The 121,896-nt window shown below is 38.4% G+C and overlaps 12 protein-coding genes and 3 pseudogenes across 20 annotated transcripts; 9 read left to right on the top strand and 6 right to left on the bottom strand.

Annotated features, from left to right (window-relative positions):
- Positions 1-2,417: 2,417 nt before the first annotated feature.
- LOC125204516 (Plant regulator RWP-RK family protein) lies at positions 2,418-6,380 on the top strand. The gene is made up of 5 exons (XM_048103199.2): positions 2,418-3,571; positions 3,932-3,976; positions 4,063-4,776; positions 4,904-5,027; positions 5,200-6,380. The coding sequence occupies exons 1-5, from the start codon at positions 2,672-2,674 to the stop codon at positions 6,075-6,077; spliced, it is 2,661 nt and encodes an 886-aa protein (XP_047959156.2). The 5' UTR covers positions 2,418-2,671; the 3' UTR covers positions 6,078-6,380.
- Positions 6,381-8,616: 2,236 nt separating this feature from the next.
- On the top strand, positions 8,617-14,249 carry LOC125200574 (pentatricopeptide repeat-containing protein At2g17210). The gene is given in 5 exon segments (XM_089065423.1): positions 8,617-8,929; positions 9,250-11,482; positions 11,484-11,758; positions 11,842-12,012; positions 12,985-14,249. Coding segments are annotated over 2 exon segments (2,232 nt in total). The 5' UTR covers positions 8,617-8,929; positions 9,250-9,331; the 3' UTR covers positions 11,565-11,758; positions 11,842-12,012; positions 12,985-14,249.
- LOC125200577 (calmodulin-like protein 3) lies at positions 12,705-14,179 on the bottom strand. The gene has a single exon (XM_048098231.2). The coding sequence runs from the start codon at positions 13,808-13,810 to the stop codon at positions 13,148-13,150; it is 663 nt and encodes a 220-aa protein (XP_047954188.2). The 5' UTR covers positions 13,811-14,179; the 3' UTR covers positions 12,705-13,147.
- Positions 14,250-15,617: 1,368 nt separating the features above from the next.
- On the top strand, positions 15,618-19,298 carry LOC125200576 (glycosyltransferase family protein). Its single transcript, XM_048098230.2, has 12 exons — positions 15,618-15,877; positions 16,070-16,146; positions 16,504-16,579; positions 16,882-16,954; positions 17,032-17,083; positions 17,438-17,499; positions 17,584-17,647; positions 18,102-18,156; positions 18,261-18,347; positions 18,427-18,520; positions 18,881-18,974; positions 19,059-19,298. The coding sequence occupies exons 1-11, from the start codon at positions 15,795-15,797 to the stop codon at positions 18,971-18,973; spliced, it is 816 nt and encodes a 271-aa protein (XP_047954187.2). The 5' UTR covers positions 15,618-15,794; the 3' UTR covers position 18,974; positions 19,059-19,298.
- Positions 19,299-19,924: 626 nt separating this feature from the next.
- LOC125210341 (large ribosomal subunit protein eL33y-like) lies at positions 19,925-21,715 on the bottom strand. The gene is made up of 5 exons (XM_048109903.2): positions 21,582-21,715; positions 21,446-21,481; positions 21,140-21,368; positions 21,011-21,053; positions 19,925-20,196 (listed from the first exon to the last, which is right to left on the bottom strand). The coding sequence occupies exons 1-4, from the start codon at positions 21,611-21,613 to the stop codon at positions 21,012-21,014; spliced, it is 339 nt and encodes a 112-aa protein (XP_047965860.2). The 5' UTR covers positions 21,614-21,715; the 3' UTR covers positions 19,925-20,196; position 21,011.
- A 1,066-nt stretch (positions 21,716-22,781) lies between these two features.
- Positions 22,782-26,124, top strand: LOC125201783 (3'-5'-exoribonuclease family protein). Its single transcript, XM_089064074.1, has 9 exons — positions 22,782-22,903; positions 23,224-23,400; positions 23,468-23,517; positions 23,594-23,663; positions 23,752-23,857; positions 24,764-24,830; positions 24,929-25,004; positions 25,090-25,388; positions 25,760-26,124. The coding sequence occupies exons 2-9, from the start codon at positions 23,241-23,243 to the stop codon at positions 25,841-25,843; spliced, it is 912 nt and encodes a 303-aa protein (XP_088920200.1). The 5' UTR covers positions 22,782-22,903; positions 23,224-23,240; the 3' UTR covers positions 25,844-26,124.
- Positions 26,125-27,418: 1,294 nt separating this feature from the next.
- On the top strand, positions 27,419-32,933 carry LOC125204321 (2-isopropylmalate synthase A-like). The gene is made up of 12 exons (XM_089065904.1): positions 27,419-28,077; positions 28,887-29,100; positions 29,175-29,255; positions 29,627-29,719; positions 29,827-29,913; positions 30,341-30,441; positions 31,129-31,162; positions 31,258-31,332; positions 31,432-31,515; positions 31,618-31,752; positions 32,330-32,475; positions 32,588-32,933. Exons 1-12 carry the CDS (start codon positions 27,452-27,454, stop codon positions 32,721-32,723), a joined length of 1,812 nt encoding a protein of 603 aa, XP_088922030.1. The 5' UTR covers positions 27,419-27,451; the 3' UTR covers positions 32,724-32,933.
- A 1,025-nt stretch (positions 32,934-33,958) lies between these two features.
- Positions 33,959-36,790, bottom strand: LOC148931260 (chitinase-like protein 1). Of its 4 annotated transcripts, none has more exons than XM_089065905.1 (4): positions 36,635-36,790; positions 36,088-36,463; positions 34,902-35,061; positions 33,959-34,603 (listed from the first exon to the last, which is right to left on the bottom strand). In XM_089065905.1, exons 2-4 carry the CDS (start codon positions 36,458-36,460, stop codon positions 34,192-34,194), a joined length of 945 nt encoding a protein of 314 aa, XP_088922031.1. In that variant the 5' UTR covers positions 36,461-36,463; positions 36,635-36,790; the 3' UTR covers positions 33,959-34,191. The 4 variants fall into 4 exon arrangements, with proteins under 4 accessions (XP_088922031.1, XP_088922033.1, XP_088922032.1 ...); XM_089065907.1 differs by having other exon boundaries at positions 36,088-36,466; positions 36,635-36,784; XM_089065906.1 differs by having other exon boundaries at positions 36,625-36,765.
- Positions 36,791-37,816: 1,026 nt separating this feature from the next.
- On the bottom strand, positions 37,817-38,462 carry LOC148931259 (uncharacterized; annotated as a pseudogene).
- Positions 38,463-40,057: 1,595 nt separating this feature from the next.
- Positions 40,058-46,277, top strand: LOC125200937 (CMP-sialic acid transporter 4-like). 5 transcript variants are annotated; one of them, XM_089065950.1, is made up of 16 exons: positions 40,058-40,354; positions 40,539-40,742; positions 40,923-41,039; positions 41,706-41,762; positions 41,954-42,031; positions 43,090-43,134; positions 43,499-43,558; positions 43,749-43,871; positions 44,033-44,110; positions 44,584-44,653; positions 44,828-44,935; positions 45,069-45,202; positions 45,280-45,359; positions 45,470-45,518; positions 45,604-45,669; positions 45,817-46,277. In XM_089065950.1, the coding sequence occupies exons 2-15, from the start codon at positions 40,575-40,577 to the stop codon at positions 45,652-45,654; spliced, it is 1,218 nt and encodes a 405-aa protein (XP_088922076.1). In that variant the 5' UTR covers positions 40,058-40,354; positions 40,539-40,574; the 3' UTR covers positions 45,655-45,669; positions 45,817-46,277. The 5 variants fall into 5 exon arrangements, 4 of the variants coding, with proteins under 4 accessions (XP_088922076.1, XP_088922075.1, XP_047954748.2 ...); XM_089065949.1 differs by having other exon boundaries at positions 40,058-40,403; XM_048098782.2 differs by having other exon boundaries at positions 40,059-40,276.
- A 2,096-nt stretch (positions 46,278-48,373) lies between these two features.
- On the top strand, positions 48,374-49,117 carry LOC125216654 (major allergen Pru ar 1 pseudogene; annotated as a pseudogene).
- A 591-nt stretch (positions 49,118-49,708) lies between these two features.
- LOC125204377 (uncharacterized) lies at positions 49,709-52,457 on the bottom strand. Its single transcript, XM_089063870.1, has one exon. It carries the CDS (start codon positions 52,431-52,433, stop codon positions 50,400-50,402), a length of 2,034 nt encoding a protein of 677 aa, XP_088919996.1. The 5' UTR covers positions 52,434-52,457; the 3' UTR covers positions 49,709-50,399.
- Positions 52,458-54,361: 1,904 nt separating this feature from the next.
- On the top strand, positions 54,362-55,806 carry LOC125215970 (RNA-binding (RRM/RBD/RNP motifs) family protein). The gene is made up of 4 exons (XM_048117560.2): positions 54,362-54,747; positions 54,903-55,004; positions 55,084-55,356; positions 55,444-55,806. The coding sequence occupies exons 1-4, from the start codon at positions 54,406-54,408 to the stop codon at positions 55,495-55,497; spliced, it is 771 nt and encodes a 256-aa protein (XP_047973517.2). The 5' UTR covers positions 54,362-54,405; the 3' UTR covers positions 55,498-55,806.
- A 476-nt stretch (positions 55,807-56,282) lies between these two features.
- Positions 56,283-58,859, bottom strand: LOC125209823 (uncharacterized; annotated as a pseudogene). The gene is made up of 6 exons (XR_016135720.1): positions 58,416-58,859; positions 57,798-57,970; positions 57,592-57,673; positions 57,283-57,525; positions 56,767-56,939; positions 56,283-56,547 (listed from the first exon to the last, which is right to left on the bottom strand). The product of XR_016135720.1 is annotated as an uncharacterized LOC125209823 (transcript).
- Positions 58,860-60,282: 1,423 nt separating this feature from the next.
- On the top strand, positions 60,283-62,064 carry LOC125204456 (uncharacterized). The gene has a single exon (XM_048103122.2). It carries the CDS (start codon positions 60,389-60,391, stop codon positions 61,739-61,741), a length of 1,353 nt encoding a protein of 450 aa, XP_047959079.2. The 5' UTR covers positions 60,283-60,388; the 3' UTR covers positions 61,742-62,064.
- The last annotated feature ends 59,832 nt before the right edge of the window (positions 62,065-121,896 follow it).

Here is a 121,896-nt window from a genome sequence, read left to right as displayed (position 1 = left end):
CATTAATCCTTCTCTGCATTGAATACAAATTTGTTGGTCAACATATTTGGCGTCATGAACCAGATTATGAGACAAAGTTTAGCCTATTTAAAATATCATCGATTGTTATAAAATGAAATTTCCTATTTAAGATTTTTGAAAATTAAGACTACAAAATGGACTTTACTCGAAAATCAGACTCTAAACTATAATAACCCTAAATATAATTTTTTTTTAAATTGACAGAAGCAATATCTACACTGCATTTTATCAGTATATATTGATTAATGCATTACTAATTTTGAATTCAGAAGTGAATATAGTACTATATATAAAATATTTGGGATTATGATATATAGGCAGAAGATTCCAAAGTCATTTGATTGTATATTTATTAGATTGATGGGAAGTTTTGTATTTCACGTGAAAGTTGTTATGGCTATTAAAACAGTGGCACTCCCTCTATGTGGCGAGTTCTTGAACATGCAAGCGTTATGCATAAATAACTATTTTAAGGTCGAGGTTTGGTGTTTTGAAGATTTTCGTTTGATTGCAATGATCATCTTTTTGCATTTCCAATATGATATATTTGTTCCTTTCCTAATATTAGAAAATCTACCATGCATGGTCTCTCCGGTGTATTTCTATAAAGATATTTTTAAACATCCTAAATTCTATATTCTCACATTGTGAACCTTCACTAGGTGCTCATAGCTTAGTAATACAGACCATTTTGATACCGATAAACACTCACGAGACGAATCTATTACAATTTGGATGGTTTTACATTATTGTAACGGTTTTAAAACGTTTGTTTAATTTACAAAACAATAGGATGGAGGAATCTATTACAAACTTTTGGTTTTCAATTTGATCTTACTAATTACTAATATTTTTAGATTTATTCATGGAATTTTAGGACGAAGAAAGTAGTACAGTTTATCTTTCGTCAACTTTTTTGTGTTGTGTGTTTTGACACCGATAAACAGACACGAGACGAATCGATTACAATTTGGATGATTTTACATTATTATAACGGTTTAAAAAATTTGTTTAATTTACAAAACAATAGGATGGAGGAATCTATTACAAACTTTTGGTTTTCAATTTGATCTTATTAATTACTCTATATTTTTAGATTTATTCATGGAATTTTAGGACGGGAAAGTAGCACAGTTTATCTTTCGTCAACTTTTTTGCGCTATGTTTTTTTCTTTTGTGCTACAATTAATCAGTTTAAATATGTACTACCAAGTAATACAAATTTTGTACTTCAAATTTAAACTAGCTAGGCTTGATATGGTGCAACAAATTTTTTAATTATAATAGTTGATACAATGTGAGTAGAGAAATTATCTTAATTTAGAAGATAACGATTGTAATGAGTAATAATGTAAAATATACGATGACTCATGTTATACTAATAATAAATAAATAAAAATAGTAAAGATAATATATTTTGAGATATTATAAATGAAACGAAAAAATAAAAATAATTGAGTTTCATGGTTTGTGACTAGTCAAACGGTGGTACAAAAATTGTATATATATGTATCACTGGATTCAATGAGTTTCCATTCAAAGAAGCTTTCTTTCACAAGGGAGCAACATTTGTTCTTCAAGCTCACTTACACTTACAAAAATTATACACAAAAAGCCAATGCCAGTAGCGGTTGTCTTCGTTGGTTCCTCGTCGCCCTCCGCCACCAAGCTTCACCACGGCTAGTGTCTCTGTCCCTCTCATATTTGTTTCGTTGTTTTATGTATTATGTTGATGATCTGTCAAAGCTACTGTGAGACTGAGTGTGTGGAGATATTCACAATTACATGCTTGAATTCTGTATGTTGCTTAATACTATTGTATGTTTGAATTGATTTGATGGATCAGTTATTAAATGATGAATACTAGCATAAGTTAATTTGATCGATTAAGTGGTGAAGGAGTAAAAACTGATCTTATTTCCATTCATTTTGTGTTGTGCTGCTTTTAAACTGAAGATTTGGCTGTTTGTTGAAACCAGACACCTTTTTTGAAATACTACACATCTTCCTTTTTATATGGAAAATTGTTTTATCTATTTGTAGATACTAGTAATCTGATATACTCATATTATTTTGTGCTCTTAATGTGATCAAATGGCGGACTTGATCCATTATGCGGTGATGCATATTTTTTTATATTGGGGTAAATTTAATATCTTAAACTTATCAAGTTTGCAAGTTTTACTAGAGATAAATTACACAAGTCAATATGTTGTGTTTCATCCTACTTCTAGCAAATGACATTTCTATATTTGGCATAATGAGGTCTGTATTTCCTTTTTATATGGAAAATTGTTTTATCTATTTATAAATACTAGTAATCTGATATACTCCTATTATTTTGTTTTGAAAATTCACCTCTCTACATTTTTTTTATTATTGAAATATTCAACTTTTTGGTTATCAGATCTTTCAACTTCTAAGTTCAGTCCTGAAGCTGCCAATTAGACTTGTTCAAGAGCACGAGTTGTGGTTTTAATAGTTTGGAAAGAGTTTGTGGTTTGGGATTGGGAGATATGGTCTCAATTTCAAGAGGATCTACACCAACAATGGGATTTTGGAAACTAGGTTTCATTTTGAATGTCTCGAAAATACTCTAACATTTGCTTTTTTCCGGATACTAATTACTCGATTGGTGGTTTTAAGTTAAATGGAGGTAATTCCACGGGGCTGGATGGAAGATATGGACTTGGCACAGATGGAGGTTTTTGTGCAGGCCATGAATTTGGATAATTCATCTAATAACATTGCTGAATTGATGAATTTTGCTGCACAATCTCGATGGTGTGACAACTCTGGTAATTTAGTTGACCAGATTTATCCTCATTCCGTCTTGTCCCCAACTATGTCACCTTTTAATGGGTTGAACTTCAGTCCACATGATCCAGGAAATCCCCAAGCGAATGGGGATATCATGGGAAGTTTATCCTATTGTAGAGATCCACTAGGCTTTCCTCCAGGTGAAAACCAATTGCCTCTTCCTACAGATTCTACTGATCACAATGTTAGTTTGATCAGAACTCGGTGCCATCAATATATAATGGGTGACCTGGGGAATACCTCCATCCCAAGGTCTCCAATGCTACTACCACTGGCCGAGAGAATGCTCAAAGCAATGTACCTACTCAAGGAGTCGTCTACAGATGGGACTCTAGCCCAAATTTGGGTCCCAGTTAAGAGTGGGAACAAGCACATCTTAAGCACGCGTGAACAACCTTATTTGTCAGACCACCAACTTTCTGGATACCGTGAAGTGTCTGAGTTATTCACCTTTTCAGCAGAGCCAAAATTAGGTTCTTTTCTGGGGCTTCCCGGTCGTGTTTTTACGTCAAGGACTCCAGAGTGGACTTCAAATGTGATGTACTACAATAAGACCGAGTACATGAGGATGAAACATGCAGCTGATCATGAGATTCGAGGGTCTATTGCCTTACCTATTTTTGAGGATGATTCACTTGGAAGGCCATGCTGTGCTGTGTTAGAGTTGGTTACCAAGAAAGAAAAGTATAGTTTTGATTTGGAAATGAAAACTATTTGCCAAGCATTAGAGGTCAGTTTCTCTCGCTCTCCATATATGATAATATTCACTATATGATAACATATCATAGGATAAAGTTTTAGTGGATTGATGTGTAATATTATGATTTATTATGAAAACATAACTACACAAGTATGATTCTTGGTCCTTATTTAGTTATATGATTTTTTTTCTTTTTATTATAAGAAGTTGTACAATATTTGTTATATATGTTGGGGCCTTAAAATTCCTTTGGTTATAACAAAAGATGCAAGTGATAATCTAGTCAAACTTCTTTTATAATTCCCCTTTATTGATTCTACATAATTTGAGGTATATGTGGATCTAATAAATTGTGATTACATGTTAATGCTTGCGTCCAACATTTTACAGGCTGTGGATCTAAGGACCAAGGTGCCTCCTAAGATTTGTCCTCAGGTTTGCCTCCAATCTTTGTTTTGGTTATTTATACATTCTTTTAGAAGCATGGTGGATTAAGTTACGTAACAAAATGTTTATTCCAGGCTCTCACCAGGGACCAAAGGGCCATTTCAGCTGAGATAAAAGATGTTTTACGTGTTATTTGTCAAACGCATCAGCTTCCTCTTGCACTAACATGGATCCCATGTAGTTACATAGAAGGGACTAATGATGAAACTATGAGGATGTCTTCTAGGAGATATAGTGCAGGTCTTAATGAGAAATATGTTCTCTGCGTTGAGGATAATGCTTGTTACGTAAATGACAAAGATATGGAAAGTTTTGTACATGCATGTGCAGAACATTATCTTGAGGAAGGACAAGGTATTGTTGGAAAATCACTTCAATCAAATCAGCCCTTCTTTTATCCAGATGTGAAGGAATACCATGTTAACGATTATCCACTTGTTCACCATGCTCGTAAATTTGGCCTAAATGCTGCCATAGCCATCAGAATAAGATCTATGTATGGTAACAACGACTATATACTTGAGATCTTTCTTCCCATCAATATGAAAACAAGTGTAGAGCATCAACTCTTGCTTAGCAACATCTCGATTACCATGCAGCAGATCAACAAGAGTTTGAGGATTGTATCGAACACTGAATTGCTCAAGACAAAGGATTCTAAAATTGGAATATTGGATAATATGGTGGAAACTTTTAAACGACCACCTATCGACGGAGAGTCTACTTGTGTTGGTGGTCTAATGGGAAATGCACATGAACCGACAAAAGCTTATTATCCTTGTGAGAAGGTATGTTTGTATTTGATCTACTTTCCTTTGCTTAAAAACATGTTGTGATTGTTTTAGCTAGGATGATGGCACATTTTAAAATTTCTAAGTTAAAAAGGTTTTATGACATATGATTCAATTGATGTAGCCAACTGCTCGACTGAAGAAACAAATGGAGAAGAAGAAAAGCATGGCTGAGAAACATATCAGTTTAAGTGTTCTTCAAAAATACTTCTCGGCGAGCCTTAAAGATGCTGCAAAATGTTTAGGTGGTAAGTCGTCATGTTTAGCTATAAACATCGAAAGTAGGATCCAATTCACAAAGAGCAATAAGCACACACATGAACACCCAACAAAGATGTAATTTACTTTATGTATGTGTGGGACTTATTACAACGTATGCATGATCATAAGGTTGAGACTATATCATTCTTGTTTCTACAGTTTGCCCCACTACTCTCAAAAGGATATGCAGGCAATACGGCATCCAAAGGTGGCCATGTCGTAAGATAAAAAAGGTGAGTCGATCTTTGAGAAAAATACAGAGTGTGCTCGGCTCTGTTGAGGGTGTGGAAGGAGGACTTAAATTTGATGCAACCACTGGAGGCCTTGTGGTAACTGACTCCATCCTTCAAGAGGCAAAACAAGTCATACTTCAAACAAAAAATCCTCAAATTGGAAACTCAGGTTTGGTAATCCAGAATATGTTACCCTCTTGTTTGGATATAGATACTACTACCATGGAAATGGAAGGTGAGACCGACAATCGTTATAGAAGCTACGATTCTAGATTAGCTGCCAAGCTATCGAAGGAAGAAGATCTCAAGTCACTTTTCACCTTTAAAAGCTCTAGCCCTATAGCATTTGCTGTTGACAGGGATGACAAATTCGAATATAACAAGCCTACTTCCTCTAGTATGGCAGACTCAACCAGTGGATCAGGATCCGCTTCAATTGTAAAAGGCAGTTCGTCAAACTCCAGAATAAGACAAATCTCAACTACTGATACATGCATTGGTGATAGTTGGTCGAAAGTTACCATAAAAGCTACTTATAAAGATGATACCACTCGATTCAAATTTGAGGTTTCTTCTGGATGCTTCCATCTCTACGAGGAAGTAGCATCGAGGTTCAATCTACAGACGTGGCAATTCCAGCTCAAGTATGTTGACGATGAAGATGAATTGGTGATGCTAGTGGGTGATTCTGATTTGCTCGAGTGCCTCGAAATATTCAATTTAATGGGCAAACAGAGCGTGAAGATCATGGTTCGCGACATTCCTGGCATCTCGGGGAGCTCGAGTGGTAGTACATCTTGCTAGAATCTATGAGAGGTTCACTGATTGGAATGTTGTGCGATCGTTAATTCGACTCTCTAAAACCTGAGAGAATATAGAAACTGGTGAACTTGGATTTGGTTGGATGGCTTTCTTTTGTTGTTATGTAAGGTTGGATGGTTATAGCTAATGGAATAAGATAGCACTCGGTTTAGTGTCTAGCTTTGCTTAAGTTTGTTGAGTTGTTGAAGTTTTAATAGTTATCATAATAAAGTATTAGAATGTGACGAGTTCTTTGTTTTTCTGTTACTCTGAGGAAGTTAAATAAAGTTTTAGTTATGAAGTATAGTTTGGTAGGTTTATAAAATTATCATAAATTAAATTATCATCCATATAAAATTATCTTAATTAATGTGATTAATAGTTTATTCTACACGTTTGGTAGATTATAGGAAATATTCATTTTATTTTTACGTTGTTTGATAGAGTTTCCCAAATAATAGATTAAAATAGGAATTCCAATATTATCCTTTTTAATTAACTTTCATAATAATTAGGATTCCTTTTAAAATTAGAGAAAAATTTGTATTCTAACCTCCATCTCCATTACTCCATTCTCTCAACTCTCAAGTCTCCATTACTCGTTCTATCATTCCATTTCTCAAGTGTTTAAGTCATTTTAATCTCACTCTCTCCACGTTCAGTTCATGAAGCAGGCCTCCATATCCAAACTTTCTATAAATAGGACTCCTCTCATTTGCCTATTTACAGTCCACAATCATGAGCAATCGACCGCGACTCCAACGACAAGCAATTGAGCACAAAACCTAATTCATACAATAGGATTGCGCCAAGGTCCTGTGTGATTTTTTACGGAATTGATCAAGGAACATGATTTAGGAAAATTTCACCAAAATTACCCGCGTAGGATGACGGAATTGAGAATTGCGATTGTTTTTGTTGCGAATTCATATAGTACAATTTTTTTTTTGCTAATCTGCACATTCTTCGTCGTGGAGTTGTGATCAGTTTTTTGTGAATGATGGAACTGATGTAGAGAAATAAAAACAAAAGATATTTGTGTAAAAAATATGTTAATATAAGGGTATTTGTGCAAAAATATCTTTTTGTTAGGTTTCAAAATTGGTGGAGGAAAATAATCAGACCATGGAGACCAGATAATTTATCCATAATATGAGAGTTTATTATATCGGGCCCGCACTTAATTATAGGCTTTAGAAATAAATAATCTATGCTACCAAATGAGCAATAATGTAGGTTAAATAATTTAAGAGTGAACTACAAAAATGGTCCCTGGACTATGGGTTTATCTCGCCCATAGTCCCTGGACTTTAAAAATATCGCCAGTAGTCCCTGGACTAAGGGTTTATCTCGAAATTGGTCCTTTAGGCTTTTTTTTGGTACGAAAATACCCTTTGATATTATTTTGGGGGGTTTGGGCAATTTAGTCTTTTTACACTTTTAACATTTTAAATCTGATATTATTTTAGTTATGTACTAACTTTGATATTATTTCAAAATTATCATTCTTCTTCCATTTTGTTATCCTTCATTGAATTTGTTTTTTGTTATTTCAATATTAGATTTAATTTTACAAAATTTTAACTTTTAATTTTTAAATATCAATAAATTTTTTTAATTATAAAAATTATTAAATAGCAAAAATTAATAGTTATAATCAATATTTGATAGTGTATAGTACTATGTAATCAATAAGGTATGACAACACCTTAGTTTTAATCAATATTTAATACATAAATAGATTATATAACACAATTTATTCTGAAATAAATATGCATCTAATGTAAAAGTAATATAATTTTCGTTTATTAATTTAAAAACAATCAAAATTTACTAGAAAATTTCAACAAAAATACTCCTATATAAAATTTTAAGTAGGATCAAATTTTTAGTCAACTTCATAATATTTAATCACAAGCAATTGTAACAACCGAACGAAGACTAAATAGAATAACTCTTATTTTTCCATCATGATTAATATATTATTTTTCTGTACCTCTTCAATTCAATTGAATATTTAAATAACAAAAATTAATAGTTTTAATCAATATTTATAGTGTCCATGAATTAATAGTTTTCATTAAAAAAATTTATTGATATTTAAAAATCTAAATATTAAATTTAATTTTATAAAATTAAGTCTAATATTGAAATAAAAAAAAAAACAAATTCAGTGAAGGATAACAAAATGGAAGAAGAATGATAATTTTGAAATAATATCAAAGTTAGTACATAACTAAAATAATATCAGATTTAAAATGTTAAAAGTGTAAAAAGACCAAATTGCCCAAACCCTCCAAAATAATATCAAAGGGTATTTTCGTACCAAAAAAATCCAAAAGGACCAATTTCGAGATAAACCCTTAGTCCAGGGACTACTGGCGATATTTTTAAAGTCCAGGGACTATGGGCGAGATAAACCCATAGTCCAGGGACCATTTTTGTAGTTCACTCATAATTTAATCTACTGTTAGTAGAGACGACATTCATTAGCTATATTTTTCTTACATATTTTTTTCATTTTATTTAAAGAAGCTTAATAATAGTTGTCTCTATACCTAGAAATGGAATGAATACTGAAATAAAGATTTCATTTTTATGTAGTTTTATTTTATAATTGAATGTGATATACCAATGGATTTTTCCTCTCGACCTTTAATTCTCATTTTTATTAGAAATTTAATACTCGTAATTAATTCTAACTAGCAGTGAACACTTGAACTTTTCTCGAGTCAAATTGATTACGGCGGCCGGAGATCCACCGACGACATATCGACGGCGGTTATAGTTGCTGTTGCTAAAGGTGTATACTCGAGATTGCTCAACGGCGCTGAAAATGAAACGCTTCTAAAACAGTTGAGGCACGTTTGATGTAATTTAATTTGTGTTTCCATTTTCCAATATCTTATTGCTCTAATTTCTGCTCGCTAGAATCTGTTAATTGACATAGTTATTAATTATTATAGCTCATAAACAATTGTTCTGTGCAAAGTAGCCTATAATCAATTGTTCTGCTACTTTGCACAGAATGTGTTTGTATAATGCCAGAACCAGCAATTTTTGCCTGTTAAGGAAGAAACATATTTTATTGTGGATTTTTGCAAGTTTGATTGTATTATGCAAGTGAAATTCTCATGAAAGCTAATATATTTAATCATCTGCAAAATTGATGCAGCTGCAGAAATAAGTTTTTTATTTGCATCGGGAAAGATTCTGTATATGTCTAGCTCCCCCATGCTTCTAAATTCCCTTTAAGGATGAGATTTCCTACCGTTTCATCGATGACGAATCTCCAAAATATTTGTCACAAAATCAAAGATATGTCATCAGTTTGCAGATGGAAGGAAGTGCTTTCTCATTACAAAGAGATAAGGAAGGGTGAATTTCAATTGATAGATCACACAATCTACTCTCATGTGCTCAAGGCTTGTTTAGCTGGCTCGTCTAGACTTGGAGAGTCCGTTCACGCCACATTGAGTAAGCAGGGATTTGACTCATTCAGTTCAGTGGTAAATTCAGTGATGGACTTTTATGGAAAATCTGGTGAATTGAGCTCTGCATATCGTGTTTTTAGTTCCATGAAGAAAAGAGATTCTGTGTCATGGAACATAATTCTCCATGGGCATCTGGATCAAGGTTTTATTGAAGAAGGAGTTGATTTGTTTATTCAAGCTAGAGTATTTGGATTCGAACCCAATATCTCTACCTTGGTGCTCGTAGTTCAGGCATATCAAACCCTGCAAGCTTTTGATGATGGACAGAAATTTCATGGGTACTTGATTCGGAGTGGGTTGTGGAGCCTATCTTCAGTTCAAAACTCTCTTTTGGGTATGTATGCATCAATTAGGATGGACTATGCAGAAACCCTTTTTGATGAAATGCATGAAAAAGATGTGATATCATGGAGTGTGATGATCACAGGATATATGCATGTGGATGATAATATATTTGCTTTGTTGTCATTTAAGAAGATGGTTTCAGAGTTTGGGATTGAACCGGATGGACAAACCATGGTAAGCGTGCTTAAAGGCTGCACTCAGTTAGGAGAGTTAAAAACCGGAAAAACAATTCATGGCTTTGTGGTCTCAAGGGGTTTGAATTGTGATTTATTTGTAGGAAACACTATTATTGATTTGTATTGCAAGTGCGGAGATGTAGACTCTGCGATAGCAGCATTTTGGGAGATACCTTATAGGAATATTGTGTCATGGAATTCTCTTCTTTCCGGGCTTGTTCGCAATGAGAAGCATGCTGAATCATTGAAATTATTTGCTTCGATGGAAAAATCAGGACTTGAGGCTGATGAGGTGACTCTAGTGAACCTACTTCTAGTATGTAAAGTTTTTGGGGATTTGCATCAGTGCAAGTTGATCCATTCTAGAATAATTCGGAGAGGTTTCTATTCAAATGATATGGCTCTGAATTCTTTGATTGATACATATGCAAAATGTAATCAGATTGATCTTTCATGGAGACTATTCTGCCAAATCAAAAGACCGGATATTGTGACCTGGAGTACAATGATCTCAGCTTTCACTCGCTGTGGCTTGCCTGATGAGGCAATTTCTCTATACCGACAAATGAGGCTTTCACAAGAAAGGCCGAACCCTGTTACCCTACTAAACCTTCTTGAGGCGTGTGCACTTTCAGCTGAAATTGGAAGATCAAAATGTGCTCATGGCATTGCTATTCGAATGGGCTTGGCATCACATGTAGCAGTTGGGACATCAGTTCTTGATATGTACTCAAAATGTGGGGCAATAGAAGCATCGAGGAGGGCTTTTGACCAAATCTCCCTGAAAAATGTAGTTTCCTGGAGTGCAATTATTGCGGCATATGGCTTAAATGGACTCCCACATGATGCTGTGGCTTTGCTTTCTGAAATGGAAGTCCACGGTGTAAAGCCTAATTCAGTAACAATCCTTGCGGTGTTATCTGCTTGTTGCCATGGGGGATTGGTCGCTGAGGGACTAACTCTCTTCAAGGATATAATGAACAAGCATGGAGCTGAACTAAAGTTGGAGCATTATTCATGCCTTGTGGACTTGCTTGCCAGAGCTGGAAAACTTGAGGATGCATTTCAACTGATTAAATCCATTCCTGCTGCCATGAAGCCTGGCGCCAGTGCTTGGGGTGCACTTTTGAGTGCCTGTAGGACCTATGAGAATAGAAAACTCACGGAAGGTGCACTCCCTCAGATCTTTGAATTGGAGCCATCAAGTTCGGCTGGTTATTTACTTGCATCTAACACGTTTGCTGCTGGAGGTTCATGGACAGATGCGTCTAGGATCAGATGTTTGATGAAGGAGAGAGGTGTGAAAGTTGTGGCTGGTTACAGTATGGTTCATGTGGGTAGAAACGTACATACATTCAACACCGGTAATAAATGTCATTTGTTGTCTCATGACTCATATGTTCGGTCTAGTTGTTGAGCAATTGCATTCACGTATGACAATTGATCCAATAGCAAGAATACGGGTTCCAGAGTAAGAAAGATTTACAGTCTTGGAAAGCCGGCGTCTTTATCTTTCTTTGTAGGGATGCTTTCTTTGTCGGAATTATTAATCGATTTGGTCAATGATCATCGCTTTTCTAAAATGACTGAGACACAAAAAGATTCTTCTTTAGGTACACAGATACTGAAAAACATCACACTTTTGGGCAGGGGTCACTGGTGACGACAGGTGATGATTGTTAATGTTTTCTTCTCATGCTCATTGTGTATGATACATATTAGTCAATTATAAAGGAACTTCTATAATGCCAGGCTGTCAGCTGATGCCTCCACAAATAAATGAAGTTGCATTCTCGTTCAAGAAGATGCCTCCATGACTTAAGGAGCGTGCAATGGGTTGACCACTGATTTCTAGCTGTTGCAGGCAGGCAGCAGGCTGAGCTGTCATCTCAAGTGTTATGATTCTATTGATAAGGCATTAAGGTAAAGAACTGAGGCTACTCACCATTTTTGTTTGAACCATATGCTGTTTTGACATTTTTGTGTGTTAAGAAGGTCTCAAACAACTGAGAATTAATCCGTAGCACCCTTAGCAACTTTGACACATCTTAATTGGAAAAAAGAAATTGCAAACCCTTCCTCTAACCATTAGCTTTGTCTTCAACACCCCCCCCCCCCCTCCCAAGTCCCAAATACTTGCTGAACATACACACTTCTTGCTTATCAACACTGGAAATTTTGATCACCTGGTGACAATCGAAAACCATGGACGAGTTCTGAAGAATTTCACGAATAAAACTATAGAAGTATAGTTGATGAATTATCTGAATTTGTTGGAGCCCTTGGATTTTTAACTCTATATAAGTACTCAAAGGGTTTATATTTTTCCACTGTACTACTCTGCTTTTTTTTGCATTCAGCATATAAATGAACCAACTCTAGGGAGCTTCATTTTGCTAGAATCCTCTTGAAATTTTGTGCACACATTTTCTTTAATAGTTGTCTGTTGCTTTTGTGTAAAAAATGATATAGTTCGTCCCTACTACTCTCACCAGTTATATGTTCATAATCAAAAGCATACATTCACAATCTGAATTGAGGAAATTTTGAGTGCTAGCTACTATAGTCTATAGCAGTTTGACATTTGATTTCATCACCGGCTGAAAAGACTCATATAACATGAAAAAAATATAGTAGTAACAAAAACTAGGTGACAAAAATCAAATCAAAAAACAAAACATAGGCCAGAAAGCCACGAATTACAAGAATGAATAAGAATGTTCCTTTTTTTTGTTTTCCTAAACTTAAGCATCCCCACTTTGAGCCATTCATAAAGAGTATCTTGCTATATGCTTCACACCCTTCTCATCTTTTTGTCTGAAAGTCTGCAAAATTTTGCACATACAATATACAGCTTTCTGTACTAACACTTTGTTATCAATGGATCCTTCGCAGATGGCTATGTGAAGCAACATATATCCATTTTTGGGTTCATGTGATCGAAATATATATATTCTTGTGGCAGATTAATGGAGAGATAAGAAAAAACCAAGATCTATGTACACTGCAGTCTACGAAAATTACCCAGCTGAAAACGACGAGATCGGAGATGGCTGCATCAGTTGCCTAATGCAACGAAGCTGCCTTCTCTCATCATCTGCTTGAACTCATTGAAGTCGACTCTTCCATCGCCATCTGCATCAACCTTGGTGATCATTTTTTTGCAGTCCTCAGCGCCCCTCCCTTGCTTGAGGCCTAGCGACGCCAGCACGGAGTTCAGCTCATCAACGGTAATGAATCCATCGCCGTTCTGATCAAACACGTTGAATGCCTCTTTCATGTCCTCCTCCTCGTTGCGCTCATCCATGATGGTCCGGTACAAGGTACCAAACTCGTCAATGTCGACGCAGCCATCTCCGTTGACATCCACCCGGTCGATCATCTGGGACAGCTCGTCGCCCGGGATGAAGATTCCCATGTTCTCCAAGGATCCGTTGAGCTCACTCTTGGTGATCCGGCCGTCCCCGTTCCTGTCGAACATCTGGAAAACCCGTCTCAGCTCCGCAGCATCCATTCTTTGAGCAGGGCGGAAAGACGGGGAGGAGGGGATGGTTGAAGAGGAGATGGACGAAACAGGCTCGTTCTTGATATGTTGTGGTTGTTCCGCATACGAGTACCAAGAAGCTGGGAGATAGGTTCTGAGCTTCTTGGGTACCAAGTACTGGAAAACTGTGTAGAAGAGCTTGTAGATGAGGAAAATTCTCAACAAGATGGTTGGCATTGTGGTTGGAGGAGTTGGTTTTAAGGAGTAGTATATAGATAAAGAGAGGAAAGTTGAAATGGAGTAGGAAGTGGTGGTGCTAAATAAGTAGGCGGCCGAATTTAGAGGAAATTATTTTATGTGGGAGTTGAAAAAGAGCTGTCTTGATGCAATTGGATCTGTCAAAATAGCGCGTTGTGGATTCTTGAATCGTGCAATAAATTAGTGGCTATTTTAAGTCGAAAAGCGCGTTGTTATAATGAAGGTTTTGCAATAAACTAATAGTGGTGGGGCCGATTTGGAATTATAAAACGGTCTGGGTGAAAAAGAGAGGGGAGAAGAGACCGTTGATAACGGATCTAAACAAACGTTAGCTTGAAAAGGCCGGCTGTGCAAAACGCGTGCTAATTATTTATGTTGCTTTTGGCCTAGAATGAATACTACTACTACTGTTACTATTTGCTACTCCTATTTCGTTTTCGTTTTAAATACTGTGTCGATTTTCAAATTTTTACATTTAAACGAAAATGTTTCCCACCAGAGTTTGCTTCAATTGCAGCTGTGAGGTGGCTATATATCGGGGAAGAAGACATTTGAAGCTTGTTTGAATACTAAACTAATCATTGATGGACCAAAAAACAATACTCGTGGGGTCGACATCAGGCATCGATCCCAACTGATTGACATCTTAGTATATTCCTTAGATCAAAAGTTAGATAAGTTGTATGTTGATCATTCATATTCGTATGCATCATTTTAATGCCTACACTTCTTGATTGACGTCAAATCGAGTCCAACTTCGGGGCATAAAAGCTTACAAATTAAAATTCATTGATCATATTTGGAATTAACATGCATGTCCTAGTTAAATTTGCTGTGTGGGAGTTATCAAGGTGAAATGCACATATATATCTTCTAAGCAACTTACTCATTAATAAAGTTATCAAGGTGAAATGCACATATCTTCTAGTTAATTTTATAGAGAAAATTTATTTAACTGTCTTGTGGTTATTGGTCTTATATGAGCTCATGAAATTAGTCTCATTTTCCATGTAATGATAAGATTTTAATTTTCAAGAGAAAATTTAGATAAACTATGTACAGTAACTGTCTTGTTGTTATTGTTCTAACTTCTAACATAAGCTCATTAACAAAATTAGTCTTATTTTCCACGTAATGATAAGATTTTAATTTCCTACAGAAAATTTAGATAAATTTATGTAATTTTCTCATGGTTATTGCTCTCATATGGGCTCATTAATAAAATTAGTGTTAATTAGTTGGGTCAGATAGATCATGGGCCATAAATATTGTTTTTATTCAGTTAACTTTTCAAGGCCCAAATATCTTACACTCTGCCTCTAATAAATTCGAAACGGAGTACTATTGTTTTTCTGGCAAATTGGATAAATTTGTACGTATATTAAAAAAAATTGGATAAATTAGGATAGTGATAAAATTAAAAATTTGATATTATTATTTTTCACTTGAATTTAAAATGATAGTAATTGATGACTAATGATAGAATTAAAATACTCACACTGTCCCGAATAAGAGTTACACTTTTCCATTTCGATCCGTCTCCAATTAAGAGTCAAACTTCATTTTTACCATAAATAGTAGTAAGTCTCACATTTCACTAACTCACTTCATTCACATTTTATTATAAAACTAATATAAAAAAGTGGGTCCCATATTCCACTAACTTTTTCATCCAACTTTTCTTTACATTTCTTAAAACCCTTCGGTCAAAGTGTTACTCCTAATGGAGGACGGAGGGAGTATAAAACAATAAGTTTGGTCTATGAAATTGAGAAATTATAGTATTCCGCATTTCCTTGATTCAAATTTGTCAACAGAAAAGGAAAAGAGAAAAAAATAAATTTCAACAAAGAAAGTCGAGCTCATCACCTGCAACTCAGCGTCAACAACAATGAAAACTTTCCCATTTTAGCTCTCTTAATTCTACAGCATCGATCCTTCCGCCCCACGCCTTATTATTCCCATGGTTGCTCTTCATCGGAGCTTTACTATCATTTTACTATCTCTATTTATTCTTCAATTTTCTCCACCAGCTAAGGCCATCAGGTATTACGCTTTCGATCGATTTCAGGGGTCTTGGTAACTGTAGAGTGAAATATTTTTTTAGCTGGATGAATTGTTTTAAATTTCGATTAATTTATTATCTTGCTACGGATTTGGATCTTTACTAAGCCAATTAGGTTTACAATTCTGTTAATTTTGGTTAAATGAGGCTGATTTGTAGTTACACGGTTGCAGGAAGGATGTGAGCTTTCAGCTGAAACGGCATTGTAAAACCACGGTGCAAGGAAGATTCTACCTCGCTGATGATAATGGTAAATTGATTTCTTGAGTTAAAAAAATGGATGTGGATATGTTTGTATGTATGTAGCCTGTGAGATATTTGTAATTCCTGATTATGATGATTGTAAATACTCCTACTAGAATAAGTATCAGCTAAATTCTCATGTATAGAACAAGTGAACATTTTTGCCTTGAGTCTGTTTTATGGAGAATATGAAGTTTCTTAAAAGATCTCTAGTTTCACATATAACTTTTTAAATTGAACAAATACGGACAAAGAAATTAGGTAATTTGAGGCTTTCCGGAGTCTGCTTGGTCAAAGGGACCATAACTTGTGAGAAGCCTTATGATCACCAAATATAGTCTTCACGGTTTCTCATTTTCTGCAGGTTATGTATGTGATGCATTCTCAGTTGACCCACGGTCTCGTTGTTGTCCAGGAAGAGGAGATCAGTTCTCTTGTCAGTGAGTTATCTCTTTAAGTCATTTTTTTCTTTTTTCCTTTTCTTACTCTTCAAATTCAATTGTATATGTTATTGACTTTTACGGTGACATAAAAATTAATACTACAAATTTAATCACAAGTCTGAAAATATTAAGTTGAAAGTATTTGCCCTCTGCTTTAAAAATAGAGTACAAGTTGAAGCAAACATTTGGAATGGTGGAGTGGGAGTGCCAATTTGCAATTTCTATTCCTCAAGTCATTTTATACCTTCTATTTATTTTAGCGTTAATCCTTTGTTTATTTTCATTGCGATTACTTGCAGGGGATGCAATGTTGTTTCTCAATGTTGCAACTCATATGAATTCTGTGTTTCCTGCTGCTTGCATCCGCAGATGGTAATTTCATCCTGAGTTTTTGCATACCTTAATAACTATTCTTTCTCAGTCTGCTACACTGTTTGCTTGTTCTCTAGATTAATAAGGAACTGGCTTCAAACGTCCAAATAGCAAAGCCTGTGACTGCTGGTAAACTCTACTTCTATGACATACCGATTTAAGTGCAAAAATTTTTGTCCATCTTTGCTGTAGGGTTCATCTTAAGTTGGTAATGATCTTAAGCTAGGCCTGTTCATATGGTTCTAAATGGCTATCTTTTAAGTTATGGTATATATTTTATGTTTGATCTGAAAGCGTTTGAGATCAGCTGATCGGCGCAATGGTTCCTTTCCCAGTGGCAAACTATGAGATAAATTTCTCAATGTTTTGGATGCATTTTATGATGAGTTCTGTAGCTTTCTCATGCAAGCATAATTATTTGACCTCATGATCTATTCACTGCCTTGATGATGTTATATTTTGATTTTTGTCTTTGTTTGACAGGAATCTATGGAAGTATTTTTGATTATTGTGCTGGGAGGTGTCGCCATAATTCTGAGAGCGTGGTATGCACTCTTTACATGAAACTATTTCTTCACTTATATTACGGCATTTTGACTGGGATTCGATGTGGTTTTCTGACATTTCAGGTTCATGAAAATGCATATATGAGTGAATTTCATCATTGTTTTTCCATACCAACTAATTCATCAGGTTAGTGCATCATGTCCATGCCTAGTGTATACGTCAGAGCATTAATATTGTGTTATGACTTCAATGGAAGAGTTGATTTACTTGTTCTTATAGGTTATGTTATAGAAACTGTTATATACCTAATTATTCAAAAAATCTTTTCCCATTTGGGCATATAGAGAAACAGATTTAGAAAAAAGACATGCATTTGATTTCCTTCACTCTCTTATACTACTTCTGCGTATAAAAATTGCCTCATGAGCAGGGATTTCCGACTTCTAGCTTGAAATTTTCTTTCAGTTTAAGACAATACCCACACTTGTAGACTTGTAGCACAACCCTCCTTCTTTTCGGGCCAAACTATTGCTGCAGTTATCACTGATACAATTTATGCTTCTTTTATACTATATGATTGTTAAATGTGAAAGTTCTCAGAAACTAAATTGACCTATGCTTAATAGTATTTCAACGACAGAATCATCAAGCACACAGCTGGAAAGACTAGCCGGCATCAATGTCATTGTTGGAAGGTAAAAATATCCTGATGTTGGTTGATTTATGTTTTCAAATCATAGAATAACCTAAAAGATAGCATATGCTAATGGATTTCTGTTATTTCCATACACATAATTAGACAAGGAGAATCTTGTGACCCCGTCTGCAAGTCTAATGGAAAATCTTGTGTGCCCAACAAGCTCTCTCTACTTAATAACTGTCAAGTGTAAGCGTTCTTACGTTCAATGCAAGCTTTTCTTGATCGCATTGCTCGTCTCTGAATTGTTTTTTTGTATAACAATTAGAATAAAAAAATACATGAGCTGCAAAGGTGCCTGTTTGTCAAGCGTCGGAGCTGACCAACCAGCTGAAGTAGTTGATGATGCTCCGACATATCTGGTACGCTTGCAATTTCAAATTTACTGAACCAACTCTGCATATATGTACAAAAAAATCTGCGAACCTACAACTCAAATTTCTACATTGATTGTGATGATCTCACATATTGGATCCCAGTTATTCTTTCTTAGTAACAATAAATGCATACATATATGTAGTGTTTGGTTTAAGTAAAAACTTCTTATTGTGAGATCTGAGAAGTAGCAAAACTCTTGCAATAAATCTACAAGTAAATAACAGTATTCGCTGAGTATAATTGCTCCGAACCTATAAAGTAGCTGCACTGAATCTGTATATTAATAATTAACATATGGTTGCATTGTGTATTAACTTCTCTTTCTTCACATTTTACGTATTTAGAAACCCGGAGCATGCTTGTACACGGAAAGACAATCTACACTTTCTTGCGACGGCTCTCACAGTCACACAAGGAGGCTTTGCCCCTGTGCATAAGGTTGGTTTGCGACGCCCCTCTCCGTGTCTGTGTCTGTGTCTCTCTCTCTTAAGAACGTGATGACAATTCTATTTACTTCTGCAGCTAACATATAGTATCCAATTACACAATCATGATACAAGAGGAAGAACAGGAGGCTATAAATGGTTGTAGATAGTTGTTCTTCTCCTATTTTTAACAGGAATATGTGGCTTATCATTAGGTTCTTTCATTACCCTATCTCTTGAAAGAGTTTATGTATAATGTAGTCCAAAATTTTGAATAGTATACTGTAATCATCTCTAGTTTTCGATTTGTATTTTTATTGTTATAATCTTTGCACGATATCCGACCATGAATACTAATTAATCGTTCAACAGAGGACATTGATTTTAAAATTCTAATTTTTGGTTAATAATTCAATTCATTATCAAGCTTTTATGAGACACAACTGTCTTTTCTTCGACTTTCATAAATTTCTATTACCTCAGTGGTGCAAAGTTGGTTAGAATTTGGAAGTAACAAAACGTTACTAATATAGCAATTATTGTGCAAATAAATGATAAATTTATATTAGATGAATTAATAGGGGATGTTTGTATAGAATTAATACTAGTATATTATAGTTTAATTTACGATAATAGAATTAATAATGGTAGTATATAATTAAATAGATTTAATTTGTTACTATGATGATATTTAAATCACAATTTTTCATGAATCAAAATAAAAAATTGATATGAAAACCAAAACTTTTCGTGAATCAAAATAATACATAATATGAATGACTGCGTTTTGAACGTTGATTAAAACAACCTACTATGTTTATAAAAAACGATGTCTTGTGCCACATCAATTTGATTTTGACCACAATGCGACAACTACAAAATAAATTAGAATAATTAAAAACTTTTGATTTACAAATACAAACTATCCCAATTTTATTTCTAATATAGTTTGATAAAGATAAATATAAGAAATTACTTCAGATTATAAATATCAGAGCTTCCCTAACATGACCACAAAAGTCCGAAAGCATCAAAAGCAGGTTCACTGAATGTTGCATTTGCGAATGGTAAAAAGTAGGGAACACTGAAAAATCTCTATTTAATAGTAGAAGTAAAACAGAACAAGGTGAAACTCTAATGACAACTTGATTAGTAATGGTACAAAACTTTTACTACTCGCAAAAATGCCACCTGGGTATCAATTTGACTTCTCCAAAGAGCGAAAAAAGATACCTCTGCAAAACAAGCACAAAGAATTAGGTACAAAGAAATGAATACTCCACATAATACAAGAACGGCTCTCATGCAGCTCATTGGTCTGACTCTTTTTCTATGTGTATGTGTGTGAGAGGATTGTTCTGAATCTTTTTCTAAGGTGTCTGTGTTTAAGAGGATTGAATCTTGCTCCATATAAAGGAGAATCAGTCTGTGCATACAACCTAGGTTGAACCATCTACTAAATAAGCACATAACAAATTATATACAAATAAATGAAAGTAATACGTACAAGAATAGCTAGCTCTCTCGCAATTCAATATTCTGAATCCTTTCTAATGTGTTTCTGTGTGAGAAGTGAGGATTATTCTGAACCTTTTTCTAATGTGTGTCTGTGTATGGAGGAGAATCTTGCTCCATACAAAGGAAAAGTTGGGTTGAATCATGTACTACAACTTAACTGATACTTGGATTTATGAGTATCTACTCACTTATTTATATCTTAAACTACAGTTTTATTTTGTAAATTACTAATATGCAACCAAATTCTACTTTACCATTTTAGATGGAGGAACAAATATGCTCAAATTGATACAAACAGTTGCTCAGAACTTAATATCAAAGTGCAATAAAAGCTTAAGCTTGAGCTCATAACCCAAAACCAAAAATATGCTCAAAACTGCCATGATGATTCTCAATAACTTACATGCTAGTTCAGTGGAACTCTACTATTCAAATCATGGCTATAATGCACATCATTTTAATCATCAATAAACACAATCTTCCAGATATAAGTAAAACAACAAAAAGAGCTAAAAAAACAAGTTTTAGTACCTTAAATGTTGCTAGGATACATCATCACCCTCACTCTAGCACCCTGTTTAACAAACAAACAAAGTTATCAGTCATCCATCAATATGAACAGCGAAAACAATTGATTGATCGATTGAAAGATAAACGCACCATAGATTTTGGGGGAAGATTGGACTTGAACTTGGCGCGGACAACACCGCTGTTACCATGCGGCCGCGTGACCTTTCCCCAAATGCAACGGTAGTGCGAACCGTTCTTCTTCACCTTCGCCTTGTAAATGCACGCCATGCGCTTCCCGCGGTACCACGCCACTTCCTCTTGCGTGTTGACGCCCTCGATCTGAATCAATGACGTGTTTGGGTACTGATTCGACTTCGACCTGCATAATTCACACTGAATCAACTATTTTTCTCCATCAACGAATCAAGAGAAGACGAAATTGCAGCTAGGTTTTACCTCTTGTACCCCAATATAGTCCCACGGACGTATAGCCTGCATCATAAACGATCCAAAAAAGTATACAGCATAAATCAAAATTGAGCTGGTAATCGGTGATGGAATTAGGCACAATTGAATCGTAATGAGAGATAACCTGACACGCTCCCCCTGGCGGCCTTTCACCATTGTCGCTGACTGAAAGCTGCGAGTGTGTGATAGAGAGTCCAAAATGCTGAGAGAGAGAGCCCTAGATTAAGGGTTTATAAATGCTTTGCGGGCCGAATATTGGGTTGTTGGAGTGTGGGCTCAATATTATTTTCGAATAATAATGTTATAGGCCCACTAATGTATGACATACTACCAACTATTTGGAAATAAGAGTATGAGTATTGGCTAATTATTATTTAATTAATTTAATGCTCCATTTTTATTTTATTCATAATTATGAAAAATAGAAATATATACAATATTTTTGAGACAAATTAAAAAAAAAAGTGTCACATTTAATTTGGGAAAGAAGAATACTATTTTATATGATAAATAGATAATAAATAGTTTTTTACTATTGTATTCATAATGTAAATTTATCTATTTTAATATTTGTTGGTGGATTGATTGTTGTGATATTATTGGTCCCTAAAATTATGAACTTTGGTTAAAATTTGGTATTTCTCATGAACTTTAAAAATGATCTAAAACATCACAAACTTTATGTTTTGTTTGTTATTCCCCAGCCCAGCTCAAATGAAATATTTTCCACAAAAATCTTATTATACATGGGCAACCATGAAAATGTTTATAATATTTTAGAGTACTTTTAAGTTCGTGACGAGTTGGATAAAATATTATGTAGAAAACCACGTTGATTTAGCAATGCTATGTAGGATAAAAAAATGCACTGAAGTTAATTGGATACGGTGATTAACCTGCCATGAGAAATAACAAACAAATGTAAAATTTGTGATATTTTATACCAATTTTAAATCCAAACTATTTACACCAAACCCATTTTCATTATATATCACATCAAAATGTTATTTTACACCAACCATTTATATCAATCCCAAACTCAAAAAAATAGTCTATATTCACCTACTTTATACTTTTTCAATTTTATGTACGTATTTACATAACACTTATATATACTATTAGATTAATTATATATAATCACATATTATTATAAAAGAATTAATACTAACGATTTATCTAATGTTTATTGTAAGACGAATTTCAAAAATTCGAAATATGTGCATGTTAAAAAAATATATGCGCCCAAATGCAAGAATTAATCTCCAAAATAAATATGCTCCCATCTCCAATCAAATTAATTCATTAGGCTTTACCTTTACTTACTAAAATCATCAGCCCAAAGCCCATTTGACATCTACAAATAAAAACCTAAAAAAACGTTTTCTACTTCGCGAAATTTTTCTGGTTCAGTTCTTCATCAAAAGTTCTTCCTTCTCCATAAATCAGGTACATCTCCTTCCTTTATTCGAAAATACACAACAAGAGGGCTTTATTTGCAATTTTCAGAAATAATTTCCGTTTGCTACAGTGCTTCTACTCCATCTTTGTGGTAGCACTGTTCAAAAACGCAAAAATAAGACATTTTGGGATGGGTTTTGGTGTATGGTTGGGGGTGTTTTCAACTGAAAATTAGGTTTTGAGTTTTTTGAGTTTTGAACAATGTGGTAGAGCAATTGTTTGTGATGTTATGCACGTCGATTACTGATTCTATAATGTTTTTGTTCTCTTTCAAATCATATAGTAATGCTTACAATTTTGTTTGACAGAATAAACAACTAAGAACATGGCTGCTGCGAGTGGAACCAATGATTTATCTTCAGAGATGGAGCTGGATGCTTTTCGACGTCTTTTTCCTCTACGTTTTCACGAACGACATCTCCTTGAATCCATAAGGCCCGATGGGCGTCCCCTTGGAAGAGCTAGAGACACTTCGCTTAGTCTTGGTTTGTCACTCTGTTTTGTTACCTCTTATTTGTTACATTGCTGATAAGTCAACATTTGAAAGTATAGGAGCTGTTGCATCTGCTAATGGATCAGCTCTAGCAAAGATAGGATGCACTGTAAGTGTGTGTTTCTTAGGGATGAGACTGTTTGAGTTCTTTGTAACCGCTGACTGAGAGTTCACATTATCCTCAGACTATGTTGGCTGCCATTAAATTGGAAGTCATGACTCCAACTGTAGAGGCACCTGATGAAGGATGCATAGGTAAAATATTTCTGTACTAGATTATTGCATTTGGAATGTTCTTATTGTCTAGTAATGTCAGTATGTTAGTAATACTTATTCTTTGCAGCCATTGACTTTCACATGCCTCCGATTTGTTCTCCACTAATTCGCCCTGGCAGGCCTGCAGAGGTGGCTCCGGTGATATCGAAGCAATTATCGGACACCATCTTGAGGCAAGAGATCATATGACACTATTTCGGCATCTTTAATTCAAGCATGATTTGCTTTTAAGCATTTAAATATTCATTTTGTGCTCACTGTACAAATACACTGATTGCACACAAAATTGAGTATATACTGTAGTTGTTATGATGATATATGTATTTATATTATCATAAAAACTACAAGATGTGAACTTAAATTGTATTCGATTCTGTCTCGACTCTTGATAAAAAAAAAAGGAGCATTTAGAATGTTATCTTTATCAGCAACCTTTGCACATGCTTTTCGATTGATACCTAAAGATCTATGGGTTTCTAAAATATGTATGGTTATTTGTTTGGTTCATATTTTGATAGGTCATAATCTATATGATCATGTGTTGTTATGTCATCAGCCATGCCTCATGTGCTTAGTATTTTTTAGTGCCTCCTTTGTTTTAACTTAATGTGGAGTTTCCTTTTGATTTACCCATAAAAATGGAATTAATATTAGTATTCAAAAATTAGCTTTCTGAAAATCATATTTTTCCTTAAAGATGCGGCAGCAGCCAATGTTTTGTTTAAAATTAATTGCATCTCTGGGTTAAAAGGAAGAAATTAAAGAAAGTAGGTAAGTATCTCTAGCATGGCCATCATTTTTATTCACTCTTGGAAATAGCCCAAAGTGGCCTCAACCGAAGCTCCATGTGTTATAGGATACTTAGTTACTCCACCTAGCAAACACAATTTTAAAATCCTATTTTGATAATTTCTCTTGCTGTGCATTCTTCTACTGTTTCAATTCCTCTCAGATGCAGATTTATTCTATCTGCATTATATTGGAGGACACTATTATCTTTTAACTGAAAAGTTAACATATGCATCATATCATCAAAATTTCTTGTTTTGTTGAGTTACTCACTGTCTATTATTGTATAGTTCTGGCATGATTGATCTGAAAGAGTTATGCTTGGTCAGCGGCAAGGCTGCTTGGATGGCCTATCTGGTAAAGTATATTCAATTGTTCATTTCTCCTTACCTGCTGAATTTTTGGTTTCATGCCTTGACTATCACCACCAACACCGTAAAAAATTACACTTGCAGGACATATACTGTTTGGATGCTGATGGCGCCCTTTTTGATGCAGCATTGCTTTCAGCGGTGGCTGCCTTCTCACATTGTAAGTTATGCCTGGAGACTACACTCATTAAAGTATACCTTCTTCTCTTTTATTTTCAACATTCTAAAGTAACTCCACTTTGCAGTACAAATTCCTGTAGTCTCTCTCAATGATGACGGGAGAATAGTTCTTGTGTCTGAGGAGAACGGTGGATCAATGAAGGAAAAGGAACCTGTCAATAAGGAAAAGATAAAGCTTAAGATGAACAGTCAGCCTTTCTCCTTAACATGCATTCTTCACAAGAACTACATTCTAGCAGATCCAACCTCTGAGGAAGAGTCCATCATGGAAACTTACCTGACAGTTGTGCTGGATACGGATTATCAGCTTGTTTCTCTCAATAAACCAGGTGGACCAGGTTTAGCAAGCACATCATCGATCCAGGTGAATTTTGCCTTGTTTTTATCCTCCTGTGATTTCATCACTTTTGTATCAGAATATTATCATTTGAATGAAGATGCATACTGATGGTGCTATTGGTGGTGTGTAAATTAAGATCATTTCTTTCGGACAGCAGTTTCCTGTTTGCAATGACAAACACACATTTATATATAGAACTATTCGACTTGTCATTGTCTGGACCAATCTCAAGCATGTTAAGCTTGAGTATTTATTTAATTTATGAAGCATGTTTAAGCTTTGTGGAGTAGTATTTAATCTATCAAGCATGTTTAAGCTTAATATTTATTCATGTAGCAATGCTTATTGAAGTAGTTGGACTTACATTTCTTAATAAGAAATATTGTTGCCTGCAGGATTGCATAGTATTAGCACGGAAACGAGTGAAAGAACTTCAGCAGATCTTGAGTGAAGCAATTTCTGATATGGAAGTTGACTAAGTTTTTGCTGAACTGTAGTTTGTAGTTTTCTACTTTATTTTTTTAAAAAATTTGAGTTTTGACATATTTTGCTTTTCCTGTTGTAGCTGTAGAAGAGGAATTCGTAACTTGAGATTAGAAATGAGTTCATACGATACAATGAAGTGATTTTGCTGTGAAGTTCTATGAACTTCTTTATACTGTCTGTGATGAATCATGAATCTGATGATGGAAATGTGTTATATCATATACATGTATCAGACAAATTGCACTTTTAAGCTTAGTTTTAATGTTTTGTTTTACTTTGATGTAAATGTTTTTTACAGACTAAAAGCACAGGGGAAACGAACGGACTGAGGCTCGATAAATGATGCCTTCTTGTCGCATATAATTTACTTGTCGTTCGATCTCATTCTTATTATAATATGAATAGCAATAAGTCGAACATCAATTGATTTAGTGGATGGTGCATGTGGATCTGATGATCCAAATGCCCCAATGATGGGAGGCCGAACACCAAAGTGTGGTGTGCGAGCACCACCAGGATGATCTGTAGCAAATCCGTCAAAAAGGAGACCTCGTCGGTGGTGATCGAGGAGGAAGGTGGGGCCGGTGTCACCTCAATGAACTCAAGATCATGTACGTTGGTCACCAATGCAAATAAATCATTGTGCGAGACGCGATGGTTGTGGTGCGTTGTGTAAGATAATGGGTCGATCCTGCACATTAATTCTATTGTTAATACTGCATAATCATGGGAAACCTCACCCAAGGTTTATAACCACTTATAGTGTCCACAGTAGGAGGACAAGCCGCCTCCCACTGCTGCCCCCCTTCGCACACAGCTGCGTCCCCGCCGAGTACTCGGCGTCCTCCACCCACCGATGTGTCCGCCCGCGTGCTCCACTATAGGGAGGCGCGACCAAGCCACCTCCCTTTCCACAGCCGTGTCCACCCACTGTGGACACTCTTAATGGCCAGGGCTGCCTCGGGGTCCTAAATGCGAGCACATAGAGGTTTACCGTGAATGCAAAGGGAATTCTCATTATCCACGTAGATTAGATAAGAAGGAATATCCTTAAGCAATGAGTGTTAAAACGTTTAATACACTTGTGCCTAGAGGTGCCCACGGTTCAGGAACCGGCGGTTACGGTTTTAGAAATTTATTAACCGGAACTGAACCGAATCGAACCTGTGATTTTTTTACGATTTTTCACGGTTCCGAACCACCGGTTTTTTGCGGTTCTGGCTTGGTTTCACGGTTTTCAACGGTTTTTCACGGTTACGATTCGGAACCGTGGTTCCGGCACGGTTTCGGTTCGAAATTTTTTGAACCTTAACTGAACCACGGTTCAAAAATCGACGATTTTGATTTGAATAAATTCTCATGATTTCGATTCGAAACCGTAACCGGCATTTACGATTTTGGTTTTAAACCGGTTCGATAAACCTTGGGCAGGTCTACTTGTGCCCACTTCTTAAACAAAAAGAAGACACGGCAAAAAAAATGAAAAGAATTGATAGGACTGTGCGGACCCCACACACAGGGACCACAACTTCTTAAACCCTGTTAGGTTTGTTTCAACTGGTAATCTATCGATTCTTATCCTTCAGCTCCCACATTCAACAATGGCGTCTTCGATTTGCAAGCACGCAGCCATCGCGCCATCTCCTACCACCTTCCGCTCCAATAGAATCCCCATCAGCCCTGTCTACCTCATCCGAAATGGCCGTCCATCCGCCTCCGCCGCTGTCCGTTGCTCCTTCCTCCGCCCTGACTACATCCCCAACCACATACCGGACCCCAAGTACGTCCGCATCTTCGACACCACCCTCCGCGACGGCGAGCAGTCCCCCGGCGCCACCATGACCACCAAGGAGAAGCTCGACATCGCGCGCCAGCTCGCGCGCCTCGGCGTCGACATCATTGAGGCCGGATTCCCGGCCTCGTCCGACGCTGACTTCGAAGCCGTCGAATTGATCGCCCGCGAGTTCGCCGACGTCGATTCCGACCATGTTCCGGTGATTTGTGGTCTGGCGAGGTGTAATAAGAGGGATATTGAGCGGTCGTGGGCGGCGGTGAAGCATGCCAGGAAGCCGCGGATTCACACCTTTATCGCCACAAGTGAGATTCATATGCAATTCAAGCTGAAGATGACGCCGGAGCAAGTCGTTGAAAAGGCCAGGACTATGGTGGCTTATGCTCGGAGTTTGGGATGTGAAGATGTTGAGTTTAGCCCCGAAGATGCCGGAAGGTGATTTTCCTGGATGAATTGCTTCTAAAATTAGTTACACTAATGAATTCTTTGATAATGATTAATGAAATTGGAAAAATAAGGGAGAAGCTTTGTTTGCATACTGCAGTTTTAAGCTCAAATAAAACTTTTCTCAAGTTTTTGGAATAACTAAAACAGCAACAACAATCAAAGTATGAACTCGTTCTGTTATTTAGTATCTGGATGGGGTCGAGCATTTCCTATATAGTCTTTCATGATTTTGCTTCTCCCAGATGGAACTATGTTTTGAATAAGAGAAAACATATTATCTGATTTGTTTTATATCTGCGGTGGAGATGCTTCTTTTTTTGTTTTTATTTTCATTCTGTTGTTTCTTGGCTATTGAATGATTGGATTCTTATTCAGTAAACTCGCATTTCTATTGTTTCCGACATCTAGTAAAACATGCAGTGTGTTGCTATGCACCTGCAACCGGGAACCAGATCACCATCTAAATATGCTTCCCCCCCTCTGGTTGTTTCTTCATTTTATGAATTGGCTTAACTCATTTCCAATCTCAAAAGAAAGTTGTATCTGTGGTGTTTTTATAGTTTTAACTTGAATTGGATTTTGGTGGCTGGCTGGGGTGGGTTGGGTGTTGATCACCTTGACGTTCATTACGTGGCAATTGTTGCACTGTATGAATTCTGAAAAGTTTCTGATTGGAACAGATTTTTCAAGGCTTTGAATTGCTATCGACTTGGGGAAAGGAGTATCTGTAGATTTTGCGGCCAAATGCAATCTTGTTAATTTGTTGACTTATCTTTCTTTTCTTCGAATTCTTACAGATCTGACCGAGAATTCCTTTATCTAATTCTGGGAGAGGTTATTAAGGCTGGGGCAACAACCCTTAACATCCCTGATACAGTAGGCTACACTTTGCCCTCTGAATTTGGACAGCTAATTGCAGACATAAAAGCAAACACCCCTGGGATTGAGAATGTCATTATCTCAACACACTGCCAGAATGACCTTGGTCTTTCTACTGCTAATACTTTAGCGGTATGTGTATACGCTTGGAGTGCTGAACAACTAAACTCAGGTTGGATTGACACTGGTGCTTTTCTCAACTTCAGGGGGCATATGCTGGTGCGAGGCAAGTAGAGGTTACCATTAACGGGATTGGTGAAAGAGCTGGTAATGCGTCACTGGAGGAGGTGTGTTCTCCCACTCTTTAATTTTGTTGGGGGTGGAGGGGAGGGAACCTTATATATCTATCTGCAGTGAGAATTCTCTTAGCTTGGAATGAAAGGCGGAAAGTAATGTGGATCATCATATAGACATTTGAAAGCTAGTTTCTTGTATCTCAAGTGGTTAGTTTTTAGTCTTAATCATTAAAACTTAAGGAAACATAGTAGATCATATGGGGTTCTTAGTGGTTTCTTCTTGGTTTGGTACATCATAATTTAAATTCTCTTTGCATCAAATCACAGTTATCTTCATGTCCGAGCACCCAGTTGGCTGAAGGACTATTTAAGTCCCTATTATCATCTAAATGGAGTATGTCTCTCTTTCTGATCTGCTGCAGGTTGTAATGGCCATAAAATGCCGCGGAGAGCAAGCTCTAGATGGTCTTTACACAGGGATCAATACTCAACATATTGTCATGGCCAGCAAGATGGTACACTATTCTCTGCATCATTTATGATTTTTGAAAATTTCTTATAATACATAGTCACATTCTTATACGCACGCATAGTCTCACATTGTTGAACACCGTGTTTCCAGGTAGAAGAATATAGTGGGCTGCGTATCCAGCCACACAAAGCAATTGTTGGAGCTAATGCTTTTGCTCATGAAAGTGGAATTCATCAGGTTGGTCTTTGATGGTTCTCTTTTACGCATGTGTCTTCTGCATTTACGTCGAACGTAGCTTTGATTGATTGTTTTTATCTACCTTTTTCCTTTAATTGCAAATATTGAATTTGTAAATCTACGTCTTATGATGATAAAAAAAAGAGACTGTCTTACCTCTTGTTTTGCAAGTGGTGACTGAGAGCACAGTGAAAAGATAATATAATGAAATTTGGAAATTTTTAAGATTTCCTATCTTGAAAAGCTATGCACTAGTTTATGGATCTTCGCCTTATAATTAGTGAACTTGCCCGCTGAAGTTTTTAAAGAACATGTGACCCATTGAATTTTAAATGTGTAAAAACAAACAAATCATTATAATATTATTAAATAATGAGAAATAATGAAAAAATCATGTTTATACATTTTATCCGATCTCTATTTGCAGGATGGAATGCTGAAACATAAAAACACCTATGAGATTATATCTCCCGAAGATATTGGACTTCTTCGTTCTAATGAATCTGGTATCGTGCTTGGAAAACTCAGGTGCATGCTTTACTACTCTCTTGCACCCATTTCTGCATCTTCATTACTGTCCTATGGTCGCGACTATCAAGTCTTTTGTGACACTTATTCTCTCTTACAACTGGTAATAAGATACATTAACTAAATTGCTATTATTCTGTGGCCTATTCCAATTTATACTAGTGCTGTAAACTTACGGTAGATTGTCACCTAGGCTAAGATTCATGCACAAACATGGGTACGGCAACACTGAATATTTGGCATCTGTTTAACTTATTCTAGGGGAAGTCGAAATGAACAAAATACATTTTCCACTGTGTAGTTTGCAGTTTCCCATTACTAAATAATCACAATAAACAAACATAAGTAAATATTATGTATGACAAATTAAGAAGTGTGTGGAATAGATCTAATGGGGGCTTGGTCGCAAGACATCAGGAAGAGGCACAATAATTATACCATATAAGTCATTGTCATCTATTCGACCTGAATCCACCAAGCCAAGTGGTCACAATTCCTATAGGATAGTAGGCATGTCTCAATAGCTCTAGAAACGTGAGGATCTCTCAATCCTTGTTGTTAAGTCTATCTTAGTTAGTTACTTTCTAGATCATTGTTTTCATGATGATCATCACATATCCTAGGTCATGATATACCCGAGTATTTATTGTAATGTCTATTCTTTTTTTTTTCTGAATTATTTATCAGTGGACGCCATGCTTTGAAAGCCAAAATGTTAGAGGTAAGTTGCAATCTTTGAGCTTATTCTTAATTGTTAAAGTAGCTTCAGCAAATGTTCCACCAATACATCAATGTTTACTCTTAATGAATCTGCAGCTTGGGTATGATATTGATGGAAAGGAACTTGATGATCTATTTTCACGCTTCAAAGCTGTAGCTGGAAATAAAAAGGTACTGTCTTATCTGCTAAGACAGATGTAGAAGACTAGAATAATGTGTTTCATATTACAAAACTATTTCCCACGTGTTTATATTCTGTTGATGTTCCAGAATATCAGTGATGATGACCTAGTAGCCCTAGTCTCAGATGAAGTTTTCCAGCCACAAACTGTTTGGAAACTTGAAGATGTACAGGCATGTCTATACCCAACATTCTACATAGTTGTTTATCACTATATATAAATGTGGTACATTAAGATAGTTCATTCTATTACCATACTCGTCCCTTGCCCGCAGGTCACATGTGGATCTCTTGGCCTTTCAACCGCAACAGTCAAACTCATTCATGCAAATGGCGATGAACATATTTCTTGTTCGGTTGGGACTGGGCCAGTTGATGCAGCATATAAAGCAGTTGACCTTGTTGTTAAGGTTAGAAACTTCAAAACATTTAAGCTGTTGTACACTGTATTGCCCTTTTAAGTTGATTCAGGGACATATTTGAAATTGGTGTGTTCTGCTGCTATTAGTGAATATAATTGTAGACACATGTATAATTCATTAAATTAGTTGCTTTGAGTTTCTGTTTCTAACTTCTTTCTGCAACCAAATTGGTTCATAGTTTGTTATCTTGTGAATATCACTTCTTTAGGCTGTGAATTTAGGGATCCCAAACATGTACTCCCTCCGTCCCACTGTAGTTGGATCATATTCCTTTTTTGGTTTTTTTTGGTTGTCCCGCTATAGTTGAGTTATATCATTTTTTTTTGGCAAAAGCCAACACATTTAATCTCTTACTTTATTCTCTCTTCACTTATCTGAGTACTATATTATCCTTTCTACTTTATATGTCATCATTGACTATTGGGTTTAGGGGTCTAATGGCTCTAATCTCATTAGACAACACCCGAGCCTTGATGTTTGTACCTCAAGATTCTCATACTAGTTCTCTTTTCTTGTAAATTTAATTGTATGAAACAAGCTTGTTTACAGTTTTGCATGCTCACAGGTTCCTGTAACACTTCTTGAGTATTCCTTGAATGGTGTCACTGAAGGCATTGATGCTATAGCCACTACACGGGTTCTAATTCGTGGCGAAGATAGTGTAATAGCTACCCATGCTTATACAGGAGAATCTGTCAACCGCGCATTCAGGTACTGAGTACTTTGCATCTTTCAGAAATTTGTCTAAATGATGTTAGAACAGACAAATTTTGTTTATTGAATTTTCGTTTTTCTGTAACACTATCATCTTCTATATAACCAGTGGGACTGGTGCATCCATGGACATCGTCATCTCAAGTGTTCGAGCTTATGTTAATGCACTCAACAAGCTCCTGGGCTTCAAGAACCGTCAAAAAACTGAAGATCCCAACGAAAGCAAGGTAATGCATACATTGTAAGTGAAGAAATAGCACTTGATGTAGCTTAAGGATGAGGAGCATTATCTTCTTCTCAAGTTACCGGTCGATATTCAGTTTGATCTTGTTTGGTTTATCTATTTTGGTAGTGGAACGGTGATGGGTGAAAACGCCTTTGCTATGCCTTGTATGTATTTCAACTTCGAAACTTAGTTGAAGTTGCTGATCAATGGATGCGTGTGATTTGTGTAACATTTTTGCAGTAACTTGTAGTAGGTATTGATTTGTGCTTAGCAAATAGTAATGAGATTGTGCTGCAACATGTATTCCTCAACTGGTACGTTCCACTAGATTGCAAGGTCATATTTAATTTGACTGGACTATAAAACGTGGTAACAGCTATGACAAATAAGTTTGTTGGTGTAGCTCCTATAGTCTATATGAACCTAGTTCCTTTCAATCTTGATTTGTGCTAAAACAATGTTTTTATGCTCAATAAAAGGAATGCTCTAATTCTCTCAAAAAGAGTGAGGCTCTAATTATGATGCCAGTTAAATGCTCGAGTGCATCCATGGAATTATGGAGATAATTAAATCTTAAGCAAGAAAGCTGTTATAGTAATGAAAAGAAGCAGGTGGTGTATTCGAGAGAGGAGTTGGAGGCTCTGAGATTTGATAATCTTGAACAACAAAAGAAGCAGATGTATTGCGGTCTTGGTGTGGATGAGTGTAAATAGAGATAGAGATAGAGCGAGCATCCCGGCCTTCGACTTTGGCCCTCGCCCTCGCCCTCGGTTTCACAAATCTGCTACTACTATGGTATTGGGTATGCTCTTCTACATGAATGCATACTATACAGGATAGTTTATGGTTGTTTGCTCTTTGTGCATCACTAGATTTCCCCCTACATGTCGACACAAGTGCAGCCCTTCCCTCCTTACTGCAAAAGCCAAAACTGAGGTAGACGATCGAGTTATTGTTCTCAACATCCTTGTGACGGTAGCAGGCATGTATTTCGGACAGCTTAATGAATGAGTTGCTGACTTACACAATTCTTTGCTTGTTAGATGTCAATTGAAAATCGGCAAAGCTCACTAGCATTCTGTATTATAGAGCTTTAGAATTGGTGATGGTGGAACTGTTTCTTTTATCAATCAGATCCAAGATTACGAGTTGAACTTCAGAGTGACTTTGATGCACTTTTCTTGTCTTGTTTACTTTTCTTTTCTATCAAACAAGATGAGAATACCAATAATCAAACACCCCCACAACGAAAAATTTAATCAAACATAAAGAGTCCTCGAGTAGGAACTAAAATTTTAGATTCAAGTATAATATTACAACTTAACAATACACTAGCAACGCAATAAATTTGAATTAACAAAACCTGTGTATGAAGCAATAACAGTAGACATATTACAAATTCAATAATCACACAAATACATGAGAGGTGCCTGCCCCCAACACAAATCTTATTATAAGAGGGATTTAGATAGAAATTGAAGGCCTTTTCAAGTCGATGATTTGGTAGTAGAGGGATTGAATGGAAGCTGTTCAGCGCAGGAGAGTACTTCATTGGGTCCTGCTTCCTCTCGACCGACACCCAACAAGTCAAGATAATAGAGGTAGTGAGAGATGATGTTGTTCATGGGATCAATGTCACCCTGCCCACAAGTGAGCTCACCATATAAAAGATTCATGGTGCTTCCGAATCCAACAACTCGTTTTGCTAATGTATCATTCTTGGTGGGTTTCCAGTTCCCAACAAAGACGTCGTGACAAGATGGCTGATTCTTTTTCACGGGAGTCATCCACCTATAGATTGCAGCCTGGAAGGCAATAGTGGCATTTTGTTCAACGTATTCGGGATGGTTCAACAAATCCTGATTGATGCCTTTACCAATTGCTCCGTAGTTGTAGTTCCTGGAGCAATTTCAGAACAAAACATGATTACTTATTTTTACACGATGTTAGCAGATTCACGGCATACAAGATTAAAAAAAAAAACTAAATGACATCGAATAAAGACTACACATAGCCATGGTAAGTAGGCATTAACAAGGTACACATATAAAACATTGTTGCCTATAAAACACTATGCATGATTCCTACCACCAAAATAAGTCTAGAAGTTGATACATAGCCGAGCAAGGTTAACCAATATTCGAGGAGATTTATTCTTGAGAAGCAGGAAAATAGCTCACAAGAAAGATAAAAGTACCAGTAGATTGGAATAGCTCCACGGCCATAGTATTCAGCTCCAGGAGCACATGGATACTCGTATTTGTAGAAGTCATCACAATATTTTTGGCTGGGACTCATTTCCTTGTTGAAGCATAGACCCCATGCTAGAGGTCCACCTGTAGCCACTCCATAACCACCTGCATCATTTCCACACTGATAACTCTGCTAGAACGAAGGAAGACAAACAATTCACCTGATAGATGTTTATTTCAAAGTGGCAGAGGATATATATTTTTGCAAGTAAAAAGACAAGAATCTATATCATGTCTACCACATTGTTTTTCCATACTCCATAGGCAGTTCAGTAACCGGATTCACCAGCTCAGCCACAATCCTACTTCTGTACGTGTCTCAAATTTTCCAGAAGTTTACAATATCAAAGACTGTGGTAGTAACTAGTAATTGCACCATAAATCTACATTTTTCCAAAGCAAGGCTGCCAGGATTCTACACAGTTCTAACATCAAGACTCTTGCCGAGACTAAAGGCAAGAGCCAATAGTGAGAAATTGCCAAGACGCTGAAATACTTAGCAGTCATACAAGCTTTTCCTTTGATTGTAATGAAGTTAATATGTCAACATGCATATGGGAGTAGCTTCTACAAATAGACTAACTCCTGACAGCTTATGGATATTATTTGACAGTAAACAACCAAATTCATACCACTTACATACATAAAACAGCATTATAATCACCAAAACATACAGAAACGAACTAAAATACGCAGCAAGAGCATTTACAAACTACTAACCAACAAAGTAACAAGGTATAAACAAAGGTCACGCTTTGGACTGCTTTGAACATTGATTATTACACCAACACACTCATATCAATCCCCAAAAGAAATCAGTCAATTCTACTACATGTAACAAGTAAAAATGACTGAAGAACCACTCTAACTTAGGGAAAATCACCAAGTCAACATCATTTGAGAACGGAAATGTTTTCCATCAAAAGAATCGAACAACTTTACCAAAAAATTCAAAAAAAGAGAGGGAAACCATCAGCTACAAGCTCAAATGGACACCGACAATCTAGATCCACAGCACACAACAATCACACTACAAATTTATCACTTTGATGAGTCAATACTTACAAATTTCTACTCAGATTAAAAACTTCCAAATTTATACAAAGAAAGTAAAAAGTAGAAAAAACTCACATGAAGTTTTGCAGCCGACGTGGCCTAGGAATGCGGCGATCTCCTTCATCTGCATGAGCTTGCCGCCAGTGGTCCCGAATCCGAGGTGCTCAAACGTGGAGGCGGCGAGGATGAAGGAGCGGTAATCCCAGAAGCCAACGGCGTTCGCCACGGGTGAATTCCTCTTGGAGAAGAGATTCTCGAACTGGTAGGTCTGGAAGACATCGGAGATAGTGAGATTGCAGCAGTATTTGGACCAACCCTTGCACTCCCATCCTTGGTCGCACACCTTCTCCCCCTTCACAGTCTTCACTTTGATTTCTTTGTCGGCCGCGCCCGCCAAGCAAGCTACCATTGCCATCACGCAGATCGCCAAACCGATCTTCGCCCCCATTTTCTGCTAAATCACCCAAAAAATTATCAGAAATAAGAGGTGTTTTGGTGAAATTGAAGAAGGAATCGATGAATTTTAAAAGAAATTGGGGGAGGTTTTTATGAGTAATTGACTAATCAAATGCATTGAAGATTAATGGAAGGGAGAGAAAGGGAAGGGCTAACCACTACTTACACACAGTCAGTGTAAATTCAGAGAACGGAGGAAAGAATCAAACAATGGTGGAAAATCAAGATTTATTTTGGTTGGATGAAATGCGAAGAGAATCAGAGAAGAAGAGACGCCCACCGACGACAGACTGTGTTAGCTCAGCTGTCGCTTTCACGCTCTTCCTTTTTCCTATTTTTCCATACTAATTCTAATTATAATGAAAAGTAACCAAATATGGTCTCATTTTATCAATTTGGTCTTTAACATTATTGTTTTGATTATTTGGTCCCTCACAAATAAACTCGGACCTAAATCATTTCTCACTTAATAAAATCGGTAAAAAATAGACGGTGATTGCAATTTGACTATATTAAATTACTAATGGTAATTAATTATACCTAATTATAATTCTTAATTCCTATTAAATTACAAATTATTCATTTCATTTTGCAACTGATACTATCTTTTTTCCAATTTTGCTAATAGGAAAAGAATTATAATTAAGTAAAATTAATTACCATTAGTAATTTAATATAGTCAAATTGCGGTCATCGTCTATTTTTTGACGGTTCTGTTAAGTGATGACCGATTCGGGTCCGAGTTTATTTGTGAGAGACCAAATAATCAAAAAAATAATGTTAAGAACCAAATTGATAAAACGGCCATATATTAGAAACCACATTTGACCTTTACTCTATAATTAATTATGATATCATCCTATAAATTTGCGTTCTAATTAAAATATAAAATACTCCTCAAATACCATCAAAATATAGAACTAGGATGATTGATGAGACGGGACCAACGACTTAAATCAACGGCTGTGGTGAGTTTGGCATTTGGTAAGTGTGGGCTGGACTGAGAATAATTGATTGCTAAGGAGGTCTTGGCCCACCCAGCTTGTGTTTTTCCTCACCGACACTCTCATTTACATTTATACCAACCTCTATTTAGTCATCCTAACTACACCTTCTTCCATTCAAGTCTCATTTCTTAGATGCACGAGTGCTAAAAAAAGTTAGAAGAAAGAGTCAGTAGAATGTTGAACCAAATATATTCATACACGATAACATATACAATCAGTGACGGATCCAGAGATTTAAAACGGAGGGGCCGAAGCGAAATAAAAAATAAATTAATAAAATATTAAATATCATTAACTTCAATATTTTTTTTATAATAATTAAAATTACTACATGTTGCGATTCAAGTAGCATTTACATCCGCTAATCGCGACAACTGATTTCTACGGGTATCCATATCTTGAAAACGTGTCAAGATTCTTTCATTAGAAACAATGGCGAAGATGGACCTTTCATTGACCAGGCTATCATTCAACCATTCATCTCTCATCCTATTCCGTCTATCAGTTTTGAACTTTTTAAGTGTTTTTTTCCAATTAGGAAACCCACCAGCAGTAAATGCTTCATCCCCCGGTGCCACAGAATCACGCTTGAAAAGAAAACAATAAAAACAATATGCGGCATCATTCGAGACACTATATTTAAACCAATCACGATCCTTGTACCAAACATCTCTAAAACATCTATTATCTTTTCCTTGACGTGTTTTTCGAAAATTGAATCATTTTGGTTGACAAGGACCTTTAGCTACATACTATCTACGAATTCGATCACGAATATTCACATCATAACTTGCAATTGAACTTCGTTTACCAAGATCAGCTTCAATTTCATCTTTATCAATTATTTGGTTTGAATCTTGTGACTCTTATTTATAATTGTGATTGGTTGGGTTAATTATTCTATAATTTTGGGCTTGAAATTCATATTATTTGGGCTTCAACAACTTGACCCAAAAGGTGTCAGCGGATCTCACTCTTCTTTCTCATCTTTCTCATGCCTCAGCTCAGGTGACGGAAACTTATCAGAATTCGGAGGGGAAGGGGGCGACGTCGGAAGCTTTCGGAGGGGGCGATGTTGAAAAATTTATGTCCCGGTCCATGTCGGCGGGTCACCGGGGAGGAGGCCCCCTCCCCCCCCCCCCCCCCCGATCCGCCACTGTGTACAATGATGAGTTCTTGGTCAGTTATGCATTGATTCATTTTTGTATTCAAGATGGATCTCATTCCAATAAGCTACATCTTTGTCTTTTTCCTTTGCTATGCTTTGACAGATGCTTTTTCCATTTTTCGTCTGTAAATTAGTGATTGTTTCAAGTTTCAACTTTGATACGGCGGATGTTTATCAAGTCACCGCGGCGGGGTAAATGTAAGCACTATCAGTTAAAGTCGTTGGGCTTGGGTCGTTTGGTGATCCTATTACTGGCCTCAAAAAGGAAAATGGGTTGGGTCGTATTTTTAGAAACACTTGTTACCAGTAATAAAACTGTAAATTGTTCCAGTTAAAAAAAAAAAAAACCCGTGGATACAAAAGTTTATCTATGCACTCTGATTTGTGGAAATCAATAAAATCTAAATATCTAAAGAAGATTACAAACAAATTAAGAAATTCATTTTATGTATTAGATCTCTTATTGTTGACCTTGTAGTAATCTTCTATTCTTACGTAAATATCAACTCACCAGCACAATATCTTGTCATATAATTAGTTACGTAGACTAACGACAAAGCGGTTATAACTATCTTTTAAAAAATAACTATATTAATTTAAATTATTTTTTCACAAAACATACATCAAATTAAAAATAATTGTATAAGTATTCCAGTGAAATCTCACTGCATACGTTTCGATGTCAACAAATTTAAAAAAAGTACATGAATTTTCATATTTTCGACAATCAGTTAATATCAACATAACTATCATAATATGTTAATATAATATATATACAATACGAATATTAAATTGTTTTGATATATTTAAGGCATTGTGATAAAAAAAAACCCTAAATTTTAGTAGTTATTCTTATCTTCTTAATATTAAAAAAATAAATAAATTATATGATAATAAATTATAGACCATTAGATCTCTAAATTTTTATAGCAATTGGTCGCACCTCAACTGACAACTGAATTAATGCTTAATTTAACTCGACTTAATCACACGTCTATGTACCAACAATGCTTAATTTAACTCGACTTAATCACGTCTATTTTCCAACATCACGACAATATTCTTCAGCCATTCTTTAATAGTGCAACTATCCTATAATGAAAAGTATAGTACTCCTTCCGTTCCATTCTAGGAGTCCCATTTGAGTTCGACACGGATTTTATGAAATGTAAAAAAAAGTTGATGAAAAATTATAATTGAATGTGAGTCTACTTTCATATATTAGCTTTATAATAGAATATGAGTGTAAAAAATTAATAGGATATGAGGCCTATTTATGGAATATTCAAATCGAAACTCCAAACATTAAAAAATATAAATCGGAACTCCTAAAGTAGGATGCATGGAGAGCAACTAATTTTTATCTATTTTCTACCGAATGTTAGTTAGCGGTCTGCTGCATCTTAGATCCAAAGCAAAATCGCCCAAAGTTACAAAATCCTGAAATCAAAAACCTTTTTTCACATATCCTTCTCTTCAACTTTCTCTCACTTCTCCTTCCCTCTTCACATATAAGGAGGGAAAATTAATTGAACATAACTGAATTCAGTCTCCCTCGCTCGGAGCAGCTTTATTCAGATCGCGGCGGCGCAGCCTCTCTCAGATCTAAGCCGCCAAGCCAAATCGGAAACCGGTATTGAATTTTTTGACAGCGGGCACTTCTATTGGTTCATGATATGAGCTGGATCAGTTGCGTTGTAGCTGTGCCAATGTAGTTGGACTTCCAACCCGAAAAATGGATTTTCAGTTCGAATGTTTGAGTATTGCGTTGTTATTTTAATGCTACTAATATTTTAGCTTGACTGCGGGCTTTGGGATTAAAGTGATAGCTATGCAGTGGCTGATTATGGTTTGATCGAAATGATTGTTGATTGGCGTTTGCATTTGTTTTGCAGGTTGATATCTCGTAGCCTGTCCAGGGTGGTTTGCCGATGAATAACGGGATGATAGAATGCAGTGTCTGTCATTCCAAATTGGTTAATCCATCCACTAAGGTTGTGTCACGAGCTTATGATCGACATAGGAGCAAGGTTTCGTCAAAACAGCGGGTGCTTAATTTCTTGTTAGTTGGCGGTGATTGTGTCCTAGTTGGTTTACAGGTATCCTTTTACATGGTTTTATCACAGTGAAGATGTTAGCAATATGAATATGATGCTTTAGTTGATTTGTTTAGGAGATGGAATAGTCGTTATAGTACCATAGGTTCTCATTGTACCAGTGTGATTTCTTATTAATCTCTCTGTTCTGCGCCTTGTATGATGTCTGCTTTGTCTTTCCAGCCTGTTCTGGTTTATATGTCAAAGGTTGATGGCCGCTTCGCGTTTAGCCCCATCAGTGTCAACTTTTTGACTGAGGTTATGAAAGTATTTTTTGCGATTGCAATGCTTATATTCCAGGTATGTCTACCCATTTGATTATTAGAATGAACAGAACTATGTTTATTACATATGTAGTTTTTTCCTTCTTCTTGTATTGGAAAGTAGTAGTATGGTTTTGTATAGATGGTTAAAAAACTTACAGAAAATAGAAATAGGTAGTTATGGTGCTTGCACTTTATCAGTAAGGTTATGAGATATGAAGGTATTTGATGATGTTTTAACATAATTGTTCATTTGATACTGGTGAGAGTCACAAGAATCACCTGAAGCTGTTAGATACTTAAAACTGTATGCGTGATACTTAAAACTCTGGTTAGATACTCACATAATCTTATTTTGAGTACAATGAGGAGGAATATGTTCCTATATTAGTCTATCAGGGGGGTTATTGATAAATTCACCCAAAAACTATTATAAAATTATACTAGTATGCACTAATATATACCTTACGTACTCCAATATTTCTATCTGTGGTCACATGTGGGTCTTTGTATGCATCTCATAAATATATATATACTCCGTATATGACAATGGGGAATATTAGCATAGCCTAATTTTTTTTTAAACGGAGTAGCACACAGCTGTCTACTTGGTTAATTATATTATATACTCCAAAGTTATATCCGTGCAAATCGTACTCCATCCCCTCCTTGTTGTAGTTATGCTGTTGTGTCTGTCCTGCAGGCTAGGAGACAGAAGTCTGGTGAGAAGCCGCTTCTCTCAATGTCTACGTTCATTCAGGTGCTTTTAAAATATGGATCTAAGTTCATAGAACTTCAGCTTCAAGGAGACTTGAATCCAAATTGCTTGCATTTGACCAATAAAATTTGTATATTATGTTTATGTCTTTCCCCAACGTGTACTGTGGTTTTCCCCTCAACCTCATTTTAATAATTTCCCGACTGACATACCTTGTTTATGTGTCTTTGCAGGCTGCTCGTAGCAATACGCTACTTGCCGTTCCGGCCCTTCTTTATGCTATAAATAATTACCTGAAGTTCATTATGCAGGTACATGTATTCATATCATTCTAGTACATTTGCTTTTCTTTTAGTACTTTCTAATTGATGTGTTGCTACAAAATGTTTAAAGGTATTGTGAAGCATATGTATCTGTTTCGGTTGGTTTTGTTTCTCATATTGTTGGTCATTCTCGAGAGCGATCACTTGTACATATATATATAAGGCTGTACACATATATATAAGGCTGCTTGCTTCATCTTTTAAAATGCCGTTCAACACCTACCAACTGATGTCACACTCAAAGAAGTGATCATAAAGCAACATATACGAACCAACATATTGACATATAAAAATATATTTCATCCATTGGAAGTGCCTATGTATATATAGGTAGGGCATTTGTAGGTCATTGCTAGTTTATTTTTAGGTCATTTTAATAAAGGATGACCTAACATGATCTAAAAATGACATCAAACCCAAATTTTATAAAATGACCAAAAACTGATTAATAATGACCTTCCGTGTTTTTGGTTAATTATTGACCATTAGATCACCTAATCCTAGGGCCAAGATTTGGGCTATATTTATGGATTTAGATGCATTCTTGTTTGGATCATCTCCTTACATCCCTATATATGCATGGTTGTACTTGTAACAATTTGATGCCTTTTCAACATTAGGATTTGGCATTTATCAAGGCCACTCTACTCCCTTCTGGTTAAATTTCAAATTCATTGATAGGGATCTCATAGTTCATGCCTTTCCCTGAACTATGTAATGCCTTGGATGATAACAATAGTGTTTAGTTTCTTCTACTTTAAATGCTTTTCTGGTTACCATAAAATATGTAATCCTGAATATTGCTTATGTGGGATCCCGTTATTCCTTTATCCAAATAGAGAGAAAATTTTGATTTGTATACTTTGGCAAGTAATTAAACTTAAAACAGTGCTACTGTATCCAATTGTATGTGAACTATGATTAGGATTTTTTGGATAATTTGTACGTGCTTTAACTGTCTCTGTAATGAACTTTTCTTACTTGTTCTATATGCAACAGTTCTTTGGATAACTACTAACTCAATATCCACAAACCTTTTTGTCCAGCTATATTTCAACCCTGCAACAGTAAAAATGTTGAGCAATCTCAAGGTATATTGCTAGTGAAGCTCCCCTTACTTGACGTGCTAGATTTTTGATAATTTTTTTTATGTCTAACAATGTAGAATGACAAGGTCTCCAAAAAATTATCCGTGCCTTATTTAAGAGCATTCTTCCCCTTTTGTGCTAAGTAAAACAAACATATCAGTATCTCTTTAAAGGATGCAAGTACCTATAAAGCTTATTAATATAGTAATAACTATTATTATTACTATTATCAGGATTTAGTCATCATCATCATCAAGTCATCTGTACTTCTGTTTATTTAATTTTATCTTGCATTTCTGATTGTTTTTTGAAGAGCTACAATTTCTGATCTATTATCACTATTTTCATGTGTACTGTTGTTTTACAGGTTTTAGTCATTGCTGTACTTCTGAAGGTCGTTATGAAACGCCGCTTTTCAATAATTCAGGTCAGTTGCCTTGATTAAGAAGCTAAGGCTGTAAAGTGTTTTATTTTATTTTATTTATTTGTTCATAAAAGATGAAAGTTTCCGATTCACCAGACCATTGGGATGTAAATGAACTAAGAGTTTGATGATGAGTCATGAGCCATAAAGGCAACGTGTATAATAATGTCTATACATTGCTGTGAAATTGCAGTGGGAGGCTCTTGCATTGTTGCTGATCGGTATCAGCATAAATCAACTTAAATCCTTACCCGAAAATACAGCTGATTTGGCTCTCCCAGTCACAACTACTGCATATGTGTATACTTTGATATTTGTAAGTGATTAAAGTCATTAGCTGGTGATTGCATTCATCATGTGCGGATATGCATGCCTATAAATCATCTACTCTCTCCAATTTCCTTTTAGGATTTCTCATATATATATATATATATATATTCTCTGCACTCAAAATTCACTTTTAAACATGTAATACAGGTTACTGTTCCTTCTATGGCTTCAGTCTTCAATGAATATGCCCTGAAAAGCCAATATGACACAAGCATTTATCTTCAGGTGATAGCATTACAAGTTTCTTTAGTGTGATATTTTGAGTCTCTGATTTGATTCTTTCTGGCTTAGTTTTGATCCCTTTTGTCATGTATGTGGACTCTCTTTAAGAACTCCCTTCTATGCGAGTGCAAAAGTGGCAAATGAATTTTTATTGAGTGTAAAGACAACATTGTCGTATTGCGTTGTGCCTAAATTGTCTCCTTTATAAGCGAGCCCTTTTTAGACTCGGATACTTGGAATAAGAATGTGGTGATGCTATGTTGACTATATATTTGTGACACAGTGACAGTATACTTGGAACCATATATATGGGGATGCAATGTTGACTCGTTTTTTGACTGATATAATGGAGAGTTTGAATTTAAACATTTGCAGAACATGTATACTGCCCTGTAAGATATTGGCATGTTGCATCTCTCTCACAAATAGATTCTCATTTTTTTTTACACATGATACGCCACTTTAATAACCTGCAGAACTTATTTCTGTACGGATATGGAGCTATATTCAACTTTCTCGGAATTCTTGGATCTGTCGTAATAAAAGGTATTGGTGCAAAGTGATACTTTAGATCAGTTCTACCTTTTGCAAGCTTTGACATCCAAGTATCGTTGGAAGTGTAGAACAAGGTCTCTAGGTTTCGCTTCTGTTTTAGTGTCATTACATTGTAGTAGGATGACTGTTCTTTGCTTAATTAACAACATAGCATAACTGCTTCAGGTCCAAGCAGCTTTGATATATTAGAAGGACATTCAAAAGCAACCATGCTTTTGATATGTAACAATGCAGCGCAGGGAATTCTATCCTCCTTTTTCTTCAAATATGCTGGTAAGAGGATATTGTAGGTGTTTTTGTTTTTGGAGTAAAAATAACGTGCTTTACTTAATTCCTCATCACCACTTATAGCTTATAATTAATGTTTCATAATGAATGCTCACCAAGGCTTTTCCAATGTCACCAGATACAATTTTGAAGAAGTATTCGTCCACTGTAGCCACAATATTTACAGGCATAGCATCTGCTGTCATGTTTGGCCATAGATTGACCATGAACTTTATGTTAGGGATATCAATTGTTTTCATTTCAATGCACCAGGTATCATAGGTAACGGAGATCTCTCCTCTTTCTTGTATACATATTGGGACTTACCTCTTGCCTTGTTATTTGTCTAGTTCTTTTCGCCTCTTGCAAAAGTTAAGGATGATCAACAAAGTGATATGCTTGAGAAAGCTAATGTGCTGGATGATCATAGGTAGTATTTATTTTCTTTCTTGTTAATTTTAACTTATTTTATGGAATCTTGTAACCAATCTGAGAAAGATCTTCTCTTACACTGCATATTCTCAATGTTTGTTATATTAGGTCGAGGGATTCATCCTTCATAGAAATAGCTGCTGGAGCTAATGAGGAGGTATAATCTGTTATTTATTTTGAAGATGATAACCTCTTGTTCCTGAAATTACATGGCCATCCTCATTACTGTTTTCTGGGTTCAGGCTAGCCATCGTGTGGGACTTGATGAAAGACAACCTCTTCTTCCAACCTAAAGTTGTTTTGCTTCAGTAAGTGTTCATTTGAAGTGTATTATCTCTGCCATACCATTTTGTTTATATGATTATATCAATACATTGTTGCTACCGCACAAGCAAAACATGCATACCATTCTGCTATTTCAACATAGTGTTTTTGAACATTAAATTTTGTTTCAGGTCTCGATACTATCCGTGCAAGATATAAAATAGAAGACAACGAAATGTTTATTAGGATAAAACAGAGAATATAAAATGCGATTGGATGTCACACTAAGAAGCATGGTTAATGTCATTTTCGCTCTGGCACATCGATTCTTCCCCGGAAGAGTTTGACAATACGCTGATGGAGAATTTAACCTTGGAAGATATATGAGAAGTGCTGCATGTTTTATCTGCCGTCTTACCCTTATACCTACAGTGTTTTCATTATGTATATTGATGAATTATAGGTCAGTTATAAGTTGATTAATTCTTTACTAACGATATCTTCCTATGTATTTTAAACCCAAGAGTAGCTATGTAGATAAATTCAAATTAAGCTTTGAACTGCATCTTCTAAAGGTTAAACACAACCGGAGATCTTGTACTAATACATTTTCATTTCATTAGGTCATTTTATAAATTTTTGGTTGTATTAATGGATTTTGTTTTGTTAAGTCCTTTAATAATTTTTTTTAGTTTGTTCTTATACTAATTAAGTTTATTTTTATTTTTATTTGAGAAGTTTTTATACTTTTATTTTTACTTTGGTTGGAATTTTTTAACGGACATTAGCATTTACTAATAAACTTTAATAATGTTAGTTAAATTTATAGCAATATGTCCTTTTTCAAAATATACGCAATCTGCATGTGTATTCTCTTATAAATTATTCTTCACATGGGATTTCCTCTCATTTTACTCGGACAGCGATGTAATTATTGGACAAAGAACACCAACACGAACACATTCTCTCAGCCATAAAAACCACAATGCAAGTCAGAACAGACACGCTCTATGTAAGATTTTTCCGAAATCCACTACTGCTAAGGGTCTTACACCTAAAAAACACTTGCCAATGGTTCATCTGAGCTGAAAAACGATGTTCGAGCATTTTTTATCCTCCGCCCTATACTCCGCCACGTCAGCATTTTGTCCTCCGCCCCATCCTGTAGTGGGGCGTCCTATAGCCCGCCCTATCTTTTTTAACTACGTGTACTATTAATATTTATTTTTTTATGTTTGCAAATATGTAAATTAGTAAAATAAATATGAAAACACCACAATTAAAGGCAAACCTTACATTTTGTTTTATGTTGTAGCGTTCAACAATGCGCTACCAGTACGTGACTTGCCTTTGGTTGTTGGAGAACACCGGGTTCTCCGAAATATCAACCCAACTCTTCGTTAGAAGAATGGTCTCCTCGATGCTGTAGTTCGTCCTCCCTGGGGAATATTCTTGGTTGACCTAAGCAGGCGATAATTTCCTAGCTCTCATCCTGGATTTTTTCTTTCTTTCTTGACTGGTCGGCAGGGCTCAGCTCCATGTCGTCGAGCCTGTATGAATCCGTGGTGAAATCAGGATCGTACTGGTTGGTAGGATCCCAATTGGACTCCACGGAACCCGACGTATCGAATGGCCGGTAACCGTATTGTTCTGTACCCGACCACCGGGCACCACTACCGCCGAACATGGACAATCCGTCAGGGCTATTTGGATTTGGGAAACCACCGGGATTCAAACTTGAATATGAGAGAAATTGATGGGGGACGAGAGTGAAGTGAAATGTGTGAAATGAGAAGTAAGAGTTAGACAAAAAAAAAAAAAAAACAAATCCGCATCGCATCGTCCGGACCTATCGCCCGCTCGGACGATAGGCCGGATGATGCGTCGTCCGCGCCCGGTGCATTTTGCATCGTCCGCCCACACCTACAGTGGCAAATGATAGGGTGGAGGATGCATCGAGTGGGCTATCCTCCGCCCCATTATAAATGCTCTTAATCTTGGTGGATTTTGTTAGTGGACATGTATTAATAGACAATAGCCTTGTTAGTGGACATGTATTTAATATACAAAACTGAAACCTACTTATTCATATGAAAATTGTAAATTGAGATACAAGCAAGAGAAAGTGTAGTCATGATTACGATATTTTAATATTCGTATATATGAAATTGTAAATTGAAATAAAAGTTATTACTATTATTCAATACAAGCTTGATCAGATTTATATTTATGTTCACATTTTAGTGCCAAATACAAGCAAGAGACAATGTAGACTAGTCTACCGTGGTGTGCTAGCTAGCTAAAACCAAGTCTATTATTTAGATCTCCAAATAAATTCATATAATTGAAACAGCTCTTAATTGGCCCTACCAAAATGATTCAACTTGCTATGTTAAATCAGTTATAGGTAGTAAACTAAACACCATGAAGTAAAGTCAAATAATATATGTTATGCATTTTCTAGACCAAAAGAATAAGAATTAATTCATCTTAACTGAATACTTAAATCAACACAAGTATTTGGCATTAACGAACTCAAAATCTAAAGAATAATGATTGTATAAAACCATCGCACTCTGAAATGGTAAAAGAAAAAGTCCATGATGAGGTGCTAACACATCCAATTATTAAATTATTTTAATAAATAATGCACCATGATTAATTGACTCCAATTTCAACAAAGTGGTGCTAAAGCCACGGAAAGAACCTTCCATCTAACACTATAAAAAAGCATCTTCCACTCCTAAATTTTCTCATCAAGCAAACTCATATAAGAGAATTCATTCAAATAAAATTCATAGAGCAATGGGTGTGATCACTTACGATGTAGAGACCCCTTCCTCCATCTCGGCCGAAAAGCTGTACAAGGCGGTGGTGCTGGACGCAGACAACCTCATCCCGAAGATCATGCCACAGGCCATCCAGAAGGTGGAGATCAAGGAAGGCGATGGGGGCGTTGGCACCGTCAAGGTGATCCACTTTGGCGAAGGGAGCGAGTACAAGAGCGTGACGCACCGTGTGGATGCCATCGACAAGGACAACTTGACCTACAGCTACAGCATCATCGAAGGTGATGCTCTTGCTGGCCAACTGGAATCCATTACTTATCACATCAAGGTTGTCCCAACTGAAGATGGAGGAAGCATTTGCAAGAACAGAAGCATTTACAACACTAAGGAGGGTGCTGAGATTAGTGAGGAGAAGATCAAGGAGGGGAAAGACAAGGCCCTTCATATGTTCAAGGCTATTGAGGCTTACCTAGTAGCCAACCCAGACTACTAGAAATATTGTGTGTGCGATGAGAGATGTGATTTGTAATTCCAAATAATTGTGAAAATATAGGCTTAATTGCCTAGCTACTTGTGTGTTTTTTGTTTTGTTTTGTTTTGTTTTTTTTTTAATTTGTGTTTGAGTGAATTTATTGTACTACTGTTGAATTTCTCTTGTACTAATAAATTATAAATAAGCATAATACTGCACCTTTGAATTTTTTGTCGGTTGTTGTCTACTTTTTTTTGTTTATATTCTTTTCGTGTTGAGGGCAAAATAATACTCCTAAGACTTAATTTAAAGGTTCATGGTTATTTGACATTTGAATGGATAATACTAAAAAATACGTCAGGAAAAGACAACGATCAAATGTCTAGTTATCAGTTATATTAGATTTACAGGGATTATCCTTAGTACTATTACTATTTTGAGCGTTTGAATAGACGACCATAATTACAAAAATAGCAATTTATTACGTAGCTATTGGGCTAGATTGTATGTGTGCCTGAAAGTAAATCTAGTTTACTTTAAATAGTTAAATAAATTGATAAAATTAGAATTTATTTTTTAAAAGATAAAATGGTTAAACAAGTTTAAAATTAATCCTTTTATAAATATTAATTTGATTAGCACGTTTTGTTCTATACTTCAATTATGAAGGACTATAATTAAATAAATTTCTGCATGAATTGAGTTGAGTAGCTGGACGCCTGGACCATTATGAAACTCTAAAGCATCTTGCACAATAACCTCCACGATTGTCTTCATTTACACCAACTAATTATACTAAGAAATTATAGAAACTGAAAGGGATCAAACTCAGAAATGTTGACCTTCTCTTTTCAACTAACTTGGGCTATACAAAATTACAAACACACATTCAGGAAATAGAGTTTCTATGCTATATATCTTCTCTCATTTCTCCATGGCACTGACTGAGCCAAATTTACAACCATTACACAAACCATCCTTCTCACTCCTATTTTCTAATTTTACTTCAACTAACTAATCATGGGTGCCATCACTTAACGATATTGAGATCCCTTCCTCCATCTCGGCCACAAAGATCTTTAAGACCGCAGTGCTCGACGCAGACAATCCATCAAAAAATTCGAGATCATGGAAGGAGGCGGTGGCATTGGCACCGTCAAGGTTATCCATTTTGCAAAGGGAGTCGGTATAAGAGCGTCAAGCACCATGTGAATGTCATCGACAGGAGAACTTGACCCACACCTACAACATCATTGAAGGTGATGCTCTCTCAGATATTATAGAGTCCATCACTTATCATATCAAGCTTGTCTTAACTGAAGATGGGGGAAGCATTTGTAAGAACAGAAGTGTTTACAACACGTAGGGCGACGCTGAGATAGGCGAGGGGAAGAAAAAAGGAAGGGAAAGACAAGGCAATGGCTATGTTTATTCTGACGCTTAAAAGCTCCATACATAAAGCTTTATATATGTGCTGTTGTATTTTGATTTCTCCATCATCTCTTGTCGAATTTCAACATTGAAAATATGCACCTCTAGTATCTTCCGAAGCAACAATGAGACAGACATTTCTGAAGCCCATCTCCTGGTAAATCAAGTTCAACGCACACGAGATTCTCTCAAACTCAGGATGTGCTCTATCTTCAGCTAAAAATACATTTCCACCAATGCTCAACTCAATCCAACTACAGCCAGGTTGCTTCTTCACACCACTGTCTTTCATACGAACCCGCATGTTATAAGCTTTTTCTCTCATCCCCTTTGCTAGATACATCTCAGCAAGAATCAAATACACGCCCGAGTTAGAAGGCTCTATATCCAAAATCCTCTCCCCAGCAATCTCAGCCAATGACATGTTCTTGTGCAATCTGCATGCTCCAAGCAATGCCCCCCAAACACCTGCTCCAACCTCCAGCCCATCTATAGTCATCTCATTCAACACATCCATCGCTTCATCAATAAGTCCGAATCTCCCTAAAAGATCAACCATACAAGTATAATGCTCATTTGTCGGTTGAAAAGAGTATTTATTTTTCATAACATTAAAGTAATGTTTCCCAAGTTTCACAAGCCCTGCGTGGCTGCAAGCAGAGAGTATACCGACAAAAGTGATTTGGTTGGGCTCCGCTCTTGATGATCTCATCTTCTCAAACATCTCAGTTGCTTTTTCAGCAAGCCCATGTTGAGCTAATCCACATATTACAGAGTTCCAAGAAATGGTATCGTGGTAGGTCATGGAATTGAACACAAGTAATGCAGAGTCCATATTACCACATCTAAAATACATGGTTATAAATGCATTAGCAGCAGCAGTAAAGCAATCAATTCCAAGCTTAATAGATTCTGCATGGATTTGTTGCCCAAGATTTATTGATGGCATGTTTGAACAGATAATGAGAAAACTCGTAAATGTGGCTTCATCCATGGAAACACCATCTTCCTTCATTCTGATAAACAATCTTATACCATTCTCAAATTGATCATTTTCCCCAAATCCAAATATGGCTGCATTCCACACGGCTGTATCAAGACAAGGCATCAGTTGAAAAACTTTGTTGGCGTTTTCAACCTCTCCCATATTGAAGTACCCAATCATGATATTCGTCCACGACACAATGCCACCGAATGGAACTTTCTCTAAGATTGCATGAGCTTCTCTCACCAAACTCTTCTTGACAAAACTCAGCATGATTGAATTCCATGATTTCTCGTGTTTCTGAGGTGTCTCATGGAAAAGCCTCAAGGCATCTCTGGTCCTCCCGATACTCAAGAAACCTTCTATCATTATACTCCATGAGTTTCTGTCCTTCCCAGGCATTTTATGAAACAATCCTTCTGCAATTTCAACAAAGTTTTGCTGCACATAGCCACCAATCATCGTATTCCATGCTCCAATATCCTTCATTGGCATATCATCAAATGTTTTCCTAGCTTCGACAATCTTACCAGTGGCTACGAACGCCTTCACCATAATAGTCCACGATGCAACATCCCGCACGACCATCCCCCTGAACAGTTCCTCTGCCTCGTCAAACTCCCGAACCTTCACCAATCCTCCCAAAACCAAATTCCAAGAAACAACATCTTTCAAAGGCATTGCATTAAACACAGTCATCGCCTCACTCATCAAATCATTATCAACATAACCTAAAATCATCGAATTCCAAGTAACAATGTCTGTATTCTTCATGCTCTCAAATACACCTTCAGCCTCTTTAACATGCCCGCATTTCATCAATCCAAATATCATCGTATTATACGAGAATAAATCACGGACCACCATCTGGTTGTACAAAGTCGCTGCCTTTTCGGGGAAACCATTTTGAAAGTAGCCTCTGATCATAGCATTATAAGTGACGGTATTTCTGTGAGGCAATTGGTCGAACAGCTGCTGGGCATCTTCTACATGACCATTTCTCATAAAATTTGAGATCTTTGAATTGACGGGTTTCAAATCGAGCTGCGCGGTGACATTCCGATGATTCAAATAGGGTTTCCGACTGAGAGAATATGTAAGCGCGACTGCTTGTCTGAGTTGAGACGACATACTCCATCACTAGTACACAGCTGATTAGAGCACTCCCAATGGAGTTCCCTTATTTCTCCCTTATTTCTCCCTAACTCCTGCCACATCAGCGCCACATCAGCATCACATTTTATCCCCAGTTTTTAGCCAACCCCTACAATGGTTTCTCCCTTATTTCTCCCTTATTTCTCCCTAACTCAACATTTCATTTTTACATCATCACTAATTTAATTGTTTTATTTTTATATATAATAAAGCTAGCTTATTTAATTTATAAAGATAAATCAAATAAATAGCTTAATTTAACAACGCATTAACAATGCGCAGGAAGAGGGAGCGGCGCATTCTGAACCGGCGACGAAATACATCTGCCGGATAACGTGGTTCCTCCGCGAAATAATCGGCGAACAGCCGATCGTGCGCACCAGTGTGGTTGCGAGGGATGTATCGGCGCCGCCGGCGGATTGGCCGTTGGGGGGGTGGCTGCTGCATTCGAGCGATCTCGCTTTGTATGCAGCGGGAGATATAGTTGTTGATTGGGTTGTTGGCGAAACCCGCTACATCCCATCCGGTGGGAGCGGGAGGTACCTCTTCTTCGGAAGAAGAATGTGATATTTCCTCGTCGGACTGAGCACGAGACGATGAATCAGAACTCATTTAATAAAGATGGAGAGAAAAAAGATTGAAAATTTGTGTGAATGAAGTTTGTGGGTGATGAATGGAGGAAGAGGATGAAATATTTATAGGGGTGGGATAAAATAGCCGTTCGGCCAAAAAAAAAAAAAAAAATTTTAAAAATCGCCGATTATCGCCGAGCGTCGCCCACAGTGGCCGGCGATCGCTCGGCGATAATCCGGCGATAAATCGCCACTCGGCGAAGCAACGGTAACATTATCGCCGAATTATCGCCGACTTCGCCACAATGGCCGGCGATAATTCGGCGATAATCGGCGATTTATCGCCGAGAATTCGCCACCTCCATTGGGAGTGCTCTTAGAGTTGTGTAGAAATAAAGATAAAACAAAGAAAAATCTGTATCAAAGAAGTTGGGATACAATTGGGCCTATCCTCCGAACTTTGCATCAATTTTAAACTATAATTAGCATTATAAAACTTTGGGCTTTGCAGTAGGCCTTTGGACACATTGGTCTAAAAATAAGAGTGAATTATATTTCAATATTTTTTCTCCGTCCCAGTTTAAGAGTAAGATTTAGTTATGTCACCTCTTTTAAGAAATTGTAGGAGTGTGTAATATTGAAGTGAGATAGTATTTGTTGGAATGTGTAATGATTGAAGTGAGGTAGTGAAAAGTGAGACCCTTTCGACTTTTTGTATGTTTAGGATTTTATTTTGTTTCATTTTTATGAAAGTAATGATATTTGAGTGTAAATTTTATGAACAATGAATTTAAATTTTATGTCCAAATATGATAATTCCAAATGAGATTCTTAAACTAGGATAGACTAATATGACAAAACTGGACTATTAAACGGGACGGAGGGAGTAAAGAGTACGTTTATATTTCAACAAAATATCATTGAATATTTTCATATTCAATTAATATGTACGGATAAATTAAAAATAGTATATTTACTCCATGGATATTGATAAAATGCAAACTAATATATTGTACAAACTCTAAACTTTTTAACACAATATCAACGCAATGTCAACAGTTTATAATTTCAAGATTTTGATGTCAACACAGTAGCAATACAATGTCAACACAATTTCAACATAGCATCAACAGTTGACACTATATTGACATTTTCTAATGGTCTAAATCATAATTTGAAATTTGTACAATATTTAGAGTTTGCATTTCATCATATTCCTTTACTCCATAATACTAGTAAAGATTCAGAGAGAGGCTGTGAAACCTTATCTTACATATATGACTCTCCATTCTGATTGGACTACATCTCTCCACGTCAGAGCTATCAACTGAAGATATAGAGAGGGGACAGAGAGATTCCCGTGATAGCAGCCAAGGATGGCAACCACCGCAGCGGCTGCAGTAGCATCATCTTTCTCGACATTCAAATGCATAAGCTCCAAGACTTGGCCAACCGATCATCTCTTAATAAAGATTTCATGTCCAAAAATCTCGGTTTCTCACTCTCTTGGGATTGAATCCATTGGTGTGTGCAGCAAGTGGAGGGCCCCGCGTATAACCGCCGCGGTGGCACAGGAGGAAGCTGCTGAGGTGGCTGCTGCTGAGGTAGAGGGTTCGGGACCAAATACTAAGCTTTATTTTGGGAATTTGCCGTATCTTTGTGATAGTGCTCAGCTTGCTGGAATTATTCAAGCATATGCAAGTCCGGAGCTGGTTGAGGTATTGAAATTTTATTTTATTTTCATTTTTGTTTGTTGTGGGGGCTGGATTTCCTAATTTTATTAAGTCAATGTTTATGATGTTCCACAAAATGTAGAGAAATTTAAAACTACGCCTTTACTTTGATATTTACCCATTTCATTTTCCTTGTATAGGTTCTGTACGACAGGAACACCGGAAGAAGCAGAGGATTTGCATTTGTGACCATGAGCAGCGTGGAAGAATGCAACTTAGTCATTGAAAATCTTGATGGAAGTGTAAGAATCTATCTGCACAATCAAAAAAAGCAAAGTTTTTGTGAGCCTGAAAGCATTTCCTGTGTGTTTGTTGTTGCAGGAATATGGCGGCAGAACGTTGAGAGTTAATTTCTCGGACAAGCCTAAACCAAAAGAGCCTCTTTATCCAGAAACAGAACACAAACTTTTCGTGGGAAACCTGGCATGGACCGTTACATCGGAGAGCCTAACGCAGGCGTTTCAAGCATACGGAGATCTGGTGGGAGCAAGAGTCCTGTATGATGGGGAGACGGGGAAGTCCCGTGGCTATGGATTCGTGTGCTACGCAACGAGAGCTGAACTCGAAGCTGCAATTGAAGCCATGAATGGAGTGGTACTTGATTACCTCTTCTTCATAAACTATACTAGTGTTAACCCTTATGCAATCTTAGTGATGGGTGTTGTGTTGTTGGTTGTTCAGGAACTAGAAGGCCGAGCAATGCGTGTTAGCCTAGCGCAGGGCAAGACTCAATAGGGAAGATATGCCTACACAAAGATGCATTGGATTTGCTTTAATTGCTTAACACCAAATCACAAAATCAGAGGTTGGCATTTATGTTATGGTGGTGATTTATAGCCATTTTTCATGGCCATCTCTAAATAATGGTAACCCACGATTGTTATTTGAGGTGTGCTTTGGGTAAATTCCTTCATGTACAATCCTTTAGTGTTGAATGAGATATGACAAGTTCAAATACAAAAGAGTGAGTGACTCTTGGGAGAGATATTATGAGTCGAAGCTGCTGAATCAAGGAATTTGAAAATGGAAGCATTATTTTTGTTACTACTACTCTTTATTTATTGGAGCAACATGCAAGATTTCTTTGGATTGATTGTTGATAGTAGATTACGACGAATGAGTATGTACATCCTTAGCGCTCCCTCCGTCCTTCATTATGTATCTCAATTTGATTCGACATAAATTTTAAGAAATATAGAAAAAAGTAGTACTACTTTTAAATCATACTAATATATCACTTATTTTTAGTTCAAAAAACTGTAAAGATTAAGTAGAGGATTGAAGGGAGATTAAAGTAAATGATTATATAAGATTCAGGACTTTATATTGGTATTAACATTATCAGAACTCTTGGATAGTGCTCGCAGTTTGATGTGTACCTCAGAGTTGAATCAATTTGGACACAATTGATTTCTTGCCACATATTAGGTGGCTGCTTGATCAAAAAACATATCTCTTCATTAATATGAAAATTTATTTGAATATTAAAAACCATACTACTATCTCTTATAGTGGTATCATTTGATCACAAACTATCCAAGTCATTAACGTCGTGTGGTGCAGGAATCAATTCATATAAATGTTACTAATACATTTCCTTGTATTTTCATCAAATTACAACTGGAGAGCTAGCATGCCTACTAAATGCATTCTTGAATTGTTAAAGCATCTAGCTCAGTTCTATGTATACCACCAGTCAGTTGCTGCTCATCTGTGCTTCGTCAATGACAGCTTCTTCACCCCTCTGTTTCCCATAGAAATTTAGCATATGCAGCCAGCACTTCGCTGAAATTAAACCAAAAACAACATTACATTCTTAACATGAAAACTTTGTGCTTATTTATGAGGTTCTTGTCTGTTCTCGCCTCACTTTCAAAGTTGAGGCAAATCCATGATCAACTAGGTTATAGGTACAAGGTGTTAACCAGCAAGTGATCTGTGTTCATGTGAATTTACAGTTGAAGATAAAGTTGCAATAAAGTGTAATCATGTATCCATTGTTACCTATCCATTGGAGATGCTTCAACTGCCCGTTCAAAAAAAGGAGCAGCTCTGTCTTTGTCGTGATGAAGCTGCCACACCATACTGGCATACAGAGAAAGCAGCTGTCCATCACGGGGTTCTTCTTGTATTCCTCGTAAATAATATTCTTCGGCTCCCTCAAGATCTCCATTTTTCTGTCATAGAGCAATGAATCAAATCACATATGCAGAACAAATGTATTAAGGGGTTGTTCGGTTTGCAAGATTATATCTCGGGATTAAATATGTATTGTGTTTGGTTCATGAGATTGAATCTCACAACACAATCCTAGATGGATAATCTATAACAAACCGAACAGCCACTAAGAATACAGGAGTTATTTGCATATATTATTGTCTCAATGAATTTGAGGCTTGTGATAATGCAATGAAATATGAAAAGAGTATTGTTTCACAACATAAGATCCAATGCCAGAAATAATACGTACAAAGAAGCTCGATCAAGTATAAGACTCACTTAACGGGAGATCCAATTTACCTGATGCAAGAAAAGAGCATAATCTTTCAGAAAACTAACGTTGTGAGGACTTTCCTCGACCATCCTCCTGTAGTATTCTTCAGCATTAGCAGTTTCACCTAAGTTTGAGTGTGTAGTGCCAAATGCACCGTCGAGCCCAAGCCCCATGGCAAGATGCAAAGTAGGGCTAGATGGCCTCATTTCTTCAATAAAATCTCCTCCAAATGAATCCACCATAACAAGATTCTCATTGACCTGCCATTTCTGATCAAACAGCATGAGTTTAAACTCTCAAAACTCAAATCAAATACAAATACAAACAACAACAACCTGGGTGTCATCATCCAAATGCTCTTCCCCCTCACTTTCTCCTACATTCCACAAGAAACTTGCATATGCAGCAAGGACATCACTGTCAAGATGAAACCAAGCCTTCAACTGTTAGATCAGTAGCCATTTTGTATTCATGTTTGAATACATTCACCAATGCTAGTTTGTCAGAACAATATGAGACAGCAACAAAATTGAAAACTCGCCTATTCGCGGGAGCAGCCTCAACTGCTTTTTCAAAATAACGTAAGGCTTTAGCTTGGTCACCACAGAGCTGCCATACCAACTTGGCGTATTGAGACAGCAGTTCACCATCTTCAGGATCCGCCTCTGTAGCTCGGAAATAGTATTCCTCAGCACCACATAGATCTCCAGTGGACTATCACGAAGTTAAATTCAACAGTTTTATAGCAATGATCAGACCTTGGATGGCTGTTTCAACATTTCAGCACAATCTATGGGAAAAAGAGATCGTGCCAGAGCTCTGCAACACAAAATTCAGCAAGATATTTGTTCCTAGATCTCTTCCTCTCCATGATCCTTAGATTTTCTTGAAAATTGTGTCCAAACATTACATGATGCACCAACCAAGATACTATTTTTTATTACACCAAAAGCCCAAATGGCCTATATACCTCTAACACAATCACTGCACTGCCTAAATATGTTATTGAATAACTGTACCACTGTAGAAATACAGCAACAAATAAAAAGTCCTAAATTACAGTGTCTTTTTTAATGAAAGGATTTTCAGCAGAAACTGAAAAATTGCGATAGGGCTACTCAATAAATACAGTTTAAAAACAAAGTTATAGAAATCTCACCTCCAAATATTCAGCATGATTTCTCCAGTTTGGGAGAGCGGCCCCTTCCACCAGAAAAATAGGAGGGCTAGTTTGGTCTCCTCTGGTTTCAATCTTGAGATTTTTTAATCCACTCGGTGCCTTTCCCTCCTCTTCTTCGTCTTCATACTCAACTTCTTGAATCACTCTCATCCCATTTTCCCCAAAACTGAACTCAGCATCCACGTTTTCCCCAATCGTAGCAGTACTCTCAATCTTCTCTCTCACCGCCTCCACATTTCCGACATGTTGGCCGAACTCGTCGTCAGTGTATATGCAGAAGGAGGGCTCCGTGCGCAGCAGCATCGATTCTTCATGCGCGAATTCACTCATACTTGTCTAGAATTGAAATTGATGGAGCAATGTGAGAGAGGAGTTTGAGGCGGTGGGATTGATGAATTACTCTTTTATAAGCAAGGTGTGATAAGATAAGATCTAATTACAGGCGGTCAATGCAATTGCAACTTTCTTTTCCGATTTTTTGGTGGCATTTCTAAGTTCTATCTGCCACTGATATTTGTAACTTTTATAGGGTTGACTTCTTCTACTCACACGTGAAAATACTTAATTAGCGCACTTATTATAATTATGCGTTTTTAGAGCATATTGCGATGTCCATTGGACTTCCCAAAAACACCTTCTGTCACATCATAAGCACTTTCACCCACGTTATAAAGACTTCTCACTGCACAATGACGGATATTTCCAATCCCGCGTGACGGACCGTACAGGTTCGGTCTTTGCCGAAATGACAGAGAAGACAGAATGATGGAGAAAAATAAGTACTCCCTTCGTCCCTCTGTAGTAGAGACATTTCTTTTCGGCACATAATTTAAGAAAATTTGTTTTAAATGAGTTAAGTTAAAGGAGAATAAAGAAGAAAGGAAAAAGGTAGAGAGATGAATAGATACTCCCTCCGTCCGTCAATAGGAGTCTCGGTCACTTTTGCGCACTTATTTTATAAAGTATAATACTCTTCTCAACATTATTCTCTCTCTTACACAATTATTTCTCTACTTTAACTATTTGTTATCATTTTTATAATACGAGTGCGTAAAAGTGATCGAGACTTCTGATGGCGGACGAAGGGAGTAGTAAAGTATTTTTTTTTGAAGAGAGAGTAAAGTACTTTTTGCCAAAAAAGAAAATGACTCAACTATAGTGGGACAACCAAAAAAGGAATACGAATCAACTATAGAGGGACAAAAGGAGTATTATATAGTACTAATTAACTATACTTTCATTCTATTTTTATTTCATTTATTGACTTTTAAAATTAGTTATGAAAGGTTGAATCATCAAGTGATTATTATTTTTATGAATATTTACTTGTAAATATAACGGAACTTATAACATCGACTAAAATGTATTTTTTGAAAATTTTCATATAAGCTCCAATTTTTTACAAATTTTGATACATATCGAGAGGGAAATGTTCGATGATAAATGAACGGAATTTTTGAGTAGATTTTTTTAGATGATATTTAGGATACATACCATCCACAATATTGAAGATGGGACTACATAAATTGGTTGCAAAGAAAAGAAGAGATCGAACATAACGTAAAATTGGCATTATTACTAATTAATTACCTAATTTAGGCGTGTTGTTGCACTTGAGTGAAGCTAATTACTTGGTGTTCACTAATAAAGATCGAAGAGTTAACGCCAAAACAAAGAGGAAAAACAGGGTTGGAAATATATACTAATACCACAAAATATAAAGTAGAGAAACGTATGCTTCTGAGTGAAGAACATTCCACATCCACTCGTTCCTAAATTAGTAAAAATGCAAGAAACCCAATCCCGATTTCATTATTTATCTAACCTCCCTGTTCCATTGCATTGGTGTTGTAGTTATCAATCTCCTCCAGCGCCTCTCAGTCCTACCTGCAACCACCGGCGACGGTGGGATCTTCCGCCCACCCACCGTTGCATGTGAAGAAGAATAAAAAATGGCGCCAATGTCGAAAACGCACCAGCTGCTGGAGATCAACATCATCTCCGCCCAGGATCTGGAGCTGGTGTCGAAATCGATGAAGACATACGCGATGGCGTGGATGAACCCTAAGCGGAAGCTGACGTCACGCGTGGAGGAGGAAGGGAGGAACAATCCTACGTGGAACGAGAAGTTTGTGTTCAGGGTGGAGGAGGAGTTCCTGAAGCAGGACACTTCGGCCGTGATGATCGAGATCTACTCCAACAATTGGTTCCGCGACACGCTGGTGGGCACCGTGCGCTGCCTCGTCGGAAATCTGATTCCTCAGACCGGGCGATCTCACAAGGGCCAGCCTTATATCGGCATGCGCTTTGTTGCTCTTCAGATACGCCGGCCGTCGGGGAGGCCGCAAGGTATCTTGAACATCGGCGTGGCCTTACTGGATAGCTCGATGAGAAGCATGCCGTTATACACCCAACCTGCCATGTCCGCCGTCGGGTACCACGATCTAATGGAGGACCCGGAGGCGATTCCCGGTGAATCCATGCTGCGGAGAATGAGAAGCGAACGTAGCGAGATGACAGGGTTCGGCAATTTCTCCCCGAGTAGCTCCATCATCGTAGTCAAGCCCAAGATCGAAGCTAAAGAGAACTCCATTTTGAGCATCACCGAATGCATGGTTCCCGTGGAGACTATAAAGAGGGTGGGCAAGGCCAGTTCTGTGATCAATGGCGCAGAGCTCAGAGATGACAGGCCTAGACCACTACCTAGAAAAGGTAAGGCAAGTTCATTAGTGAGCTATTCGGTGAAGAGCACCAAGAAACCGGAATCTCTCAAGGCAATTAATGTTGACGTTAAGCAACTAGCAAAAATGTACGACGAGGCTGTTGATCAAAGCAACAACACCGGCGAAGCCATTAAGGACTCTGAGCCACAGCAGGAGTACGTCAGTATCGGCGGGAAGAAGGGAAATACGGCATGGTCGGACTCGGAGGTGGGGCCGTCTCCGTCAGAGGTGGCTGCGGTGATGGCGGAGAGGCGCTATCCGCTGCAGGACGATGACAAGGAGAGCTCGGTGCTGGACGGCTGGAGCATGGACGAGAGCGTGGAAGGGCTCAGATCAAAGCTAGAGAGGTGGCGGATGGAGCTGCCGCCGTTGTACGACAACGCCGCCGCCGGCGACTTCTCGCCCAGTAGTTATATGTCGTCGACGAGGACTAAGGCTGATAAAGGTAAGGATGGCAAGTTTTCGTGCTTTGGGAATATATTTGGAATTGAATGCCAATGCGTCTGCGGCAAGCCTCCCGGCGACAAGAAGCGTCAGCTAACGTCTCCCGAATCTTCGCCGGATAAATCATCCATCTTTTGAAGGAACACGCATTTGACAAGTTTATGTGTTTTAGAGTGGAGTTGATACTAATCTTGCATGCATATAATGGTGGTCTTTTTCATTTCAAATCTATGTTGTTTTTGTATGTTTTTTTGGCGTTCATGATTTCAAGTTTTGATTTTTCAATCTTGATCAAAGATTGAAGTGCAGAAAATGGTGGATGATTCGATTGGGAGGTTTTTGGAGTGAGATTGATTTCATGGGCTTGTAATTGTTCGTCTAATTAGTTATTTTACATGATTTGTAAATCAATAATATTGTTGCTCCTTTTTGAGCGTATAGATATATTTATTTAATGCGTATTTTTACTTCGCACGGTTAACTTAATTACTTCCCTCGTCTTCGAAAATTTGTGACATATTTCAATTTCTGTCCGTTTCACAAAATTTCACATTTCATTTTTTTAGCAATTTTAGTAGTGGACCTCACATTCTACTAACTCATTCTCATTCATATTTTATCATGAATCTAATATTTAAAAGTATGATCCATATTCTATAAACTTTTTCGACCCACTTTTCATTAAATTTCTTAAAACATGTACACAGTCAAAATGTGATAAAACTAATAGTGCATAACTAAACTCCTATTCTTTATATAATTTAGGATGTGACTTGTAATGCAAATAATAATTATTTTCATTATAATTAATACATATATGGACTCAAAATAACGAAATCAGCACTGATTTCTAGAGCATATTTGGCCCTTCATCAGTGCCATCGTTACTCGTGATAATTGACCACTACAGGAGGCTTAGGAAACCTTATTTCATGGGTAACAGTTGGCTTCACGAAATTAGATTATCTTTTCATCGTTTTTCTGAGAAAAGGCCAAAGGCTGCTGCATTTGGATATATTTAGAATAGTAAAAAGGCCATAACTAACTCATTCCCACTCATATTTTATCATGGAAATTTGGAAACCTTATTCCATGGGTAATAGTTAGGCATTCTCGAAATTGGATTATCTCTCCGTCGTTTTTCTGAGAAACGGCCAAAGGCAGTAGCTGCTTTTGGATTTATTTAGAATATTAAAAATGCCATAACTTTCTCATTACTCGTGATAATTGACCACTACAGGAGGCTTTGGAAACCTTATACCATGGGTAACAGTTGGGCGTTCTCGAAATTGGATTATCTCTCCGTCGTTTTTCTAAAAAACGACCAAAGGCAGCTTCCTATTGATTTATTTAGAATATTAAAAAGGCCATAACTTTCTCGTTACTCGTGATAATACTACATGAGTATTTGGAAACCTTATTCCATGGGTAACAGTTGGGCATTCTCGAACATGGATTATCTCTCTAGGACTTCATGAGAGAACCACACGTACGATAGGAGTAAACACCCAAACTTTGCGGAAAAGAACGAAGTGGGTAGAAGTATTTTAAAAGACATTTGAATGAATTCTAGACATCTGATGGAGTCCTAGAAGTTAGGGGAAAAGCTAAAAGTAAGTAAAAATTACTTAGAAGGCAGGTAAAACATCATGAGAGAACCACACGTACGATAGGAGTAAACACCCAAACTTTGCGGAAATGAACGAAGTGGGTATAAGTATTTTAAAAGACATTTGAATGAATCCTAGACATCTAATGGAGTCCTAGAAGTTAGGGGAAAAGCTAAAAGTCAGTAAAAATACTTAGAAGGCAGGTAAAACTTCTTGAGAGAACCACACGTACGATAGGAGTAAACACCCAAACTTTACGGAAATGAACGAAGTGGGTAGAAGTATTTTAAAAGACACTTGAATGAATCCTAGACATCTAATGGAGTCCTAGAAGTTTGGGGAAAAGCTAAAAGTCAGTAAAAATACTAAGAAGGCAGGTAAAACTTCATGAGAGAACCACACGTACGATAGGAGTAAACACCCAGACTTTGCGGAAATGAACGAAGTGGGTAAAAGTATTTTAAAAGACATTTGAATGAATCCTAGACATCGTCTTAGAAGTTAGGGGAAAAGCTAAGAGTCCGTAAAAATACTTAGAAGGCAGGTAAAACTTCATGAGAGAACCACACGTACGATAGGAATAAACACCTAAACTTTGCGGAAATTAACGAAGTGGGTAGAAGTATTTTAAAAGACATTTGAATGAATCCTAGACATCTGATGTAGTCCTAGAAGTTAGGAGAAAAGCTAAGAGTCAGTAAAAATACTTAGAAGGCAGGTAAAACTTCATGAGAGAACCACACGTACCATAGGAGTAAACACCTAAACTTTGCGGAAATGAACGAAGTGGGTAGAAGTATTTTAAAAGACATTTGAAAGAATTCTAGTCATCTGAAGGAGTCCTAGACATCTGATGGAGTCTTTGGAAACCTTTTTCCATGGGTAACAGTTGGGCATTCTCGAAATTGGATTATCTCTCCGTGGTATTTCTGAAAAACAGCCAAAGGCACCTGCCTTTGGATTTATTTAGAATATTAAAAAGGCCATAACTTTCTCGTTACTTGTGATAATTGACCACTACATGAGTATTTGGAAACCTTATTCCATGGGTAACAGTTGGGCATTCTCGAAATTGGATTATCTCTCTAGGACTTCATGAGAGAACCACACGTACGATAGGAATAAACACCTAAACTTTGCGGAAATGAACGAAGTGGGTAGAAGTATTTTAAAAGACATTTGAATGAATCCTAGACATCTGATGGAGTCCTAGAAGTTAGGGGAAAAGCTAAGAGTCAGTAAAAATACTTGGAAGGCAGGTAAAACTTCATGAGAGAAGCACACGTACGATAAGAGTAAACACCCAAACTTTGCGGAAAAGAACGAAGTGGGTAGAAGTATTTTAAAAGACATTTGAATGAATCCTAGACATCTGATGGAGTCCTAGAAGTTATGGGAAAAGCTAAAAGTCAGTAAAAATACTTAGAAGGCAGGTAAAACTTCATGAGAGAACCACACGTACAATAGGAGTAAACACCCAAACTTTGCGGAAATGAACGAAGTGGGTAGAAGTATTTTAAAAGACATTTGAATGAATCCTAGACATCTGATGGAGTCCTAGAAGTTAGGGGAACAACTAAAAGTCAGTAAAAATACTGAGAAGGCAGGTAAAATTTCATGAGAGAACCACACGTACGATAGGAGTAAACACCCAAACTTTGTGGAAATGAACGAAGTGGGTAAAAGTAATTTAAAAAACATGTGGATGAATCCTAGACATCTAATGGAGTCCTAGAAGTTAGGGGAAAAGCTAAGAGTCCGTAAAAATACTTAGAAGGCAGGTAAAACTTCATGAGAGAACCACACGTACGATAGGAGTAAACACCCAAACTTTGCGAAAATGAACGAAGTGGGTAGAAGTATTTTTAAAGACATTTGAATGAATCCTAGACATCTAATGGAGTCCTAGAAGTTAGGGGAAAAGCTAAGAGTCAGTAAAAATACTTAGAAGACAGGTAAAACTTCATGAGAGAACCACACGTACGATAGGAGTTCATACCCAAACTTTGCGGAAAAGAACGAAGTGGGTAGAAGTATTTTAAAAGACATTTGAATGAATCCTAGACATCTGATGGAGTCCTAGAAGTTAGGGGAAATGCTAAAAGTCAGTAAAAACACTTAGAAGGCAGGCAAAACTTCATGAGAGAACCACACGTACGATAGGAGTAAACACCCAAACTTTGCGGAAATGAACGAAGTGGGTAGAAGTATTTTAAAAGACATTTGAAATAATCTTTGACATCGGCTTTGGAATGAACGAAGTGGGTAGGAGTAAACACTACAGGAGGCTTTGGAAACCTTATTCCATGGGTAACAGTTGGGCATTCTCGAAATTGTATTATCTCTTTGTCGTTTTTCTGAAAAACGGCCAAAGGCAACTGCCTTTGGATTTATTTAGAATATTAAAAAGGCCATAACTTTCTCGTTACTCGTGATAATTGACCACTACAGGAGTCTTTGGAAACCTTATTCCATGGGTAACAGTTGGACATTCTCGAAATTGGATTATCTTTCTGTCATTATTCTGAGAAACGGCCAAAGGCTACTGCCTTTAGATTTATTTAGAATATTAAAAATGTCATAACTTTCTCGTTACTCGTGATAATTGACCACTACAGGAGTCTTTGGAAACCTTAATCCATGGGTAACAGTTGGACATTCTCGAAATTGAATTATCTCTCTGTCGTTTTTCTGAGAAACGGCCAAAGGCTATTGCCTTTGGATTTATTTAGAATATTAAAAAGACCATAACTTTCTCGTTACTCGTGATAATTGACCACTACAGGAGTCTTTGGAAACCTTATTCCATGGGTAATAGTTGGGCATTCTCGAAATTGGATTATCTATCCGTCGTTTTTCTGAGAAACGGCCAAAGGCTACTACCTTTGGATTTATTTAGAATATTAAAAAGACCATAACTTTCTCGTTACTCGTGATAATGGACCACTACAGGAGTCTTTGGAAACCATAATCCATGGGTAACAGTTGGGCATTCTTGAAATTGGATTATCTCTCCGTCGTTTTTCTGAGGAACGGCCAAAGGTTACTACCTTTGGATTTATTTAGAATATTAAAAAGGCCATAACTTTCTCGTTACTCGTGATAATTGACCAATACAGGAGTCTTTGGAAACCTTAATCCATGGGTAACAGTTGGGCATTCTCGAAATTGGATTATCTATCGGTCGTTTTTCTGAGAAACGACCAAAGGCTACTACCTTTGGATTTATTTAGAATATTAAAAAGGCCATAACTTTCTCGTTACTCGTGATAATTGACCACTACAGGAGTCTTTGGAAACCTTATTCCGTTGGTAACAGTTGGGCATTCTCGAAATTGGATTATATCTCTGCTGTTTTTCTGAAAAAGGGCCAAAGGTAGCTGCCTTTGGATTTATTTAGAATATTAAAAAAGCCATTGATACGCCCGGATTTTGTACTGTTTTAAGGCCATTATTTGGTCCGTTTTTGTTATCAAAATCACTCTACATGTCCATTATTTGCATATTCTATACATTTTGGTATTTTGACGTGTTTTGTGAGAAATGTGCATATTTGAGCCGAAAAGGGGAGTAAAAACGCATAGTCTGGAAATCTGGAGTCAGACGGCGACCAGCGACCGCCGCGAAGTTGTACGGCGACCGCCGGCGCCCGGCGGTCAGAGCTATGTGGCGGTCCGCCTCGGAAATTTACGCTAGGAGAAGAGTCTCGCCCGGCGACCGCCGGAGGACATGTGGCGGTCCGCCACCGAAGGGTCAGAGTCTCTGGACTCCAACGCGGCGACCGCCGGCCAAGGTGCGGCGGCCCGCCGGAGAAAGGCGGCGAATCCGACCAGCCCTAAATTTGCTCCAAGATTTACCAAATTTTGAAGATCTTTTCCTTCTATGATGAGGAATAATCTTCCCCTATAAATAGGACCTCAAGCTTCATCAAAAAAGGAGTTTTACACAACAAGAACACATTCATAGAGATCAAAAGCTAGAGTACTTCAATTGTGCAAGGAGTTGGAGAAGGATTTCAAGAACATCAAGAACGACAAGGATTCAACCTACGGATTTTATTTGCTTTAGTTTTATGTTCAAATTGCTTTCCCTTCAATCTATGTTTTTAGTTTATTCAGTCATGTGTAACTAAACTCATAGGATTCTAGGGATGTGTTAGTAGCAACTTTGGTTATACAATTCCGTTTTCTATTTAATATCCGTTTTGTTTTTACTTTGTTTCTTCCCTAAGTTAATCATGATGCTTCATAATTGAGTGACACAATTATGTATGATTCAATACAACTTGCTTCATAACTGTGACAGAGTTCTAGCGAGTTAGATCCACTTAGTAGACACTACAGTTAGCTTCCTTTAAAACGGCATTGTTAATTGAGACTGAGGACTTTTCAAGGGTCTTAGGAGCTTTTTGGAGTTACGTGTTAGGATTGACAACCCTAATGTTAGTAATCAACGTTTGTATCGCATGAGCATAAGCTAGGTGACTCGTCCTTTCAAAGTATTAGCTGTGCTAGGGTATTGTAGTTTGGAATTTGTATAACCATAAAAGTGAAAGCACATCCCTGGAATTCCCCTTATCTCTATACTTTTCTCTCCGTGATTTGCTTGCATTTAGTTGTTTACTGTTTTTAATATTTACTGTTTTCAAAAGTTTCCAAAAATTCTTGTTTCTCCAGATAGTAATTGAGTTCTAGTAGAAGATAGACACTTTGTGTACATCTTCCCCGTGTTCGATACCCGGTACTAACCTTTTGCTATACTATACCTACTCTGTATACTTGCAGGTATTTATAGTGCAAATAAAAAGTGCATCAGCCATAACTTTCTCGTAACTCGTGATAATTGGCCACTACAGGAGTCTTTGGAAACCTTATTCCATGGGTAACAGTTGGACATTCTCGAAATTGGATTCTCTCTCTGTCATTTTTCTGAGGATCGGCCAAAGGCTACTGCCTTTGGATTTATTTAGAATATTAAAAAGACCATAACTTTCTCGTTACTCGTGATAATTGACCACTACAGGAGTCTTTGGAAACCTTATTCCATGGGTAACAGTTGGGTATTCTCGAAATTGGATTATCTATCTGTCGTTTTTCTGAGAAACGGCCAAAGGCTACTACCTTTCGATTTATTTAGAATATTAAAAAGACCATAACTTTCTCGTTACTCGTGATAATGGACCACTACAGGAGTCTTTGGAAACCTTATTCCATGGGTAACAGTTGGGCATTCTCGAAATTGGATTATCTCTACGTGGTTTTTCTGAAAAACGGCCAAAGGCACCTGCCTTTGGATTTATTTAGAATATTAAAAAGGCCATAACTTTCTCGTTACTCGTGATAATTGAACACTACATGAGTATTTGGAAACCTTATTCCATGGGTAACAGCTGAGCATTCTTGAAATTGGATTATCTCTCTGCTGTTTTTTCGAAAAACGGCCAAAGGTAGCTGCCTTTGGATTTATTTAGAATATTAAAAAAGCCATAAATTTCTCGGTACTCGTGATAATAGACCACTACATGAGTCTTTGGAAACCTTATTCAATGGGTAACAGTTATTCTCAAAATTGGATTATCTCTCTGTCGTTTTTTTGAGAAACGGCCAAAGGCTACTACCTTTAGATTTATTTAGAATATTAAAAAGGCCATAACTTTCTCGTTACTCGTGATAATTGACCACTACAGGAGTCTTTGGAAACCTTAATCCATGGGTAACAGTTGGGCATTCTCGAAATTGGATTATCTCTCCGTCGTTTTTCTGAGAAACGGCCAAAGGCTACTACCTTGGATTTATTTAGAATATTAAAAAGGCCATAACTTTCTCGTTACTCGTGATAATTGACCAATACAGGAGTCTTTGGAAACCTTAATCCATGGGTAAGAGTTGGGCATTCTCGAAATTGGATTATCTATCCGTCGTTTTTCTGAGAAACGACCAAAGGCTACTACCTTTGGATTTATTTAGAATATTAAAAAGACCATAACTTTCTCGTTACTCGTGATAATGGACCACTACAGGAGTATTTGAAAACCTTATTCCATGGGTAACAGTTGGGCATTCTCGAAATTGGATTATCTCTCTGCTATTTTTCTGAAAAACGGCCAAAGGTAGCTGCCTTTGGATTTATTTAGAATATTAAAAAGGCCATAACTTTCTCGTTACTCGTGATAATTGACCACTACAGGAGTCTTTGGAAACCTTAATCCATGGGTAAAAGTTGGGCATTCTCGAAATTGGATTATCTCTCCGTCGTTTTTCTAAGAAACGGCCAAAGGTAGCTGCCTTTAGATTTATTTAGAATATTAAAAAGGCCATAACTTTCTCGATACTTGTGATAATTGACCAATACAGGAGTCTATGGAAACCTTAATCCATGGGTAACAGTTGGGCATTCTCGAAATTGGATTATATATCCGTCGTTTTTCTGAGAAACGGCCCAAGGCTACTGCCTTTGGATTTATTTAGAATATAAAAAAGGCCATAACTTTCTCGTTACTCGTGATAATTGACCACTACAGGAGTCTTTGGAAACCTTAATCCATTGGTAACAGTTGGGCATTCTCGAAATTGGATTATCTCTCCGTTGTTTTTCTGAAAAACGGCCAAAGGCAGCTGCCCTTTGGATTTATTTAGAATATTAAAAAGGCCATAACTTTCTCGTTACTCGTGATAATTGACCACTACATGAGTATTTGGAAACCTTATTCCATGGGTAACAGCTGGGCATTCTTGAAATTGGATTACCTCCCTGTCGTTTTTCTGAAAAACGGCCAAAGGCTACTGCCTTTATATTTATTTTGAATATTAAAAAGGCCATAACTTTCTCGTTACTCGTGATAATTGACCACTACAGGAGTCTATGGAAACCTTAATCCATGGGTAACAGTTGGACATTCTCGAAATTGGATTATCTCTCTTTCGTTTTTCTGAGAAACGGCCAAAGACTACTACCTTTGGATTTATTTAGAATATTAAAAAGACCATAACTTTCACGTTACTCGTGATAATTGACCACTACAGGAGTCTTTGGAAACCTTAATCCATGGGTAACAGTTGGACAGTCTCGAAATTGGATTATCTCTCCGTCGTTTTTCTGAGAAATAGCCAAAGGCTATTACCTTTGGATTTATTTAGAATATTAATAAGGCCATAACTTTCTCGTTACTCGTGATAATTGACCACTACATGAGTCTTTGGAAACCTTATTCCATGGATAACAGTTGGGCATTCTCGAAATTGGATTATCTCTCCGTCGTTTTTCTAAGAAACGACCAAAGGCAGCTTCCTATGGATTTATTTAGAATATTAAAAAGGCCATAACTTTCTCGTTACTCGTGATAATACTACATGAGTATTTGGAAACCTTATTCCATGGGTAACAGTTGGGCATTCTCGAACATGGATTATCTCTCTAGGACTTCATGAGAGAACCACACGTACGATAGGAGTAAACACCCAAACTTTGCGGAAAAGAACGAAGTGGGTAGAAGTATTTTAAAAGACATTTGAATGAATTCTAGACATCTGATGGAGTCCTAGAAGTTAGGGGAAAAGCTAAAATTAAGTAAAATTACTTAGAAGGCAGGTAAAACATCATGAGAGAACCACACGTACGATAGGAGTAAACACCCAAACTTTGCGGAAATGAACGAAGTGGGTATAAGTATTTTAAAAGACATTTGAATGAATCCTAGACATCTAATGGAGTCCTAGAAGTTAGGGGAAAAGCTAAAAGTCAGTAAAAATACTTAGAAGGCAGGTAAAACTTCTTGAGAGAACCACACGTACGATAGGAGTAAACACCCAAACTTTACGGAAATGAACGAAGTGGGTAGAAGTATTTTAAAAGACACTTGAATGAATCCTAGACATCTAATGGAGTCCTAGAAGTTTGGGGAAAAGCTAAAAGTCAGTAAAAATACTAAGAAGGCAGGTAAAACTTCATGAGAGAACCACACGTACGATAGGAGTAAACACCCAGACTTTGCGGAAATGAACGAAGTGGGTAAAAGTATTTTAAAAGACATTTGAATGAATCCTAGACATCGTCTTAGAAGTTAGGGGAAAAGCTAAGAGTCCGTAAAAATACTTAGAAGGCAGGTAAAACTTCATGAGAGAAGCACACGTACGATAAGAGTAAACACCCAAACTTTGCGGAAATGAACGAAGTGGGTAGAAGTATTTTAAAAGACATTTGAATGAATCATAGACATCTAATGGAGTCCTAGAAGTTAGGGGAAACGCTAAAAGTCAGTAAAAATACTTAGAAGGCAGGTAAAACTTCATGAGAGAACCACACGTACGATAGGAGTAAACACCCAAACTTTGCGGAAATGAACGAAGTGGGTAGAAGTATTTTAAAAGACACTTGAATGAATCCTAGACATCTGATGGAGTCCTGCCCCTTGGCCTAGCGGTAAAGTGGTGAATGATACGCTCGGATTTTGCACTATTTTAAGACCATTATTTGGTTCGTTTTTAATGTCAAAGTCACTTAACATGTCCATTATTTGCATATTTTATCTATTTTGGTATTCTCGAAATTGGATTATCTCTCCGTCGTTTTTCCGAGAAACTGCCAAAGGCAGCTGCCTTTGGAATTATTTAGAATATTAAAAAGGCCATAACTTTCTCGTTACTCGTGATAATATACCTCTACAGGAGGCTTCGGAAACCTTATTCCATGGGTAACAGTAGGACATTCTCGAAATTGGATTATCTTTCCGTCGTTTTTTCGAGAAACTGCCAAAGGCAGCTGCCTTTGGAATTATTTAGAATATTAAAAAGGCCATAACATTCTCGTTACTCGTGATAATTGACCTCTAAAGGAGGGTTCGGAAACCTTATTCCATGGGTAAAAGTAGGGCATTCTCGAAATTGGATTGTCTCTCCGTCGTTTTTCCGAGAAAAACTGCCAAAGGCAGCTGCCTTTGGATTTATTTAGAATATTAAAAAGGCCATAACTTCCTCGTTACTCGTGATAATTCACCTCTGCAGGAGGCTTCGGAAACCTTATTCCATGGGTAACAGGTGGGCATTCTCGAAATTGGATTATATCTCCGTCGTTTATCCGAGAAACTGCCAAAGGCAGCTGCCTTCGGATTTATTTAGAATATTAAAAAGGCCATAACTTCCTCGTTACTCGTGCTAATTGACCTCTACAGGAGGCTTTGAAAACCTTATTCCATGGGTAACAGTAGTGCATTCTCGAAATTGGATTATCTCTCCTTCGTTTTTCCGAGAAACTGCCAAAGGCAGCTGCCTTTGGAATTATTTAGAATATTAAAAAGGCCATAACTTTCTCATTACTCGTGATAATTAACCTCTACAGGAGGCTTCGGAAACCTTAGTCCATGGGTAACAGTAGGGCATTCTCGAAATTGGATTATCTCTCCGTCGTTTTTCCGAGAAACTGCCAAAGGCAGCTACCTTTGGATTTATTTAGAATATTAAAGAGGCTTCGGAAACCTTATTCCATGGGTAACAGGTGGGCATTCTCGAAATTGGATTATCTCTCCTTCGTTTTTCGGAGAAACTGCCAAAGGCAGCTGCCTTTGGAATTATTTAGAATATTAAAAAGGCTATAACTTCCTCGTTACTCGTGCTAATTGACCTCTACAGGAGGGTTCGGAAACCTTATTCCATGGGTAACAGTAGGGCATTCTCGAAATTGGATTATCTCTCCGTCGTTTTTCCGAGAAACTGCCAAAGGCAGCTGCCTTTGGATTTATTTAAAATATTAAAAAGGCCATAACTTTCTCATTACTCGTGCTAATTGACCTCTACAGGAGGCTGCGGAAACCTTATTCCATGGGTAACAGGTGGGCATTCTCGAAATTGGATTATCTCTTCTTCGTTTTTCGGAGAAACTGCCAAAGGCAGCTGCCTTTGGAATTATTTAGAATATTAAAAAGGCCATAACTTCCTCGTTACTCGTGCTAATGGACCTCTACATGAGGGTTCGGAAACCTTATTCCATGGGTAACAGTAGGGCATTCTCGAAATTGGATTATCTCTCCGTCGTTTTTCCGAGAAACTGCCAAAGGCAGCTGCCTTTGGATTTATTTAGAATATTAAAAAGGCCATAACTTTCTCGTTACTCGTGATAATTGACCTCTACAGGAGGCTTCGGAAACCTTATTCCATGGGTAATAGGTGGGCATTCTCGAAATTGGAATATCTCTCCGTCGTTTTTCCGAGAAACTGCCAAAGGCAGCTGCCTTTGGATTTAATTAGAATATTGAAAAGGCCATAACTTTGTCGTTACTCGTGATAATTGACCTCTACAGGAGGCTTCGGAAACCTTATTACATAGGTAACAGTAGGGCATTCTCTAAATTGGATTATCTCTCCTTCGTTTTTACGAGAAACTGCCAAAGGCAGCTGCCTTTGGATTTATTTAGTATATTAAAAAGGCCATAACTTTCTCGTTACTCGTGATAATTGACCTCTACAGGAGGGTTCGGAAACCTTATTCCATGGGTAACAGTAGGGCATTCTCGAAATGGGATTATCTCTCCGTCGTTTTTCCGTGAAACTGCCAAAGGCAACTGCCTTTGGATTTATTTAGAATATTAAAAAGGCCATAACTTCCTCGTTACTCGTGCTAATGGACCTCTACATGAGGGTTCGGAAACCTTATTCCATGGGTAACAGGTGGGCATTCTCGAAATTGGATTATCTCTCCTTCGTTTTTCGGAGAAACTGCCAAAGGCAGCTGCCTTTGGATTTATTTAGAATATTAAAAAGGCCATAACTTTCTCGTTACTCGTGATAATTGACCTCTACAGGAGGCTTTGGAAACCTTATTCCATGGGTAACAGTAGGGCATTCTCGAAATGGGATTATCTCTCCGTCGTTTTTCCGTGAAACTGCCAAAGGCAGCTGCCTTTGGATTTATTTAGAATATTAAAAAGGCCATAACTTCCTCGTTACTCGTGCTAATTGACCTCTACAGGAGGGTTCGGAAACCTTATTCCATGGGTAACAGTAGGGCATTCTCGAAATTGGATTATCTCTCCGTCGTTTTTCCGAGAAACTGCCAAAGGCAGCTGCCTTTGGATTTATTTAGAATATTAAAGAGGCTTCGGAAACCTTATTCCATGGGTAACAGGTGGGCATTCTCGAAATTGGATTATCTCTCCTTCGTTTTTCGGAGAAACTGCCAAAGGCAGCTGCCTTTGGAATTATTTAGAATATTAAAAAGGCTATAACTTCCTCGTTACTCGTGCTAATTGACCTCTACAGGAGGGTTCGGAAACCTTATTCCATGGGTTACAGTAGGGCATTCTCGAAATTGGATTATTTCTCCGTCGTTTTTCCGAGAAACTGCCAAAGGCAGCTGCCTTTGGATTTATTTAAAATATTAAAAAGGCCATAACTTTCTCATTACTCGTGCTAATTGACCTCTACAGGAGGCTGCGGAAACCTTATTCCATGGGTAACAGGTGGGCATTCTCGAAATTGGATTATCTCTCCTTCGTTTTTCGGAGAAACTGCCAAAGGCAGCAGCCTTTGGATTTAATTAGAATATTAAAAAGGCCATAACTTTCTCGTTACTCGTGATAATTGACCTCTACAGGAGGCTTTGGAAACCTTATTCCATGGGTAACAGTAGGGCATTCTCGAAATTGGATTATCTCTCCTTCGTTTTTTCGAGAAACTGCCAAAGGCAGCTGCCTTTGGATTTATTTAGTATATTAAAAATGCCATAACTTTCTCGTTACTCGTGATAATTGACCTCTACAGGAGGGTTCGGAAACCTTATTCCATGGGTAACAGTAGGGCATTCTCGAAATGGGATTATCTCTCCGTCGTTTTTCCGTGAAACTGCCAAAGGCAGCTGCCTTTGGATTTATTTAGAATATTAAAAAGGCCATAACTTCCTCGTTCCTCGTGCTAATTGACCTCTACAGGAGGGTTCGGAAACCTTATTCCATGGGTAACAGTAGGGCATTCTCGAAATTGGATTATCTCTCCGTCGTTTTTCCGAGAAACTGCCAAAGGCAGCTGCCTTTGGAATTATTTAGAATATTAAAAAGGCCATAACTTTCTCGTTACTCGTGATAATTGACCTCTACAGGAGGCTTCGTAAACCTTATTCCATGGGTAACAGTAGGGCATTCTCGAAATTGGATTATCTCTCCGTCGTTTTTCCGAGAAACTGCCAAAGGCAGCTGCCTTTGGATTTATTTAGAATATTAAAGAGGCTTCGGAAACCTTATTCCATGGGTAACAGGTGGGCATTCTCGAAATTGGATTATCTCTCCTTCGTTTTTCGGAGAAACTGCCAAAGGCAGCTGCCTTTGGAATTATTTAGAATATTAAAAAGGCTATAACTTCCTCGTTACTCGTGCTAATTGACCTCTACAGGAGGGTTCGGAAACCTTATTCCATGGGTAACAGTAGGGCATTCTCGAAATTGGATTATCTCTCCGTCGTTTTTCCGAGAAACTGCCAAAGGCAGCTGCCTTTGGATTTATTTAAAATATTAAAAAGGCCATAACTTTCTCATTACTCGTGCTAATTGACCTCTACAGGAGGCTGCGGAAACCTTATTCCATGGGTAACAGGTGGGCATTCTCGAAATTGGATTATCTCTCCTTCGTTTTTCCGAGAAACAGCCAAAGGCAGCTGCCTTTGGATTTGTTTAGAATATTAAAAAGGCCATAACTTTCTCGTTACTCGTGATAATTGACCTCTACAGGAGGGTTCGGAAACCTTATTCCATGGGTAACAGTAGGGCATTCTCGAAATTGGATTATCTCTCCTTCGTTTTTCCGAGAAACTGCCAAAGGCAGCTGCCTTTGGATTTATTTAGAATATTTAAAAGGCCATAACTTTCTCGTTACTCGTGATAATTGACCTCTACAGGAGGCTTCGGAAACCTTATTCCATGGGTAACAGGTGGGCATTCTCGAAATTGGAATATCTCTCCGTCGTTTTTCCGAGAAACTGCCAAAGGCAGCTGCCTTTGGATTTATTTAGAATATTAAAAAGGCCATAACTTTCTCGTTACTCGTGATAATTGACCTCTACAGGAGGCTTCGGAAACCTTATTCCATGGGTAACAGTAGGGCATTCTCGAAATTGGATTATCTCTCCTTCGTTTTTCCGAGAAACTGCCTAAGGCAGCTGCCTTTGGATTTATTTAGTATATTAAAACGGCCATAACTTTCTCGTTACTCGTGATAATTGACCTCTACAGGAGGGTTCGGAAACCTTATTCCATGGGTAACAGTAGAGCATTCTCGAAATTGGATTATCTCTCCTTCGTATTTCCGAAAAACTGCCAAAGGCAGCGGCCTTTGGATTTATTTAGAATATTAAAAAGGCCATAACTTTCTCGTTACTCGTGATAATTGACCTCTACAGGAGGCTTCGGAAACCTTATTCCATGGGTAACAGTAGGGCATTCTCGAAATTGGATTATCTCTCCTTCGTTTTTTCGAGAAACTGCCAAAGGCAGCTGCCTTTGGATTTATTTAGTATATTAAAAAGGCCATAACTTTCTCGTTACTCGTGATAATTGACCTCTACAGGAGGCTTCGGAAACCTTATTCCATGGGTAACAGGTGGGCATTCTCGAAATTGGATTATCTCTCCTTCGTTTTTCCGAGAAACTGCCAAAGGCAGCTGCCTTTGGATTTATTGAGAATATTCAAAAGGCCATAACTTTCTCGTTACTCGTGATAATTAACCTCTACAGGAGGCTTTGGAAACTTTATTCCATGGGTAACAGGTGGGCATTCTTGATATTGGATTATCTCTCCGTCGTTTTTCCGAGAAACTGCCAAAGGCAGCTGCCTTTGGATTTATTTAGAATATTAAAAAGGCCATAACTTTCTCGTTACTCGTGATAATTGACCTCTACAGGCGGTTTCGGAAACCTTATTCCATGGGTGACAGGTGGACATTCTCGAAATTGGATTATCTCTCCGTCGTTTTTCCGAGAAACTGCCAAAGGCATCTGCCTTTGGATTTATTTAGAATATTAAAAAGGCCATAACTTTCTCGTTACTCGTGCTAATTGACCTCTACAGGAGGCTTTGGAAACCTTATTCCATGGGTAACAGGTGGGCATTCTCGAAATTGGATTATCTCTCCGTCGTTTTTCCGAGAAACTGCGAAAGGCAGATGCCTTTGGATTTATTTAGAATATTAAAAAGGCCATAACTTTCTTGTTACTCGTGATAATTGACCTCTACAGGAGGCTTCGGAAACCTTATTCCATGGGTAACAGGTGGGCATTCTCGAAATTGGATTATCTCTCCTTCGTTTTTCCAAAAAAACTGCCAAAGGCAGCTGCCTTAGGAATTATTTAGGATATTAAAAAGGCCATAACTTTCTCGTTACTCGTGATAATTGACCTCTACAGGAGGCTTCGGAAACCTTATTCCATGGGTAACAGGTGGACATTCTGGAAATTGGATTATCTCTCCGTCGTTTTTCCGAGAAACTGCCAAAGGCAGATGCCTTTGGATTTATTTAGAATATTATAAAGGCCATAACATTCTCGTTACTCGTGATAATTGACCTCTACAGGAGGCTTCGGAAACCTTATTCCATGGGTAACAGGTGGACATTCTCGAAATTGGATTATCTCTCCGTCGTTTTTCCGAGAAACTGCCAAAGGCAGCTGCCTTTGGATTTACTTAGAATATTAAAAAGGCCATAACTTTCTCGTTACTCGTGATAATTGACCTCTACAGGAGGCTTTGGAAACCTTATTCCATGGGTAACAGGTGGGCATTCTCGAAATTGGATTATCTCTCCGTCGTTTTTCCGAGAAACTGCCAAAGGCAGCTGCCTTTGGATTTATTTAGAATATTAAAAAGGCCATAACTTTCTCGTTACTCGTGAAATTGACCTCTACAAGATGCTTCGGAAACCTTATTCCATGGGTAACAGTAGCGCTTCTCGAAATTTGATTATCTCTCCGTCGTTTTTCCGAGAAACTGCCAAAGGCAGCTGCCTTTGGATTTATTTAGAATATTAAAAAGGCCATAACTTTCTCGTTACTCGTGATAATTGACCTCTACAGGAGGCTTCGGAAACCTTATTCCATGGGTAACAGGTGGACATTCTCGAAATTGGATTATCTCTCCGTCGTTTTTCCGAGAAACTGCCAAAGGCAAGCCTTTGGATATATTTAGAATATTAAAAAGGCCATAACTTTCTCGTTACTCGTGATAATTGACCTCTACAGGAGGCTTCGGAAACCTTATTCCATGGGTAACAGGTGGGCATTCTCGAAATTGGATTATCTCTCCTTCGTTTTTCCAAAAAAACTGCCAAAGGCAGCTGCCTTTGGAATTATTTAGAATATTAAAAAGGCCATAACTTTCTCGTTACTCGTGATAATTGACCTCTACAGGAGGCTTCGGAAACCTTATTCCGTGGGTAACAAGTGGGCATTCTCGAAATTGGATTATCTCTCATTCGTTTTTCCGAGAAACAGCCAAAGGCAGCTGCCTTTGGATTTATTTAGAATATTAAAACGGCCATAACTTTCTCGTTACTCGTGCTAATTGACCTCTACAGGAGGCTTCGGAAACCTTATTCCATGGGTAACAGTAGCGCATTCTCGAAATTGGATTATCTCTCCGTCGTTTTTCCGAGAAACTGCCAAAGGCAGCTGCCTTTGGATATATTTAGAATATTAAAAAGGCCATAACTTTCTCGTTACTCGTGATAATTGACCTCTACAGGAGGCTTCGGAAACCTTATTCCATGGGTAACAGGTGGACATTCTCGAAATTGGATTATCTCTCCGTCGTTTTTCCGAGAAACTGCCAAAGGCAGCTGCCTTTGGATATATTTAGAATATTAAAAAGGCCATAACTTTCTCGTTACTCGTGATAATTGACCTTTACAGGAGGCTTCGGAAACCTTATTCCATGGGTAACAGGTGGGCATTCTCGAAATTGGATTATCTCTCCTTCGTTTTACCAAAAAAACTGCCAAAGGCAGCTGCCTTTGGAATTATTTAGAATATTAAAAAGGCCATAACTTTCTCGTTACTCGTGATAATTGACCTCTACAGGAGGCTTCGGAAACCTTATTCCGTGGGTAACAAGTGGGCATTCTCGAAATTGGATTATCTCTCATTCGTTTTTCCGAGAAACAGCTAAAGGCAGCTGCCTTTGGATTTATTTAGAATATTAAAACGGCCATAACTTTCTCGTTACTCGTGCTAATTGACCTCTACAGGAGGTTTCGGAAACCTTATTCCATGGGTAACAGTAGCGCATTCTCGAAATTGGATTATCTCTCCGTCGTTTTTCCGAGAAACTGCCAAAGGCAGCTGCCTTTGGATATATTTAGAATATTAAAAAGGCCATAACTTTCTCGTTACTCGTGATAATTGACCTCTACAGGAGGCTTCGGAAACCTTATTCCATAGATAACAGTAGCGCATTCTCGAAATTGGATTATCTCTCCGTCGTTTTTTCCGATTTACTGCCAAAGGCAGCTGCCTTTGGATATATTTAGAATATTAAAAAGGTCATAACTTCCTCGTTACTCATGATAATTGACCTCTACAGGAGGCTTCGGAAACCTTATTCCATGGGTAACAGGTGGGCATTCTCGAAATTGGATTATCTCTCCTTCGTTTTTCCGAGAAACTGCCAAAGGCAGTTGCCTTTGGATTTATTGAGAATATTCAAAAGGCCATAACTTTCTCGTTACTCGTGATAATTAACCTCTACAGGAGGCTTTGGAAACTTTATTCCATGGGTAACAGGTGGGCATTCTTGAAATTGGATTATCTCTCCGTCGTTTTTCCGAGAAACTGCCAAAGGCAGCTACCTTTGGATTTATTTAGAATATTAAAAAGGCCATAACTTTCTCGTTACTCGTGATAATTGACCTCTACAGGCGGTTTCGGAAACCTTATTCCATGGGTAACAGGTGGACATTCTCAAAATTGGATTATCTCTCCGTCGTTTTTCCGAGAAACTGCCAAAGGCAGCTGCCTTTGGATTTATTTAGAATATTAAAAAGGCCATAACTTTCTCGTTACTCGTGATAATTGATCTCTACAGGAGGCTTTGGAAACCTTATTCCATGGGTAACTGGTGGGCATTCTCGAAATTGGATTATCTCTCCGTCGTTTTTCCGAAAAACTGTCAAAGGCATGCCTTTGGATTTATTTAGAATATTAAAAAGGCCATAACTTTCTCGTTACTCGTGCTAATTGACCTCTACGGAAGGCTTTGGAAACCTTATTCCATGGGTAACAGGTGGGCATTCTCGAAATTGGATTATCTCTCCGTCGTTTTTCCGAGAAACTGCCAAAGGCAGCTGCCTTTGGATTTACTTAGAATATTAAAAAGGCCATAACTTTCTCGTTACTCGTGATAATTGACCTCTACAGGAGGCTTTGGAAACCTTATTCCATGGGTAACAGGTGGGCATTCTCGAAATTGGATTATCTCTCCGTCGTTTTTCCGAGAAACTGCCAAAGGCAGCTGCCTTTGGATTTATTTAGAATATTAAAAAGGCCATAACTTTCTCGTTACTCGTGAAATTGACCTCTACAAGATGCTTCGGAAACCTTATTCCATGGGTAACAGTAGCGCTTCTCGAAATTTGATTATCTCTCCGTCGTTTTTCCGAGAAACTGCCAAAGGCAGCTGCCTTTGGATTTATTTAGAATATTAAAAAGGCCATAACTTTCTCGTTACTCGTGATAATTGACCTCTACAGGAGGCTTCGGAAACCTTATTCCATGGGTAACAGGTGGACATTCTCGAAATTGGATTATCTCTCCGTCGTTTTTCCGAGAAACTGCCAAAGGCAAGCCTTTGGATATATTTAGAATATTAAAAAGGCCATAACTTTCTCGTTACTCGTGATAATTGACCTCTACAGGAGGCTTCGGAAACCTTATTCCATGGGTAACAGGTGGGCATTCTCGAAATTGGATTATCTCTCCTTCGTTTTTCCAAAAAAACTGCCAAAGGCAGCTGCCTTTGGAATTATTTAGAATATTAAAAAGGCCATAACTTTCTCGTTACTCGTGATAATTGACCTCTACAGGAGGCTTCGGAAACCTTATTCCGTGGGTAACAAGTGGGCATTCTCGAAATTGGATTATCTCTCATTCGTTTTTCCGAGAAACAGCCAAAGGCAGCTGCCTTTGGATTTATTTAGAATATTAAAACGGCCATAACTTTCTCGTTACTCGTGCTAATTGACCTCTACAGGAGGCTTCGGAAACCTTATTCCATGGGTAACAGTAGCGCATTCTCGAAATTGGATTATCTCTCCGTCGTTTTTCCGAGAAACTGCCAAAGGCAGCTGCCTTTGGATATATTTAGAATATTAAAAAGGCCATAACTTTCTCGTTACTCGTGATAATTGACCTCTACAGGAGGCTTCGGAAACCTTATTCCATGGGTAACAGGTGGACATTCTCGAAATTGGATTATCTCTCCGTCGTTTTTCCGAGAAACTGCCAAAGGCAGCTGCCTTTGGATATATTTAGAATATTAAAAAGGCCATAACTTTCTCGTTACTCGTGATAATTGACCTTTACAGGAGGCTTCGGAAACCTTATTCCATGGGTAACAGGTGGGCATTCTCGAAATTGGATTATCTCTCCTTCGTTTTTCCAAAAAAACTGCCAAAGGCAGCTGCCTTTGGAATTATTTAGAATATTAAAAAGGCCATAACTTTCTCGTTACTCGTGATAATTGACCTCTACAGGAGGCTTCGGAAACCTTATTCCGTGGGTAACAAGTGGGCATTCTCGAAATTGGATTATCTCTCATTCGTTTTTCCGAGAAACAGCTAAAGGCAGCTGCCTTTGGATTTATTTAGAATATTAAAACGGCCATAACTTTCTCGTTACTCGTGCTAATTGACCTCTACAGGATGTTTCGGAAACCTTATTCCATGGGTAACAGTAGCGCATTCTCGAAATTGGATTATCTCTCCGTCGTTTTTCCGAGAAACTGCCAAAGGCAGCTGCCTTTGGATATATTTAGAATATTAAAAAGGCCATAACTTTCTCGTTACTCGTGATAATTGACCTCTACAGGAGGCTTCGGAAACCTTATTCCATAGATAACAGTAGCGCATTCTCGAAATTGGATTATCTCTCCGTCGTTTTTTCCGATTTACTGCCAAAGGCAGCTGCCTTTGGATATATTTAGAATATTAAAAAGGTCATAACTTCCTCGTTACTCATGATAATTGACCTCTACAGGAGGCTTCGGAAACCTTATTCCATGGGTAACAGGTGGGCATTCTCGAAATTGGATTATCTCTCCTTCGTTTTTCCGAGAAACTGCCAAAGGCAGTTGCCTTTGGATTTATTGAGAATATTCAAAAGGCCATAACTTTCTCGTTACTCGTGATAATTAACCTCTACAGGAGGCTTTGGAAACTTTATTCCATGGGTAACAGGTGGGCATTCTTGAAATTGGATTATCTCTCCGTCGTTTTTCCGAGAAACTGCCAAAGGCAGCTACCTTTGGATTTATTTAGAATATTAAAAAGGCCATAACTTTCTCGTTACTCGTGATAATTGACCTCTACAGGCGGTTTCGGAAACCTTATTCCATGGGTAACAGGTGGACATTCTCGAAATTGGATTATCTCTCCGTCGTTTTTCCGAGAAACTGCCAAAGGCAGCTGCCTTTGGATTTATTTAGAATATTAAAAAGGCCATAACTTTCTCGTTACTCGTGATAATTGATCTCTACAGGAGGCTTTGGAAACCTTATTCCATGGGTAACTGGTGGGCATTCTCGAAATTGGATTATCTCGCCGTCGTTTTTCCGAAAAACTGTCAAAGGCATGCCTTTGGATTTATTTAGAATATTAAAAAGGCCATAACTTTCTCGTTACTCGTGCTAATTGACCTCTACAGAAGGCTTTGGAAACCTTATTCCATGGGTAACAGGTGGGCATTCTCGAAATTGGATTATCTCTCCGTCGTTTTTCCGAGAAACTGCCAAAGGCAGCTGCCTTTGGATTTACTTAGAATATTAAAAAGGCCATAACTTTCTCGTTACTCGTGATAATTGACCTCTACAGGAGGCTTTGGAAACCTTATTCCATGGGTAACAGGTGGGCATTCTCGAAATTGGATTATCTCTCCGTCGTTTTTCCGAGAAACTGCCAAAGGCAGCTGCCTTTGGAATTATTTAGAATATTAAAAAGGCTATAACTTCCTCGTTACTCGTGCTAATTGACCTCTACAGGAGGGTTCGGAAACCTTATTCCATGGGTAACAGTAGGGCATTCTCGAAATTGGATTATCTCTCCGTCGTTTTTCCGAGAAACTGCCAAAGGCAGCTGCCTTTGGATTTATTTAAAATATTAAAAAGGCCATAACTTTCTCATTACTCGTGCTAATTGACCTCTACAGGAGGCTGCGGAAACCTTATTCCATGGGTAACAGGTGGGCATTCTCGAAATTGGATTATCTCTCCTTCGTTTTTCCGAGAAACAGCCAAAGGCAGCTGCCTTTGGATTTGTTTAGAATATTAAAAAGGCCATAACTTTCTCGTTACTCGTGATAATTGACCTCTACAGGAGGGTTCGGAAACCTTATTCCATGGGTAACAGTAGGGCATTCTCGAAATTGGATTATCTCTCCTTCGTTTTTCCGAGAAACTGCCAAAGGCAGCTGCCTTTGGATTTATTTAGAATATTTAAAAGGCCATAACTTTCTCATTACTCGTGATAATTGACCTCTACAGGAGGCTTCGGAAACCTTATTCCATGGGTAACAGGTGGGCATTCTCGAAATTGGAATATCTCTCCGTCGTTTTTCCGAGAAACTGCCAAAGGCAGCTGCCTTTGGATTTATTTAGAATATTAAAAAGGCCATAACTTTCTCGTTACTCGTGATAATTGACCTCTACAGGAGGCTTCGGAAACCTTATTCCATGGGTAACAGTAGGGCATTCTCGAAATTGGATTATCTCTCCTTCGTTTTTCCGAGAAACTGCCTAAGGCAGCTGCCTTTGGATTTATTTAGTATATTAAAACGGCCATAACTTTCTCGTTACTCGTGATAATTGACCTCTACAGGAGGGTTCGGAAACCTTATTCCATGGGTAACAGTAGGGCATTCTCGAAATTGGATTATCTCTCCTTCGTATTTCCGAAAAACTGCCAAAGGCAGCGGCCTTTGGATTTATTTAGAATATTAAAAAGGCCATAACTTTCTCGTTACTCGTGATAATTGACCTCTACAGGAGGCTTCGGAAACCTTATTCCATGGGTAACAGTAGGGCATTCTCGAAATTGGATTATCTCTCCTTCGTTTTTTCGAGAAACTGCCAAAGGCAGCTGCCTTTGGATTTATTTAGTATATTAAAAAGGCCATAACTTTCTCGTTACTCGTGATAATTGACCTCTACAGGAGGCTTCGGAAACCTTATTCCATGGGTAACAGGTGGGCATTCTCGAAATTGGATTATCTCTCCTTCGTTTTTCCGAGAAACTGCCAAAGGCAGCTGCCTTTGGATTTATTGAGAATATTCAAAAGGCCATAACTTTCTCGTTACTCGTGATAATTAACCTCTACAGGAGGCTTTGGAAACTTTATTCCATGGGTAACAGGTGGGCATTCTTGATATTGGATTATCTCTCCGTCGTTTTTCCGAGAAACTGCCAAAGGCAGCTGCCTTTGGATTTATTTAGAATATTAAAAAGGCCATAACTTTCTCGTTACTCGTGATAATTGACCTCTACAGGCGGTTTCGGAAACCTTATTCCATGGGTGACAGGTGGACATTCTCGAAATTGGATTATCTCTCCGTCGTTTTTCCGAGAAACTGCCAAAGGCATCTGCCTTTGGATTTATTTAGAATATTAAAAAGGCCATAACTTTCTCGTTACTCGTGCTAATTGACCTCTACAGGAGGCTTTGGAAACCTTATTCCATGGGTAACAGGTGGGCATTCTCGAAATTGGATTATCTCTCCGTCGTTTTTCCGAGAAACTGCGAAAGGCAGATGCCTTTGGATTTATTTAGAATATTAAAAAGGCCATAACTTTCTTGTTACTCGTGATAATTGACCTCTACAGGAAGCTTCGGAAACCTTATTCCATGGGTAACAGGTGGGCATTCTCGAAATTGGATTATCTCTCCTTCGTTTTTCCAACAAAACTGCCAAAGGCAGCTGCCTTAGGAATTATTTAGGATATTAAAAAGGCCATAACTTTCTCGTTACTCGTGATAATTGACCTCTACAGGAGGCTTCGGAAACCTTATTCCATGGGTAACAGGTGGACATTCTGGAAATTGGATTATCTCTCCGTCGTTTTTCCGAGAAACTGCCAAAGGCAGATGCCTTTGGATTTATTTAGAATATTATAAAGGCCATAACATTCTCGTTACTCGTGATAATTGACCTCTACAGGAGGCTTCGGAAACCTTATTCCATGGGTAACAGGTGGACATTCTCGAAATTGGATTATCTCTCCGTCGTTTTTCCGAGAAACTGCCAAAGGCAGCTGCCTTTGGATTTACTTAGAATATTAAAAAGGCCATAACTTTCTCGTTACTCGTGATAATTGACCTCTACAGGAGGCTTTGGAAACCTTATTCCATGGGTAACAGGTGGGCATTCTCGAAATTGGATTATCTCTCCGTCGTTTTTCCGAGAAACTGCCAAAGGCAGCTGCCTTTGGATTTATTTAGAATATTAAAAAGGCCATAACTTTCTCGTTACTCGTGAAATTGACCTCTACAAGATGCTTCGGAAACCTTATTCCATGGGTAACAGTAGCGCTTCTCGAAATTTGATTATCTCTCCGTCGTTTTTCCGAGAAACTGCCAAAGGCAGCTGCCTTTGGATTTATTTAGAATATTAAAAAGGCCATAACTTTCTCGTTACTCGTGATAATTGACCTCTACAGGAGGCTTCGGAAACCTTATTCCATGGGTAACAGGTGGACATTCTCGAAATTGGATTATCTCTCCGTCGTTTTTCCGAGAAACTGCCAAAGGCAAGCCTTTGGATATATTTAGAATATTAAAAAGGCCATAACTTTCTCGTTACTCGTGATAATTGACCTCTACAGGAGGCTTCGGAAACCTTATTCCATGGGTAACAGGTGGGCATTCTCGAAATTGGATTATCTCTCCTACGTTTTTCCAAAAAAACTGCCAAAGGCAGCTGCCTTTGGAATTATTTAGAATATTAAAAAGGCCATAACTTTCTCGTTACTCGTGATAATTGACCTCTACAGGAGGCTTCGGAAACCTTATTCCGTGGGTAACAAGTGGGCATTCTCGAAATTGGATTATCTCTCATTCGTTTTTCCGAGAAACAGCCAAAGGCAGCTGCCTTTGGATTTATTTAGAATATTAAAACGGCCATAACTTTCTCGTTACTCGTGCTAATTGACCTCTACAGGAGGCTTCGGAAACCTTATTCCATGGGTAACAGTAGCGCATTCTCGAAATTGGATTATCTCTCCGTCGTTTTTCCGAGAAACTGCCAAAGGCAGCTGCCTTTGGATATATTTAGAATATTAAAAAGGCCATAACTTTCTCGTTACTCGTGATAATTGACCTCTACAGGAGGCTTCGGAAACCTTATTCCATGGGTAACAGGTGGACATTCTCGAAATTGGATTATCTCTCCGTCGTTTTTCCGAGAAACTGCCAAAGGCAGCTGCCTTTGGATATATTTAGAATATTAAAAAGGCCATAACTTTCTCGTTACTCGTGATAATTGACCTTTACAGGAGGCTTCGGAAACCTTATTCCATGGGTAACAGGTGGGCATTCTCGAAATTGGATTATCTCTCCTTCGTTTTTCCAAAAAAACTGCCAAAGGCAGCTGCCTTTGGAATTATTTAGAATATTAAAAAGGCCATAACTTTCTCGTTACTCGTGATAATTGACCTCTACAGGAGGCTTCGGAAACCTTATTCCGTGGGTAACAAGTGGGCATTCTCGAAATTGGATTATCTCTCATTCGTTTTTCCGAGAAACAGCTAAAGGCAGCTGCCTTTGGATTTATTTAGAATATTAAAACGGCCATAACTTTCTCGTTACTCGTGCTAATTGACCTCTACAGGAGGTTTCGGAAACCTTATTCCATGGGTAACAGTAGCGCATTCTCGAAATTGGATTATCTCTCCGTCGTTTTTCCGAGAAACTGCCAAAGGCAGCTGCCTTTGGATATATTTAGAATATTAAAAAGGCCATAACTTTCTCGTTACTCGTGATAATTGACCTCTACAGGAGGCTTCGGAAACCTTATTCCATAGATAACAGTAGCGCATTCTCGAAATTGGATTATCTCTCCGTCGTTTTTTCCGATTTACTGCCAAAGGCAGCTGCCTTTGGATATATTTAGAATATTAAAAAGGTCATAACTTCCTCGTTACTCATGATAATTGACCTCTACAGGAGGCTTCGGAAACCTTATTCCATGGGTAACAGGTGGGCATTCTCGAAATTGGATTATCTCTCCTTCGTTTTTCCGAGAAACTGCCAAAGGCAGTTGCCTTTGGATTTATTGAGAATATTCAAAAGGCCATAACTTTCTCGTTACTCGTGATAATTAACCTCTACAGGAGGCTTTGGAAACTTTATTCCATGGGTAACAGGTGGGCATTCTTGAAATTGGATTATCTCTCCGTCGTTTTTCCGAGAAACTGCCAAAGGCAGCTACCTTTGGATTTATTTAGAATATTAAAAAGGCCATAACTTTCTCGTTACTCGTGATAATTGACCTCTACAGGCGGTTTCGGAAACCTTATTCCATGGGTAACAGGTGGACATTCTCGAAATTGGATTATCTCTCCGTCGTTTTTCCGAGAAACTGCCAAAGGCAGCTGCCTTTGGATTTATTTAGAATATTAAAAAGGCCATAACTTTCTCGTTACTCGTGATAATTGATCTCTACAGGAGGCTTTGGAAACCTTATTCCATGGGTAACTGGTGGGCATTCTCGAAATTGGATTATCTCTCCGTCGTTTTTCCGAAAAACTGTCAAAGGCATGCCTTTGGATTTATTTAGAATATTAAAAAGGCCATAACTTTCTCGTTACTCGTGCTAATTGACCTCTACAGAAGGCTTTGGAAACCTTATTCCATGGGTAACAGGTGGGCATTCTCGAAATTGGATTATCTCTCCGTCGTTTTTCCGAGAAACTGCCAAAGGCAGCTGCCTTTGGATTTACTTAGAATATTAAAAAGGCCATAACTTTCTCGTTACTCGTGATAATTGACCTCTACAGGAGGCTTTGGAAACCTTATTCCATGGGTAACAGGTGGGCATTCTCGAAATTGGATTATCTCTCCGTCGTTTTTCCGAGAAACTGCCAAAGGCAGCTGCCTTTGGATTTATTTAGAATATTAAAAAGGCCATAACTTTCTCGTTACTCGTGAAATTGACCTCTACAAGATGCTTCGGAAACCTTATTCCATGGGTAACAGTAGCGCTTCTCGAAATTTGATTATCTCTCCGTCGTTTTTCCGAGAAACTGCCAAAGGCAGCTGCCTTTGGATTTATTTAGAATATTAAAAAGGCCATAACTTTCTCGTTACTCGTGATAATTGACCTCTACAGGAGGCTTCGGAAACCTTATTCCATGGGTAACAGGTGGACATTCTCGAAATTGGATTATCTCTCCGTCGTTTTTCCGAGAAACTGCCAAAGGCAAGCCTTTGGATATATTTAGAATATTAAAAAGGCCATAACTTTCTCGTTACTCGTGATAATTGACCTCTACAGGAGGCTTCGGAAACCTTATTCCATGGGTAACAGGTGGGCATTCTCGAAATTGGATTATCTCTCCTTCGTTTTTCCAAAAAAACTGCCAAAGGCAGCTGCCTTTGGAATTATTTAGAATATTAAAAAGGCCATAACTTTCTCGTTACTCGTGATAATTGACCTCTACAGGAGGCTTCGGAAACCTTATTCCGTGGGTAACAAGTGGGCATTCTCGAAATTGGATTATCTCTCATTCGTTTTTCCGAGAAACAGCCAAAGGCAGCTGCCTTTGGATTTATTTAGAATATTAAAACGGCCATAACTTTCTCGTTACTCGTGCTAATTGACCTCTACAGGAGGCTTCGGAAACCTTATTCCATGGGTAACAGTAGCGCATTCTCGAAATTGGATTATCTCTCCGTCGTTTTTCCGAGAAACTGCCAAAGGCAGCTGCCTTTGGATATATTTAGAATATTAAAAAGGCCATAACTTTCTCGTTACTCGTGATAATTGACCTCTACAGGAGGCTTCGGAAACCTTATTCCATGGGTAACAGGTGGACATTCTCGAAATTGGATTATCTCTCCGTCGTTTTTCCGAGAAACTGCCAAAGGCAGCTGCCTTTGGATATATTTAGAATATTAAAAAGGCCATAACTTTCTCGTTACTCGTGATAATTGACCTTTACAGGAGGCTTCGGAAACCTTATTCCATGGGTAACAGGTGGGCATTCTCGAAATTGGATTATCTCTCCTTCGTTTTTCCAAAAAAACTGCCAAAGGCAGCTGCCTTTGGAATTATTTAGAATATTAAAAAGGCCATAACTTTCTCGTTACTCGTGATAATTGACCTCTACAGGAGGCTTCGGAAACCTTATTCCGTGGGTAACAAGTGTGCATTCTCGAAATTGGATTATCTCTCATTCGTTTTTCCGAGAAACAGCTAAAGGCAGCTGCCTTTGGATTTATTTAGAATATTAAAACGGCCATAACTTTCTCGTTACTCGTGCTAATTGACCTCTACAGGAGGTTTCGGAAACCTTATTCCATGGGTAACAGTAGCGCATTCTCGAAATTGGATTATCTCTCCGTCGTTTTTCCGAGAAACTGCCAAAGGCAGCTGCCTTTGGATATATTTAGAATATTAAAAAGGCCATAACTTTCTCGTTACTCGTGATAATTGACCTCTACAGGAGGCTTCGGAAACCTTATTCCATAGATAACAGTAGCGCATTCTCGAAATTGGATTATCTCTCCGTCGTTTTTTCCGATTTACTGCCAAAGGCAGCTGCCTTTGGATATATTTAGAATATTAAAAAGGTCATAACTTCCTCGTTACTCATGATAATTGACCTCTACAGGAGGCTTCGGAAACCTTATTCCATGGGTAACAGGTGGGCATTCTCGAAATTGGATTATCTCTCCTTCGTTTTTTCGAGAAACTGCCAAAGGCAGTTGCCTTTGGATTTATTGAGAATATTCAAAAGGCCATAACTTTCTCGTTACTCGTGATAATTAACCTCTACAGGAGGCTTTGGAAACTTTATTCCATGGGTAACAGGTGGGCATTCTTGAAATTGGATTATCTCTCCGTCGTTTTTCCGAGAAACTGCCAAAGGCAGCTACCTTTGGATTTATTTAGAATATTAAAAAGGCCATAACTTTCTCGTTACTCGTGATAATTGACCTCTACAGGCGGTTTCGGAAACCTTATTCCATGGGTAACAGGTGGACATTCTCGAAATTGGATTATCTCTCCGTCGTTTTTCCGAGAAACTGCCAAAGGCAGCTGCCTTTGGATTTATTTAGAATATTAAAAAGGCCATAACTTTCTCGTTACTCGTGATAATTGATCTCTACAGGAGGCTTTGGAAACCTTATTCCATGGGTAACTGGTGGGCATTCTCGAAATTGGATTATCTCTCCGTCGTTTTTCCGAAAAACTGTCAAAGGCATGCCTTTGGATTTATTTAGAATATTAAAAAGGCCATAACTTTCTCGTTACTCGTGCTAATTGACCTCTACAGAAGGCTTTGGAAACCTTATTCCATGGGTAACAGGTGGGCATTCTCGAAATTGGATTATCTCTCCGTCGTTTTTCCGAGAAACTGCCAAAGGCAGCTGCCTTTGGATTTACTTAGAATATTAAAAAGGCCATAACTTTCTCGTTACTCGTGATAATTGACCTCTACAGGAGGCTTTGGAAACCTTATTCCATGGGTAACAGGTGGGCATTCTCGAAATTGGATTATCTCTCCGTCGTTTTTCCGAGAAACTGCCAAAGGCAGCTGCCTTTGGAATTATTTAGAATATTAAAAAGGCTATAACTTCCTCGTTACTCGTGCTAATTGACCTCTACAGGAGGCTTCGGAAACCTTATTCCATGGGTAACAGTAGCGCATTCTCGAAATTGGATTATCTCTCCGTCGTTTTTCCGAGAAACTGCCAAAGGCAGCTGCCTTTGGATATATTTAGAATATTAAAAAGGCCATAACTTTCTCGTTACTCGTGATAATTGACCTCTACAGGAGGCTTCGGAAACCTTATTCCATGGGTAACAGGTGGACATTCTCGAAATTGGATTATCTCTCCGTCGTTTTTCCGAGAAACTGCCAAAGGCAGCTGCCTTTGGATATATTTAGAATATTAAAAAGGCCATAACTTTCTCGTTACTCGTGATAATTGACCTTTACAGGAGGCTTCGGAAACCTTATTCCATGGGTAACAGGTGGGCATTCTCGAAATTGGATTATCTCTCCTTCGTTTTTCCAAAAAAACTGCCAAAGGCAGCTGCCTTTGGAATTATTTAGAATATTAAAAAGGCCATAACTTTCTCGTTACTCGTGATAATTGACCTCTACAGGAGGCTTCGGAAACCTTATTCCGTGGGTAACAAGTGGGCATTCTCGAAATTGGATTATCTCTCATTCGTTTTTCCGAGAAACAGCTAAAGGCAGCTGCCTTTGGATTTATTTAGAATATTAAAACGGCCATAACTTTCTCGTTACTCGTGCTAATTGACCTCTACAGGAGGTTTCGGAAACCTTATTCCATGGGTAACAGTAGCGCATTCTCGAAATTGGATTATCTCTCCGTCGTTTTTCCGAGAAACTGCCAAAGGCAGCTGCCTTTGGATATATTTAGAATATTAAAAAGGCCATAACTTTCTCGTTACTCGTGATAATTGACCTCTACAGGAGGCTTCGGAAACCTTATTCCATAGATAACAGTAGCGCATTCTCGAAATTGGATTATCTCTCCGTCGTTTTTTCCGATTTACTGCCAAAGGCAGCTGCCTTTGGATATATTTAGAATATTAAAAAGGTCATAACTTCCTCGTTACTCATGATAATTGACCTCTACAGGAGGCTTCGGAAACCTTATTCCATGGGTAACAGGTGGGCATTCTCGAAATTGGATTATCTCTCCTTCGTTTTTCCGAGAAACTGCCAAAGGCAGTTGCCTTTGGATTTATTGAGAATATTCAAAAGGCCATAACTTTCTCGTTACTCGTGATAATTAACCTCTACAGGAGGCTTTGGAAACTTTATTCCATGGGTAACAGGTGGGCATTCTTGAAATTGGATTATCTCTCCGTCGTTTTTCCGAGAAACTGCCAAAGGCAGCTACCTTTGGATTTATTTAGAATATTAAAAAGGCCATAACTTTCTCGTTACTCGTGATAATTGACCTCTACAGGCGGTTTCGGAAACCTTATTCCATGGGTAACAGGTGGACATTCTCGAAATTGGATTATCTCTCCGTCGTTTTTCCGAGAAACTGCCAAAGGCAGCTGCCTTTGGATTTATTTAGAATATTAAAAAGGCCATAACTTTCTCGTTACTCGTGATAATTGATCTCTACAGGAGGCTTTGGAAACCTTATTCCATGGGTAACTGGTGGGCATTCTCGAAATTGGATTATCTCTCCGTCGTTTTTCCGAAAAACTGTCAAAGGCATGCCTTTGGATTTATTTAGAATATTAAAAAGGCCATAACTTTCTCGTTACTCGTGCTAATTGACCTCTACAGAAGGCTTTGGAAACCTTATTCCATGGGTAACAGGTGGGCATTCTCGAAATTGGATTATCTCTCCGTCGTTTTTCCGAGAAATTGCCAAAGGCAGCTGCCTTTGGATTTACTTAGAATATTAAAAAGGCCATAACTTTCTCGTTACTCGTGATAATTGACCTCTACAGGAGGCTTTGGAAACCTTATTCCATGGGTAACAGGTGGGCATTCTCGAAATTGGATTATCTCTCCGTCGTTTTTCCGAGAAACTGCCAAAGGCAGCTGCCTTTGGATTTATTTAGAATATTAAAAAGGCCATAACTTTCTCGTTACTCGTGATAATTGACCTTTACAGGAGGCTTCGGAAACCTTATTCCATGGGTAACAGGTGGGCATTCTCGAAATTGGATTATCTCTCTTTCGTTTTTCCAAAAAAACTGCCAAAGGCAGCTGCCTTTGGAATTATTTAGAATATTAAAAAGGCCATAACTTTCTCGTTACTCGTGATAATTGACCTCTACAGGAGGCTTCGGAAACCTTATTCCGTGGGTAACAAGTGGGCATTCTCGAAATTGGATTATCTCTCATTCGTTTTTCCGAGAAACAGCCAAAGGCTGCCTTTGGATTTATTTAGAATATTAAAACGGCCATAACTTTCTCGTTACTCGTGCTAATTGACCTCTACAGGAGGCTACGGAAACCTTATTCCATGGGTAACAGGTGGGCATTCTCGAAATTGATTTATCTCTCCTTCGTTTTTCCGAGAAACTGCCAAAGGCAGCTGCCTTTGGAATTATTTAGAATATTAAAAAGGCCAAAACTTTCTCGTTACTCGTGATAATTGACCTCTACAGGAGGCTTCGGAAACCTTATTCCATGGGTAATAGGTGGGCATTCTCGAAATTGGATTATCTCTCCTTCGTTTTTCCAAAAAAACTGCCAAAGGCAGCTGCCTTTGAAATTATTTAGAATATTAAAAAGGCCATAACTTTCTCGTTACTCGTGATAATTGACCTCTACAGGAGGGTTCGGAAACCTTATTCAGTGGGTAACAAGTGGGCATTCTCGAAATTGGATTATCTCTCATTCGTTTTTCCGAGAAACAGCCAAAGGCAGCTGCCTTTGGATTTATTTAGAATATTAAAACGGCCATAACTTTCTCGTTACTCGTGCTAATTGACCTCTACAGGAGGCTTCGGAAACCTTATTCCATGGGTAACAGTAGCGCATTCTCGAAATTGGATTATCTCTCCGTCGTTTTTCCGAGAAACTGCCAAAGGCAGCTGCCTTTGGATATATTTAGAATATTAAAAAGGCCATAACTTTCTCGTTACTCGTGATAATTGACCTCTACAGGAGGCTTCGGAAACCTTATTCCATAGATAACAGTAGCGCATTCTCGAAATTGGATTATCTCTCCGTCGTTTTTTCCGATTTACTGCCAAAGGCAGCTGCCTTTGGATATATTTAGAATATTAAAAAGGTCATAACTTCCTCGTTACTCATGATAATTGACCTCTACAGGAGGCTTCGGAAACCTTATTCCATGGGTAACAGGTGGGCATTCTCGAAATTGGATTATCTCTCCTTTGTTTTTCCAAGAAACTGCCAAAGGCAGCTGCCTTTGGAATTATTTAGAATATTAAAAAGGCCAAAACTTTCTCGTTACTCGTGATAATTGACCTCTACAGGAGGCTTCGGAAACCTTATTCCATGGGTAACAGGTGGGCATTCTCGAAATTGGATTATCTCTCCTTCGTTTTTCCAAAAAAACAGCCAAAGACAGCTGCCTTTGGAATTATTTAGAATATTAAAAAGGCCATAACTTTCTCGTTACTCGTGATAATTGACCTCTACAGGAGGCTTCGAAAACCTTATTCAGTGGGTAACAAGTGGGAATTCTCGAAATTGGATTATCTCTCATTCGTTTTTCCGAGAAACAGCCAAAGGCAGCTGCCTTTGGATTTATTTAGAATATTAAAACGGCCATAACTTTCTCGTTACTCGTGCTAATTGACCTCTACAGGAGGCTTCGGAAACCTTATTCCATGGGTAACAGTAGCGCATTCTCGAAATTGGATTATCTCTCCGTCGTTTTTCCGAGAAACTGCCAAAGGCAGCTGCCTTTGGATATATTTAGAATATTAAAAAGGCCATAACTTTCTCGTTACTCGTGATAATTGACCTCTACAGGAGGCTTCGGAAACCTTATTCCATAGATAACAGTAGCGCATTCTCGAAATTGGATTATCTCTCCGTCGTTTTTTCCGATTTACTGCCAAAGGCAGCTGCCTTTGGATATATTTAGAATATTAAAAAGGTCATAACTTCCTCGTTACTCATGATAATTGACCTCTACAGGAGGCTTCGGAAACCTTATTCCATGGGTAACAGGTGGGCATTTTTGAAATTGGATTATCTCTCCTTCGTTTTTCCGAAAAACTGCCAAAGGAAGCTGCCTTTGGATTTATTGAGAATATTCAAAAGGCCATAACTTTCTCGTTACTCGTGATAATTAACCTCTACAGGAGGCTTTGGAAACTTTATTCCATGGGTAACAGGTGGGCATTCTTGAAATTGGATTATCTCTCCGTCGTTTTTCCGAGAAACTGCCAAAGGCAACTACCTTTGGATTTATTTAGAATATTAAAAAGGCCATAACTTTCTCGTTACTCGTGATAATTGACCTCTACAGGCGGTTTCGGAAACCTTATTCCATGGGTAACAGGTGGACATTCTCGAAATTGGATTATCTCTCCGTCGTTTTTCCGAGAAACTCCCAAAGGCAGCTGCCTTTGGATTTATTTAGAATATTAAAAAGGCCATAACTTTCTCGTTACTCGTGATAATTGATCTCTACAGGAGACTTTGGAAACCTTATTCCATGGGTAACTGGTGGGCATTCTCGAAATTGGATTATCTCTCCGTCGTTTTTCCGAAAAACTGTCAAAGGCATGCCTTTGGATTTATTTAGAATATTAAAAAGGCCATAACTTTCTCATTACTCGTGCTAATTGACCTCTACAGGAGGCTTTGGAAACCTTATTCCATGGGTAACAGGTGGGCATTCTCGAAATTGGATTATCTCTCCGTCGTTTTTCCGAGAAACTGCCAAAGGCAGCTGCCTTTGGATTTATTTAGAATATTAAAAAGGCCATAACATTCTCGTTACTCGTGATAATTGACCTCTACAGGAGGCTTCGGAAACCTTATTCCATGGGTAACAGGTGGACATTCTCGAAATTGGATTATCTCTCCGTCGTTTTTCCGAGAAACTGCCAAAGGCAGCCTTTGGATTTACTTAGAATATTAAAAAGGCCATAACTTTCTCGTTACTCATGATAATTGACCTCTACAGGAGGCTTTAGAAACCTTATTCCATGGGTAACAGGTGGGCATTCTCGAAATTGGATTATCTCTCCGTCGTTTTTCCGAGAAACTGCCAAAGGCAGCTGCCTTTGGAATTATTTAGAATATTAAAAAGGTCATAACTTTCTCGTTACTCGTGATAATTGACCTCTACAGGAGGCTTCGGAAACCTTATTCCGTGGGTAACAGTAGCGCATTCTCGAAATTGGATTATCTCTCCTTTGTTTTTCCGAGAAACAGCCAAAGGCAGCTGCCTTTGGATTTATTTAGAATATTAAAACGGCCATAATTTTCTCGTTACTCGTGCTAATTGACCTCTACAGGAGGCTTCGGAAACCTTATTCCATGGGTAACAGTAGCGCATTCTCGAAATTGGATTATCTCTCCGTCATTTTTCCGAGAAACTGCCAAAGGCAGCTGCCTTTGGATATATTTAGAATATTAAAAAGGCCATAACTTTCTCGTTACTCGTGATAATTGACCTCTACAGGAGGCTTCGGAAACCTTATTCCATAGATAACAGTAGCGCATTCTCGAAATTGGATTATCTCTCCGTCGTTTTTTCCGATTTACTGCCAAAGGCAGCTGCCTTTGGATATATTTAGAATATTAAAAAGGTCATAACTTCCTCGTTACTCATGATAATTGACCTCTACAGGAGGCTTCGGAAACCTTATTCCATGGGTAACAGGTGGGCATTCTCGAAATTGGATTATCTCTCCTTCGTTTTTCCGAGAAACTGCCAAAGGCAGCTGCCTTTGGATTTATTGAGAATATTCAAAAGGCCATAACTTTCTCGTTACTCGTGATAATTAACCTCTACAGGAGGCTTTGGAAACTTTATTCCATGGGTAACAGGTGGGCATTCTTGAAATTGGATTATCTCTCCGTCGTTTTTCCGAGAAACTGCCAAAGGCAGCTACCTTTGGATTTATTTAGAATATTAAAAAGGCCATAACTTTCTCGTTACTCGTGATAATTGACCTCTACAGGCGGTTTCGGAAACCTTATTCCATGGGTAACAGGTGGACATTCTCGAAATTGGATTATCTCTCCGTCGTTTTTCCGAGAAACTGCCAAAGGCAGCTGCCTTTGGATTTATTTAGAATATTAAAAAGGCCATAACTTTCTCGTTACTCGTGATAATTGATCTCTACAGGAGGCTTTGGAAACCTTATTCCATGGGTAACAGGTGGGCATTCTCGAAATTGGATTATCTCTCCGTCGTTTTTCCGAAAAACTGTCAAAGGCAGCTGCCTTTGGATTTATTTAGAATATTAAAAAGGCCATAACTTTCTCGTTACTCGTGCTAATTGACCTCTACAGGAGGCTTTGGAAACCTTATTCCATGGGTAACAGGTGGGCATTCTCGAAATTGGATTATCTCTCCGTCGTTTTTCCGAGAAACTGCCAAAGGCAGATGCCTTTGGATTTATTTAGAATATTAAAAAGGCCATAACATTCTCGTTATTCGTGATAATTGACCTCTACAGGAGGCTTTGGAAACCTTATTCCATGGGTAACAGTTGGGCATTCTCGAAATTGGATTATCTCTCCGTCGTTTTTCCGAGAAACAGCCAAAGGCAGCTGCCTTTGGATTTATTTAGAATATTAAAACGGCCATAACATTCTCGTTACTCGTGATAATTGACCTCTACAGGAGGCTTTGGAAACCTTATTCCATGGGTAACAGTTGGGCATTCTCGAAATTGGATTATCTCACCGTCGTTTTTCCGAGAAACTGCCAAAGGCAGCTGCCTTTGGATTTATTTAGAATATTAAAAAGGCCTTAACTTTCTCGTTACTCGTGATAATTGACCTCTACAGGAGGCTTTGGAAACCTTATTCCATGGGTAACAGTTGGGCATTCTCGAAATTGGATTATCTCTCCGTCGTTTTTCCGAGAAACAGCCAAAGGCAGCTGCCTTTGGATTTATTTAGAATATTAAAACGGCCATAATTTTCTCGTTACTCGTGCTAATTGACCTCTACAGGAGGCTTTGGAAACCTTATTCCATAGATAACAGTAGCGCATTCTCGAAATTGGATTATCTCTCCGTCGTTTTTTCCGATTTACTGCCAAAGGCAGCTGCCTTTGGATATATTTAGAATATTAAAAAGGTCATAACTTCCTCGTTACTCATGATAATTGACCTCTATAGGAGGCTTCGGAAACCTTATTCCATGGGTAACAGGTGGGCATTCTCGAAATTGGATTATCTCTCCGTCGTTTTTCCGAGAAACTGCCAAAGGCAGCTGCCTTTGGATTTATTTAGAATATTAAAAAGGCCATAACTTTCTCGTTACTCGTGATAATTGACCTCTTCAGGAGGCTTCGGAAACCTTATTCCATGGGTAACAGGTGGACATTCTCGAAATTGGATTATCTCTCCGTCGTTTTTCCGAGAAACTGCCAAAGGCAGCTGCCTTTGGATTTATTTAGAATATTAAAAAGGCCATAACTTTCTCGTTACTCATGATAATTGACCTCTTCAGGAGGCTTCGGAAACCTTATTCCATGGGTAACAGGTGGACATTCTCGAAATTGGATTATCTCTCCGTCGTTTTTCCGAGAAAACTGCCAAAGGCATCTGCCTTTGGATTTACTTAGAATATTAATAAGGCCATAACTTTCTCGTTACTCGTGATAATTGACCTCTACAGGAGGCTTTGGAAACCTTATTCCATGGGTAACAGGTGGGCATTCTCGAAATTGGATTATCTCTCCTTCGTTTTTCCGAGAAACTGCCAAAGGCAGCTGCCTTTGGATTTATTAAGAATATTAAAAAGGCCATAACTTTCTCGTTACTCATGATAATTGATCTCTACAGGAGGCCTTGGAAACCTTATTCCATGGGTAACTGGTGGGCATTCTCGAAATTGGATTATCTCTCCGTCGTTTTTCCGAAAAACTGCCAAAGGCAGCTGCCTTTGGATTTATTTAGAATATTAAAAACGCCATAACTTTCTCGTTACTCTTGATAATTGATCTCTACAGGAGGTTTTGGAAACCTTATTCCATGGGTAACTGGTGGGCATTCTCGAAATTGGATTATCTCTCCATCGTTTTTCCGAGAAAACTGCCAAAGGCATCTGCCTTTGGATTTACTTAGAATATTAAAAAGGCCATAACTTTCTCGTTACTCGTGATAATTGACCTCTACAGGAGGCTTTGGAAACCTTATTCCATGGGTAACAGGTGGGCATTCTCGAAATTGGATTATCTCTCCTTCGTTTTTCCGAGAAACTGCCAAAGGCAGCTTCCTTTGGATTTATTTAGAATATTAAAAAGGCCATAACTTTCTCGTTACTCGTGATAATTGACCTCTACAGGAGGGTTCGGAAACCTTATTCCATGGGTAACAGTAGCGCATTCTCGAAATTGGATTATCTCTCCGTCGTTTTTCCGAGAAACTCCCAAAGGCAGCTGCCTTTGGATTTATTTAGAATATTAAAAAGGCCATAACTTCCTCGTTACTCGTGATAATTGACCTCTACAGGAGGCTTTGGAAACCTTATTCCATGGGTAACAGGTGGGCATTCTCGAAATTGGATTATCTCTCCTTCGTTTTTCCGAGAAACTGCCAAAGGCAGCTGCCTTTGGATTTATTTAGAATATTAAAAAGGCCATAACTTTCTCGTTACTCGTGCTAATTGACCTCTACAGGAGGCTTTGGAAACCTTATTCCATAGGTAACAGTAGGTCATTCTCGAAATTGGATTATCTCTCCGGCGTTTTTCTGAGAAACTGCCAAAGGCAGCTGCCTTTGGATTTATTTAGAATATTAAAAAGGCCATAACTTTCTCGTTACTCGTGATAATTGACCTCTACAGGAGGGTTCGGAAACCTTATTCCATGGGTAACAGTAGGGAATTCTCAAAATTGGATTATCTCTCCGTCGTTTTTCCGAGAAACTCCCAAAGGCGGCTGCCTTTGGATTTATTTAGAATATTAAAAAGGCCATAACTTTCTCGTTACTCGTGCTAATTGACCTCTACAGGAGGCTTTGGAAACCTTATTCCATGGGTAACAGGTGGGCATTCTCGAAATTGGATTATCTCTCCGTCGTTTTTCCGAGAAACTGCCAAAGGCAGATGCCTTTGGATTTATTTAGAATATTAAAAAGGCCATAACATTCTCGTTACTCGTGATAATTGACCTCTACAGGAGGCTTTGGAAACCTTATTCCATGGGTAACAGTTGGGCATTCTCGAAATTGGATTATCTCTCCGTCGTTTTTCCGAGAAACAGCCAAAGGCAGCTGCCTTTGGATTTATTTAGAATATTAAAACGGCCATAACATTCTCGTTACTCGTGATAATTGACCTCTACAGGAGGCTTTGGAAACCTTATTCCATGGGTAACAGTTGGGCATTCTCGAAATTGGATTATCTCTCCGTCGTTTTTCCGAGAAACTGCCAAAGGCAGCTGCCTTTGGATTTATTTAGAATATTAAAAAGGCCTTAACTTTCTCGTTACTCGTGATAATTGACCTCTACAGGAGGCTTTGGAAACCTTATTCCATGGGTAACAGTTGGGCATTCTCGAAATTGGATTATCTCTCCGTCGTTTTTCCGAGAAACTGCCAAAGGCAGCTGCCTTTGGATATATTTAGAATATTAAAAAGGCCATAACTTTATCGTTACTCGTGATAATTGACCTCTACAGGAGGCTTCGGAAACCTTATTCCATAGATAACAGTAGCGCATTCTCGAAATTGGATTATCTCTCCGTCGTTTTTTCCGATTTACTGCCAAAGGCAGCTGCCTTTGGATATATTTAGAATATTAAAAAGGCCATAACTTTCTCGTTACTCGTGATAATTGACCTCTTCAGGAGGCTTCGGAAACCTTATTCCATGGGTAACAGGTGGACATTCTCGAAATTGGATTATCTCTCCGTCGTTTTTCCGAGAAACTGCCAAAGGCAGCTGCCTTTGGATTTATTTAGAATATTAAAAAGGCCATAACTTTCTCGTTACTCATGATAATTGACCTCTTCAGGAGGCTTCGGAAACCTTATTCCATGGGTAACAGGTGGACATTCTCGAAATTGGATTATCTCTCCGTCGTTTTTCCGAGAAAACTGCCAAAGGCATCTGCCTTTGGATTTACTTAGAATATTAATAAGGCCATAACTTTCTCGTTACTCGTGATAATTGACCTCTACAGGAGGCTTTGGAAACCTTATTCCATGGGTAACAGGTGGGCATTCTCGAAATTGGATTATCTCTCCTTCGTTTTTCCGAGAAACTGCCAAAGGCAGCTGCCTTTGGATTTATTAAGAATATTAAAAAGGCCATAACTTTCTCGTTACTCATGATAATTGATCTCTACAGGAGGCCTTGGAAACCTTATTCCATGGGTAACTGGTGGACATTCTCGAAATTGGATTATCTCTCCGTCGTTTTTCCGAAAAACTGCCAAAGGCAGTTGCCTTTGGATTTATTTAGAATATTAAAAACGCCATAACTTTCTCGTTACTCGTGATAATTGATCTCTACAGGAGGTTTTGGAAACCTTATTCCATGGGTAACTGGTGGGCATTCACGAAATTGGATTATCTCTCCATCGTTTTTCCGAGAAAACTGCCAAAGGCATCTGCCTTTGGATTTACTTAGAATATTAAAAAGGCCATAACTTTCTCGTTACTCGTGATAATTGACCTCTACAGGAGGCTTTGGAAACCTTATTCCATGGGTAACAGGTGGGCATTCTCGAAATTGGATTATCTCTCCTTCGTTTTTCCGAGAAACTGCCAAAGGCAGCTTCCTTTGGATTTATTTAGAATATTAAAAAGGCCATAACTTTCTCGTTACTCGTGATAATTGACCTCTACAGGAGGGTTCGGAAACCTTATTCCATGGGTAACAGTAGCGCATTCTCGAAATTGGATTATCTCTCCGTCGTTTTTCCGAGAAACTCCCAAAGGCAGCTGCCTTTGGATTTATTTAGAATATTAAAAAGGCCATAACTTCCTCGTTACTCGTGATAATTGACCTCTACAGGAGGCTTTGGAAACCTTATTCCATGGGTAACAGGTGGGCATTCTCGAAATTGGATTATCTCTCCTTCGTTTTTCCGAGAAACTGCCAAAGGCAGCTGCCTTTGGATTTATTTAGAATATTAAAAAGGCCATAACTTTCTCGTTACTCGTGCTAATTGACCTCTACAGGAGGCTTTGGAAACCTTATTCCATAGGTAACAGTAGGTCATTCTCGAAATTGGATTATCTCTCCGTCGTTTTTCTGAGAAACTGCCAAAGGCAGCTGCCTTTGGATTTATTTAGAATATTAAAAAGGCCATAACTTTCTCGTTACTCGTGATAATTGACCTCTACAGGAGGGTTCGGAAACCTTATTCCATGGGTAACAGTAGGGAATTCTCGAAATTGGATTATCTCTCCGTCGTTTTTCCGAGAAACTCCCAAAGGCGGCTGCCTTTGGATTTATTTAGAATATTAAAAAGGCCATAACTTCCTCGTTACTCGTGATAATTGACCTCTACAGGAGACTTTGGAAACCTTATTCCATGGGTAACAGGTGGGCATTCTCGAAATTGGATTATCTCTCCTTCGTTTTTCCGAGAAACTGCCAAAGGCAGCTGCCTTTGGATTTATTTAGAATATTCAAAAGGCCATAACTTTCTCGTTACTCGTGATAATTAACCTCTACAGGAGGCTTTAGAAACCTTATTCCATGGGTAACAGTAGGGCATTCTCGAAATTGGATTATCTCTCCGTCGTTTTTCCGAGAAACTGCCAAAGGCAGCTGCCTTTGGATTTATTTAGAATATTAAAAAGGCCATAACTTTCTCGTTACTCGTGCTAATTGACCTCTACAGGAGGCTGTGGAAACTTTATTCCATGGGTAACAGGTGGGCATTCTTGAAATTGGATTATCTCTCCGTCGTTTTTCCGAGAAACTGCCAAAGGTAGCTGCCTTTGGATTTATTTAGAATATTAAAAAGGCCATAACTTTCTCGTTACTCATGATAATTGATCTCTACAGGAGGCTTTGGAAACCTTATTCCATGGGTAACAGGTGGGCATTCTCGAAATTGGATTATCTCTCCTTCGTTTTTCCGAGAAACTGCCAAAGGCAGCTGCCTTTGGATTTATTTAGAATATTAAAAAGGCCATAACTTTCTCGTTACGCGTGCTAATTGACCTCTACAGGAGGCTTTGGAAACCTTATTCCATAGGTAACAGTAGGGCATTCTCGAAATTGGATTATCTCTCCGTCGTTTTTCCGAGAAACTGCCAAAGGCAGCTGCCTTTGGATTTATTTAGAATATTAAAAAGGCCATAACTTTCTCGTTACTCGTGATAATTGACCTCTACAGGAGGGTTCGGAAACCTTATTCCATGGGTAACAGTAGGGAATTCTCGAAATTGGATTATCTCTCCGTCGTTTTTCCGAGAAACTGCCAAAGGCAGCTGCCATTGGATTTATTTAGAATATTAAAAAGGCCATAACTTTCTCGTTACTCGTGATAATTGACCTCTATAGGAGGCTTTGGAAACCTTATTCCATAGGTAACAGTAGGGCATTCTCGAAATTGGATTATCTCTCCGTCGTTTTTCCGAGAAACTGCCAAAGGCAGCTGCCTTTGGATTTATTTAGAATATTAAAAAGGCCATAACTTTCTCGTTACTCGTGATAATTGACCTCTACAGGAGGGTTCGGAAACCTTATTCCATGGGTAACAGTAGGGAATTCTCGAAATTGAATTATCTCTCCGTCGTTTTTCCGAGAAACTGCCATAGGCAGCTGCCATTGGATTTATTTAGAATATTAAAAAGGCCATAACTTTCTCGTTACTCGTGATAATTGACCTCTACAGGAGGCTTCGGAAACCTTATTCCATAGATAACAGTAGCGCATTCTCGAAATTGGATTATCTCTCCGTCGTTTTTTCCGATTTACTGCCAAAGGCAGCTGCCTTTGGATATATTTAGAATATTAAAAAGGTCATAACTTCCTCGTTACTCATGATAATTGACCTCTACAGGAGGCTTCGGAAACCTTATTCCATGGGTAACAGGTGGACATTCTCGAAATTGGATTATCTCTCCGTCGTTTTTCCGAGAAACTGCCAAAGGCAGCTGCCTTTGGATTTATTTAGAATATTAAAAAGGCCATAACTTTCTCGTTACTCATGATAATTGACCTCTTCAGGAGGCTTCGGAAACCTTATTCCATGGGTAACAGGTGGACATTCTCGAAATTGGATTATCTCTCCGTCGTTTTTCCGAGAAAACTGCCAAAGGCATCTGCCTTTGGATTTACTTAGAATATTAATAAGGCCATAACTTTCTCGTTACTCGTGATAATTGACCTCTACAGGAGGCTTTGGAAACCTTATTCCATGGGTAACAGGTGGGCATTCTCGAAATTGGATTATCTCTCCTTCGTTTTTCCGAGAAACTGCCAAAGGCAGCTGCCTTTGGATTTATTAAGAATATTAAAAAGGCCATAACTTTCTCGTTACTCATGATAATTGATCTCTACAGGAGGCCTTGGAAACCTTATTCCATGGGTAACTGGTGGACATTCTCGAAATTGGATTATCTCTCCGTCGTTTTTCCGAAAAACTGCCAAAGGCAGTTGCCTTTGGATTTATTTAGAATATTAAAAACGCCATAACTTTCTCGTTACTCGTGATAATTGATCTCTACAGGAGGTTTTGGAAACCTTATTCCATGGGTAACTGGTGGGCATTCTCGAAATTGGATTATCTCTCCATCGTTTTTCCGAGAAAACTGCCAAAGGCATCTGCCTTTGGATTTACTTAGAATATTAAAAAGGCCATAACTTTCTCGTTACTCGTGATAATTGACCTCTACAGGAGGCTTTGGAAACCTTATTCCATGGGTAACAGGTGGGCATTCTCGAAATTGGATTATCTCTCCTTCGTTTTTCCGAGAAACTGCCAAAGGCAGCTTCCTTTGGATTTATTTAGAATATTAAAAAGGCCATAACTTTCTCGTTACTCGTGATAATTGACCTCTACAGGAGGGTTCGGAAACCTTATTCCATGGGTAACAGTAGCGCATTCTCGAAATTGGATTATCTCTCCGTCGTTTTTCCGAGAAACTCCCAAAGGCAGCTGCCTTTGGATTTATTTAGAATATTAAAAAGGCCATAACTTCCTCGTTACTCGTGATAATTGACCTCTACAGGAGGCTTTGGAAACCTTATTCCATGGGTAACAGGTGGGCATTCTCGAAATTGGATTATCTCTCCTTCGTTTTTCCGAGAAACTGCCAAAGGCAGCTGCCTTTGGATTTATTTAGAATATTAAAAAGGCCATAACTTTCTCGTTACTCGTGCTAATTGACCTCTACAGGAGGCTTTGGAAACCTTATTCCATAGGTAACAGTAGGTCATTCTCGAAATTGGATTATCTCTCCGTCGTTTTTCTGAGAAACTGCCAAAGGCAGCTGCCTTTGGATTTATTTAGAATATTAAAAAGGCCATAACTTTCTCGTTACTCGTGATAATTGACCTCTACAGGAGGGTTCGGAAACCTTATTCCATGGGTAACAGTAGGGAATTCTCGAAATTGGATTATCTCTCCGTCGTTTTTCCGAGAAACTCCCAAAGGCGGCTGCCTTTGGATTTATTTAGAATATTAAAAAGGCCATAACTTCCTCGTTACTCGTGATAATTGACCTCTACAGGAGACTTTGGAAACCTTATTCCATGGGTAACAGGTGGGCATTCTCGAAATTGGATTATCTCTCCTTCGTTTTTCCGAGAAACTGCCAAAGGCAGCTGCCTTTGGATTTATTTAGAATATTCAAAAGGCCATAACTTTCTCGTTACTCGTGATAATTAACCTCTACAGGAGGCTTTAGAAACCTTATTCCATGGGTAACAGTAGGGCATTCTCGAAATTGGATTATCTCTCCGTCGTTTTTCCGAGAAACTGCCATAGGCAGCTGCCATTGGATTTATTTAGAATATTAAAAAGGCCATAACTTTCTCGTTACTCGTGATAATTGACCTCTACAGGAGGCTTCGGAAACCTTATTCCATAGATAACAGTAGCGCATTCTCGAAATTGGATTATCTCTCCGTCGTTTTTTCCGATTTACTGCCAAAGGCAGCTGCCTTTGGATATATTTAGAATATTAAAAAGGTCATAACTTCCTCGTTACTCATGATAATTGACCTCTACAGGAGGCTTCGGAAACCTTATTCCATGGGTAACAGGTGGACATTCTCGAAATTGGATTATCTCTCCGTCGTTTTTCCGAGAAACTGCCAAAGGCAGCTGCCTTTGGATTTATTTAGAATATTAAAAAGGCCATAACTTTCTCGTTACTCATGATAATTGACCTCTTCAGGAGGCTTCGGAAACCTTATTCCATGGGTAACAGGTGGACATTCTCGAAATTGGATTATCTCTCCGTCGTTTTTCCGAGAAAACTGCCAAAGGCATCTGCCTTTGGATTTACTTAGAATATTAATAAGGCCATAACTTTCTCGTTACTCGTGATAATTGACCTCTACAGGAGGCTTTGGAAACCTTATTCCATGGGTAACAGGTGGGCATTCTCGAAATTGGATTATCTCTCCTTCGTTTTTCCGAGAAACTGCCAAAGGCAGCTGCCTTTGGATTTATTTAGAATATTCAAAAGGCCATAACTTTCTCGTTACTCGTGATAATTAACCTCTACAGGAGGCTTTAGAAACCTTATTCCATGGGTAACAGTAGGGCATTCTCGAAATTGGATTATCTCTCCGTCGTTTTTCCGAGAAACTGCCAAAGGCAGCTGCCTTTGGATTTATTTAGAATATTAAAAACGCCATAACTTTCTCGTTACTCGTGATAATTGATCTCTACAGGAGGTTTTGGAAACCTTATTCCATGGGTAACTGGTGGGCATTCTCGAAATTGGATTATCTCTCCATCGTTTTTCCGAGAAAACTGCCAAAGGCATCTGCCTTTGGATTTACTTAGAATATTAAAAAGGCCATAACTTTCTCGTTACTCGTGATAATTGACCTCTACAGGAGGCTTTGGAAACCTTATTCCATGGGTAACAGGTGGGCATTCTCGAAATTGGATTATCTCTCCTTCGTTTTTCCGAGAAACTGCCAAAGGCAGCTTCCTTTGGATTTATTTAGAATATTAAAAAGGCCATAACTTTCTCGTTACTCGTGATAATTGACCTCTACAGGAGGGTTCGGAAACCTTATTCCATGGGTAACAGTAGCGCATTCTCGAAATTGGATTATCTCTCCGTCGTTTTTCCGAGAAACTCCCAAAGGCAGCTGCCTTTGGATTTATTTAGAATATTAAAAAGGCCATAACTTCCTCGTTACTCGTGATAATTGACCTCTACAGGAGGCTTTGGAAACCTTATTCCATGGGTAACAGGTGGGCATTCTCGAAATTGGATTATCTCTCCTTCGTTTTTCCGAGAAACTGCCAAAGGCAGCTGCCTTTGGATTTATTTAGAATATTAAAAAGGCCATAACTTTCTCGTTACTCGTGCTAATTGACCTCTACAGGAGGCTTTGGAAACCTTATTCCATAGGTAACAGTAGGTCATTCTCGAAATTGGATTATCTCTCCGTCGTTTTTCTGAGAAACTGCCAAAGGCAGCTGCCTTTGGATTTATTTAGAATATTAAAAAGGCCATAACTTTCTCGTTACTCGTGATAATTGACCTCTACAGGAGGGTTCGGAAACCTTATTCCATGGGTAACAGTAGGGAATTCTCGAAATTGGATTATCTCTCCGTCGTTTTTCCGAGAAACTCCCAAAGGCGGCTGCCTTTGGATTTATTTAGAATATTAAAAAGGCCATAACTTCCTCGTTACTCGTGATAATTGACCTCTACAGGAGACTTTGGAAACCTTATTCCATGGGTAACAGGTGGGCATTCTCGAAATTGGATTATCTCTCCTTCGTTTTTCCGAGAAACTGCCAAAGGCAGCTGCCTTTGGATTTATTTAGAATATTCAAAAGGCCATAACTTTCTCGTTACTCGTGATAATTAACCTCTACAGGAGGCTTTAGAAACCTTATTCCATGGGTAACAGTAGGGCATTCTCGAAATTGGATTATCTCTCCGTCGTTTTTCCGAGAAACTGCCAAAGGCAGCTGCCTTTGGATTTATTTAGAATATTAAAAAGGCCATAACTTTCTCGTTACTCGTGCTAATTGACCTCTACAGGAGGCTGTGGAAACTTTATTCCATGGGTAACAGGTGGGCATTCTTGAAATTGGATTATCTCTCCGTCGTTTTTCTGAGAAACTGCCAAAGGTAGCTGCCTTTGGATTTATTTAGAATATTAAAAAGGCCATAACTTTCTCGTTACTCATGATAATTGATCTCTACAGGAGGCTTTGGAAACCTTATTCCATGGGTAACAGGTGGGCATTCTCGAAATTGGATTATCTCTCCTTCGTTTTTCCGAGAAACTGCCAAAGGCAGCTGCCTTTGGATTTATTTAGAATATTAAAAAGGCCATAACTTTCTCGTTACGCGTGCTAATTGACCTCTACAGGAGGCTTTGGAAACCTTATTCCATAGGTAACAGTAGGGCATTCTCGAAATTGGATTATCTCTCCGTCGTTTTTCCGAGAAACTGCCAAAGGCAGCTGCCTTTGGATTTATTTAGAATATTAAAAAGGCCATAACTTTCTCGTTACTCGTGATAATTGACCTCTACAGGAGGGTTCGGAAAACTTATTCCATGGGTAACAGTAGGGAATTCTCGAAATTGGATTATCTCTCCGTCGTTTTTCCGAGAAACTGCCAAAGGCAGCTGCCTTTGGATTTATTTAGAATATTAAAAAGGCCATAACTTTCTCGTTACTCGTGATAATTGACCTCTACAGGAGGGTTCGGAAACCTTATTCCATGGGTAACAGTAGGGAATTCTCGAAATTGAATTATCTCTCCGTCGTTTTTCCGAGAAACTGCCATAGGCAGCTGCCATTGGATTTATTTAGAATATTAAAAAGGCCATAACTTTCTCGTTACTCGTGATAATTGATCTCTACAGGAGGCTTCGGAAACCTTATTCCATAGATAACAGTAGCGCATTCTCGAAATTGGATTATCTCTCCGTCGTTTTTTCCGATTTACTGCCAAAGGCAGCTGCCTTTGGATATATTTAGAATATTAAAAAGGCCATAACTTTCTCGTTACTCATGATAATTGACCTCTTCAGGAGGCTTCGGAAACCTTATTCCATGGGTAACAGGTGGACATTCTCGAAATTGGATTATCTCTCCGTCGTTTTTCCGAGAAAACTGCCAAAGGCATCTGCCTTTGGATTTACTTAGAATATTAATAAGGCCATAACTTTCTCGTTACTCGTGATAATTGACCTCTACAGGAGGCTTTGGAAACCTTATTCCATGGGTAACAGGTGGGCATTCTCGAAATTGGATTATCTCTCCTTCGTTTTTCCGAGAAACTGCCAAAGGCAGCTGCCTTTGGATTTATTAAGAATATTAAAAAGGCCATAACTTTCTCGTTACTCATGATAATTGATCTCTACAGGAGGCCTTGGAAACCTTATTCCATGGGTAACTGGTGGACATTCTCGAAATTGGATTATCTCTCCGTCGTTTTTCCGAAAAACTGCCAAAGGCAGTTGCCTTTGGATTTATTTAGAATATTAAAAACGCCATAACTTTCTCGTTACTCGTGATAATTGATCTCTACAGGAGGTTTTGGAAACCTTATTCCATGGGTAACTGGTGGGCATTCTCGAAATTGGATTATCTCTCCATCGTTTTTCCGAGAAAACTGCCAAAGGCATCTGCCTTTGGATTTACTTAGAATATTAAAAAGGCCATAACTTTCTCGTTACTCGTGATAATTGACCTCTACAGGAGGCTTTGGAAACCTTATTCCATGGGTAACAGGTGGGCATTCTCGAAATTAGATTATCTCTCCTTCGTTTTTCCGAGAAACTGCCAAAGGCAGCTTCCTTTGGATTTATTTAGAATATTAAAAAGGCCATAACTTTCTCGTTACTCGTGATAATTGACCTCTACAGGAGGGTTCGGAAACCTTATTCCATGGGTAACAGTAGGTCATTCTCGAAATTGGATTATCTCTCCGTCGTTTTTCCGAGAAACTCCCAAAGGCGGCTGCCTTTGGATTTATTTAGAATATTAAAAAGGCCATAACTTCCTCGTTACTCGTGATAATTGACCTCTACAGGAGACTTTGGAAACCTTATTCCATGGGTAACAGGTGGGCATTCTCGAAATTGGATTATCTCTCCTTCGTTTTTCCGAGAAACTGCCAAAGGCAGCTGCCTTTGGATTTATTTAGAATATTAAAAAGGCCATAACTTTCTCGTTACTCGTGCTAATTGACCTCTACAGGAGGCTTTGGAAACCTTATTCCATAGGTAACAGTAGGTCATTCTCGAAATTGGATTATCTCTCTGTCGTTTTTCTGAGAAACTGCCAAAGGCAGCTGCCTTTGGATTTATTTAGAATATTAAAAAGGCCATAACTTTCTCGTTACTCGTGATAATTGACCTCTACAGGAGGGTTCGGAAACCTTATTCCATGGGTAACAGTAGGGAATTCTCGAAATTGGATTATCTCTCCGTCGTTTTTCCGAGAAACTCCCAAAGGCGGCTGCCTTTGGATTTATTTAGAATATTAAAAAGGCCATAACTTCCTCGTTACTCGTGATAATTGACCTCTACAGGAGACTTTGGAAACCTTATTCCATGGGTAACAGGTGGGCATTCTCGAAATTGGATTATCTCTCCTTCGTTTTTCCGAGAAACTGCCAAAGGCAGCTGCCTTTGGATTTATTTAGAATATTCAAAAGGCCATAACTTTCTCGTTACTCGTGATAATTAACCTCTACAGGAGGCTTTAGAAACCTTATTCCATGGGTAACAGTAGGGCATTCTCGAAATTGGATTATCTCTCCGTCGTTTTTCCGAGAAACTGCCAAAGGCAGCTGCCTTTGGATTTATTTAGAATATTAAAAAGGCCATAACTTTCTCGTTACTCGTGCTAATTGACCTCTACAGGAGGCTGTGGAAACTTTATTCCATGGGTAACAGGTGGGCATTCTTGAAATTGGATTATCTCTCCGTCGTTTTTCTGAGAAACTGCCAAAGGTAGCTGCCTTTGGATTTATTTAGAATATTAAAAAGGCCATAACTTTCTCGTTACTCATGATAATTGATCTCTACAGGAGGCTTTGGAAACCTTATTCCATGGGTAACAGGTGGGCATTCTCGAAATTGGATTATCTCTCCTTCGTTTTTCCGAGAAACTGCCAAAGGCAGCTGCCTTTGGATTTATTTAGAATATTAAAAAGGCCATAACTTTCTCGTTACGCGTGCTAATTGACCTCTACAGGAGGCTTTGGAAACCTTATTCCATAGGTAACAGTAGGGCATTCTCGAAATTGGATTATCTCTCCGTCGTTTTTCCGAGAAACTGCCAAAGGCAGCTGCCTTTGGATTTATTTAGAATATTAAAAAGGCCATAACTTTCTCGTTACTCGTGATAATTGACCTCTACAGGAGGGTTCGGAAACCTTATTCCATGGGTAACAGTAGGGAATTCTCGAAATTGGATTATCTCTCCGTCGTTTTTCCGAGAAACTGCCAAAGGCAGCTGCCATTGGATTTATTTAGAATATTAAAAAGGCCATAACTTTCTCGTTACTCGTGATAATTGACCTCTATAGGAGGCTTTGGAAACCTTATTCCATAGGTAACAGTAGGGCATTCTCGAAATTGGATTATCTCTCCGTCGTTTTTCCGAGAAACTGCCAAAGGCAGCTGCCTTTGGATTTATTTAGAATATTAAAAAGGCCATAACTTTCTCGTTACTCGTGATAATTGACCTCTACAGGAGGGTTCGGAAACCTTATTCCATGGGTAACAGTAGGGAATTCTCGAAATTGAATTATCTCTCCGTCGTTTTTCCGAGAAACTGCCATAGGCAGCTGCCATTGGATTTATTTAGAATATTAAAAAGGCCATAACTTTCTCGTTACTCGTGATAATTGACCTCTACAGGAGGCTTCGGAAACCTTATTCCATAGATAACAGTAGCGCATTCTCGAAATTGGATTATCTCTCCGTCGTTTTTTCCGATTTACTGCCAAAGGCAGCTGCCTTTGGATATATTTAGAATATTAAAAAGGTCATAACTTCCTCGTTACTCATGATAATTGACCTCTACAGGAGGCTTCGGAAACCTTATTCCATGGGTAACAGGTGGGCATTCTCGAAATTGGATTATCTCTCCTTCGTTTTTCCGAGAAACTGCCAAAGGCAGTTGCCTTTGGATTTATTGAGAATATTCAAAAGGCCATAACTTTCTCGTTACTCGTGATAATTAACCTCTACAGGAGGCTTTGGAAACTTTATTCCATGGGTAACAGGTGGGCATTCTTGAAATTGGATTATCTCTCCGTCGTTTTTCCGAGAAACTGCCAAAGGCAGCTACCTTTGGATTTATTTAGAATATTAAAAAGGCCATAACTTTCTCGTTACTCGTGATAATTGACCTCTACAGGCGGTTTCGGAAACCTTATTCCATGGGTAACAGTAGCGCATTCTCGAAATTGGATTATCTCTCCTTTGTTTTTCCGAGAAACAGCCAAAGGCAGCTGCCTTTGGATTTATTTAGAATATTAAAACGGCCATAATTTTCTCGTTACTCGTGCTAATTGACCTCTACAGGAGGCTTCGGAAACCTTATTCCATGGGTAACAGTAGCGCATTCTCGAAATTGGATTATCTCTCCGTCATTTTTCCGAGAAACTGCCAAAGGCAGCTGCCTTTGGATATATTTAGAATATTAAAAAGGCCATAACTTTCTCGTTACTCGTGATAATTGACCTCTACAGGAGGCTTCGGAAACCTTATTCCATAGATAACAGTAGCGCATTCTCGAAATTGGATTATCTCTCCGTCGTTTTTTCCGATTTACTGCCAAAGGCAGCTGCCTTTGGATATATTTAGAATATTAAAAAGGTCATAACTTCCTCGTTACTCATGATAATTGACTTCTACAGGAGGCTTCGGAAACCTTATTCCATGGGTAACAGGTGGGCATTCTCGAAATTGGATTATCTCTCCGTCGTTTTTCCGAGAAACTGCCAAAGGCAGCTACCTTTGGATTTATTTAGAATATTAAAAAGGCCATAACTTTCTCGTTACTCGTGATAATTGACCTCTACAGGCGGTTTCGGAAACCTTATTCCATGGGTAACAGGTGGACATTCTCGAAATTGGATTATCTCTCCGTCGTTTTTCCGAGAAACTGCCAAAGGCAGCTGCCTTTGGATTTATTTAGAATATTAAAAAGGCCATAACTTTCTCGTTACTCGTGATAATTGATCTCTACAGGAGGCTTTGGAAACCTTATTCCATGGGTAACAGGTGGGCATTCTCGAAATTGGATTATCTCTCCGTCGTTTTTCCGAAAAACTGTCAAAGGCAGCTGCCTTTGGATTTATTTAGAATATTAAAAAGGCCATAACTTTCTCGTTACTCGTGCTAATTGACCTCTACAGGAGGCTTTGGAAACCTTATTCCATGGGTAACAGGTGGGCATTCTCGAAATTGGATTATCTCTCCGTCGTTTTTCCGAGAAACTGCCAAAGGCAGATGCCTTTGGATTTATTTAGAATATTAAAAAGGCCATAACATTCTCGTTACTCGTGATAATTGACCTCTACAGGAGGCTTTGGAAACCTTATTCCATGGGTAACAGTTGGGCATTCTCGAAATTGGATTATCTCTCCGTCGTTTTTCCGAGAAACAGCCAAAGGCAGCTGCCTTTGGATTTATTTAGAATATTAAAACGGCCATAACATTCTCGTTACTCGTGATAATTGACCTCTACAGGAGGCTTTGGAAACCTTATTCCATGGGTAACAGTTGGGCATTCTCGAAATTGGATTATCTCTCCGTCGTTTTTCCGAGAAACTGCCAAAGGCAGCTGCCTTTGGATTTATTTAGAATATTAAAAAGGCCTTAACTTTCTCGTTACTCGTGATAATTGACCTCTACAGGAGGCTTTGGAAACCTTATTCCATGGGTAACAGTTGGGCATTCTCGAAATTGGATTATCTCTCCGTCGTTTTTCCGAGAAACAGCCAAAGGCAGCTGCCTTTGGATTTATTTAGAATATTAAAACGGCCATAATTTTCTCGTTACTCGTGCTAATTGACCTCTACAGGAGGCTTTGGAAACCTTATTCCATGGGTAACAGTAGCGCATTCTCGAAATTGGATTATCTCTCCGTCGTTTTTCCGAGAAACTGCCAAAGGCAGCTGCCTTTGGATATATTTAGAATATTAAAAAGGCCATAACTTTCTCGTTACTCGTGATAATTGACCTCTACAGGAGGCTTCGGAAACCTTATTCCATAGATAACAGTAGCGCATTCTCGAAATTGGATTATCTCTCCGTCGTTTTTTCCGATTTACTGCCCAAGGCAGCTGCCTTTGGATATATTTAGAATATTAAAAAGGTCATAACTTCCTCGTTACTCATGATAATTGACCTCTACAGGAGGCTTCGGAAACCTTATTCCATGGGTAACAGGTGGGCATTCTCGAAATTGGATTATCTCTCCGTCGTTTTTCCGAGAAACTGCCAAAGGCAGCTGCCTTTGGATTTATTTAGAATATTAAAAAGGCCATAACTTTCTCGTTACTCGTGATAATTGACCTCTTCAGGAGGCTTCGGAAACCTTATTCCATGGGTAACAGGTGGACATTCTCGAAATTGGATTATCTCTCCGTCGTTTTTCCGAGAAACTGCCAAAGGCAGCTGCCTTTGGATTTATTTAGAATATTAAAAAGGCCATAACTTTCTCGTTACTCATGATAATTGACCTCTTCAGGAGGCTTCGGAAACCTTATTCCATGGGTAACAGGTGGACATTCTCGAAATTGGATTATCTCTCCGTCGTTTTTCCGAGAAAACTGCCAAAGGCATCTGCCTTTGGATTTACTTAGAATATTAATAAGGCCATAACTTTCTCGTTACTCGTGATAATTGACCTCTACAGGAGGCTTTGGAAACCTTATTCTATGGGTAACAGGTGGGCATTCTCGAAATTGGATTATCTCTCCTTCGTTTTTCCGAGAAACTGCCAAAGGCAGCTGCCTTTGGATTTATTAAGAATATTAAAAAGGCCATAACTTTCTCGTTACTCATGATAATTGATCTCTACAGGAGGCCTTGGAAACCTTATTCCATGGGTAACTGGTGGGCATTCTCGAAATTGGATTATCTCTCCGTCGTTTTTCCGAAAAACTGCCAAAGGCAGCTGCCTTTGGATTTATTTAGAATATTAAAAACGCCATAACTTTCTCGTTACTCGTGATAATTGATCTCTACAGGAGGTTTTGGAAACCTTATTCCATGGGTAACTGGTGGGCATTCTCGAAATTGGATTATCTCTCCATCGTTTTTCCGAGAAAACTGCCAAAGGCATCTGCCTTTGGATTTACTTAGAATATTAAAAAGGCCATAACTTTCTCGTTACTCGTGCTAATTGACCTCTACAGGAGGCTTTGGAAACCTTATTCCATAGGTAACAGTAGGTCATTCTCGAAATTGGATTATCTCTCCGTCGTTTTTCTGAGAAACTGCCAAAGGCAGCTGCCTTTGGATTTATTTAGAATATTAAAAAGGCCATAACTTTCTCGTTACTCGTGATAATTGACCTCTACAGGAGGGTTCAGAAACCTTATTCCATGGGTAACAGTAGGGAATTCTCGAAATTGGATTATCTCTCCGTCGTTTTTCCGAGAAACTCCCAAAGGCGGCTGCCTTTGGATTTATTTAGAATATTAAAAAGGCCATAACTTACTCGTTACTCGTGATAATTGACCTCTACAGGAGACTTTGGAAACCTTATTCCATGGGTAACAGGTGGGCATTCTCGAAATTGGATTATCTCTCCTTCGTTTTTCCGAGAAACTGCCAAAGGCAGCTGCCTTTGGATTTATTTAGAATATTCAAAAGGCCATAACTTTCTCGTTACTCGTGATAATTAACCTCTACAGGAGGCTTTAGAAACCTTATTCCATGGGTAACAGTAGGGCATTCTCGAAATTGGATTATCTCTCCGTCGTTTTTCCGAGAAACTGCCAAAGGCAGCTGCCTTTGGATTTATTTAGAATATTAAAAAGGCCATAACTTTCTCATTACTCGTGCTAATTGACCTCTACAGGAGGCTGTGGAAACTTTATTCCATGGGTAACAGGTGGGCATTCTTGAAATTGGATTATCTCTCCGTCGTTTTTCCGAGAAACTGCCAAAGGTAGCTGCCTTTGGATTTATTTAGAATATTAAAAAGGCCATAACTTTCTCGTTACTCATGATAATTGATCTCTACAGGAGGCTTTGGAAACCTTATTCCATGGGTAACAGGTGGGCATTCTCGAAATTGGATTATCTCTCCTTCGTTTTTCCGAGAAACTGCCAAAGGCAGCTGCCTTTGGATTTATTTAGAATATTAAAAAGGCCATAACTTTCTCGTTACGCGTGCTAATTGACCTCTACAGGAGGCTTTGGAAACCTTATTCCATAGGTAACAGTAGGGCATTCTCGAAATTGGATTATCTCTCCGTCGTTTTTCCGAGAAACTGCCAAAGGCAGCTGCCTTTGGATTTATTTAGAATATTAAAAAGGCCATAACTTTCTCGTTACTCGTGATAATTGACCTCTACAGGAGGGTTCGGAAACCTTATTCCATGGGTAACAGTAGGGAATTCTCGAAATTGGATTATCTCTCCGTCGTTTTTCCGAGAAACTGCCAAAGGCAGCTGCCATTGGATTTATTTAGAATATTAAAAAGGCCATAACTTTCTCGTTACTCGTGATAGTTGACCTCTATAGGAGGCTTTGGAAACCTTATTCCATAGGTAACAGTAGGGCATTCTCGAAATTGGATTATCTCTCCGTCGTTTTTCCGAGAAACTGCCAAAGGCAGCTGCCTTTGGATTTATTTAGAATATTAAAAAGGCCATAACTTTCTCGTTACTCGTGATAATTGACCTCTACAGGAGGGTTCGGAAACCTTATTCCATGGGTAACAGTAGGGAATTCTCGAAATTGGATTATCTCTCCGTCGTTTTTCCGAGAAACTGCCATAGGCAGCTGCCATTGGATTTATTTAGAATATTAAAAAGGCCATAACTTTCTCGTTACTCGTGATAATTGACCTCTACAGGAGGCTTCGGAAACCTTATTCCATAGATAACAGTAGCGCATTCTCGAAATTGGATTATCTCTCCGTCGTTTTTTCCGATTTACTGCCAAAGGCAGCTGCCTTTGGATATATTTAGAATATTAAAAAGGTCATAACTTCCTCGTTACTCATGATAATTGACCTCTACAGGAGGCTTCGGAAACCTTATTCCATGGGTAACAGGTGGGCATTCTCGAAATTGGATTATCTCTCCTTCGTTTTTCCGAGAAACTGCCAAAGGCAGTTGCCTTTGGATTTATTGAGAATATTCAAAAGGCCATAACTTTCTCGTTACTCGTGATAATTAACCTCTACAGGAGGCTTTGGAAACTTTATTCCATGGGTAACAGGTGGGCATTCTAGAAATTGGATTATCTCTCCGTCGTTTTTCCGAGAAACTGCCAAAGGCAGCTACCTTTGGATTTATTTAGAATATTAAAAAGGCCATAACTTTCTCGTTACTCGTGATAATTGACCTCTACAGGCGGTTTCGGAAACCTTATTCCATGGGTAACAGTAGCGCATTCTCGAAATTGGATTATCTCTCCTTTGTTTTTCCGAGAAACAGCCAAAGGCAGCTGCCTTTGGATTTATTTAGAATATTAAAACGGCCATAATTTTCTCGTTACTCGTGCTAATTGACCTCTACAGGAGGCTTTGGAAACCTTATTCCATGGGTAACAGTAGCGCATTCTCGAAATTGGATTATCTCTCCGTCGTTTTTCCGAGAAACTGCCAAAGGCAGCTGCCTTTGGATATATTTAGAATATTAAAAAGGCCATAACTTTCTCTTTACTCGTGATAATTGACCTCTACAGGAGGCTTCGGAAACCTTATTCCATAGATAACAGTAGCGCATTCTCGAAATTGGATTATCTCTCCGTCGTTTTTTCCGATTTACTGCCAAAGGCAGCTGCCTTTGGATATATTTAGAATATTAAAAAGGTCATAACTTCCTCGTTACTCATGATAATTGACCTCTACAGGAGGCTTCGGAAACCTTATTCCATGGGTAACAGGTGGGCATTCTCGAAATTGGATTATCTCTCCGTCGTTTTTCCGAGAAACTGCCAAAGGCAGCTGCCTTTGGATTTATTTAGAATATTAAAAAGGCCATAACTTTCTCTTTACTCGTGATAATTGACCTCTACAGGAGGCTTCGGAAACCTTATTCCATAGATAACAGTAGCGCATTCTCGAAATTGGATTATCTCTCCGTCGTTTTTTCCGATTTACTGCCAAAGGCAGCTGCCTTTGGATATATTTAGAATATTAAAAAGGTCATAACTTCCTCGTTACTCATGATAATTGACCTCTACAGGAGGCTTCGGAAACCTTATTCCATGGGTAACAGGTGGGCATTCTCGAAATTGGATTATCTCTCCGTCGTTTTTCCGAGAAACTGCCAAAGGCAGCTGCCTTTGGATTTATTTAGAATATTAAAAAGGCCATAACTTTCACGTTACTCGTGATAATTGACCTCTTCAGGAGGCTTCGGAAACCTTATTCCATGGGTAACAGGTGGACATTCTCGAAATTGGATTATCTCTCCGTCGTTTTTCCGAGAAACTGCCAAAGGCAGCTGCCTTTGGATTTATTTAGAATATTAAAAAGGCCATAACTTTCTCGTTACTCATGATAATTGACCTCTTCAGGAGGCTTCGGAAACCTTATTCCATGGGTAACAGGTGGACATTCTCGAAATTGGATTATCTCTCCGTCGTTTTTCCGAGAAAACTGCCAAAGGCATCTGCCTTTGGATTTACTTAGAATATTAATAAGGCCATAACTTTCTCGTTACTCGTGATAATTGACCTCTACAGGAGGCTTTGGAAACCTTATTCCATGGGTAACAGGTGGGCATTCTCGAAATTGGATTATCTCTCCTTCGTTTTTCCGAGAAACTGCCAAAGGCAGCTGCCTTTGGATTTATTAAGAATATTAAAAAGTCCATAACTTTCTCGTTACTCATGATAATTGATCTCTACAGGAGGCCTTGGAAACCTTATTCCATGGGTAACTGGTGGGCATTCTCGAAATTGGATTATCTCTCCGTCGTTTTTCCGAAAAACTGCCAAAGGCAGCTGCCTTTGGATTTATTTAGAATATTAAAAACGCCATAACTTTCTCGTTACTCGTGATAATTGATCTCTACAGGAGGTTTTGGAAACCTTATTCCATGGGTAACTGGTGGGCATTCTCGAAATTGGATTATCTCTCCATCGTTTTTCCGAGAAAACTGCCAAAGGCATCTGCCTTTGGATTTACTTAGAATATTAAAAAGGCCATAACTTTCTCGTTACTCGTGATAATTGACCTCTACAGGAGGCTTTGGAAACCTTATTCCATGGGTAACAGGTGGGCATTCTCGAAATTGGATTATCTCTCCTTCGTTTTTCCGAGAAACTGCCAAAGGCAGCTTCCTTTGGATTTATTTAGAATATTAAAAAGGCCATAACTTTCTCGTTACTCGTGATAATTGACCTCTACAGGAGGGTTCGGAAACCTTATTCCATGGGTAACAGTAGCGCATTCTCGAAATTGGATTATCTCTCCGTCGTTTTTCCGAGAAACTCCCAAAGGCAGCTGCCTTTGGATTTATTTAGAATATTAAAAAGGCCATAACTTCCTCGTTACTCGTGATAATTGACCTCTACAGGAGGCTTTGGAAACCTTATTCCATGGGTAACAGGTGGGCATTCTCGAAATTGGATTATCTCTCCTTCGTTTTTCCGAGAAACTGCCAAAGGCAGCTGCCTTTGGATTTATTTAGAATATTAAAAAGGCCATAACTTTCTCGTTACTCGTGCTAATTGACCTCTACAGGAGGCTTTGGAAACCTTATTCCATAGGTAACAGTAGGTCATTCTCGAAATTGGATTATCTCTCCGTCGTTTTTCTGAGAAACTGCCAAAGGCAGCTGCCTTTGGATTTATTTAGAATATTAAAAAGGCCATAACTTTCTCGTTACTCGTGATAATTGACCTCTACAGGAGGGTTCGGAAACCTTATTCCATGGGTAACAGTAGGGAATTCTCGAAATTGGATTATCTCTCCGTCGTTTTTCCGAGAAACTCCCAAAGGCGGCTGCCTTTGGATTTATTTAGAATATTAAAAAGGCCATAACTTCCTCGTTACTCGTGATAATTGACCTCTACAGGAGACTTTGGAAACCTTATTCCATGGGTAACAGGTGGGCATTCTCGAAATTGGATTATCTCTCCTTCGTTTTTCCGAGAAACTGCCAAAGGCAGCTGCCTTTGGATTTATTTAGAATATTCAAAAGGCCATAACTTTCTCGTTACTCGTGATAATTAACCTCTACAGGAGGCTTTAGAAACCTTATTCCATGGGTAACAGTAGGGCATTCTCGAAATTGGATTATCTCTCCGTCGTTTTTCCGAGAAACTGCCAAAGGCAGCTGCCTTTGGATTTATTTAGAATATTAAAAAGGCCATAACTTTCTCGTTACTCGTGCTAATTGACCTCTACAGGAGGCTGTGGAAACTTTATTCCATGGGTAACAGGTGGGCATTCTTGAAATTGGATTATCTCTCCGTCGTTTTTCCGAGAAACTGCCAAAGGTAGCTGCCTTTGGATTTATTTAGAATATTAAAAAGGCCATAACTTTCTCGTTACTCATGATAATTGATCTCTACAGGAGGCTTTGGAAACCTTATTCCATGGGTAACAGGTGGGCATTCTCGAAATTGGATTATCTCTCCTTCGTTTTTCCGAGAAACTGCCAAAGGCAGCTGCCTTTGGATTTATTTAGAATATTAAAAAGGCCATAACTTTCTCGTTACGCGTGCTAATTGACCTCTACAGGAGGCTTTGGAAACCTTATTCCATAGGTAACAGTAGGGCATTCTCGAAATTGGATTATCTCTCCGTCGTTTTTCCGAGAAACTGCCAAAGGCAGCTGCCTTTGGATTTATTTAGAATATTAAAAAGGCCATAACTTTCTCGTTACTCGTGATAATTGACCTCTACAGGAGGGTTCGGAAACCTTATTCCATGGGTAACAGTAGGGAATTCTCGAAATTGGATTATCTCTCCGTCGTTTTTCCGAGAAACTGCCAAAGGCAGCTGCCATTGGATTTATTTAGAATATTAAAAAGGCCATAACTTTCTCGTTACTCGTGATAATTGACCTCTATAGGAGGCTTTGGAAACCTTATTCCATAGGTAACAGTAGGGCATTCTCGAAATTGGATTATCTCTCCGTCGTTTTTCCGAGAAACTGCCAAAGGCAGCTGCCTTTGGATTTATTTAGAATATTAAAAAGGCCATAACTTTCTCTTTACTCGTGATAATTGACCTCTACAGGAGGGTTCGGAAACCTTATTCCATGGGTAACAGTAGG

The sequence above is a fragment of the Salvia hispanica genome, chromosome 2 (assembly GCF_029641045.1).
Source record: "Salvia hispanica isolate PSC_SH4W2 chromosome 2, Shi_PSC_v1, whole genome shotgun sequence".
NCBI lineage: Eukaryota > Viridiplantae > Streptophyta > Magnoliopsida > Lamiales > Lamiaceae > Salvia > Salvia hispanica.
The sequence above is the reverse complement of the archived record's forward strand: the minus strand, read 5'-3'. Positions and strand labels throughout refer to the sequence as shown.

Coding starts and splice junctions, on each gene's coding strand:
- LOC125200937 (XM_089065950.1), top strand. CDS start 40,575: ATGAATAACGGGATGATAGAATGCAGTGTCTGTCATTCCAAATTGGTT. Junction 43,135..43,498: donor AAATGTTGAGCAATCTCAAG/GTATATTGCTAG, acceptor GTTGTTTTACAG/GTTTTAGTCATTGCTGTACT. Junction 43,872..44,032: donor ATGTGTATACTTTGATATTT/GTAAGTGATTAA, acceptor CATGTAATACAG/GTTACTGTTCCTTCTATGGC.
- LOC148931260 (XM_089065905.1), bottom strand. CDS start 36,460: ATGGGGGCGAAGATCGGTTTGGCGATCTGCGTGATGGCAATGGTAGCT. Junction 35,062..36,087: donor CGTCGGCTGCAAAACTTCAT/GTGAGTTTTTTC, acceptor GAAATGATGCAG/GTGGTTATGGAGTGGCTACA. Junction 34,604..34,901: donor GGAGCTATTCCAATCTACTG/GTACTTTTATCT, acceptor AAATTGCTCCAG/GAACTACAACTACGGAGCAA.
- LOC125204516 (XM_048103199.2), top strand. CDS start 2,672: ATGGAGGTAATTCCACGGGGCTGGATGGAAGATATGGACTTGGCACAG. Junction 4,777..4,903: donor CTTATTATCCTTGTGAGAAG/GTATGTTTGTAT, acceptor CAATTGATGTAG/CCAACTGCTCGACTGAAGAA. Junction 5,028..5,199: donor TGCTGCAAAATGTTTAGGTG/GTAAGTCGTCAT, acceptor TTGTTTCTACAG/TTTGCCCCACTACTCTCAAA.
- LOC125201783 (XM_089064074.1), top strand. CDS start 23,241: ATGGCTGCTGCGAGTGGAACCAATGATTTATCTTCAGAGATGGAGCTG. Junction 23,401..23,467: donor AGACACTTCGCTTAGTCTTG/GTTTGTCACTCT, acceptor TTGAAAGTATAG/GAGCTGTTGCATCTGCTAAT. Junction 24,831..24,928: donor CTGCTTGGATGGCCTATCTG/GTAAAGTATATT, acceptor TTACACTTGCAG/GACATATACTGTTTGGATGC.
- LOC125200577 (XM_048098231.2), bottom strand. CDS start 13,810: ATGCCAACCATCTTGTTGAGAATTTTCCTCATCTACAAGCTCTTCTAC.
- LOC125200576 (XM_048098230.2), top strand. CDS start 15,795: ATGGTTGCTCTTCATCGGAGCTTTACTATCATTTTACTATCTCTATTT. Junction 18,157..18,260: donor ATCAATGTCATTGTTGGAAG/GTAAAAATATCC, acceptor ACACATAATTAG/ACAAGGAGAATCTTGTGACC. Junction 18,348..18,426: donor CTACTTAATAACTGTCAAGT/GTAAGCGTTCTT, acceptor TATAACAATTAG/AATAAAAAAATACATGAGCT.
- LOC125210341 (XM_048109903.2), bottom strand. CDS start 21,613: ATGGTGAAAGGCCGCCAGGGGGAGCGTGTCAG. Junction 21,482..21,581: donor CGCCAGGGGGAGCGTGTCAG/GTTATCTCTCAT, acceptor TTTATGATGCAG/GCTATACGTCCGTGGGACTA. Junction 21,369..21,445: donor ACTATATTGGGGTACAAGAG/GTAAAACCTAGC, acceptor TGAATTATGCAG/GTCGAAGTCGAATCAGTACC.
- LOC125204456 (XM_048103122.2), top strand. CDS start 60,389: ATGGCGCCAATGTCGAAAACGCACCAGCTGCTGGAGATCAACATCATC.
- LOC125215970 (XM_048117560.2), top strand. CDS start 54,406: ATGGCAACCACCGCAGCGGCTGCAGTAGCATCATCTTTCTCGACATTC. Junction 54,748..54,902: donor CAAGTCCGGAGCTGGTTGAG/GTATTGAAATTT, acceptor TTCCTTGTATAG/GTTCTGTACGACAGGAACAC. Junction 55,357..55,443: donor TTGAAGCCATGAATGGAGTG/GTACTTGATTAC, acceptor TTGGTTGTTCAG/GAACTAGAAGGCCGAGCAAT.
- LOC125204377 (XM_089063870.1), bottom strand. CDS start 52,433: ATGTCGTCTCAACTCAGACAAGCAGTCGCGCTTACATATTCTCTCAGT.
- LOC125204321 (XM_089065904.1), top strand. CDS start 27,452: ATGGCGTCTTCGATTTGCAAGCACGCAGCCATCGCGCCATCTCCTACC. Junction 28,078..28,886: donor AGCCCCGAAGATGCCGGAAG/GTGATTTTCCTG, acceptor GAATTCTTACAG/ATCTGACCGAGAATTCCTTT. Junction 32,476..32,587: donor TCTGTCAACCGCGCATTCAG/GTACTGAGTACT, acceptor CTATATAACCAG/TGGGACTGGTGCATCCATGG.